The 144,179-nt window shown below is 41.7% G+C and overlaps 6 protein-coding genes and 1 non-coding gene across 8 annotated transcripts; 5 read left to right on the forward strand and 2 right to left on the reverse strand.

Annotated features, from left to right (window-relative positions):
- Nucleotides 1–9,233: 9,233 nt before the first annotated feature.
- Nucleotides 9,234–42,194, forward strand: LOC121194536 (ly6/PLAUR domain-containing protein 6-like). Its single transcript, XM_041057466.1, has 5 exons — nucleotides 9,234–9,364; nucleotides 33,784–33,960; nucleotides 37,672–37,770; nucleotides 39,765–39,895; nucleotides 41,370–42,194. The coding sequence occupies exons 2-5, from the start codon at nucleotides 33,843–33,845 to the stop codon at nucleotides 41,535–41,537; spliced, it is 516 nt and encodes a 171-aa protein (XP_040913400.1). The 5' UTR covers nucleotides 9,234–9,364; nucleotides 33,784–33,842; the 3' UTR covers nucleotides 41,538–42,194.
- On the forward strand, nucleotides 18,702–20,581 carry LOC121193945 (E3 SUMO-protein ligase ZBED1). The gene is made up of 2 exons (XM_041056374.1): nucleotides 18,702–19,170; nucleotides 19,557–20,581. Exons 1-2 carry the CDS (start codon nucleotides 18,702–18,704, stop codon nucleotides 20,579–20,581), a joined length of 1,494 nt encoding a protein of 497 aa, XP_040912308.1.
- Nucleotides 42,195–52,030: 9,836 nt separating the features above from the next.
- Nucleotides 52,031–59,420, forward strand: mmadhcb (metabolism of cobalamin associated Db). Of its 2 annotated transcripts, none has more exons than XM_041056344.1 (8): nucleotides 52,031–52,172; nucleotides 52,397–52,504; nucleotides 54,214–54,358; nucleotides 54,728–54,945; nucleotides 55,935–56,043; nucleotides 56,295–56,425; nucleotides 57,534–57,620; nucleotides 59,062–59,420. In XM_041056344.1, the coding sequence occupies exons 2-8, from the start codon at nucleotides 52,496–52,498 to the stop codon at nucleotides 59,254–59,256; spliced, it is 894 nt and encodes a 297-aa protein (XP_040912278.1). In that variant the 5' UTR covers nucleotides 52,031–52,172; nucleotides 52,397–52,495; the 3' UTR covers nucleotides 59,257–59,420. The 2 variants fall into 2 exon arrangements, with proteins under 2 accessions (XP_040912278.1, XP_040912279.1); XM_041056345.1 differs by having other exon boundaries at nucleotides 52,044–52,217.
- Nucleotides 59,421–59,612: 192 nt separating this feature from the next.
- Nucleotides 59,613–59,685, forward strand: trnal-caa. The gene has a single exon. It is a non-coding gene; the product is annotated as a tRNA-Leu (tRNA).
- Nucleotides 59,686–67,300: 7,615 nt separating this feature from the next.
- Nucleotides 67,301–77,224, reverse strand: nmi (N-myc (and STAT) interactor). Its single transcript, XM_041057680.1, has 10 exons — nucleotides 77,089–77,224; nucleotides 76,958–76,999; nucleotides 76,809–76,874; nucleotides 75,917–76,075; nucleotides 75,682–75,798; nucleotides 75,028–75,190; nucleotides 71,602–71,708; nucleotides 70,438–70,624; nucleotides 68,933–69,036; nucleotides 67,301–68,433 (listed from the first exon to the last, which is right to left on the reverse strand). Exons 2-10 carry the CDS (start codon nucleotides 76,994–76,996, stop codon nucleotides 68,221–68,223), a joined length of 1,155 nt encoding a protein of 384 aa, XP_040913614.1. The 5' UTR covers nucleotides 76,997–76,999; nucleotides 77,089–77,224; the 3' UTR covers nucleotides 67,301–68,220.
- Nucleotides 77,225–79,758: 2,534 nt separating this feature from the next.
- Nucleotides 79,759–93,897, forward strand: ubxn4 (UBX domain protein 4). Its single transcript, XM_041057362.1, has 13 exons — nucleotides 79,759–79,969; nucleotides 80,527–80,629; nucleotides 81,081–81,109; nucleotides 81,500–81,618; nucleotides 85,006–85,180; nucleotides 85,450–85,573; nucleotides 86,170–86,224; nucleotides 88,083–88,247; nucleotides 89,216–89,343; nucleotides 90,442–90,544; nucleotides 91,492–91,623; nucleotides 91,855–92,069; nucleotides 92,882–93,897. Exons 1-13 carry the CDS (start codon nucleotides 79,888–79,890, stop codon nucleotides 93,018–93,020), a joined length of 1,569 nt encoding a protein of 522 aa, XP_040913296.1. The 5' UTR covers nucleotides 79,759–79,887; the 3' UTR covers nucleotides 93,021–93,897.
- A 1,676-nt stretch (nucleotides 93,898–95,573) lies between these two features.
- Nucleotides 95,574–118,812, reverse strand: itgb2 (integrin, beta 2). Its single transcript, XM_041056797.1, has 17 exons — nucleotides 118,752–118,812; nucleotides 117,441–117,479; nucleotides 116,648–116,699; nucleotides 115,826–115,923; nucleotides 108,041–108,242; nucleotides 107,659–107,829; nucleotides 104,655–104,896; nucleotides 103,009–103,167; nucleotides 102,658–102,753; nucleotides 102,473–102,562; nucleotides 102,170–102,307; nucleotides 101,755–101,945; nucleotides 100,321–100,553; nucleotides 98,876–99,095; nucleotides 98,515–98,729; nucleotides 97,879–98,045; nucleotides 95,574–96,063 (listed from the first exon to the last, which is right to left on the reverse strand). Exons 3-17 carry the CDS (start codon nucleotides 116,694–116,696, stop codon nucleotides 95,998–96,000), a joined length of 2,337 nt encoding a protein of 778 aa, XP_040912731.1. The 5' UTR covers nucleotides 116,697–116,699; nucleotides 117,441–117,479; nucleotides 118,752–118,812; the 3' UTR covers nucleotides 95,574–95,997.
- Between the last annotated feature and the right edge of the window lie 25,367 nt (nucleotides 118,813–144,179).

Here is a 144,179-nt window from a genome sequence, read left to right on the forward strand (position 1 = left end):
TTTTGCTGGACCAGTATAGTCTGAGGTTGCAGTCGGCACAGGCTCACCAAAACTGGACAGGTGAAGACTGGAAAAATGTTTCCTGGTCTGATGGATGTTGATTTCTGCTGAGGCTGCAGATGGTAGGGTTAGAGTTTGACCTTTCCTATATTCTAAACCGTTTCAGTTTCATAGATTCCAGATTTTAGAGCTTAAGATGGAAGGAAGTGTACCTTTCTGGTTGTATGTACTGTATACCTGTATGGGCTGTTTTTCAGAATGGTGTGGTCCAGGTGTTACCGTGTCCTTCTCCCCCTTCTTCAGCCTTAAACTCAGCTAGGTCTGATGAGGACAACCAAACGGGTTGAAAACAGTGTGTGTGTGTGTCTGTGTCTGTGTACAGAACAATGAATAAGCTGACATATACTGTACTATAGGTCTGAACGTGTGTGTCCATAGTTATGATGGATCTTCTCACTCATACAGCACAGACCTGGACTGATATCAATTCAATTCAATTTTCAATTCAATTTTATTTATATAGTGCCTTCCACAATCAAAATTGTCTCAAAGCGCTTTACAGAGACCCAGAGCTCAGCAGATTACAGTTATGATAGGAAACAGAGCACAGAGGCAAAAAGCTGTCATGACTGGTAATTATTTACATTACAGTCTGCAAAGAATATTAATCCAATATTTATCTGTAGCAGAATGGAACATTAAACGTGTTAGAAATGGATCATTGTAAACAATAAACAGCGGCAGGTGGGTGGAGCCAGGACCATAGAACATGCAGCTAGAGATACCTGCAGAAAGGTACAGAGAAAGAGAGACCAGAGAGAAACAAACACAGGACTACGGGACAGAGAGGACACAGAGTTAATGACATGTAATAAAGGCTAATAAATTTGAGAGTGGGTCTGAGGAGAGAAAGAGAAATAAGAAGAAGTGCGCAGTAGATCATGGGATGTCCCCCAGCAGCCTAGGCCTATAGCAGCATAACTAAGGGATGATTCAGTTGCCTGAGCCAGCCCTACTAAGGGCTATATCCTTAACTGTAACAGTGTCTGTAGAGATAATTGTGACTAACTATAAGTTTGATAAATAACTAGAACTGTAACTACAACTAATTATAAGCTTTGTCAAACAAGAAGGTTTTAAGCTTGGTTTTAAAATTAGAGAGGGTGTCTGCTTCCCGAACCCAAACTGGCAGTTGGTTCCATAGGAGAGGGGCCTGATAGATAAAGGCTCGGCCTCCCATTCAGCAGGCTTGTTGAGAACCATAACTCACACACGAGTGGAACCAGCAGCTTTCTTGTAGAATGAGGTCAGAATAAAGAGTTGAGGGTGCTGCTGTCAAAACAACAGGTGCTTACATCCACATCACTGACTCTCCTGAGTCCTCAGCTGCGTTTCCAACCTGCATGCAGTCCACTGCAGACAGTACAGGCCTATCAGTTACATGAGAGCTGTGAAGATGGTGGGTAGGTCAGCACCTTGCACAGAAAGTGCTTTTTTGCTTTCTTTGCGACATGATATTTCCTCTGTCTGTGAGTGGTATATTCAGCAGTGTTACTTTTTTTGTATGTTGTACTAAATTACTGCATGTCTGCGGTGCAGAGCACTGGCTCCTGTGTCTATATGTGTTTGCATCTGGCTGTGTTGACACAGCAACAGACAATCAGGGATTAACATTCCACTCAAAGGTCAGAGTTCACTGTGCTAATTGGCTACAGTGTTTCAGAGAGACTTTGCTTTTTCAGAAAGCGATTTTATCCATTTGGAAGTGGTTAAGCCTGAGCTTCAAAGAGAGGCAAAAACCGAGTGAGCCCCTTAACAGAGGCAGGGATTTAAGAAAACAACACAGGAGGACAGGCAAGTCTAACTCCTGTCCACCAGACCAGACCTTGTCAATCTCAAGTTCTGAATCAAGACAAATAAGTCAAGTTAGATCAAATATATTTATAGCAGCAGCTGTCAGCAGCATTGTGCTACATGCCATTTTCCCCCCAGTAAACCTACCAGTCATAACACATCAACAGTTTGTGAACATGTCCTAGCCAGCCAAGCAAAAACTAACAGTCTAACACAACAGTCGTGCAGTAAATCCTCCTCTCATGTCCTCATGCTCAGTTTTTATTGAAAGTGGTTTAGAGCTGTTGATTCAGTTGTTACAGTCATTTTGGACAGTGTAGTTTGTTGTGTTGTTTAACGGTATTGCATCAGATAGAGGAGTGTGTCTGTTATTTAGCCTACCCTCATTGATGTAAATGGGGTGTGTCATAACTCACCCCTAAGGGGGCTGTTTTCAGAACCCTTTTGTTACGTTTTGAACTCTTTTGTGGATTTTTGAACACTTGTTTAGTTTGTTAAGTTTTGTTTATAGTTCCTGTTTTATTTTGAAGTCATTGTCCTTGTGTATCTTGTCTTGTTCTACTTCCTGTCTTTGTCTTGTTTCCCTCCATTTGTGATTGTCTGCCCGGCCCTAATAGGTTTCACCTGTTTCCCTTTGCCTTGTGTATTTAAGTCTTGTCGTTTCCATGCGTTCTTGTCAGTTCGTTTTTGTCTCCTGCCCTTGTCATGTCTTTTGCCTTGTCTCTTGTTTCTCATCTTGCCTCTCGTCATCGTATCCCCAGTCAGGTTGTGTATTTATTTGTTTCTTGTTTGGTTTTAGCTCCTTGTTCCATCTTTCTCCTCTGTAAGAGTGATTTTGCGTTTGTGTTTTGTTTTTGTTTTTTTGTTTTTGTGATTTTTTCCCCTTTATGGGTGATCCTTATTTTGCTACTTTGTTAGAATAAAAACTATTATTTTTTATTTCATCTGTGGGGTTGTGCATTTGGGTCCAAGTCCTTGCCCTAGTCATGACAGGGTGGACACAATAATAGAAATGCCTGTTAGTGTAACACAATGCATTTCAGCAGCAGACTGCATTAGTTTTAGCTAGGTGTTCCTGACCCTAACTGAGTACAGATTCAGTTCCATGCCAATATTTGGTGCTGATCAGTTTGTTAGAAAAAGATTTGTCCATTTCAGGTCAAAAAAACAGAACATCTCTTCTTGTTGCACAACCAACATGCAAACAAGTCAGAGAGACATTACTGAGCCACCCTGGCACCAGACAGGATTGTTTCTACATGATTGGTGTAACCTATGACAGCATCCTGAGGATGTTCATATGGTGCAGTAAAGAGCCCTTTACAAGCCTCACAGCCACTCTTAATATTAAGGGCATGGCTAAGGGGACCTTCCATCTCCTCAGATCCAATCAGTGGGAGGCTCTAGCTAAAGCTCCGACTGCAGCGTCCTCAACAGTAATATGATAGGGTGGGTCATTCAGCTGACTGTGTTGATCGATTCCATATTTGCACAGTACATGCACAGTAATTGGCTCCAAAACATACTCAGCTCCACAGCCTTAGAGATAAATTTTTATTTCTGAGAAAAAAAATGATTTTCAGTTGGACTTTAAAACTGTTCCATGTATTTACAGCTATTTAATGGAGGCTGTTTTGGTGTTCTATCAGTTTGAAAGCCCCCATAAGAGTACATGCAGTGTGCTAACCAACACACCCTGTACTAACCAACACAACCCATGTGGTCTTTATGGACACACAATGGGCTGGCACGAGTACTCATCTCAAACTGGTGATTGAAAAATGGGAGTGCTGGAGGAGAAAGAGGGACCTGTCTTCAGTGATCCTGTCTGCAGACTACAGATGGTTTAAAGCAACTCCTGCATGGAAAAAAAGCCCTCTGTGGAGCGGGAGGAACATTTTTCTAAGCACAGTTGCTGTCAGATAAACTGCGCCGTTCATCACAAAGACTTTCATCCTCTTTGAATACATCACATCCTTAAGATGATCTGCAGAGTACGGAGACATTTCTAGAGTTTAAATGCTGTTTAAGTTTTGTCTTAAGCTCAAACCAGGATTTTGTTTTATGTTTCCTTAAATTCAAGTGCTGTCAATTTAATGTCTAGCATATGCCACAGTTTTCATGCTTTGTTTGTCAATCCGTGTCATGTCAAAGTCTGTGATGTGTTCCCTGTCAGGGTGCCAGATGTTCACTGCTACTATTCCCCCTCCCTGTGGAGACCAAGGGCTGGTTGCCTTACAGCCTCTTGAAGCAGTGACAGATGAGGCCAGTGGTGGTGGTGCTAGTGGTGAGGTGTCAGCCTCCTCTGTGCATATCCTTGTGAATGCTGCAGTGCTTACATGTGAGCACCACATTGTGGAGGCTGCAGGACCATGTCAGGACACTCTCACACATGGAGTGCTTTCATACTCAGCAGTATTTCTTTGTCCTCCAGTTTTCTTGGTTCTTTTTGATTACATGTACAGTACAGTAAAGAATGACTTCATGAACCTTCATGAACATTCATGAACAGTGAGTCACCCCTTAGCTTATCCCTAAAATGCACTCAGATCCCACAGTTCAGTGAAGCTCTGGGCCTCAATATGCATCTCGACTCTGTAAGTGCAGTGTTGATGTCCATGGCCATGTGAATGGGCCTCTGTATGAGATCCAGTTCTTCTAACTACATCCATTGTCTCCTTTGATTGACAGCTATGCCACTGATAAAGCAGTGAGGACCAAGCTATCCTGCACTGCTGCTCTCCAAGAAGCTCTGCAGCTATATTACTTTACCATAGGGTTACTTAGAAAGATAGAGCACAAAAAGCTGCCCACAGTGGAACAAAGCTCTGTCAACAACATTAAAACAGTTCAAACCCAGGTTCATGCTCTCAGCTCTGCTTTGTATTGAAATATATTGGCATTTAAATTTTTAGAGGTGACTAAAGTTTGACTTCTTAGCTTTAAGTTCAAGTTTTGTTGTCATGTACAGTTAAAAGGTTCAGCCGCTGTACATTCAAAAGCATCTGCCCTGACTCTCCCAGCCCACAAAACTACATGCAAATAAATGAGAATAAGTTATTTAACAATAAATAACAACATAACAATGAATAATAACACAACAATAAATAACAACTAATCCCCCAATATACTCATCAGATAGCTATGTAAAGTGCATTTTGTTCAGTAGTTTAACTGCCTGGGGGGTAAAAATTGTCTTTGAGGCTGCTGGTCGAGCTCCAAAGCTCTGTGGGTGTTTTCCTGAGGGAAAGAATGTGAACAGACCATGTGCTGGCTGGTTGGTATCCTCCATAATACTTAGGGCCTCCTTTCTACAGCTGGAGATGTCGATGTCCTGAATCTGTGGCAATGATGTTCCTTTGATTTTAGAAGCCATTTTATGGTCCTTCTCAGTTGTTTAGGGTCCTTCAGTCAGGTTGTCAAACCACATTAATATGCTTCCAGTAAGGAATGCTCATGATAGTGGCTCATTTGAAATTGATCCCGGTTTTTGTGGACATCCCATGAGACCTAAATGCCCAAAAATCTGGCATCCTCCTTTTTGTCAGTTATCAGTCCAACCACTGTGGCTTTGTGAACAGACTGTAGAGTAAGTAAGGGACTAAGGCAAAAACCCTGTGGTGCTCCTGTGTTAAGATGTTGCTGATGCGCAGCTGATATCTACTCTCACTCTCTGAGGCCTGTCAGTAAGTAATTTAGCCATTTACAAATGGAAATACAAAATATTATTGGCTAAGACAGCTGACAAAATCAAATACATGTTGACTAGAATTCCACAGGCAATGTAGGTCCTGGGAGGGGAAGGAGTTACTGATTCACCCAGATACCTTCAGAAGAAAAATGATTGGTCCATTTCCCATTCCATTATTGACCTTTATTCCCTCCCTACTGACCGAATACTTTTAGGGGTTGGTTACCTACTAAGTACTTGCAAATGCCTGGAAGGCCCAGTAGATTCCCCATCACTTGCACATCAACTCCGTCACAATCAGCATGTGACTGAATATGTATGAATGGGAAATGGGATTCATCGGCTAAGGTAGAAAAGTATTGCATAAATGAAGTCTGTTTACCATCAACCCATCAGGAAGCAGCAGTGCCACCACTTTGTGAACACTGTGGCTTTGTATTGCATTCTTGATTGAGATTAATATTGGTAGAAAAATGTGCTGTATCTTATACAACTGACTTACACTTCTATCTGTGCAGTGATTTAGCTTTTATAAACAGAGGCCCATCAGTAATGTTTAGTCAATCTGTCTGAAACAAACTCAGTTTTGAGATCATTGTAGTAGTCCACAACTTGACAGGGCCCAGAACATATTCAGGTATGTGTGGACTGATTAAGAAAGAGGGGTGGTCAGAATTCCTGCCTATGTCTTCATTTGTTAAAAAGGTGTCTTGAGCCATATTGACTGCATATGTTCATTGCTATAAACCAAGAATGCTGATAAACTAGGTATGTCATGTGCGCTCAGCATGAAACAGTAGAGAGCCAGCTGGTGAAGAAAGTTGAACTTCTGGCAGCTAAACAAAACATGTTTAACCAAACCAACATCAAAGGCTGCCACATTCTGTATGGGAGCAGTCTTTCTGGCATTTGGCTTTGTACAAGTTCATCTTCATCATGTTCATGTTCATCTTCATGTCCAGTAGCCTTAACCTGTGAGCTTTCTCTCATTATCTCGCTGCTTCTTCTTTTATCATCAGTCCAGTCATCCCCGTGTGGAGGCTGGAGCCCTGTGCCATCCTCACTCAGTCATTAGTTGCTACTTGATCCCCTAGCTAACTACCTTGTAACTATGGGAGATGGATGTTTGCAGATCTTAACTTCAAGTGGAATCCAGTCATGCTTGAAATCCGCACATAGATCCAGTGATATGACAACAAGAGAACTCTGGGATATTCATTACATCATCACTCAAATGTGGTTTAGATCTTTCATCCTGTGGATGCAGATAGTCATTTGACAATGTGAAATAAAGTCAGCAGAGGATATCTATGACATGGGAGATTTTTGACATCCACTGTCTAATGATTTTGGCAAATAGCTGACTTTTGGTCTTGTGCTATCGTGAGATCAAACTTCTGCTTGACGAACAACACGGTCAGTGAAGGTATCTCCACAATAAAAGGTACCGACGAGGCCTGAACATTCAATCCACCATCAAAAGACACAGAAGATTTACTTACTGACACACAGGAAATTCAGCCTGCCTCAGAGCAGCTCAACTAGTTCTGCAGAGCAGTTACTGAGTCACTTCTCTGCAGACTAACCACTGTCTGATATGTCCAGCAAAGAGGACAAGAACAGGCTGCAACGAACAGGTTAGGTCTGCAGAGATGATCACCGGACTTGAACTCAGGGCTTGTTCACCCCTTGAATCAGGAAACAGGTGGGGGAAATCACTGTGGACCCATCACACCCTGGAAACAAAATGTTCCACCCTCTCCTCATCTGGTAGGTGCTACAGAACACTGTATAACAGAAACAAGTTCCACTACCTCATTTTTATTAACACAGTATGAGTATACAACCTTAGGTTGTGACAATATATTACAATGTAATTACACATTGGCAGTAACAGACTATTATACTGTGTCTGCAAATACTCAATCAACAGTGGTTTTGAGTCGACAGAGGATGTACAAAGTGCACAACTGTCACGCCAGGGTTCATGCAACAAAAGCACTTTGGTTAAGGTTCAGCAAAGACAGTGGTTTTGATTAAAGTAAATAAACAGGTTGTGTCTGAAGTCACTGTGAACTTTTTCTGTATTAAACCAGACCAGGATCTTTCCCTGAACCTGAACCAGGTGTGTGACAGTCTAAACAGAACCAGAAAACAGTTTCATGATCATGGAGACCCTACAGGTGGATGTTGAACTGAGAGATCAGATATTAAAGGTGGAAAAAAAATGTTGTCCATGAACATTATACTGATACACTCAGTATAACATGTTTGCGACTTACCAAATACATAAAGTAACAACAGTAATTTCCTCATTACGTTATTAAAGAATGTGGTCACATCCAGGTCTAAAAAACCTGAATGAATAGTCCCAAACTACAACAGATATAGAGACTGGTAGTAAGCCACAGAGTCAAAATTAAGTCCATCTGAATCCTTCTGATAAGCACTAAGCAGTGTCCAATATGCTGAAGATGTCATGGCCATCCATCTATCACCACAGCCAATAAATAATAACATTTTAACATCTGTGCACTTCCTTTCCCATCTCCAACTGTTGATCCTTTCAGCACAAATCAAACTGATGTCGGTACATTCTTTTTGAAGTGTGTCTTCAGGCTGTGTGTTTTATCTACACACACACATTGTACTGGATTTGTGGGGACCGCCAGTGCATTCTCTTGCACCTTACCCTAACCTTAACCATCACAACTAAATGCCTAATCCCAACGTAGCCTGAACCTAAATCTGGTTCTAACTTGAACCTTAAAACAGTCTAAATTCTCAAACACCCCTTTACACTTGTGGGCTCCAACATTTTGGTCCCAACAAAGCAGCTGGACCCCACAAGTATTGTGGGCTTCAGACTTTCGGACCCCTCAACCACAGTAAAAAATGCACACACACACCACTGTGAGAGGATGAGGTCTTTTAGTTTATGCCTGTGATGCATTTTACTGGTGATCACACAGTCAGGGTTGACAATTCTGTTCTGTTTTATACTTCTATGACACCACACACACACACACACACTGCAAACTTATGTTGTTGGCCCACATATTGAACAGGTCTCTAAAATGTTCACTTGTTAAGACTGCATTCACCTATAACGTCATTGTTATTCTTCATCTGAAACAACATCTGCTCCCAGTGAACACACTTGAACTGTTGTCCTTTTACCATTCACACGTCAGTAGACATTTCAGCTGCTGTCATCTCTTTTCCTCAAATTATAATTTCCATTGTTTTATGGTGTGTGGAAATAGGGGAAGATGCCTCAGGGGGCCAAACATGGATTTTTCCCATTTTTTTAAGAAATATTAGAAAAAAGCATTTTGATATTTTGTTTCACGTTTTCAGAACACAGATTCTGTAATGTAAAGAATGAAAGGACGTGTCCTTTTAATACAAACCGCTTTATTTATAAAGCATAAATGTTCTTTGACGAAGGTGCCATATCCTCTAAAATCTTATTTTCCTCTCCTGCTGTTTTCCTCCTTGTTCTCGGCAGCTCTCTCATCAGGCCGGGAGGCACGGCCGCCGGAGCCACCGCCCACCGGAGCGTCCCCGCCAATGAGAAGCGGGCTGAGCGACGACCTCTGATAGGAGCGGAGCCGCACTTCACCCCTGTCTCCTGCCCTCAATGGAAAAAAGCTTTTCCTCAGTGTGCGAGTGTGACCCAGCCGATCCGCCAATGGGACAATAATCCTGAGAGACAACAAACAGGAGGAGTGGACGAATGTTTCCACGCCGGAGGAGACTTTTCTGCACCGCCTCAGGATCCTGAGCCAGTCTGACAGCTGGAACCCCTCTGTTCAAGTAAGTGCTTTGATTTGAGCTGCAGCCACAGCACGGTCAGGGATCAACACGGCTTCCGAGGGAGGACCTCTGTGGACAATGGTCAAATAGAAACCAATAGAGAGCATTTCAGAAATCACTCAGCAGTGCTCAGACACACAGAGCATTCTGACAGCGGGGGGAGCTGCTCTGTGTGACCCACTCTGACCTCCTCATCAGCGGCTTCAAATCGAGACCGAGCGCAGGACCGAAGGATTCAGTGGCAAAGACAGAATCCAGCATAGGGCCCTCTCTGTCTGTCTGTCTCTGTCTCTCTGTTTCTATCTATCTGTCTGTCTGTCTGTCCCTCTGTATGTCCCTCTATCTCAGTGTCTGCCCATCTGTCCCTCTGTCTGTTTCTCTGTCTGCCTGTCTCTCTGTGTCTTCTTGTTTATCCGTCTGTCTGTCTCTCTCTGTCTGTCTGTCTGTCTGTCTGTCTCTCTCGTTCTCTGTCTGTCTCCCTCTATTTTTTCTATACCTCCATCACAGGAGAGGGCAGAGATTTAGGCCTTGTGGTCAGAGAGCAGTTGTGCTTGTGACTCACTCACTAACTTCATCATGAATCTCTTATTCTTGAGCTGCGTCTTTCATGTTGTATGATGTGCATGCAGCTTCACTTTGACTCATTTGGACAGTGTACACACAGTGTATGAACCACAGTGCATGAGAGTGAGTAGCAGGTGGATCATCACCTCAGCTGCCACAACACGTCTTGAAGCTGTAGACAAGATGGTTTGGGGGACGTGTGCAGGCGGTGGTACCCCCACCCACACCATCGAGGCTTTGTTCTGCAGGCTCGGTGCCTGTACCAGGGTTTGTGTAGTTGTGTTGGAGTGGCGTGTGTGTATGTCTGTTTGTGGGGGGACAAACAGTTTTTGTCCTGCTGTCCTGCATGGAGCTCTAGCCTGTTTGCTTGGCCCAGCTCACGCCGATGAAGTGTGTGGATTAGGGCTGGGTATCCAGCCCCAGAACTATCCACTGAAATGTGTCTGTAGCTCAAAGAACCTCAAACCGTGCAGCTCTGAAACCTGCCTTCAGATTTCCTGTCTGACTCATTATCTCATCCTCTGATCTTTGGCATTTACTTGATGAAAAACAATTTTTGTTGCAAAACCCAATTTTATTCTTATTAAGGAATCATCAGATTCATGTTTTGGTGTCAGTACTGAGAGGCACACATTTCATTAATATCTGTATCAACAATGTTTGAAATAAATCCCGAGATACAGGCTCAGTGCAGCTGGAAGTCCATAAAAATAAAACAAAATATCCATGGACATTCTGAAACAATTTGTTGATCGGATATTTGACAGAAACTTAAGCACAGTTGTGTAGATGAATTTAGACTGTTGGTCAGACAAAACAATACATGTAAAGATGCCATCTTGGATTGTAGGAGATAATTTGACAGTTTATGTGTGGCAGAGTAAGTATACCCCAAAAAGTAAGCACATCAACAGACACATCATTCATCGATTAAAACAAACAAACAAACAAAAAAAAAAACAGTGAAATGAAAATGATGAAAATTCTGGAGAATTGAATTTCAAACTGAGAAGAGTGGAATTAAAATAAATGTTTAAATGAGAAATAGTATATGTATTAAGCAAAATGATGACATATATCATGAGACCATATCTATACATGTCTGCAGTCTATGAATAAATGTAATGATAATAATAATAATAATAATAATAATTATGTTTTTTCATTTGCTGCATTTCCCTGGATTACTGGACTTGAAAATATTCACTGTTGTGATATAAATTATTTCTTTGTAAAATGACAGGTACATTAAAGAGATTTTGTCCATGCTGTCCACTCCTTGCTGAAATCATTAGGTACATTCATCAGAAGATTGATATCATTCAAACTGATTTATAAAGGAAAAACACCAAATATTTGTCTCCAGCTCTTCCATCGTGACCATGTCTTTCTTTTATTTCATTGCAACCTCAGCACGCAAGTTCTCCCTTTAGTGTTGTAATAGATAAAATATATAAATAATAAAAATAATAAAAATAATAAAATACAGTCTAAAATGACACATTTTAGCCTGTACCAAAAACATGTTGAGGTTCAATACTTGAGTAGCAGCTTTGGAGCCTGTAAACTAAAGATGAGAATTTGTTATTATTTTTTGATGTTATTATATTTATATAGATGAAATAATTTATTATTTGAATAGATACATTTATTATTTGAATAGATACATTGATAATCAAAAAAGATTAAGCCTACAAAAAAACTGCATACGATCTTTTTTTTTCCATAAAAAGAAGCGAAAAATATGTACAGAGGTTAAACAATACACTGAAGTTTCTTTTAACCACCATCCATGTTAAATAGAATTACTTACGTTTTTCCTTTCCTCGTGCACCTTCATCATTTTATGAATTTACAGCTATGTTTTCCCGACCTCAGATAAAATCAGTGAGGGTTTGTTGTGCTCAGGCTCAGACCCAGATTTTTTTCATCATGAACGCTGATTGATAAAATTCATATTGGACTGTTTTCATCTAATTTTTTAAATGAATTTTCCCAAATCAAAATGTATATCATTCAAATTTTAAATGAATTTAAAATTTGAATTTACACACATGAATGACTCTCAGTTCACAGTGTATTTTCATCACGTTTTAGTTTCCTCATTTAGTTTTTGTGAATTCCGCTTCTCATGCAACATTTACTGTAACAATAGATGATGGTATCTGTATATTGGTGCACAGTGTGTGAGTGTGTGTGAGAGATGCATGCTGTGCTGTGCCAGCAGCAGTCCTCACTTCTGGACCTTGTGCGTGGTTTGAAGAGCAGAATCCCTGTGGCTCTAATTTGCTGTGAAGTGCGTGTGTAGTCTGGCGGCTGCTCGTCGTCACATGACGTGTTGGCCTTTGTGTTTCTGTTCAATCAGCATCACAATAGCTGCAGAAATGTAGTAAATGGACACTATGAAGGAAGCGTTTCTTCTGGAGATTGTGCAGGTTCTGTGGGTGGGTCTGCTGTTGCTGGATGTCCATGTCCTGCGGGCCCTAACTGCAGGACCTCATCCAGCTGCAACTTGGAAGAGCCATTGGGCTTTCTTTAAGGATTAATTCAGATAAAGCTGTGTGTTCCCTGTGTACAGGTCCATGAATCTATTGGTCCAGCGGGACTGCATTCAGGACATTATGCTGTGTGACCTGCAGGGTTGAAAATGTGTGCTGATCGCTGAACTTCACTGGCAGTGGATACTTGGTCAAATTCTTCACTGTCTTCTTTTGTCAGATACGTCCTAGTTCAACAGTAATTTTCCTCTGTATTTTATTATAAAGATTCATATAAATTCATTTTTTTATTTATTTTTAATTTCACCAAAACATTTCCAGTTATAGTTATAATCTCAGTAATCAACAGTTATAATCTCCTGGCGCTGAAATAATTGGAAAATTCATTCATTTTCTACCGCTTAATCCTCTGTCAGGGTCGCGGGGGAGCTGGAGCCTATCCCAGCTGACTATGGGCGAGAGGCAGGGGACACCCTGGGCTGGTCGCTAGTCAATCGCAGGGCTGACACACAAAGACAGACAACCACACACGCACACACTCACACCTACGGGCAATTTAGAGTAGCCAATTAACCTAACCCATGCATGTTTTTGGTATTGTGGGAGGAAGCCGGAGTACCCGGAGAGAACCCACGCAGGCACAGGGAGAACATACAAACTCCACACAGAAGAGCCCAGACCGGGGTTCGACCCTCTTGCTGTGAGGCGACAGTGCTAACCACTGCACCACCATGCCGCCCACATAATTGGAAAATTAATTTTTAAATTGAATTAAACTCATTAATTATGTTTCAATAATCGATTCATCTTTGAATCAATTTGTCCAGTGAAATGATCATTTATCTGTTCTTGCTTGTTCAGTATGAGGATATGTTGTATTTATTTCATTGTAAACTGAATCTTTTTCAGATTATTGCCAGGTTAAAATAAGCAGGTTGAAGTTATGGATGATTGATTCCCATCAGATCACGTCTTTGTGGCCTGGTGGGCAGTGCAACACACTGCACTGGCAGCTCAGCACAGACCGGCTCTGGGTCTCTGATACTGGCTCGTAATTCAGTCAAATTTGTTAACGTGAACATGGTCATTGCTGTAAAATTTTATGTAAACATGACTTTTTAATGTTGTGAGCACCATAAACCTCCATTGTATTGTGGAGGCAGAAACTTTAACGTCTTTATTTTGATTTCTTATCTGAATGTCTTTCTATCTCACCATCATACTACATCCAGTCCTGTGTAGATTATGGATCTGTATGTAAATTGGATTAGTGTTGCAGCAGTGATGAATAGGGCCTGAGTGCCACTGGCCCTGCTATGTGATGGATGATGTCTGGAGCTGTGACAGTGACAGGGCTGAAAAATGGGCTGCGGCCTGTGAAGGAAACTCTATTCACCCTCATTAGTGCAGACACTTTCCATTATGGAGCTGTGTGATTGGGGGGACCCACATCTGTGACTGCGAGGCAGGGGCTGCTCCCAGGTGTGTGATGAAAAGGTGAAGAAAAGCATGTGAGCATACGGGCTGTTCTGCTCAGTCAGTGCTGGATGGAGCTCAGGATGCCTGCGTGATATTCAGACTGAGCACTTGTTTCATGATCATTTCACTCTGACATCTCCTCGTTAGCTGCTGCTCATTAGCTGTGTATGTGTGTCGGGGACTGGCAGAAGATTTGATTTTCCGCGAAACACACACTGATGTGACGGTTCACACTGAGGGGCAGGTGTTTGTAGTTTTTATTTTTTACGTGGGACAATAGGTTACAATAATTCAACTTAGTTTCAATACAACATTCAGTGTGGTTGAAACACAACAGCCGTGGATATGGAGGTTAGTTACTGCATCTAAGTAAAATATATTCTGATGACCTCTTGTCACAGTAGTGTGCCTTCAACCACTTCAGGTCATTGGTGGGGAAAAGCTTTGTTCTCATTTTCAGGTGGGTCTAATATCTTCTCTAATTTCTTCAAGTAGCTGTACCATTGCATGACTGCTCAATCTGTAACGCTTCACCACTTCTTGTTCACTCAGCTGAAAAAGAGGAATTCTTGTGCTGTGCCATGTTGGTAATATTTAGACCTTAAACCTTAAGCTAGCCTGACTAGCTGTCAACCGCACCCCTGAAAAGATTTGCTCTCAGCGTGCTCAGATAATACTTTCTATAGCTGTGAGGGTCATGTGACAGAAATTTGGTGCTCTTTATTTAGGAGCCTATAAATACTGAAAGCAGTCCTTCATCACGTTTGCCCTGTTGCCTTCACACCCTTCTCATGGACTTGTGATGATGTACTGGATGTTATGTCATCAACAGCAGCCAGCTTTGTCAGCTATCAGGCAGTTATACTGTACATATTGATATATGTACATTTGTATTGGCTGGTCAGACTTACATTCAGACATACATATATACATATATTTGTGTCTGTATATTGTTGTTTGCAAAGCAGCAGGACCCTATCCAGCTATCACATCAGTTATGATTTCAGAGTTCCAGCACCGAACCTGTTATTTCCACACATATATATTTGAACACTTCATCTATATTTTCTGTATTGTAAAGTATATAATGTATTAAATGTAGTTTTTAAAATGTTATTTAATTAATTGAATTTGATCTGTTTTTTAATTCCTCAACCAAATGTGCAGTCCCCCTTAGTGTCAATAAAATGTGTTATCTCGAACCTCATGCGGTGCTGCATGAACTGTCATGGTTCGTACGAGGCAACAGTAAGGAGGTATCCAAATACAGACCAGGCAGGCTGGACCAGTTCAGTAATGTTAATGGATGCAATGGTGATATTTAAGGCTTACAGGCAGGCAGACAGAGGAACGGGAGCCTGAAACAAAACAGGTCACAGGATGGGAACTGACAATCTGGCTGGGGGATGACGGCTGGAATATACACTGTAAGCTAATTAGGGAATGAGAGGACAGGTAGGAAAGTCTGAAGACATCTGGTGGGCAGATGGAGAGGGGCAGCACACGGGCAGAATCTGAAATCCTTCAACTTACTGTAAAATGTTGATAATATTATATATTGCCATGTTCTGTTAATGTTCATTTACACATTTATAAGTTGTGAATTTGAGAGCGTGAATTAAGTCATTAAAGAAACACAGATTCTTAATATTTTTCTCCCACAATCCCTATGGGGCTCTGTACCTAGTAGGCAAGCTAGGATTTACCACCTGGGCAGAGCAGGATATTGTCCCAGACCCCTGGGGATCCCAAAAGCTCCGGGTTCACAAAGTGTCCAGTGATCTGTGGTAATTTAGTACAAAGTCAGTGAAGGTGGGTCCTGTCTCACACAGAGGTCCTGTGTCAAAATCTAAATTTGACACTGCTGGTATTTTAGTTTATGTTATGATCACACGTGGAATATGTGGACTGCCTAAATGTATGTATGCATACAGAGAAAACCAGGGGCTAGGTGGTGCTGTTCCAGCGTGGAAGAGCTGGCTGTGAATTATTCAGGAAAGTTTGTAGAAGCTCACATGGGTCAGTGACTTCAGCACGAGCTTCACGTTCGATCACTGCTCCACAGCCAGAGAAACCTGGAACTGTAACAGTGTCTTCTACAAAAAGGCCTCTGGCGATAAAAGCCACCATGATTTTTTTGCAAATCTTCATAAAGTGTAAAACAAAAATGACAGACTTTTTGGGTTCTGACTCTATCAACACCAAATTCAGTATATATTCATGGAGGACTGCAATACACAATTCAAGAATAAATGGACAAGACAGGTCTAAAAACAAACCAAAATACTGTAATCTTTGCAAAGGGCAGGGCTTAGCACAAAACCAGCCAACTCCTGATCAAACTCAGTGGGTCCATCTGGCACGAACTGGCTGAACATACGCACCAATACGCACAGTATTTAAGTCATGCACGTGAAAAAAACAGTAAGTTAAACATACTGTTGCAGAAACAGGGTATGAAACAACATATAGTCGTTTGTGGATGAACCTGTGACTTCCCTGCGGCCTCCCCCTTCAACTTCTGAAACCACAGCCATGCCCTTGATTGTACACCACTTCTGATTATGTTGAAAGGAGCAGAAGTGACTGAATGTATATGATGTATGAGAGAAGCACAGAAGCCTGGGTATGAATGATTCTATGAGTAGATGTATGTGATGTGTCCACACTGCAGGACACATGCTCCTCAGTCATGTCATCCAGTCTGCATCCTGCTGTCAACCGTCTGTTGCTCTCCTGTCCTCACGTCAGGGCTGAATGCTTCATCTGCACAGCCTCTTGATGTGTTTAGTAACATTTAACTAAATGCAAATGTGAACATTTCCATTTACAGTGAGTTGTTCTCGTGTTCTCGTGAGATTTTGTTGACCTACAGATGTGGTTAAAAAAAAGAAGAACAGTTTAAATGTATGGTTTTCTTGAACAAGTTCAGATTTACATGTCTAGATGAGATCTGATTTTAATTCATCCATTCAAACATTTTATTAGTATGGTGACAAAAAAGGAGTAGAATAACCTCTTTTTGTCTTTCTCTGTTTACACAAGCTCTCTCATTACCCTAAATATCTGGAAGATCTGCATATCTGCATGAATCCTCACATGGATTTCCATGTCTGTAGTGACCTATTCTGTGTTCACATTCAGCCCAGGTCTTCAGCCTGCCTGCCTGGAGTCTTTGGAGAGTTCTGCTTTGATGATCTCCTTTGAAGTTCTGCGAGTTTACGACATGAATAATTTACACTTTAGTTGTAGCAGTAGTAGATGTAGTAGTAGGCACCAAAGCAACATTCAGATTTCTCTGTGAATGAAGGAGAAAATAATGTTTTTTCCTTTTTTCTGCAGTAATAAACCAGCTGTGTCTTTCTGACACATAGGTTGACCTCAGCATTTAAGAACAATACACATCTTCAAATGACTGATCAGGTCTTTGAGAACAAAAATTTTAGGCTTTATTCAGTGTACCTTCTTAAGTTTGGACTTGAGAAGTTAGAAGAAAGGCAAAGAAAGTGGACCTGAAGTTCTTGTATTTCCACAAGGAAATGAGTTCTGATGGTCAGGATTTACAGCGGACAGTTAAGGTGTGTGTAGCCCGTCTGCAGGAGGTTACACACCACAAGGCTCATATGGAGAAACCGTGAGATCTTGGCCAGCATTTAGTTTTTGTTTAAAAAAAAAAATTCATGCAGGGAACTGCCAAACAAATGTTTCTCTTGCACTAACTGAAACATGGTTGAACAAGAACAACGATGATGGCATGCTGCACATAGACGGCTTCTCCCCACCACTACGACTGGATCGGGACAGTGAACTCACTGGGAAACAAGTATTCTGTATGTAAACACAAGCTGTTGTGTTTACATACAGACACATTACATTCTCTGTATAGTACTATGATTTGTACGGTACTTTTCATGCAAATACATTTCATACAAACTCAAAATTCAGAATAGCAAAATATAAAATAAACAAATAGTAAAAGTAAAAATTATAATAGAATAAAGTAAGTAATATAAAAGAAATAAAAAGAAAAGTGTGAAAAAAAGAAAACAAAGAACCAGGAATGTAACAAAGAGCCCACAGGTGTGTGTCTCTGAAAGCAAACACGCACACTTGAACATGCATGTAAGTGTGTGCTGGAGGAGTGTGGAACACGTAGGGCTGGGCGATATATCGATATAAAAAATATATCGATATATTTTTAAATGGGATACGGAATTAGACCATATCGTCTATATCGATATAGTTTTCCCGGTTTTCATACCAACTTACGCTGGGATCCTTGATCCAATCAAGCTGCTAACCCGGAGCTCTCAGCACCGCTCCCCGCGCTCCTGCCCCTCCTCTTTCATGCACAGAGAGGGGAGGGGCTGGAGCAGACACTCCGACACTCTTCAACAAACATGGAGGAAGCAACAACGTCGGGGAAGCCTGCGGAACAGGAACTAGCTAGCAAAAGAAAAAGCTGTGGCTCGGTAATATGGAGATGGTTCGGTTTCAAGTTATCAGATGAGCAACAAAACAACATTATATGTAGGGTGTGCCATAAACAAGTTGCAGCCAAGGGTGGAAGCACGACCAATCTTTTTCACCATCTAAAACAGTGGCACAAACTGCAATACGAGGAGTGTGTAAAACTGCGCGCTGCAGAAGCCCCAGCTGCAAGCCATCCACAACCCGCTCCAGTCCCAAAACAAAGCTCACTGCAAGCTGCCTTTTCCCGCAGTGTGCCTTATGAGAAAAAAAGTGACAGGTGGTGTGCTATAACGAAAGCGGTGTCCTATCACATTGCTAAGGACATGGTCCCCGTTGCAACTGTGGAACAAGTCGGATTCAAAAAGCTACTGAAAACTATGGACCCGAGATATGAGCTTCCGAGTCGCAACTACTTTGCACGAGAAGCACTGCCACAAATGTACACTGACGTCAGGCAGAGCCTTGCTGACCGGCTCGCCAACGTGACGCATTTTGCGTTGACCAGCGATATGTGGTCGAGCAGGACATGTGAGCCGTACATGAGCTTGACAGTTCACTTCATTGAAGACTGGGAGATAAAAACAGCGTGTCTCCAAACAAGTTATTTCCCCCAGGATCACACCGGTGAGCATATAGCTGAGGCCATACAGGATGCAATCGCGAGCTGGAAACTCCAAGAAAAGCATCTGGTTGCTATAACAACCGACAACGGGAGCAACATCGTCAGAGCGGTTGAGCTGAATGGGTGGCTGAGGATGCAGTGCTTCGGTCACAGATTACACTTGGCTATTGGTGAGTGCAGTGTTGTAAGCAGTATTCAGATATTTTACTTTAAACAAAAACTTATTAAAATGTTAGTTTTTCCTTATTTTCTTTTGTGTGTCTGTCTCCAACTTTGTGTTTTATGCTGCTATTTCGGCCAGGTCTCTGTTGAAAAATTGATTGTTAAATAGAGGTTAAATAAATTAATAAAACACAAAAGTAAAATCACTTACAATTAAAAAAAAAAAGAAACTATGAAATGAGAAAATAAAATTAATGTAGAATATTTGTAAAGCTTGATTTTGGAAAAATTGGTTGTATGGGTGTGTTAAAGTGAAACCAGAGTCAAATTTCTCACATACACCCATTTGATTATAGTTACTATACTAAATAGTTTTTTATGATTCTTCTGACAGGACATGGCATGAATGACAAACGTGTCACCCGGGCCATTTCTCTGTGCAAGAGAATTGTAAGCTGTTTTTCGTACAGCTGGAAGAAAAGGAGGCATCTTGCTGAAGTCCAGATTCAGCTGGATCTGCCACGTCACCAACTCATAACCGAGTCTGCCACACGCTGGGGATCGAGGCAGCAGATGATAGAGAGAGTTCTGGAGCAGGAAGGAGCACTGGCCAAAGTCCTTTCTTGTGACAAAAAGACCAGGCACCTCGTCCCTACCTGGCAGGACTTAGAGGTCCTAGAAGCAGTGCAAAAGGTCCTGAAACCTCTCCAGGACTTTACCGATGCTTTGTCAGGTGAGGAGTACGTCACTCTATCATATGTGAAACCTGTGCTGCACCTTTTTAACGACAGTCTCCTGGCATGTGAAGAGGGTGATAGCAAGCTTTGCAAATCACTCAAGACCAGCATTGTTGAGTACCTCAACAGCAAGTATTCTGAACCAGCCACTACTGACCTATTGGAGATGGCTTCATTTTTGGATCCACGGTTCAGGGCCACCTACATCCCAAGTGAAAAAGTCGATGCATTGAAGCACAGAGCTGTCTTGGAGGTGGAGACACTACTGGCTGATCAGAGCAGCTGTCAGCCGCCTTACCTTCGTGTGCCCACTGTGCCTGAGCATGCAAATGGAGAAGCAGCAGTAGCACCAAAAGCTAAGAAGACACTGGCAAGCTTCTTCAAGCAGCGCACAGCCACCACCACTGCACCAACCAAGAGGGAGGCTATTGAAAATGAACTGTCAAGTTACTTGCAGTCACCAAGTGTGGAGAGTGACACTGATCCCCTCAAGTGGTGGAAGGAACATGCACTTGTCTTTCCAGCTCTGAGCCACCTGGCAAAAAAGTATCTCTTGGTACCAGCTACCAGTTCACCCTCCGAAAGGGTTTTCAGCTGCAGTGGCAATATTGTGACCTGCCAAAGAGCATCTCTGAAGCCGGATGCTGTTGACAGGCTGGTGTTTCTCGCACAAAATCTTTGAACGAAGGAGGACACAGTTGCCTTTCTTCTGATGTCTACCTCAAGACAGCTCTACTGTTTATCAGTTAAGAAAAGAGGGGGGAAATGTTCATTGAGTTGATATTCTGTTTCTGGTGCAACTGGTTGAGACTGTTCAGATGAGAAACTGAGTTAACAAAAAGGAAAAAGTTATCTCAAGCTGATGTTTAAAAACACTTTTCCTTAAACTGAGTACTTTATTTTGTTCTTTCTTTATATATAAATGTTGCCCTTACTAGGGTTTGCCGTATTTCGTTCTTTTGTAATGTTTGTTCGTCTTTCCTCATATAAATATATTTATTTCAGAAAAAGATTGGCCTATTTTATTTCATAGGCTATTTTCATTTAAGATATTTTTTTATTTAAAGGTGGACTTTATGGAGCTTTGATTTAAAAAAAAAAAAGGTACTCCTGTTGTTATACAGTATTTATGTTCACTTAAATAAACGGTTTTAGTAAAACTACTTGTGACGTCATATTTGGCTTTGACTTTGACTGAACATTTGCTCTCACTTTGTGATAAAAATATTGGGATATATATCGTAAATCGATATTCAGCCTGAAGATATCGGGATATGACTTTTGGTCCATATCGCCCAGCCCTAGGAACACGTGGATCAGACTGTGAGCAGAGGAGGAGCAGTACTGAAAGAACAGACATGCTGCTCTCACACTCACTGACAGTAAGCCATCATTTACCTGCTGCCCTCTTACAAGAGCCTGCTTCAGTCACCTAGTGCAGTACAGTCATACAAAAACTCACCTCAAGCTGTTATCAGCCTGTTAGTGTGAAGTTACTTATTGTAAATCCACAGTCCATGACACCACAAAGGAGACTGTCCTTTGTGGTGCATTAGCTGGTTAAGTTCTCAAATCTGATCTTAAAAAGAAAGAATACAAAAGAGTTTCACAAATAAGGAAACTACTCATTCAAAGAACAATAAACTTCCCCCTGTAGGGAAACAGAGCATGATGACTTGATGATCTTTGTATCTCTGAAGGATCAAATTTTTTAGGGATCTGCTGTGGGGAAAAAAATTTTAAAAATTCCTTAAGTCTGCAAAAAAAAAAGTGAAAGGGTCTGAATAGTTTCAGAGGTGACTGTATCTCAGGTTCCAAAAAGACCAGCAGTTTTATTAGTAGTTCTGGGATTTTAATTGGGCTGAACGCTAAAATTTATCTTAATGAGTCAGTGATCAAAGTGAACCCATATTGTCACAAAAACCTATCCGAACATTGGTAAAGAAACACGGACACTGCAGCTCCTGTCAACCTCTGGAGGTAGCTGTAGGCCTCTGGATGTAGCCGCCTAGCCCAGCTGATGCTTTAGCAACGAGCTAACTGTCAGTGCCTGTCTACGGACTGTCACTCAATGTAACCACGCCCCAATTTATTAAGCCTAAATAACACTGAAACGGTTGTGGTACAAAAAAATTCACCCCCCTCACAGTGTTCACGGAGGTGGAAACTATCAATAGAGACCAAAAACAAAAAATGTACCAGGCTGTAAATATGTTTTTTTTAGGCTGTAAAGTTGTCTATTTTAACATGGGGGTCAATGGAGAATTGCTCACTTCTGGAGCCAGCCCCCAGCGGCAGCTGAGGAACTGCAGCTTTTTGAACGCGGAAGTGATCCTCACTGCTGAAACCTACAACTACCCCCTTGGAGCTGCTACAGTAAGGCATCTAAACAGCTGTGAGATTCAGTCTCACCGATTGCTTCATTCATTTACTGAAGAACACGACAGTAAGCAAAGTATATCTGTGGAAACTCTGGGAACAGGTGGGATTAAAGGCGGACGGGGGACTGAGGCTTGTAAAACAGTTTACAAGCAGAAAAAAAGACTTTAAAGGTTAAACCTGTTCATGTAGACTTAAAATACATTGCAGCACACTCTGATGTCTGAGTTTAAAAAAGTATGGAGCTGTATTTTCTTTTACTGAGATGGCAAACCAGTGGACCTTTATGTTAAATACACAATTCTCAACAAAAAGACCTGACATAAGACACTGATGAATGATTTTTCCTGTTCAGGCACCTGCTGTTCCCAATCCAATCCAACGTACCTGTCTTTGGTTTGGTTCTTAGTGGGATTCGGCGGGTGTCTAGCTTTTTCTTTGACACCTTCATATGTTTAGAATTAGTCACCCTCCTGCATTCCCTCTGAGGATTTCCTCTGTTCTCCTGGGACTAACGAGATATGTCCCATGTATTATTACTGGAACGCTGTTAGTCTGCTCAAAACATTTTTATCAAAAACAGCTGCACACAAAGCATAGCAGTAATAATGTACATCATTATCACCATTGCAAGCAAAGCAGACTGTGATTTGCTCTGTAGACAGTGTTGTACAATAGTGGTTTCCAACGGCTGAGGTACAGGGCTGCTGATACAATTGTCCGTGTACAGTCTTGGTCTCTTGTTCATATCCGGGGAGGGTGGCTGGAGCCAATCCTGACCAACCCTGACCGAGAGACAGGGTACACCCTGAACAGGTCTTCAGTCTATCACAGGGCTGACATATAGAGACAAGCAACCATTCAGACTCACTTTCACAGCTATGGACAATTGACCTAATATATGTCTTTGGACTGTGAGAGGATGCTGGATTACTTGAAGGGAACCCATGCATGCACAGGGAGAGCATGCAAACTCAGACTGGAACCCAGAACCTTCTTGCTGTGAGGCTAACCACTGCTCCACTATGCTGCCCCAGTATTAGCACAAGAAAACATATAGAGATAGTATCCATCTTCTTTCATAGTTAAGACACCTGTACCACTGAAACCAGACCTCTGTGTCCCCATCAATGGGACGTCTGTCTGTGTCCTCTTATAGAAAGGCTGATGGCATAGGTTACACAGCTGTCAGAGCTGAATCTCCTCCTGTTCTTTGAAGATTCACTGCTGCCTTTCTGTTCTAACTTGGACCTCTGTCTAAACCAGACTTTAATGACTTTTATACCAGACGAACATTTCACAGCTCACGCATACAGCAGACCACCATTTTTAAACGTACAACCACTTCCCTGTGTAGAGGCTTTCCACAGTTAACCAGAGGGCACACAGTTTATGCTACACAAAGACTGGATCAAGGTCACTAACTTTTTTCAGAACTTTTGGCTGTATCTAACAGCCTTATTCAGTGTATGGGAGTGTTATCACGTAACGTAAGTATAGAACTTCAGTCTCATGGTGGAGACCACTGGATGACCTGCCATGAATATATTAGCCAGACCAAGGATTGGCCTGTTAGTTGTGAGATTACACTGCAAGTGTTTTTGATGTAGCCTGCTCAGCACATACCTAAATAAATCAGAAATTCTGTCTAATGCAACCTTTGTTAGCTATAAGGAGATATAGTAATGTTAACCCTAACCATAACCATAATAGTTTTTCTTCACTTTTAACATTGGTGTACATCTTTCTTTTGTTCACAGATTGCTAATGGGGGCCATCCTAGGCATGAGGGCCATCACCATTGGTACTCTTGGCATAGGAAGGAGAAATGAAAAAAATGGCTGTGTTGGAGAGAAAGGATTGGGTTATACTAGAGAGGAAGTGGTTCATACAGCGAGCTGTCCGACTATGTTGGAAGGCAAAAATGTTAAATGCTGGATCTGTTACAAAAAGTCTGGATTTTGACTGGCCACTCAAGGACAATCAGAGACAGTCCCTCACTTCTGTTAAGTCTCCCTGTTTCTGCTGCTGAGATGCCCCCCTACCCCAACAGCATGATGCTGCCCCCACATTGCTTCACTATAGAGATGGTATTAGCCAGGTGATGAGCAGAGCCAATTCTCCAGACATGTGTGTGGAGTGTTTGGAGTTCAATCAGGATTCAGTCTTTGTCTCATCAGACCACGGAATCTTTGTCCTCATGTTCTCAGAGTCCTTTAAATGCTGTTTGACAAAATTCTACCAGGTTGTCATATGACTTTCATTCTGTGTATCTTTATGGGTTATTGAGACTGATGGGCAAAAATGGCAATTTTATCTGTTTAAAATTAAATCTACAACACAATAGGAAGAATACTTTCTGAAACGACTGTTCACAGATTAAACCATTTGCCATATTGTGGATAAATAGTGTGTGTATCTGTGGAATATGTACTGACTGAACACAAATCTCCCTCATCGACAATAGAGATTATCTTTTAGTATGCATAATGTTTTTTGAGAAAAGTTTTCAAAGCTCATTTGCAGTGTTTCTTGATATAGCAACATTCCTTTCAGTCCATCACTCACAGCACTTGATATGTATCCCTTGTGCCTCTGATTGGAGACCTCAGCCGTGATAAAGATCTCAGAAAAGAAACTTGATGCAGTCCAGCATTGCTGCAGAGGGCTGCTTTGTGCAGAGGTCAGAAGGTAGTGTGTTACAAGAGGCTGTGACAGCCTGCGGATTAGTTGCTGTTTTTTGAGACTTGCTTGCTTTTCACAACAACAGGATTTTGGCATTAACTTTCGTGACATTATGGTGACGTTATGTTAGCTCTGCCCCTCAGTGTGTCACACCAGCATGGGAAAGAAAAAGCCTGAGGAGTCTGCAAGCTAACGAAAAGATGGTCAAGCACAGGTCAGAGGGGCACAGGTTCCGTCTGCTTGTCTTAAAACTAGCTTTCTTTACATCTTTGTTGTTGTAAAATAATTGCAGACACAACTGTATCAGGACCGCCCTGCTTCCTAGGAAAGCCACTAAAAAATATGTCATTAGTAAACAGTCAAGTTTACTTTCATAAAGCCAGTCTATGCCACTGTGTGAAATGAGAAAGAACGTGTGTATTTGCTCATCCCAAATGAAAAGTAATGTGATTTTTTTCCTCTTGGAGCAATTTCAGTCATTTACTAAGAGTTGATGTTACTGTTAACCCTGTGAGCCCGTACGTATCATATATGATACCCACATTTCTGGGACTCATTGCATCACCATCAAGCATAAACTTTGCATTTAACCCTTTTAGATGAACTCTTATGCTCGTATACTAACTCCTGGTGGACACTCCTCACTTTCCAAATGTTTTGACATGTGTTTTTTCTTTCTTTCAAAATGGCTGCCTCGCACTAGCACACATTTGTGTTTCTCAGGGTCAAGAAAGTTGATCATTTCATGGTTTATGGTGAGAATTTCTTTGAAACACTTACAATATTTTTTAAATGAATAGTTAGTTTGTCCTTAAAACGTTGTATTACTCAGTTTTATAATTACAGTTAGTAGTTATATCGAGCAGAAAATCGGTGTATAAAATATAAAATATACTTAGAATTTATTTTTTTAATTATTTTTTTTTACATTTTGTCAAAGGGACAAATAAAGAGTTCATATCTGAAAAATTAGAATTTTCTGACCATTCTTTCATAGTTCAGGTCTCACAGGGTTAAAATGTTTAAAGAAAGTTTGTGACATGTAAGATGATTGGAAAGGTGAGGACAGACTTTTCTCATACTTTGTCATATACTTGGTCATACGGTGTGTTGGTATATTCATCCATGGATTATTTTGTGTGTTTCTTGGCTTCTCACAATTGTTTCCTGTCTCCTAATGGTCAGCTTTTAAGATAGCCAGTGATATAGAGCATGTCTCTGTACACTGTTCTAATCCAAATATTAGTGTGTGTGTGTGTGTGTGTGGGACTTAGTTTATGTGCACAGACTATGAACTTGTGTGGAATGTTTAGATATCTCTTTGTGAGCTGCTCATTGAGTAAGCTCATTGATAATGAGCCCGTCCAGATTTCAGCAGGGACTTCAATGCATCTGGCTGTGCTAGAGAAAAGTGCACAAAGGACCGGAGTCAAGTGCATGTGACAAATGTTCAGATGGCTCCATTTTTTTCTTCCATGTCAGTGCAGTGTGTTGTCTATGGGACAAGCTCCCCCATGTATCCTGAATGTTGAATAAGCCAATGTTCACAGTGAGCCTTTACCTGCAGGGTGATAGATGAAACTGGTCTCTCTCACTGCTCTGTTGGCTCCTGTTTTTATTCTGGACTTTGCCTGGTGAGACCATCCCTCTATTCTCTGGAGTAAACAAGGATGAAGCAATCTCCACCATGGGAATGTCCTCATTCTTTAATTTATCATCAGATTATTAAGTCAGCAGATAATAAAGGCTTACACTGACTGAACACTGAGCTGTCACACCACTGTGTGGTGGCTGATGTCTTTAGCTCCACTAAAGCAGTCTTTGAGTCCCACTGCAGAAGTGATAAAATAAAGTATACTCAGACATCAGGATTCAACTGCTGAGGGAAAGGAAATGAGGGAACTCCTATTTTAGTCAACACAGGCTGAGTCGTGTTTTACTTAAGCTATACGGCTGTAAACACAACCTGAAGCGGATTTTATGCCTCAAGATTTTTTCTGCGGTTTACACATGTAACTGTAGTGATTGTGAGTTGGGCCCTGAGCGCTGCCAAAACATAGTTAACCTACAGTCAGTACCGTACCTGAACGCCTCCCGCTCCTCTGTCAATTAGCTCACAGCAAATCTTGGACCAGGTAGCATTCTAGCATAGAAAACCTGATCCAAGGTGGCACAGAGAGTTAGGTTTAAGTTTAAGTTTATTACTTTTAGTATCCCTCAAACTGGGGAAATTGATTTTCCCCACACCAAGCGAACGAGTCGAGTGGGGCGACTACAGGAGATTGAAGGGGACTGAGCAGCTCTTTTTGCCGCCAAGTTAATCTGGACTTGCTCAGTGCATGTGACACATTATTTCCTGTTAGTACAAAGTCTGTGTACTACCTGCAAAAACCTGTGTTACATGAAACCTAATGTATGGTACACTTCTGTATTCTGAATGTGTAGAATGTGTGTAAAAAACACAAACTAAACTAAAACACAAAATAGTTTCACCACAAGAACATACTAAGCATCCAGTATTAATATGCCATTGTTTAAGTTAACATGTAGTCCAGTAACTATATTTGCCCAGATGTCAACATTACTTGGCGATAATGCATCCAGATGTATGTCTGTCCAGCTTCTTCTCCGTGAATGATACAGCAGTGCGACCACTGGTTACCAATGCCGTATGGTAAATGCTGAGTCAGTGGAGCTCAGGTAGGACTGTGATAAGTGGAGGAGGAATCCATGTGGAGGAATGTGAGGCCCCTACATGGTTACAGATGGTTAGCCCACTGTTAGCTTTGTAGTCACACCAGCTAAATAGCCTTAATGATATATGTTTATTGTGGTACATATTTATAGCAGTTTGTCATCTAGTGAAACCAGAGACACCCTCACTTTGTATAAGTTCCTTTTAGTTAACTGAGTTGATTGGCTTAGTTTTAATGTTGGATTTTATGTGGCTATAACTGACAGTGATGGAAGCTTTGCAGCCATTTTGCCAGCACATCAGCTTTTTTTAAACAGGCAGATCAATCTGACCCAAAAAATCTTAGGCACATTTCCAAGCTACCTTTTACATCCAAAATTTTGGAAAAAGTCATGGCTGAGCAACTTACCTCCTTTCTGGAGAACCACGACTTGTATGATGTTTTTCAGTCCAGCTTTCGGAAAATTCTCTCCACTGAGACTTTACTTTTAAAAGTTTCAAACGATGTACTGAAGGCCGCAGACTCTGGTCAGTACACAGTCTTAGTGCTGCTGGACTTGATAGCTGCGTTTGATACAGTTGATCATACAGTATTTTTAAATCCCTTACATGATTATTTTGGGCTGTCTGAACCAAAACTAGATTGGTTTGCTTCTTATTTCACTGGCAGAACTTTTAGAGATGCAGTAAACAACTTTATGTCTGAGCCTAATGAGCTGCCATGTGGGGTACCTCAGGGTTCAGTGGTAGGACCCATTCTATTTATGTTGGTGCATAAGTCGGTTTGAAAATGTGTCCTATCACTTTTATGCGGATGATATTCAGTTGTATTGTTCTTTTTTCTGAATCTGAGATAGGTAGGTTATCAAATTTGTTAGATTGTCAGCCATCAGAAAATGGTTAACAAACAACTGCCTTCAGTTGAATTCTAAAAAAACTGAGACGCTGATTATCGCCCCGGATGAAAAAATCCCTCATATTAAGAAACACCTTGGGTCACTGAGCTCCACAGTCCAGTCAAGCATCAGAAACCTTGGGGTGTTGTTTGACAAATCAGTGTCCCTGGAAAAGCATTCAGGGACGTTGGTGAAAAGCTGCTTCTTTAATTTGAGGAACTCAAAAACATTGTATCAAGGCCTGATCTGGAGTTGATTATTCATGCTTTTGTTTCATCTCATTTAGAGATGTTTAGATCTGTATTTCTCTTTTTATGTGTTTTAACAAGGGCTCTTTAAACCGGCTCCAGATTGTACAAAATGCTGCTGCCAGGCTTTTAATGGGAGTTCGCAAGCGGGACCACATTACCCCAATTTTAATTGGTTTACACTGGCTACCAGTTAAATTTCGTATTGATTTTAAGATATTAGTTCTGACTTTTAGAGCAATACATGGACAAGCCCCTAAATATATTTGCGATCTTTTAACCCCATACTCCGTGGGTCGTTCACTCAGGTCCTCAAATCAAAACCTTCTGTCGGTGCCTAAGACACATTACAAAACCAGAGGTGACCTAGCGTTCCAATCTGTCGTTCTTCCCATCTATGGAACTCTTTACCACTAACCTTGCGTCTGACCGAATCTGTTGACTCTTTTAAAAAAAACAGTTGAAAACACTTTTATTTAGACAAGCTTTTAGTTGACTGGGTGGCTTGCTTATATTATTTTTTGATTGGTTTATTTTTATGTTATTTTATTGGTTTGGTTTTACATTATTTTATTAAGATAAGATAAGATAAGAATCCTTTATTAGTCTCTGCAGAGCTGACAGGGCGTCCTGCAGGGGGTGGGACTCATGGTCCAGCATAGATGACAGTTTTGCTAGGACCCTTCTGTCTCCAACCTCTCGCACTGAGTCCAGAGGACAGCCCCGGACAGAGCTGGACTTCCTGACTTTATCCAGCTTCTTCCTCTCCTTCTCAGTTATGCTGCTGCTCCAGCAGACTACACCGTACAAGATGGCTGAGGCCACCACAGAGTCATAAAAGGTCTTTAGGAGTGTCCCCTGCACACCAAAAGGCCGCAGTCTCCTCAGGAGGTAGAGCCTGCTCTGCCCCTTCCTGTACAGTGCCTCTGTGTTGTCAGTCCAGTCCAGTTTGTGATTTAGGTGAACACCCAGGTACTTGTAAGAGTCCACTCTCTCAATGTCCATTCCCTGGATGTTCACCGGTGAGGGGGCAGACCGGTGTCTGCGGAAATCCACCACCATCTCCTTGGTCTTCCCTCCGCTGATGAGGAGGTGGTTTGGCCGACATCAGTCCACAAAGTCCTGCGTCACTCCTCTGTACTCTGCATCATTGTCATCGCTGATCAGGCCAACGATAGCAGAGTCGTCAGAGAACTTGAGCAGGACACAGCCGTCCGTGTTGTGTCTGAAGTCTGCAGTGTAGAGGGTGAAGAGGAAGGGGGCAAGCACCGTGCCCTGAGGAACACCCACACTGCAGGTCAGGGGGTCAGACACACAGTCCCGAGCTCTCACAAACTGGGGCCTGTTTGTGAGGTAGTCCAGGACCCACTCTGCCAGCTGTGAGTCCACTCCAGACTGCACCAGCTTGTCCCTCAGAAGCACAGGCTGAATAGTGTTGAATGCGCTGGAGAAATCAAAGAACAGAATCCTCACAGCGCTGCCAGGCTTCTCCAGGTGAGTCAGGGCACGGTGCAGCAGGAAGATCACAGCGTCCTCTGCTCCGATCCCGGGTCGGTAGGCGAACTGCAGTGGATCCATCGCTGAGCTCACCTCAGCTCGGAGGTGGCCCAGGACCAGTCTCTCCAGTGTCTTCATTAGATGTGAAGTTGTATTTATGAAGTGTTATTTTAATTATCTTATGTTTGTTTCATGGCACTCTGCACTTTTGTTGTAAAGCACTAAAAAGTGCTATATAAATAAAGTTTTCTCACTTGCTTACTTACAGTCTGTTGCCACTGCTATTATTCTTTCCACCAAGCAGGAGACACTGTAGCTTCCCTGAAATCCCTGATATATTCAGCTCTGAATTACAACCAGGAGCATGACACAAACACGGCTACAATTGCTCTCTAAACTATACAACGTGGAGACGATTTAGACCAACGGGGTTTACTGCTTAATTTATTTCAGTGTCAGGATCTTAAAGACCCCCCATGGTGACATTCTGCGGATGCAGATTTTTAGACTGATTGTCTTGTTTTACTCTACAGGCAGCCAGTGGCTCCTGCTCATTTCAGAACAGAGTAAAACTCCAACTAACTAATGATAAGTGATGTTAAAGCATAAGGCTGCCACTATTTTATATTTTGGACTGTCAGTAAATCCCATGAAAAGACCAAAAGCAACAATGCTACTTTATGACTTCCCAATCTTAAAAAGTCTTAAAAGTACTGAATTTATAAATCTAAATTTAATAACTTAAAAAAGTCTTAAAATGTATTAAATTTGATGTCATAGGTCTTAAAATATGTTGTCATAAACTCGCTTGTTGTATTGTGTTTAAATGTGTGGGAAATCTCCAACCCGCAAAGAAAGTAACGTCATTTCCACCTGTTCCAACCTGACAATTTGTGTTGAAATTTGCAGCAAGGTGTGGCTAACTCTGCAGCCCACCATTGGATGTGATCACAGAACACTCGGCCCAACAGTGACGTCAGTGTTCTGAACACTGATGAGCTCGTGGGCGCGGCAACACTTCAAGAAGAAAGTAGAAATGTAAACAGTATGGGGAGGTGCAAGTTTAACAGTTTGTGGTTAGAGAAAATGTCATTCTCATCTTGGTTGACGCCAGTGGAAGGGAATGTGTTTGAGGCTTGCTGCACCTTGTGCAAGAAAACGATTAAATTAGGGACAATGGGACTCAAGGCGTTGGAGTCGCAATAGAGAGCTCAGGTAAAAGTTATACAGCAAACTTCTGCCATCTCTGCTATGCTTGCCTCTGCGTCGGAACCATCAGCCAATGTTAGCCTCTCAGAGCCTAGTACCTCCAGTACAGTCCCTCTCAAATAGCCCCTCAGGGGGCGCAGTGCGATGCCGGGGGGGGGGGGGGGGGGGGGGGGGGTGACCCGGCATCACACCGCTGAGATGGAGATAATGAGACGAAAACCACCCGAAACAACGAAATATGACGAAGCGTATGTAGCGCTAGCAGTGGTGGAATGTAACAAAGTATTTGTACTTCGTTACTGTACTTAAGTATTTTTTTACGCATCTGTACTTTACTTAAGTAAAAATGATAATGCATACTTTGTATTTTACTCCATTACATTTCGCAGCAATTATCTGTACTTTCTACTCTACTACATTTCTACAATTTATACCGTTACTCGTTACATGTTATGAACATAAAAAAAAAAATAGACTGGTTGCGTTGAGGCGTTGTTTGCCATTGCCAACCAGTCAGGTGGCTCTATTACCTCCAATGATGGCAGAGCGCGCATTTGGTAGCAGCACGAGCTGGTGAACTGGCCTGATTCCGGCGAGAAGAAACAACATGCAACACAAACATGAACCCAGAGCCAACGTCGGCTGAGCCTGACTCTGAGCCCTCCAGCTCAGAATTAGACAGCCATCTAATTTAAACAGGTCGGCCGTATTTAAACAGGTGACATAGGCAGAGGCATAAATCAGTATATCTACATTCTTTATCAAAATTTGGGGGCGCAGTATGATTGGGGGCGCAGTATGATAAGATAAGAGTGCGGCTTTGGACTTTGGCCCGGCCTGAGATCCGAGGGTCGTGGGTTCGATCCCTCGACCAAGCGCAAAAAAAAAAACAAAAAACAGATACGGTGGTGGTGAAGGAGACGAGCCTCCCTTGCTTCTGCGACCATGGCTGTGGTGCCCCTGAGCAAGGCACCGATTCACCCGGGCGCCTCACTAGGCAGCCCCCTGCCCCAACGTCTCTAGTGCATGTTGCTCATGTGCATGTGTTTCGTTCACTTGGTGGGTAAAATGCAGAGAATAATTTCCCCAGGAGGGATCAATAAAGTAATTTTTTAAAAAAAGAATAAAAAATGGCCCCGGCACTGAGACAACCCATTGGGTGAGTACTTTTACTTTAAAAAATACTTTAAAGTAAATTAAAAAGTAAGTACTTAGTACTTTTACTTAAGTAAGATTCTTGATGCAGTACTTCCACTTTCACTTGAGTATATTTTTTGTGGGATATTTGTACTTTTACTTAAGTACTAAGCTTCAGTACTTCCTCCACCACTGAGCGCTAGGCTTCACTGCAACTATGGTGGGAGACGAGCAAAGGCCGGTGTGTCTATTATCTATTTACAGTTGCTGGGGGGGTGAGCTAATGGAATTTAACTGAAAAGGAGGTTGTTGTGAAGTGAGCAGAGCTGAGGAAGTGAGTTCTGTGAGTAGTATACATTTAATATTCAATCTGCTGACGTAAATAAATACATTTTCATAAATTCCAGGAATTATCATTTTTTTCCCAGTATGGCCGTGAAATGGGCATTAAATTCTGTTCTAAGTGATCTTGAAAAGGTCTTAAAAAGTCTTAAATTTAACTTGTAGAAATCTGTAGGAACCCTGTTTCTTCCATCATGTATTTTCTTTGGAAAACCGTCACCTGGGCTGCCCAGAATGTCCCTTGTTCAGAAGACAGTTAAGCTGCTTTGCCCATTTCACTCCTATTAATAAGACACATTTGGCAAATGTTATCTGAAGTTACCTGTTCTTGGAAAAAAAGCATTTATGGACTAAATTCATCCACAACCTACTGAGGGTTAGACGAGAGGCAACAGCAAGACAGCCAAGACAAACTACCAAAACATGAAGGCAGCACGACAGCATTTATAAAAAGGTAAGCTAATGTAACCGTGGAGTGGTGACATTAAAGTGACTTTCAGTTGGCTATCTTTAGTCTCCATTGAAATCATCCTCCATCAAGATGTCAAACTGCTGCAGTCAAAGAAATAACACCATTGCGCTGCAGGAAAATACCTGGTTCAGTGGTGTTCACCACTTGTGCCAACACAGAAATAGTAATCAGACCTATCACAAGCTGGAAGGGGTCAGACTGTTAAGAGGAAAAAAGGAAAACTAAGGAACAGTGAATTACACAATTATTGTTCTATTTACAGACCATTCAGCCTACAATGCAGCCATGACCTAAAGATCTCTGTTGTTCTGTTTTATTTCACAGATGCCTGGTTGACATTCACCAATCAGAAAACTGCATGTGTGAAACTCTAGAAATCAGCAATGGAGCCCTGGCCTGCAGTGGCCTGGGTCCTACTGCTGACCATCATCGTGGATCTTCTGAGAAGCACCCACACCAGAGACTTTACTGAACAAGATATCATATTTCTACACCCGTCAAGTGAGTCCACCTTCAAACAGCTCACAATATTACAAGGAACACTTGGGAACACAACCAAGAACAAAGCAGACACACAGAAACACAGCCTTAAATACACAATGAAGGCAAGGGAAACTGGGAACAGGTGAAACTAACTGGGGCAGGGCAAGCAACTACAAAGATGGGAAAGGGCAGAAAGTAAAACAGCCACTAGACACACAAGGTAAGTAGTTAAAAACTAGACCTAAAGGCAGGTGTAAACAGGGTCTAAAGCTCCAAGCAATTTGCCCCTGGTGACCCATAAAGCCGATGCGAGTCTGTTTCTGAGGGCTGTACCACTGCGCTGTTCAAGAAAGTGTTGTTAATCTAGCCTGGCATAAGCACTGGAGGTAAAGGAAACCTGTTGGACCTGTTGGGGCAAGTGATCGGACAGGCACGAAAGTCCTTAGAAGCGATGTGCAACAGTTTATGCAGATTTCACTTCAGCCCTAAGAAGAGCTTTAAAAAGTAGGTTTTGCCTTTTTTTTTATTGATTTTATTTTATTTTATTTTATTTTATTTTTTTTTATTTTGAACATGAACAGACAGCATCAGTTTAAATTACAACACTGTATCGTGTTTCACACCCATTTCCAGCAAAAAGCACTAGCTATCGAAATTACACAGAGTGAAATGAAATCATCACTGATTTTGGCCAACATTTTTTCATATGACACAATTTCCAACATAGTTTCTGTCCACTTTTTAAAGTCCAGTGAACATGTGTTCGAGCAGCTGTAATCACCCCCACTTTCAGTACCCCAAAATCATGTTTTGATATTGTGAGTTGTACTAACCGGTCTCCTAGCAAGCATAGTCTTGGTGACATGGGGATTGTCAAGCCCAGCCATTTACCTATACAATCTAGCACGTTTTGACAGAAAGGATGTACTTTCTTACACTCCCACATAGCATGGATAAATGTTCCCGTGTCTGACTGGCTTTTCTAGCATAGGTTGTTGGACATGATGCCCATCCTGTGAAGTTTAGATAGGGTAAAATAAAACCTATGAATTAACTTATATTGGGTAAATTTCCCCCTGGCCTCTTTCATGTATTTGTCAGAGTCATAAAGTATTCTTTTGCAATTCTCCTTGCTGATATCACATCCCAAATCTTTCTGCCAAATGGTCCTCAGATTATCACAAACATCCTTTTTTAAAGAGTTAAATAATATGAGATTCCTGAATAAATGCTATGTCAGTGTTTTTAGATTTCAAATACGTTAGAACCTTCCTCCTTTTGATTGGGTGTCCACATCCTTTTATATTTCATGATGTTATTTTAATGTACCTGTTGATCATTGTACTCTAGTAAAACAGTTACATGGGCGTGAACCCACCTTATAAAAACCCTGGCTCTCTCAAAATAAAAGTCCTTTGCAAATATAACTGAAATATAAATGGGCCTTCCTGAACCTGCTGTCTTATTTAAATAACAAAACACAAACCCACAGAACATAATCCCCAGCAGAGCAGCGTGAAACAAGGCTGCTAAGCAACCATCCTATCCCATTCTAACTAACCCATACAAACCCAGTTAACTAGCTTTACTTGGTCCGCGAGGCGCGTTGATTATCGTCTGATGACAGCACAATCCATCCGACCCCAACCATCCCACCATCGTTGTTACCTTACAGTACTCAGTCCACGTACACTTCTTAATTCTTTCCCATGATGAATCCCATGATCCTCTAATTCAGAGTTTGCAGAAATTTCTCCGCTTCCATACCGTCCTTGAATGATTTCTTCGGGCCCTTCCACGTAAAAACAAGCGTGGCAGGATAAATCAGCCTACGTTTGACATTCATCTCCCGCAGACGTTTCCTCGCCGAGTTAAATGCCTTCCTTTTCCCCGTTAACTCTCTTGTCATGTCTTCAAAGAGGGACAGCTTGTCGTCCTCCCAGTTGATCCCTCGTCTCTCCCTGGCCACCCGCAGTACCTTGTCTTGAGCGGATGAGCGTAAGAAGCGCACCAGTATGGTCCTGGGTGGCTGGCTCGGGTCCGGCAGGGGGGCGAGGGATCGGTGAGCATGTTCAATTTCAAATTCACTTCCAGTGAGCCCCAGTCCCTACGATACAGTATGTGAAATTCTATTCACATACTGTATCGTTTTACCCGGATCCTCTTTGCCGTCTTTCAGCCCGACCAGTCTGACATTATTCCCCCTGCTTCGGTTTTCAAGGTCTTCCACACGGGTCCACAATGTTTCCAGTGTCTTGTCAGATCTTTCCACTTTTACCGTCATGCATCTTCCTTGTAGGATATACGCTGCTCTGCTTACCCCAGCCCAGGGGTCGGCAACCTTTTTTATCAAAAGAGCCACTTTGTGCTTTTGTACTTTTTTGTCACGGCCATCGGGAGCCACTACAAGGAGGCTGAAGAGCCGCATGCGGCTCCAGAGCCGCAGGTTGCCGACCCCTGCCCCAGCCTCTCGTGTATATTCTCCACCGACTCTTTAAGCTTTGCTATATGCCACTGTGCTATGAGTCTGGTATTGTTTTCACTTTTTGAGTCTGTGTGTGTTGACTTGTCTTACTGTATTTGTGGGGTCTGAAAACTGGGCCGACAGCTTTGTGGTAGGGTGACCAGATCCCAATTCACCAGATGTGGGACAAAGACTACGTTTGCGTGGGACAATGTGGGACAATGTGGGATACCAATGCATCAAGGTAGTCTAAAAGAACTTCTGAAAAAAAATAAACATTTCTATTCTGCTCCATCAAAAGTCTTTCAGCTCTCTCTATCCCAGCAACAACTGCAGGTAGGCCGGGCCCACACAGACAATGCACTTTCAGCTTCCATCCATGTCCGACGCTGCATGCCGTTTTGACCTGACTTGCGACCGCGACCCGCGTCCCAGTTTGATTGACATGATCAAACAGCCCGCCCCGCCCCCTATTTGATAAATGCCAGATTATAAAACACGCATTTCAAAACTGGAGTCTGACTGTCAATAACAATGCGGGACAACGTCTCAATTTGCGGGACGTGTGAAAAGTAACGGAAATGCGTGACTGTCCCGCACAAAGCGGGACATCTGGTCACCCTACTTTGTGGGTACCAAAATGCTGGATCCTGTAAGTTTAAATTGCTCTCTGAGCTTTAAGACTTAGTTTTAGGACTCAGGTGAGAATAAAGTTTAGGTTTAGGTTAGGATGAGGGTAAAGGGTGGGGTTAGGCATGTAGTTGTGATGATTAAGATTGGGGTTAGGGGCTTGGGAATGCATTATGTCAATGACAGATCCCCATGAATATAGTAAAACAAGTGTCTGTGTGTGTGTGATCACAGCAATATGTAGTCCAGGAGACATCTAATGAAGCTGGAACTACCACAGAGGTTTTGAGTATTTTGTCTGCCTGCCTGCCTACCTGCCTGCCCGCCCGCGTGTCTGTCTGTCTGTCTGTGGACAGATTTTGTTACCTACAAAGTGTCACAACCATACATGGTGCAATCCTGAAACTTTACTGGGGTGAAGTTGGGATCAAAATGTATGCCAAGTTGGAAGACAGGTCTAATAATAGTATGGTCTGCCTATGGAACAGAGCACTAAACCTCTACTCAATAAGCCTAGTGATGCTTAAAACTTTGAACTTTCATTTTGTAACCAGACAGAAAGTATGTTCTGTGCTGAATGTTTGTTAGGTTTTATTCACTGGATGGTATGGATGATGTGGTTTTTCTCTGCACAGGTACTCCATTTCCTGGTGGATTCAAGTGCTTCACATGTGAAGATGCACCAGACAACTTTGAGTGCAATCGCTGGGCACCAGATGTGTACTGTCCACGTGGTAAGAGTCTTCTGACAGCATTCACTCAGTAATAACTGGACAACAGTTTTTAAATCTTTAGTCAGACTACTATTTTGGAAAGAAATGACACATTCTTCTTCTCTGAATTGAAAATCTGCATTCATAAGCAGTAAAACACACCCATGCTCAGTTCAATACTACTACTGGTTACACCTCTGGTGTAACTATGCTGAGCATAGTTGTGGCTTCTGTGGCCAGAACTATGGGAAAATAGTGAAATAGAGTGTGACAGTGGTGATAGGTAAGAGGATAAATTCAGTGAACTGACTCAGTAAAGGTAGCCACAATAAACTACTGGTTACACCTCTGGTGTAACCAAAGATCCTGGTCTGGTTACACTTCTGGTGTAACCAGTAGTTTATTGTGGCTACTTATTGTGGAGTTTAAAAAAAAGTTTAAAAATGTTTGGATCCTAATTGAATGTATTTCTTTCACCATAAAACATTTATACAACCTTTTTTGTGTAAAACTGTTTACATACATTTGAATCATGTCACCCATGTACTAGTACATGTGTGTTCTTGCACAAGATACACACCAAACCTGCCATTAAAACATGGGCCCATAGCATAGCTCCCCAGGGTCACTTTAATACCTTTCATAAGAAATAGATGTGAAAATGGTGCTGTATTTGTCCTCAAGCCCCAGACTTTGTCTTTATGCATTTATTAAACAGACACAACAGGCTGCAATCACAGTCTGTGTGTCCTGTTGGTGAGTGCTTGTAAGGTGTGTCTCTCTCCTTATTGCATTTGCATTTAAGGAAGGATAGTGTGAATAATTGGAGGAGACATGCTAACAGATTATGTATTCCACTGGATTCACTGAGGTCGCCTCTGAAGATCCGGTCTAAACACAGCTCTCTTGAGATTTATAGCCACAAAGAAGGAACATGCATTAAATGTGGATTTGTACAAACTTACAGTGGCTCCAGAAAGTGTTCAGACCACTTTCACTTTCTTTGCGCACTTTATTGTGATGTAGATTGAACCTATGTACATAAGGTCCCATAATTCACACAACATGTCAGGATATAAACCAAGTCCTGAAGTCCAAGTAACTCTCTGTAGACCTCTGTGATAAAACTGCGGCGAAGCACAGATCAGAGCGAGGATATAAAACCATCTCTGAAGCTGTGAGTTAGTCCCAGGAGCACAGTGGACTCACTAACTGTGAACTGGCAAGGTGTCTGGAACCACCAGGACTTTTCCTAGAGTCGGTCGTTTGACCAAGCTGAGTAACTGAGCAAGAAGGTCCTCGGTCAGGGAGGTGAACCCAACAATCACTCTACCAGAGCTTCAGAAGTCCTCTGCTGAGATGGAAGAACCTGCCGGAAAGACGACCATCTCAGCATCCCTCCATCCATCAGGTCTTTATGGCAGAGTACGTACACAGAGTGAAAGTCATATGACAACCTGGTAGGAGTTTGTCAAACAGCATTTAAAGTCTTCTGGGAACATGAGGACAAAGATTCTCTGGTCTGATGAGACAAAGACTGAAACCTGATTGAAACACAATGTCTGGAGAACAGGCTCTATGGATCACCTGGGTCATACCAACTCTATGGTGAAGAAAGATGGTTGCCAGGAAGTACAGAATGAGAGGATATTAACGAGCAAATAAGCTCCACTAAGCTCTCTTTGTAAGGAGAATGGGTTTGGAGGACAGTACCAGGATGTGTCCAGAGTCTGTCTGTGTAATGAGCCACTGTCTTAGTAAATCCAATGCTGAATACAGCCAAACTGTGGCCACAAACTCAATCAAACTTGCAGTAAATCTGTCCCTCAGTCAATGACACCAGCTTTCAGATTTTTAATAAACTGTGAACACTCATACAGACTGTCCACCAGGACCTGTAGTCAGTTTATAGCAACCTCCGATGATTACAAATCAGCGCTGTACACTGATTACAGTACACTGCTGTATTGTGGTTATTTTGTCAATGTTTGTGCTTGAATTTCCTTGTTTTTCAGAGGCCAAATACTGCTACACCCACCACACGATAGATGTGGAGGGAGCCAGTGTGTCAGTGACCAAACGCTGTGTGGTTCTGGAGGACTGCCTTTCCACAGGATGCACTGAAATGAATCATGAAGGAAAAAAGGTGGGAAATGTGGAAAATCTTCCCTGCCTGAGATATATTACTTTTTTTTTTTTTTACCAGGATCACAATCAACTATCAACAATCAACAGGAACAGTGTTTCAGTTTGGAGAAGCACAGAATACACATGGATCTTTATAGATGTCACTGACTGAACACTTTCTCTTCCAACAGTCACTCAAACTTTCACTTTATTCAGTTTCACAATAGAAAGGAAACAATTCAAGATAGAACAAGCTCAACATCATGCTGCTCACTTGCGCTTACATTTGTGAAGGTTCAACAAAATCACATTTTTTTCCAGTCAGCTGATCTGAATAACATTTCTTAATGGACAAGAATTTGAGTTTCAATCTATGGACCACCGGTGTCATGTAAATTATTAGACAGCCATTCATGAACTGATATCTAACTGGACAGTAAAAACAGGAATTAATACAAGATTTTACAGAAGAATGAATGACTCAATGAATAAATATGCTAAATTGTGTATTTTTAAGTACATATAGATATGTATTTCACTTATTGATATTTAAATGGACACTAAAAACTTTTTTAAAAGTAATATATTAATCCACCAATCAACGCTGCAGGTCAAATTTAAAATAGATTTATAATGACAAATATCACATCATTTACACAGCCACACCATTGATGCCAAATCTCTGGCAGCCAACTGACAACTGGAGAAGTGCTTGGCACGAGAAGTACAAATGTAAAGCTGCTGCCATTTAATAAGTTAGATGCTCATTGGATTCTGTTGGTCATTGTTCAGGTTTTTGTTTTAACTCTGTTTCACAACTTGCCTTCACTGACATCTGGCAAAGTTTTGTGAATGAAGAATGAAGAAGCTAGTGCACTAGTGTACTCCAAATGCTGCTTGCCAGCTTTGTGCAATTTGTATTACATTTGTTATTAATATGTGCTATTTGTATGTAAATATACATTTATATATGTACGCAGAGATATGAGACCTTATTGCATCATTGTTGAAATGAAAACCACAAGAGACATTAAATATGGGAGGGCTTCTGCTGAAGCTTCACCTTGTTTTACAAGCACAAGGCCGAAAGTGGATGGAAATGTTTTACAAAGGAAACAAAAAGTAAAATAAAAAACAGCAGGGAAATGTTAATGGGAAACCTGTTTAAAATCTAAATTCACAATTCAATTTGTGAATGCAGTTATTTCTCTTGAAAAAAATTTTTTTATTTGACTTTTATTGATAGTCTGTTTAATACTCTATTTATCTATAGATGAATTCTCTTATTAATTTGTGATTATATATCAATTAATGGAATGATTTTTAACTGCTTTTTGTGGTGCTCCATACACAGCTATGGCTCATTTAGTAAAGATTAATGGTGTGAGGAGTTGTACCAATACCGTTTCATTATTTCAGATATTGCAATGTTAGCATATTAGCACTGTGTTGTGGAACTTAACACAGTTAATGACATGTGTCTTCCTGTCCAGGTGTGCACAGCCTGCTGTGAGGGCAACATCTGTAACTTACCAGTGCCGTGGAATGAAACAGATGCCATCTTTACCACCACCTCAGCCCTGAGCAGCACTGAGGGACTGTCACCAGGCCACACACTGACTTTTTCACTCATCATCATCCTCATCTCAAGTGGTGTTTGAAGAGTGAAGACACAGTCAAGTCCCCTGAGGTCTACATGCAGTATATAAAACACATTCTCAAAAGAATGAGCAGTTACCACAGCATAATGTATAAACTTTAAAACATGACATTATTTAATAATGTTATATCACTGTGTTCACCACAAGCTAAATACGTTTCACATGAGTATAGAGAATTTGGCAGCTTCAACCTACAAAGAATAATTGTTTGGTTCTGATTTAGAATCACTTTTGCTTTATCTTCCCATAATGCATTATACTACTATAGAGTAACAACACAAAGTAAGAAGTAATCACAAGAGTAAAACAGTAGTTAAAAGCAAACTAATCAGCCCATCTGAGAGCAGCTTATTTTGTCTGGCATCTTCCTATACATTCATGTCACTTAACATAACTTTTATGGGCTGGACATAAAAGGCTGGAAGTACTGATGTGGCTGACTGTGCAACGGCACATGCAATATGAAAAGTGCTCAACTAAAAGGCTCATTGTGATGAGAATTATTCTCCAACTCAGCAGTTCCCCTCAACTCTTCAGAACATTTTTTGCATCTTAGCTTGGTTTTGGTTTTGTGGTACATTATCTGTGGTTCTAATTTCAGTCTCCTTAACTCTTCAGCATCATTCCCAGCAGCAGCAGGCAGCTGTTCAAGTAAAACAACATCAGCAGGATGATTGTGTTGCTCTGGGCTGACTGGATGTGTAAGAGTAAGAAAACTCTGCAAGGCAATACGCAATGAAGCCGTGTGTTTTGGATTTCTTCTGCCCCCTACAGGCCAAAAATCATCAATAATGTGAAGCTGGTAACATGGGAGGTGAAAGTCATTGCCTGTGCAAGTAAACAGACCTTGTCTTGTTTAAATATGTAGGAGCTGATGTTGCGTGTGTGAGTCAGTAATCCATATTGCGTGTAACTGAATGCAGATACTTTATATATATACGGTACCAGTCAAAAGTTTGGACACACCTTCTCATTCAGTGGTTTTTCTTTATTTTTATTACTTTCTACATTGTAGATTCATACTGAAGACATCAAAACTATGAAGGAACGCATATGGAATTATGTAGTTAAAAAAAAAGTGTAAAACCAACCAACCAAGAATATGTTTTATATTTTAGATTCTTCGACGTAGCCACCTTTTGCTTTGATGACAGATTTGCATACTCTTGGCATTCTCTCAATTTTCATGAGGTAGTCACCTGGAATGGTTTTCAGTTAACAGCTGTGCCTTGTCAAGAGTTAATTTGTTGAATTTCTTGCCTTCTTAATGTGTTTGAGGCCATCGGTTGTGTTTTGCAGAAGTAGGGTGGGTACACAGTTAACAGCCCCATTACTACTACTGACTACTGTTATAATCCATATTATGGCAAGAACCACTCAGCTAAGTAAAGAGAACAGTAAAGAGACCGTCCATCATTACTTTAAGACATGAAGGTCAGTCAATCCGGAAGATTTCAATAACTTTGAATGTATCCTCAAGTGCAGTCGCAAAAGCCATCAAACGCTATGATGAAACTGGCTCTCATGAGGACCGCCCAAGGAAAGGAAGACCAAGAGTTGCCTCTGCTGCAGAGGATAAGTTCATCAGAGTTACCAGCCTCAGAAACCGCAAATTAACAGCACCTCAGATTAGAGCCCACATAAATGCTTCACAGAGTTCAAGCAGCAGACACATCTCAACATCAACAGTTCAGAGGAGACTGCGTGAATCAGGCCTTCATGGTCGAATTCCTGCAAAGACACCGCTAATGAGGAAGCACAACAAGAAAAAGAGAATTGTTTGGGCCAAGAAACACAAGGAATGGACATTAGACCAGTAGAAATATGTACTTTGGTCTGATGAGTCCAAATTTGAGATTTTTGTTTCTACCCGCTGTGTCTTTGAGAGATGCAGAAAAGGTGAGTGGATGGTTTTTACATGTGTGGTTCCCACCATGAAGCATGGAGGAGGAGGTGTGATAGTGTGGGGGTGCTTTGCTGGTGACACTGTTGATTTATTCCAAACTCAAGGTACACTTAACCAGCATGGCTACCACAGCATTCTGCAGCGACATGCCATCCCATCTGGTTTGTGCTGAGTTGGACCATCACTTGTTTTTCAACAGGACAATGACACACCTCCAGGCTATGTGAGAGCTATTTGACCAAGAAGGAGAGTGATGGAGTGCTGCGTCAGATGACCTGGCCTCCACAATCACCTGACCTAAACCCAACTGAGATGGTTTGGGATTAGTTGGACCGCAGAGTGAAGCACCTCTGGGAACTCCTTCAAGACCACTGAATGAGAAGGTGTGTCCAAACTTTTGACTGGTACTGTATATTTTAGACCAGCTGTTGCTGTGAGAAAAGTGAGTGTGTGAAAGCTGTAGGTGACAGAGTCTGATGTGAGACATGGTTCCTGATGCAGAGTTACAGAGCTCAGATCATCTGTTGGTGGAGTCTATTGTATCATGTGGTGAAAAACACTGTTTGGGAGAAAGTTCATACAAAAAAAGAGTTGAAATTCCAATGTAATTTCAACATTGGAATTTCAACTCTTCTGTCTGTAAGCCCAACAACTGGTGACATCTTAGTAAAAGTTTGAGCAACCAGTCAGACAGCAGCTAGAATAAGGAGGGAACACTCTTAGAAGGCAAAGAGTGTTTACACTAGAAACAGCTGAATAAAAATATCATTTAAAAATTATTTAAATGTCCTAAATATCCAACAGAAAGCCTGAGGGGAGAAATGATCCCTGGAACATGAAATTGTGGCTTCTCACCAACAGGAATATTTATGCTATTCTAATCTATTTATGCTGATCCTTCTGTTTTTTTGCCCTGTCACTTGTTGGTGGGAAATGTGGGGCTCTGACTTAGGGGCCCCCTGACCGTCTGATCCCAGTTCAAATGGCTCTAATTCCGCAGATGTATTTCTGCAAAGCCACAAAGCACCTTTTACTTTGAAAGTCTTTGGCCTTTAAAGTTCAATGTGATAACTTGGAGTAACACGTCCTCCATCGCCTCCATCTCATTACTCTTTTTCGTGCTGCCTTAACCTTTACAATGTCAGGAGCAGCTACGGCTGTGGGTTTTGACTGTGTTAACTTCTTAGTGGTTTAACATTGTCTTCCTTAAAGCCAGACTGTGTAGGTGCTGAAGGAGGATATAAGCTTTCCTGAAAAGCAGAGGCCTTACTTTATCTGTGATGACCCGTAGCTTATGATACCTAATGTTACATCACTGAATCAGTGTTTCTTAAGGAGCTTTCATTTCTACACGTTTGAAGACCAAGGCTGTTAAAGTGAGGCTGGGTGTGACTGAAGGCTGGTGTGATGAATATGTTTTGATGCCTTCCCACAATGCTCTGAGACAACATACAGGAAGTAGTTTAAACAATGCAAGACAGAGCTGCCTCTTTGCTGTGAAGCTAAATCAGTACCAACCTGTCACACGGAGCAGAGGCCATGGAATCAGTGCTGTACACCTTTAACTCACAAAACTACAGCAGAGCTCTTAATGTCTTGCAGCCCCACATCGCTGTATTTGGATCACCTGACATGTTTCTCATCCATCACTCAGCTTTGTGCCAGTGACATTTGCTGTGTGTGCATGTACAGTGTTATTGTGCTGGAGGCTCCGGAGGTTCTTGCTCCGTCTCTTTTTCTTGCTTGTCTTTTTTAAAGAATATTCCAGAGGAAAACATCTCTTCATTCTCATCTAAAAACTTCCTTTTGTTCTGTAAACACTTGTAGATAATTCTGTGAGAACAGTTTAAGAAGTTTCATCTCAGGCTTTTGTTTCAAAGGCAAAATCTGTTTCACAACTTGTCTTCACTGACATCTGGCAAATGTTTGTGCAAAAGATGTGAAACTAGTACTAGTGCGTAAGTCAACTGTTGCATGCCAGGTTTGATTTACATTTGTTATTAACATGTGCCATTTGTATGTAAATATACATTTATATATGTATGCATAGATATGAAACCATAACTTTTCATGTTACAGAGGATTTTTCAACATGAACATCAACAAAGATCTTTCACTACATGAAAGAGTCACCAGCAGTTTCGTGGTGTCATACTTGTGTTTTGCCCATAGTCAGTGATTTTCCACTGATGCTACAGCTTGATCACAGAGCCAATAAAGCTGACAGTTTATTGTGACTAAAGACCTCTGAGTGATTCATCTGAGCACTGTTTACCTTCTCAGTCTGCACAGGCAGCTGTATTTTCAGATAAGGGTTTCCTGGAGGAGGATGTTGCTGACCTCTGTCTTATTCTTTAGAGGGAAATGAAAACAAATGGCAGGCGGCTCTGTATTTCCCCCACCCTCCAGTGTAGATGATAAGAAGAACTGTAAAAACTTTTGACCCTCTGGTCAAACAGCACATTGTATATAACCCAGCCCTCCGCCTGTGACTGAATGAGCTACCCACTTGCCAAGCACAAAAGTTGATCCTCATCATCCCCTCTGCAGCTGCCTCTAGTCCGCCAGGGTCCAGCCTGGACACTGATCTGGCCTTCCTGACCCACTTGTTGACTCTGCTAGCAGCACAGAGCATTGGCTGCCACAGACATCCACAACATCCTCAGCAGCCTCTTGCACAAGTTGAAGGAACAGTCCAGGAACAGTCCTGTTTATTGCAGATTTGGACCCCAAGAGTCCACAACCTCTACTTTCCCATTTAGGATGGTGACAGAAGCCACAGGTTTTCTGCTCCTTCTTAAAGAGATAAAAACACAGTACAATACAACACAGTACAACAAAACACAGTACAACACAACACAGTAAAATGTGCCTTGGTACAATATGATACAATAAAACACAGTACTGTCGTCCACTAATGAGAAGGTCGGTGGTTCGACTCCCAGCTCCTTCAGTCCACGTGTCAAAGTGTCCTTGGGCAAGATACTGAACCCCAGTTTGCCCCTGATGTGCTCATTGGTGTGTGAATATGGGTGTAAATGTAACAATACATTTTTGTATTACAGTAATGTACTGTGTTGTATGACTTGTACTGTAAAAGAACTTTGAGTGGTCAGTAAGAAAAGTGCTATATAAATGCAATCTACTTACTATTAACAACACAGCACAATACACTAGAATGTGTAGGTAAATGTTTCAGTTTACATTGACTGAGTGGGTCTTTGAGAGTCCTTTCCTTTCCAGACTCCTCTGCTTGGAGGTGTATGGGAACATAACCCGGCTACATGTGACTCTTTGGGTCACAGGTTAATATCCTGGCCTCTTTTCTCTCTTCTGTGACCCAGGTGGACAAAATGAAGTGGACTTCGCTGAACAGAGGCATTTGGTTTCACAGTGTGCTGGTGAGACCAGCTGCCTCACTGCTTAGCTAATGTCTTGGACTGGAAGCAGCCTCAATAACAGACCTCACCTTCTCTTTTGCCTTCTCTTCTTTCAGGGACGGCCTGCAGCTTTCTCAGGCTTTCTACCCCCAAAAGTCATTTCTAATCCTTTTTCCAAGAAGGGATTAGCTTCCCTCCATGACCTTAGGACCTTTCATAGTGTTCATGTAACAGTGACCTGCTCGTTGATCCATGAGATGCTTGTACCTTCATGGTTTCTGCAAGCGACTTCAGTGGGAGCTTTGAGGGGAAGATTACTGCAAATAAATACTGTGTGAGATTGATACTTATTGAACTCAATATTAAATTAAGTTTAATCCTTTACTGGTCCCTCAAGCTGGGGAAATTTATTTTCTGCATTTTAACCACACACCCAACGAAACACACACACAAGCATGCACATCCACCAGAGACGATTGGTGCCTTGCTCAGGGGCACCACAGCCATGGTTGCAGAGACATGGGGGGCGTCTCTATTGTGCCCATATGTACCCATATCCATCGTGCATATCCGTTGTGCTTGGTCGTGAAATCGAACCAGCGACCCTCCGATCTCCAGGCGGTCTAAAGTCCAAAGCCGCATTCTTAACTTGCTGCGAAAGCAAAAGTATTTTTATATTTCGTTTACTTAAAAATTTACCTGAAAATCAGATTGAATTTTCTTTTCATTGCACTTCAGACTTGAACGTTGCTTATTTTGTTATTTTCCAAACCAATCAGCCACAATGGATCTTGTTGCCATTTTTCATGGATGTGTACGAGGTGGCTCGTTAGGAATGTAGGCAGATCACATTTCAGTTTTTTATGCTGTTAACCACCAGCACTGTCTGTTAAGTCTGTTAAGATCACCTTGGGAAACAGCAATGAGAACAACTCCAGGCCTGTTTGGATTACTGAACAAATTACAGATATGTTGTCTGAAAACAAGCAACTTGAAAGTAGCATAAAGAAAATCAGCATGTAAAGATGAAGCATACCAAATGAGCATCTCAAAAATCCGGTCCGTTCTCTCACACACTTGCTGGTTTGCATTTGCAGGTATTTAACTGAATTGCTGCTCCCCTCACAGACAGAGCCACAGATATTCAGGCAGGGCTTAATTATAGTAGAAGCCAGGAACACAGGGGAAAGGACCCAATACAGACGCTCACACACAAAAAGGCAGGGCGATGCAGTAGAAGAAAAAAAAAAGGCTGATGGGTGGTGAAACTAGAAACCAGGGAGGTAGAAACAAAACTCAGGAAATCCAAAACTAAGTAGCAAAACCACAGGGAAACACTCTGCAAGAAGAACAGGAAAAAGCACATGGAAACTTGAGGGAACTGAACAGGAAAAAAATATACAACGCAGAGGCAAAACTACTGAGAATACAAGGGATGAGGAATGAGGGTAACACAGAGACTTAAATACACAAGTGAGGCAGAAGTAATTGGGAACACGTGAAACACATCAGGGTGAAGCAGACAAAGGTGGGAAAAAAAGAGAGTAACACCATAACTGACACACAAGGAAGGTAATTTCTTGCCACGCTGTTGTCCTGGTTCAGGACTAAAGGTGATCAGGTTTTTGCAGTCAGGACTCCTCAGTTATAAGCTCCGTGTCCTGACCTGTGATATCTTTTAAATCACTGCTTCTCTAAATTTATCTTTTTCAAAGAAGGTGCAAGGAACCTCCTTATGCCTCTAAAACGCATTGTCCGTTTGCAAGGTCCACTTGAAGAAAGAGGCAAACGTCACACTGACTTCCAGTTTAAATTAAGGTTAATTCGTTACCACTTGTGATCCTCTCGGCCTAGAGGTGGAGGCCACAGGCTCAGGGGGAGGAAGATTTCCCTCTTCCTGCAAAATCAACATGATAGCAATGGAAGCAATACCATCATAAATCAGTTACAGTGTCCACATTCTAACCATGTGCTATGGTGGGAAAACTGCATGAAACTGGCAACCAAGGACTATAGTGAACCCCAAAAGCTCTCTGAGCATACAGACACTGTCTCATCAATATTCTTGCAATATGTTCGGGGGGGGATTTGAGTGGATTTGAGTGTGTTTATTTTCTTTCCTTCTCTAGTACTTATTTAGTATTTATTCTTACTATTCTATTTTTCTATGTTGACCTTCACTCTCCTGGTCCCAGGAAACGCCGTCTCATTTTGTCTGCACTGCAGTTGTATGTACAGCAAAGTGACAATAAAGCCTGATTTGATTTGATTTGATTTTGATCATGGAAATGGTCTATTTAATGATGCAGTTTACACCACAGTGTGTTTGACAGGTTGCACATTCAAATGACTGAACACATCTGATCTTAGAGCTGTGTCTAAAATGTTTAGTGTCAGGATAGTCGGTCACATGCTCTGTGACAGCGTCCAGTTAACATTAGAGACCGGAGCATTCAGAGCATAGACTGTATAAGACATGGACGTAGCACCCGTGACGTCACCCATTGGTTTCGGGGAGTCAGTTTTGTGACCAAACCATGGGCATTTGAGCTGCGCCATCTTGAATTTTAGTGGGAGTGTACTTGCCATATTTGGCGAAGAGGCGGTTACTCTACGGGTCAGCCGGGGTCAGCCGGCCGAGAACCCGGCCACTTAGCTCGGAGCAACCGAGCTAGCCTAAGGCTAATCAGCTAATCAGCTAGGCTAACAAGCTAAGCGGCAGCTACACGCAGCTACATCCATCACACGACAGTCCCCGAGTCCGACCCGACTGAGCTAGTCGAGCTGACCCCGTGTAACCGCGACACACAGCATACAACAGAGATCATAATGTTGCTGCTGTGTTTTAAACATGACTGTTTCAGATAGAGAGGTTTTAGATGGAGCTGCTGCCTCCATCCACTATCCACTTACAGTTACAGCAGCACACAAACAACAGCAGCCGCTTACTGACGGAGCTGCTCTGTCCATGCAATGTTGGACTTTTTAAACAGAAAAATTTGATGAAATAAAGTTGTAGCCTCGCAATAGGCGGACTTGAGAGCACGGAACACACCGCAGCAGCGTTCCTAACATTATCCGCTCTGGTCCCCTATCTGTATCAGCAGCGACCATAAATCGGCAATTAAGTCATAGGCCAGCGGCAAAATATGCCGGTACTAATTAGTGCAAACATCCAGGTAAAATAGTGAGAAATTTACTTACCGAAAAAACTGCAACACAGACTCCTTCGACGGTCGGTTAGTACAGTTTACACTACACCAAGCCATACTGTCACAAAAACCTATCCGAACATTGGCAAACAAACACGGACACTGCAGCCCCTGTCAACCGCTGGAGGTAGCCGGAGGCCTCTGGATGTAGCCGCCTAGCCCAGCCGATGCTTTAGCCACGAGCTAACTGTCAGTGCCTGTCTACAGGCTGTCACTCAACGTAACCACGCCCCAATTTATTAAGCCTAAATAACACTAAAACGGTTGTGGTACAAAAAAATTCACCCCCCTCACAGTGTTCACGGAGGTGGAAACTATCAATAAAAACGCGGAAGTGATCCTCACTGCTGAAACCAAGGGGGGAGTTGTAGGTTTCAGCAGTGAGGATCACTTCCGCGTTCAAAAAGCTGCAGTTCCTCGGCTGCCGCTGGGGGTTGGCTCCAGAAGTGAGCAATTCTCCATTGACCCCGATGTTAAAATACTACTTTACAACTTTACAGCCTAAAAAAACATATTTACAGCCTGGTACATTTTTTGTTTTTGGTCTCTATTGATAGTTTCCACCTCCGTGAACACTGTGAGGGGGGTGAATTTTTTTGTACCACAACCGTTTTAGTGTTATTTAGGCTTAATAAATTGGGGCGTGGTTACGTTGAGTGACAGCCCGTAGACAGGCACTGGCAGTTAGCTCGTGGCTAAAGCATCGGCTGGGCTAGGCGGCTACATCCAGAGGCCTACGGCTACCTCCAGCGGTTGACAGGAGTTGCAGTGTCCGTGTTTGTCTACCAATGTTCGGATAGGTTTTTGTGACAGTATGGCTTGTTGTAGTGTGGACTGTACTAACCGACCGTCGAAGGAGTCTGTGTTGCAGGTTTTTCGGTAAGTAAATTTCTCGATATTTTACTTGGATGTTTGCACTAATTAGTACCGGCATATTTTGCCGCTGGCTTATGACTTAATTGCCGATTTATTGTCGCTGCTGATACAGATAGGGGACCGGAGCGGATAATGTTAGGAACGCTGCTGCGGTGTGTTCCGTGCGGTGAGTCCGTTTATTGCGGCAATACGAGGCTACAATTTTATTTCGTCTCATTTTTCTGTTTAAAAAGTCCGACATTGCATGGACAGAGCAGCTCGGTCAGTCAGCGGCTGCTGTTGTTTGTGTGCTGCTGTAACTGTAAATGGATAGTGGATGGATGCAGCGGCGAAAGCCGGTAAATATTAAATATTAAACATTTTAATATATTATCATCATCATTATTTTTTCTCGTTCACTCATTATATATCATTAATAATAATGCCAACAATAACAACAATAATAATAATAATAATAATGTTTTAACTTTTTATTAATTTCAATTTCATTCATTTTATTAATGAAATAATAATGATTGTTTCACAGTTAAATAACAGGCTAGAAATAAACCCCCCCCCCCACAACTCCACCAAACCCTGCAGCTCCATCTAAAACCTCTCTATCTGAAAGTCATGTTTAAAACACAGCAGCAACATTATGATCTCTGTTGTATGTTCTGTGTCGCGGTCACACGGGGTCGAGCTAGTCGGGTCGGACTCGGGGACTGGATGTAGCTGCGTGTAGCTGCCGCTTAGCTTGTTAGCCTAGCTGATTAGCTGATTAGCTTTAGGCTAGCTCGGTTGGTCCGAGCTAAGTGGCCGGATTCTCGGCCGGCTGACCCCGGCTGACCCGTAGAGTAACCGCCTCTTCGCCAAATATGGAAAGTACACGCCCACTAAAATCCAAGAAGGCGCAGCTCAAATGCCCATGGTTTGGTCACAAAAACGACTCCCCGAAACCAATGGGTGACGTCACGGGTGCTACGTCCATGTCTTATACAGTCTATGGCTGAAACCTACAACTCCCCCCTTGATTCAGAGTAACGCTTCTGTCCTCCACACCAGCGGGGGGCGGTAATGCGCGCTGAAGTGGTTTGCCACCTGCCAGGAAAGAGACGAGCCTCCAGTATAACAGAGCATGCGCGGACTCAAGGTGAGCCCCGGCTGTTGTGCTAACGTTAGCTGTGAGTGAGCTGGGTCTGTGTAAACACCTGTACGACGGATTGGTGGGTCACGAAGGTCTGCGTCTCACCGTCGGTCAGCGTGAACCTCCTGACACCAGGTGGGTCCCTGCTCCTCTGAGTCTGCAGCCATAGCCAACGTTACGGTACATGTGGTTTGGGGGGTTATCAGTTCCCTGTATATCTTACATAACTTTCATGTGTTTTCTTGGTGTCCCTGCTTGCCTGTCCTGTCTGTCTGTTTTTTCTGTCTCTATGTCTAACTTCTTGTCCGTTTCCCTGCCTGACTGTCTGTAAATCTCTCTCCCTATCTGTCTGTCTCCAGGTTGAGGCTGTGTCAGAGCAGATGTGCTTGGAAACGGTTTCATCGTCCACTTTTACAGAAACATAACTGGACCCTGCAGGCAAACAGAGACACACCAGGATGGCCTGTGTAAGTCACGTGTGTGTGCGCAGATATGTGAGGGACATAACTGTGTGTGTCTGGGTGAGGATGACAAGAGTGCATGAGATGACCAACGGTATGTCCACTCAGAGTCCACTTATCAGGTCCAGCTGTGCTGTCTGATGCAGTCCAATCCAAAAGCTCAGCCATAAAGTGTTTGTTAATTATCCATGTCAAATCAAGAGATTTTACAACATTTTCCTGACTGACCATCTTGTATTTGCTTCATACATATATACATATACATCTTACATATCATACATATACATCATTCATATTCATATTCATTCATACTTGTCATACATGTGCAATATGCACTTGAAATATAGGTGTGAAATAATAATTATTTTTTAATGCCTCATAAATTAGAAATTTTGATTTCTTCCCGACTTGCACCAAGTTGCTAAGAGAAAAACTTTAAAATATTTTTTAAAAATCTGATCTGAATTTTCATGCATCACCTACTTTTCCTGGCTTTCCTCCCCTTCAAAGGGCTGCGGACAGTGTGGCCTGATGAGAGCATGGGGCCTTTTGGGCCCCAGGACCAGCGCTTTCAGCTGCCTATTGTGTTCTGTCACTAAGCTCACAGACAGCGATGTGTTCTACTAGACTGCATTATATTCAGAGGTGTTCCTAAGAGATCACCTTGTGTAGAATTTATGGCACAGCTGTTGTAATTAACTGCGTTCTATTGTCCAGGTGTACCTAATAAAGTGGCCACTTGAATTAGGAACACCTGTCCACCTGCTTATTCGTGCAGTTATCCAATTGCGGCAGTGGTTTTCACATACAGCAGCCTCTGAGTTAAACTCAGAATGGAGCCAGAAAACAAAAAGCATCTAGTGAAGCAGCAGCTCTGAGGACGGAAAGACCATCCTCAGGCTCAGAGCCTACCCTACCCTAACTCAGATAACCACTATGTACAACCGTGCTGAGCAGAGAAGCTTCACAGAATGAACAATACATCGAATCAACAGTCCAGGCTGTGATGGTGATCGTGTGATGGTGTGGGGAATGTTTTCTTGGTTCACTCTGGGCCTTAATACCAATCAGTCATGGTCTGAATGTCACAGCCTGAGTATTGTTGCTGACCATGTTCATCCCTTCATGGCCACAGTTCACCATCTTCTAATGGCTACTTTCAGCAGGCTCATGCTCCATGTCACAAAGCTAAAGTCTTCTCAAACTGGTTTCATGAACATGACAGTGAGTTCAGTGAACTTCAGTGAACCTCCCCCAGTCTCCATACCTGGATCCAGTAGAACACCTTTGGGATGTGGTAGAACAGGATGAATCATGTGATGAATCATGTTGACGTGGAGCAGAAGCTCAGAGGACGGTTTCCAACATCTGCTGAGTCCATGAGAGCAAAGGGAGGAATGACCCAGTGTCAGTGTGGTGTTCCTAATAAAGTGGCCACTGAATGTGTGTGTGGATGGTGAAAGAGTGTGTTCATTTACCATTAAATGTATAGATTAGTTGGCACGTTCATTTTCACTTTAATTAATTTGTGCATGTTGGCACAACTTGGTTTTCACTATTTAGACTTTTGAGCACAAGGCTGTTTTATGGTCTGAGTTTTTCTTCCATTGTGAATGCTCTACACACACTCTTGGTAAACACTATGTAACTGGAAATTATGTGGGTGAGAGAAAGGGTACCATTGACGTTTTTGTGTGTGTTTTGTTTGTGTATAGGTGCTGTCCCGCAAAGCCAGGCTGGTCTCTTACCTCCCAGGACTTCATGTGTTGGTGCGTCGCGTAGCTGGAGCCAGAGCCTTCTCTGCTGCTGGATCCTCGGGCTCAGATGAGCCACACACAGCCATCACTCATTCTGACATGGGTATGGCACACCTGTTTTTTTTGGACATTTTTACATTAGGGTAATTCTATGTCAAATCAAGAGATTTTACAACATTTTCCTGACTGACCATCTTGTATTTGCTTCATACATATATACATATACATCTTACATATCACACATATACATCATTCAAATTCATTCAGGGTAGACTTGTCATACATGTGCAATATGCACTTGAAATATAGGTGTGAAATAATAATTATTTTTTAATGCCTCATAAATTAGAAATTTTGATTTCTTCCCGACTTGCACCAGGTTGCTAAGAGATAAACTTTACCATATTTTTTAAAAATCTGATCTGAATTTTCACGCATCACCTACTTTTCCTGACTTTCCTCCCCTTTAAAGGACAGCGGACAGTGTGGCCTGATGAGAGCATGGGGCCTTTCGGGCCCCAGGACCAGCGCTTTCAGCTGCCTGGTAATGTGGGTTTTGACTGTCACCTAGAAGGACTAGCGGAGCAGAAGAAGAACCTGACATACAAGATGATCCCTGATGTGTTGTCGACACCATCCAGTAGTGAGAGACACGAGTTCGTACTGGCCCAGTTCATTGGCGATTTCTTCGTAAGTGTAATGCCGTTAACATGTGTGCTTTTTCTGACAACAGGAAAAGTCTTTCAGATTAAAGAGAAAACCCACTTCTGTGCTTCATACCACGGCCTGAAATAATACTCATTTGTGACTGTTAGCACTTCTGTTAATAATTGGACTAAAACACCACAAACATCATTCCAGTCCACAGTTTAAGCACTGATCTAAAATCAATACTCTTCACACCATGTTAGCAGTTACATGGAAGTCCCTGGTGAAACAAATTTAACCAGGGAAGAAGTAAGTCAGCAGTTCTTACATAAGCCTGCAAGTCCTACTTCCATAATGAGGCTGACATTACATTGTTGAACAGAGCTTTTCAGACAAACACAAACACTGTGACTGCTCCTGCAGATGGGTTTTTGTTGTATGCAGTGGTTCTCTAATGTTTTCTGGCACGGCACCCTTCAGAGCAGACATGAATTCTTCAGATGAAAGAACACATAAGACCAGCGGAGCATAATAGTATAAATGCAATAATAATAATAAAAATGCAGTTATACCACAACACAGTTAATTAGTTACACTACATGGTCATATTACATGACCATGTAATAGCACAGCATCTACATGGTCTAACATGTAGCACAGCATCTAACAGGGATTAGTACACAGCCAAACTATGGTTACCACTCGCCTGCGGGAATGTGTTACCTTATATCATTTTACGTGTATTATATGACTTTCATCTGATCCTCTGACTAACAGGTGAACATTCAAGTTGTAACATGTAGTTAATGGCCAAACACGTCATCTCAAGTCTCAAGTCTTCACTAGATTGTAGGCCACCACCAGTAATGGAAGTGAATCTTTACGTACAGCTAAAACGCTGTATGTAAAAAGCCATGTGTTAATGTGATTTGTAGTGTAGTGTGACAGATGTCTTTCTCTGTGTGTGTGTGTGTGTGTGTGTGTGTGTGTGTGTGTGTGTGTGCGTGCGTGCGTGTGTGTGTGTGTATTAGGAGAAAAAAGACCCAGCCTCGTCTCAGAGTGTCGGTCAAGCTGAACATTACTTTGACAACTCCAGTGTGGAGTGTGCCATTCAGTCCTGCCCTGAGCTACTACAGAAAGGTACAGCACTGACACTGCACTCTTCACACCACCATCATACACAACATACAGTTGTTTTCTATTTATTTAAACTAGTTATTATGAACCAGGCAAAAACTGTTTTTACAGTTAAAGTTTTAGTCAAATTGCCAATGTCTCTGTCTGATAATTCAAAGGTTTGCAATTTTTTTGTGTCCGCTTGAGCAGCAGCAGCTGGGTGTAGCTCTGCTCTTGTCTGATGTGTGTGTGTCTCCTGATAATGTGACGAACAGATTTCCAGTCCATGTTTCCTGAGGCTCCATCCTCTGGCATGATGGTGGTCACAGTTACCCAAAAGACCCGGAACGACATGACGTCATGGTGTGCTGAGGTCGAACAGGAGAGAGAGCAGATGCTTGGCAAGGTGAGCAGCTGCCTTTAGTTTGTTTGTCTTATTTGTTCAGATGCTGCTGCAGAACAATGGGTTCCCCTATCCAACTGTTCATACTGTCTTGTTTTAAGGTTAAAGTTTAAGTTTAGTTCTTTGTTTTTTGTGAAAGACATGGTGCCACTTAAAATGGTGGGGAAAACACGTTTCAAATGCTAAAGAGAGTGGCTGACTCTGGGTATAAACTCCCTGTACTGGACCGGCGCTGCCCCAGCTTTATACAGACTGCAGGGAAAACGCATAAACGCATAAACGCATTTAGCCACCACTACTGACTTCTAATCTAGCTGCACATGAGCCTGACATGAGCCTAAAAAAAGCACTATCTTGGCTGTGGAGAAAAAGCTCACCAGTGGAGCTTCCTTGTAAACGATGTGTACAGTTTACATTCAACACCTTTAGGTGTGTCCTTCAGCTCCAGTAAACATGATGAAGTTGAGTATTAAATGTATATTTGGATAATTATTGATATTGATCAGTATAAAAAAACATATTGGCCATATAGCTCAGCTCTGCTGTTGGGAAGTCGAATAACTGAGTAACTGTAACTGCAGTTAATCCAGCTAAGACACACAGGAACGCCTTGCAAGAATGTGAACCAGGCTCAGCCTTGTGACATCATCCAGCGAGGTGCTACATCAGCCAATCACAGGCATCCAAACACACAGATTAATTATTTTGGAACGCTTTCACGGTCTTTGGGATAAAAGATGAAATAGTGCTGTGATAATTTAACATTGTAAAATCCTGTCTGTCACCTTCAAAGATGGACACTTGCGATGAAAATGAAGAGTCCGTATTGCCATCTTCTTCGGGACGTAAAAAAAAAAAAAAACAAGGCTGAAATGTATTCACGTAATGCAACTAAAAAAAATGTGTTATAGTGGTCAGGGTCCCTCCTTTGCTGGGAAACAAAGGTTTGTCAGGCAAGTTAACCAAGATAAACCCAGTGATGTATTCCACAATGGAGATAGTAAAACAGGATGCCACTCACAAAACAAGAGGTGATACAGATACTTGGTTCTGAATGAGAGTGGAAAAATACCAGTCTGCAGTGTGTCATTTTTACATTTTTACTGTGCAGTTTGTTGATGGAGCCAAAGAGATCTGCTATGCTCTGCAGAGAGAAGGATTCTGGGCTGACTTTATCGACCCGTCCTCAGGTTTGGCGGTAAGATACCACTGTCACCACCCCTCATGTTTATGAGGGAGAAACACCTATATTCACAACCTGTTGAACAGATCATATTTGTTTTATTTGTTTTAGACTGACAGTATCCTCTATCTCAACTCTGCAACAAAGGGCATGTTGATGAAGGGTCTAAAGGTCCCCTACATCCAGTTTGGTATTAGAGGTGCCATGAATGCCTACAGAGTCCTAGAACAGATGTATATTTGCTCTTGGGGACAGTTTTTTTTACTGCTCTGTAGTGTTAAGCCACATTAGTCTAATATTGGTAAGCCATTTACACGTGTGAACTCTGGACAATGTCTGGACCTGATTTTCCAGACATTGTCCCGAGTTTCCCTTTTTATACATGCGGCACTCAACTGGACAGTGTGTCTGTGTGAGAAGTGTTCACACCTTGAAATGTTCTGTTAGGTTGCGGGTGGCGCCTGGGTAGAGCATTCAAAGAGGCGGGATAGAAATGTCATCAACACCCCCACTCACTTGCCGTGATTTTTCCGGACACTTACCAGCTCTGTTCACACACAGGCTCGATCAGACATTACACAGACTTTGTACTGTCTGTTTAATGTCCAGCTCAACTGATTCAGACATTAGCTTTCACACATACTGCTTCTCCAGGCAGTGTCTAATAATAAGGTTCAGGGTTGCGATGCACCCCAAGGCTAACACAGAGATTAGAGCTACATTTCCATGGTCATAGCCAGCGGGAAGCTGACCAGCAGCTGTGTATAAGGAAAAAGAGGAAAACATGGCTTATAATTGTGGTTTGTTGACAAACGTCTTGGAGCAGTAACAAGACAAGAAAGAGTTTTTAGAGAGCACAGTAAGCTGTTGGAAACTAACAGAAGCGAAGAAGTTGTCAGTTGTTTTCATGTAGAAACTGTCCTGAACCTGACTTGCGAGTTAGCATAAACACAGAGCCCTGCCACATTAAGATGCCACAGCAGCTTAGCCCTGCTACAGATCTGTACTGTGCAGAGACCTCATGATGAGGAATTATATTAAAATGTCCATTTAACTTTGATTGCAATCAGAGCTGGACTTAATGGGATAGGAACAGAGTCAGTGCTGAGAATAGGTTCAGTTTTGGTACGAGTGTTTAAATGATGCTGAAGAAAAGCCAGTGCACTCCATTTCTGTGGTCAGCTTTTATCTGATTAGATCATGGCAAACAAATTTCAGATCATTTTAGCTTGAAGTGCAATAGCACATGGCAAAACCTGCAGCATGCAGCAGCCAAGGAAGATGCTGCTTCAGATCATGTGTAAACCAAAACTGAAGGCCTTCTTGTGGAACCGCTGCCGATGACCTGGATTCAGAAATGTCCTGAACAGAATTGTTTAACTGTAGCACTGCAGTTTTTCAGGAGCTGGATGTGGTCAGATAACTATATGATAAATGTGTGTGTGCTCCTCTCCAGTTCTTTGGCTCATACACCAATGACACACTGTTTGAGACGGATGACAGGTACCGTCACCTGGGCTTCCAGATTGAGGACCTGGGATGCTGCAGAGTTATCCGACACACTCTGTGGGGGACGCATATTTTTGTGGGGACAATATTCACCAACGCACCACCCAGCAGCTTTATCATGAAGAAGCTGCAGGGCAGCTGAATACAAGCTCAGGGACACTGGGCTGCCATGGTTTGGTGTCTCATCAGTGTTTTTACCTTTGCAGCTTGTATGTATAATTATTAGCTGATTGATTTATATTTATAGATTGAGATCTCACAGGGCGAAATGCTGCTGTCATCACAATAAAGTATTTCTTGACTAAACTGAAAGTACTTCTGTAACTTTTACCTTTTAGATTCAAGTCCCTCTGAGCATCACTCACACTGTTTGTTACTACTTATCTGACTGTGTTGTCTGAACTATCATCTGATTTTTTTTCATGTCCTGAAAGTTTAATGCTATTATCAACAGGGGAAGGCTGAACATATAATCTATGTACACCATGCCAACTTGCCGCCCGGTTAGCTCAGTTGGTAGAGCATGAGACTCAATATCTCACGGTTGTGGGTTTGAACCCCACTCCGGGCGGCACCACCTCCCATGGGCTCACCACCCGTGGGAGGTGCCATAGGACTTCAGTGCATTGTGGACAGGGCGGCAGTCGCCGCTCCCATGGGCTCACCACCCGTGGGAGGTGCATTGTGGACTGGGCGGCAGTCGCCCCTCCCATGGGCTCACCACCCATGGGAGGTGCATTGTGGACTGGGCGGCATTCGCCCCCTGGGCCTGGACCCAGCTAAGCGGCAGATGATGACATGACATGCCAACTTAAAACTGACATTGTTAGAAATATCAAGAAACAAGACTAAAGCAGAAGTGGAGTGTTGGAAGTTTAGATAGCAGGTGGATGGCCAGCAATAACCTTCAGCTGCCGTGCCTTTAGAATCTAGAGAGGCATTTAAATCAAACTAGTAAAGGAAGTCTCAAACCAGCCTCAAGCTTATTTTTGGTTTGCAGTTGGTGTGCCGTTAGCTGCCACTGAATCAAATAACATGTTTGCAGTGTCATTGTTCTGTAAGAATCAGGTTCCCAGTAAAACACCGACTGGCTCCTGCTGATACTTACTTGATGTGGGTATACTGAAGGAAAACAAGACTATGGAGAACAAGTAATTTTTTTAGAAGAAAGGAGAAATAAATACTTCTTGAAGTGTTTTTATAAATACTGATCACAGGATCCAAGTACAGGAAACTAAACTGATATTCTGCTGAAACTTAAGTAATTATGGTCAAACACAGTTATGATGTTATCAAACTTGCGGGAGTACAGTAAATAAGGAAAGGGGCTTACAGAGAAACACAAAACATATGAGCGACATTCCCAAAGTGATGACGGTCACCATTCTGGGGTGTAGTGATATAGTTTTTGAAGTAGAGAGCTTGAAGAAAAGGTTTAAGACTACAGAAAGTACAGCATTTGTACATAATACAATAGGGAGACATCCTTAATGATGCAGAACCAGCAGCACCATTCTGTGGTCAAGGGGAGCCCTCTGCTGGATCGGTGAGGTAACTACAGTAAAAACACACCCTCAAGAAGGACAGAGCCAGTGCTCTTTTCAGTATGTGGAAGTTCAGTAGAAGTGGCCCACCGGTGTGTCCAACAGTTATTAGGGGTTGAAGCCTGAGGGGCTAGGGGCCACACGTGCAAAGGATCACTTTATATTTTTCAAAAGATTCAAATCTGATTAGCACCTATATCTGCACAGATCTCTATTCAAATGCTGCCATGTTCTCTAGATGGTAGAATTCAGTTTTGTCTGAATTCAGACCATCTTCTTTCACCTGCGCAATATTGTTAATATTAGGAACATTCTGTCGCAGAGTGATGCTGAAAAACTAATCCATGCATTTGTTACTTCTAGGCTGAACTACTGTAAAGTGAGAGTACTGACTGGAATTAGCAGGAGAGATCATATTACTCCTCTATTAGCTTCTCTTCATTGGCTCCCTGTAAAATCGCCAGGCTCCTTCATATATCCCTCATATTTCAAAGAGCTGATAGTACCATATTATCCCAACAGATTGCTTCATTCTCAAATTGCAGGTAGGGGCGGTTCTACATTGAATTACTCCCTGGGTGAGACCCCCTCCGAGCGCCCTAACCCTAACACCCCCCGACCCTTTCCCTAACCCACAAACAGCCATGTTTCACTATAACAATATTTATATTGTAACAATCTCCAACTCCAACATTGCCAAAACAATTTAGAAATTAAAGTTATCAGAAATTAAATAAATATACTCTATATACATAAAAGTGGCAAAAATATACACAATCACACATAACAGCAGAGAATAGCGATATAAAATAAAAACAATATATTTTATTATTTTAGAATAATAAAAAAATAATAATAACTAATAAAATATAGAATAAATATTCTGAATACCACAGTTCCTTCATCACACAAATGAAAACACGCTAAAAGAAATCTAATTATAACACTATTGCACTAAGAACAGCAAACAAAAACTAAAACCTGACCTTCCTGGCCTTCATCATACGTAATCTACTCCCCTATTGAGTGATTGGTACTGATGACAGCAAGGCCAGCGAGCCGTTCCTGAGACATGGTTGACCTCAGGTCCGACTTGATCAACTTCACCTTTGAAAAGCTCCTCTATACAGTGGATTCCCCCGCCGCCTTTTCCGTTCCATTTGGGAGAGACCCAGAGGTGAACTGTCCCCCGCGCCCCCCTCCTCTTTCCCCTTCTCACTCAGCTTCTGAGCACAGCACCTTCTCAGCAAGCAGGGGCGCCTGAAGCTGCAGGGGGCGCCAATGTGCTCATTCCCCACACAGTAATATGATAGATCAGCGGTTTTCAAAGTGTGAGGCGCGCCTCCCCTGGGGGGCGCCAGAGGGATTTAGGGGAGGCACGGTGAGAGAAAAAATAAACCTGAAAAGACAGAAAAAGAGTGTAAACATCGAGGGGCAAAATGGGGTCTGGGGCGAGCAGAAAACGGAGGAAGTATGACCCTGATTATTTAAAGTTTGGCTTTTCGTGTATTGGTCCTGACGATGCTCCGCTGCCACAGTGTGTTATCTGCAAAGAGGTGCTAGCTAACGACAGTATGCGATCATGTAAACTCCGGCGTCATATTGAAACCAAGCACCAAAGTTTAACGACCAAGCTGCAGGAGTTTTTTGATCGGAAACTTAATGAATTGCGGTCACAGAAGAAAGTCATCGAGGTATTTGGCACTGTGACTACGGAGGCAACCGAAGCGTCGTACCGCGTAGCGTTACGCATTGCGAAGGCGGGGAAAGCCCACAACATTGGTGAGACATTGCTCTTCCCTGCTGCTAAAGATATGTTCGGCACTAATGGGCGAAGCTACTACAGGTGTTAAAATGTGTTTAAAAAATGTGTTAAAAACATACAGGTGTTAAAATGTGTTTAAAAAATGTGTTGAAAACGTACAGATGTTAAAAGGGGGGGGGGTGGCATGCTTTTGAGTTCTCTCAGGGGAGGCTCACTATCCCACACTTTGAAAACCCCTGTGATAGATAATAGAAAACCGCTTAGCGGCGCAGATGATTTTTTTTTTCACGTGGTTGTGCTGCCCCTTGTTTTATACAGCCTATGGCCTCCCCCCTTGTGATGCCGCCCCGGGCGACTGCCCGGTTCGCCCGTGCCAAACACGGCCACTGATTGCAGGTTTGCTTATGGTTCCCAGAATCTCTAAAAGTAGAATAGGAGGCCGAGCCTTTAGCTATCAGGCCCCTCTCCTGTGGAACCAACTGCCAGTTTGGGTTCAAGAAGCAGACACCCTCTCTAATTTTTTTGTTTGACAAAGCTTATAATTAGTTGTAGTTACAGTTTTAGTTAAACCTATAGTTAGTCACAATTATTTCTATAGACACTCTTATAGTTAAGGATAAAGCCCATAGTAGAGCTGGCTCAGGCAACTGAACCATCCCTTAGTTATGCTCCTATAGGCATAGGCTGCTGGGGGACTTCCCATGATCTTCTGCACACCTCTTCTCTCTTCCTCTCCTCAGACCCACTCTCATTTTTATTAACCTTTATTACATGTCATTAACTCTGTGTCCTCTCTCTCCCATAGTCCTGTGTTTGTTTCTCTCTGGTCTCTCTTTCTCTGTACCTTTCTGCAGGTATCTCTGGCTCCGAAGCTGCATGTTCTCTGTCTGTGGTCCTGGCTCTACTGACCCGCCGCTGTTTATTGTCTACAATTATCCATTTCTAACACATTACTATGCTTAATGTTCCACTCTGCTACAGATAATTTTGGATTAATTTTCTATGCCAACTTTCATGTAAATAATTACCAATCATGACAGCTTTTTGCTTCTGTGCTCTGTTTCCTATCATAACTGTAATCTGCTGAGCACACAGTATCCACTAACTGTTCTGGAATCTGAATGCTGGCCCTCTAACATTGTCCACTTCCAACCCTGTTTGTATCATGTTTTATATGCTGCATGTCCTTCTCCTCCTCTCCTCTATTCCCAGCTGTCCTGTCTTCCTCCTTTTCCTCCTTTCACCCAGCCATTGGCAGGAGGGTCCTCCATATGAGCCAGGTTCTGCTAAAGGTTTCTTCCTGTTTTTTCTTGCCACTGTCGCCTTAAGTGCTTGCTCTGGGGTCAGACTCTGGGTCTCTGTAAAGCACTTTGAGACTATTTTGATTGTGGAAGGCGCTATATAAATAAAATTGAATTGAATTGAAACAGCTGCCAGCCTGCTTCTCACTGCTGGAACAGTGGATTTCATACACTGTACTGTACATTCATGAGAATTGCACTCAGTGCTCACTTTAGTAGGTACACTTGGACAGTCAAACGCAGTTCATTACAACAGTTCTGCCATAAAGTCTACACATGAGGTGGTCAGAATATTAAGAACACCTCTGAACATAATGCAGTCCAGTGCAACACATTGCTGTCTGAAAGCTCGGTGACTGAACACAGAAGTGAACTGACAACAGCCACTGAACATTACAGACACCGCACCAGTTGACTTTATGGCAGAGCTGTTGGATTGGACTGTATCAAACAGCACAGCTGCACCTGATACGTGGACATCATATCATTACCAGATAAAAGTTAAGTTTCAGTTTCTCCTCTATTTCTGTGCACACTGTTAGTCACAGGCTGTCATTGCTTCTCAGGCCACCTGTGGCTCCCATACGGACACTGACATCTACGCCTCCTCTGTACTGGATTATATCAACACCACCATTGACAGCATCACAACACAGAAACAGATCACCACATACCCTAATCAGAAGCCATGGATGAACAAGGAGGTGCGGCTCCTGCTGAAGGCCCGGGACACCGCCTTCAGGTGATGCACAAGCCTACAGTGAATCCAGGGCTAACCTGAAGAGGGCCATCAAATTGGCCAAGCACTGCTACAAGCTAAAGGTGGAGGAACACTTGTGGCAGGGCATCCAGGCCATCAGTGACTACAAGCCCAGCAACGTCACACCGGCAGCTAAAGATGTCTCCTTCCTCAATGAGCTAAATGACTTTATGCTCACTTTGACAAAGACAACAAGGAGATGGCCACCAAGACAACACCCTCAGCAGACCATCAGCCCCTCATGTTCACCTACACAGACGTCTACAATGCACTGAGCCGGATCAACGCACGCAAGGCTGCTCGGACCGCATTCCTGGACGCGTGCTCAGGGCATGCGCGGAGCAGCTCGCAGGGGTCTTCATGGACATCTTCAACCTGTCCCTCACCCAAGCGGCTGTGCCAACATGCTTCAAGTCCACCTCCATCGTGCCAGTGCCAAAACACTCCTCCCCAGCGAGCCTGAACGACTACTGCCCTGTAGCACTCACACCTATAGTTATGAAGTGCTTTGAGCGACTGGTCCTGGCTCACCTCAAAAACTGCCTCCCACCAACACTGGACCCTCCACAATTTGCCTATCGCTGCAATAGGAGCACAGAAGATGCAGTATGCACAACTCTGCACTCTGTACTCACACACCTGGACAACAACAACACCTATGCCCGAATGCTGTTTGTCGACTTCAGCTCGGCATTCAACACCATCATCCCCTCCAAGTTGACCACTAAACTTGGAGAGCTGGGCATCGACACCTCCCTCTGTAACTGGATTACAGACTTTCTGACCAACAGACCTCAGCATGTCAGGCCAGGCCACATGTGCTCCAACACCACCACACTCAACACTGGCGTACCACAGGGCTGTGTGCTGAGCCCATTCCTCTACTCCCTCTTCACCCATGACTGCAGACCTGTAAATGGATCCAACACCACTATCAAGTTTGCAGATGACACCACGGTGATTGGTCTCATCAGCAACAACGAGGAGACTGCCTACAGGGAGGAGGTACAGCACCTGGCCACGTGGTGCGGCAACAATAACTTGCTCCTGAACACCAGCAAGACAAAGGAGCTTATTGTGGACTTCAGGAAGGTGAAACGTGTTGAACGTGTCTCCAGCTTCAAATTCCTGGGGACCCACATTACATAGGAACTGCCCAACGCACAACAGGGACTCCACTTCCCTCCATTGAGGATATCCAGAGGAATCGCTGCCTGCGACGAGCTTGCAACATTCTTAAGAACTCCTCTCACCCTGCAAATGGTCTGTTTAACCTCCTGCCCTCCAGGAGGCACTTAAGGAGCCTCCGCACAAGAACCAGTAGACTCAGGAACAGCTTTTTCCCCACAGCTGTTTCCTTATTGAACTCAGCCCCCCTGTAACCCCCCACCTCCACCTCCCACAGTCATTCTGATTCTCAACAGGGTGGGGGCTGTGACCCAGGATTACCTGTGCAATGCAGGTATAAACAGAACGAGCTGATTGTATGTTTGAGTGGCTGCACATAAAAGTCAGAAAAGTAGAATCAGAGTCAAGTTGGAAGCAGCAAATGTTTTTGTATTTTGTGAAAACATGTTCTCTTGAGGCTGCCCAATTAGCTCAGTTGGTAGAGCATGAAACTCAATCTCGTGGGTCTGAGCCCCACTACGAGTCGACCTCCTCCCATGGGCCCACCACCTGTGGGAGGTGCTGTAGGACTTTAGTGCATTGTGGACTGGGCGGCAGTCGGCCCCGCGGGTCTGGACCCAGATAAGCAGCAGATGATTGACATGACACGTTCTCTTGAGAAATAACCTGTAAGTTGACTAATTGTTTTTCTTCACTGTGTTCTGTCCAGTGCACAACGGATAATTGGGATTCAATTTCCCATGCTGGAGGAGATCTACACCACCAGGTGCCTCAGGAAAGCGACCAGCATTTGTGACGACCCTACCCTAGCCATCACCTGTTCGAACTGCTGCCATCAGGCAGACGATATAAAGCCCTTAGCACCCACACAACCAGACTGAAGAACAGCTTCTTCCCCCAGAGCTGTGGCTGCTCTGAATCAGTCAAAGAAACTCTCTGCCTGACAGTCACAACAACAGCCTACAGTGGTTACATTGTCCCATTCCACTTTTGTATGATGCTGCTATGTAAATAAACTGATGACAACTTGCACAAAACTGTAAATATGTGTACATTCACCACAGCCATATCTCTATATATTCAAAGATTCATATGTACATCTACCACATGTAAATTCTGATCCCCAGTGCCCTCTAATTTATAATATATTTATATTTTGACTGTACTTTTTTTTTTCTTCTCGAGCACCTCACAAAGTTGACAAAATCTCGTTGCACTGTACAACCTGTATTCTGCAATGGCAATAAAGATTCTTCTTCTTGATTTCCAACTGTGAGCCAACAGTGTGCAGCTCTCATGAGATCTTTCCCTGTGCCTGACTTCAGCTAGAACCAGATCCAGACTACTGGCTAACATGAGTATTTGTATTTTTGTCATTCCTATGTTTCATTTTTTCTCCTTCAAAAACATGCTCAGAACAACAGTCACAGAGTAAGTGAAGAGAACACCTGAACCAAGCAGCTCTATCACTTACAGAATCTGCACAATAATAATGTGGAAACTGGTGCACAGATAGCGCTCCACAATTCTCAGGCATGTTGGAGGATCAGCTTTAAAGCAGAAGAGAAAAGAAAACTCAAACTGAATTAAAAGGACCGATAGAAACACAATCCACCGTTGACACTGAACCACTTTACATACAGGTATGTATCCACAGTCTGAGTCATTACAAGCACACAACTCCTGTGACTGATTCACATCTTTTAATAAGCACAATGTAGAAGAGAAAATCAGAGCAGCAATTCAAACACAACTTGAAACTGAACAGAAAATTGTTAGCAGGGATTCAGACTGAAAACAGCCCTGTGTTAAAACAGCCCAATGTTAAAACAGCCTTGCAATAAACCAGTCCCGTGTTAAAACAGCCCTGTGATAAAACAGCTGTGTTAAAACAGTGCAGGGCCTGTATTTTTTCACACAGTGCTGAAGTCAGTTTGAATGCAGCTTTAACAGGTTTTATGCATTATGCAGGTAAAGAGTAGCCCTCACTGTTTAATGATCCCTTACATAAAAATAGATAAAAACAGCCACCAGTCCTTTCACCTGATACATGTGTATATCTTCATGTGCATGTCCATTATAATATTCATTAGATGTATTTGTAGGCTCTGTCTGCCCAAACTAAATTAACTGTCAAAAAGCCGTTCCAAATCAAACCTTGTTCTCCTGCACACACTGGGGGGAAGAAAACCAACATGAAAAATACTGGGTAATATTAAGTAACCCACCACACCATATCTGAACGATATATGTGATTTCAGATCATTGACATTTTGTGGTGTGTGTAACCAAACATCTACATACAATCAGGGTGTGACATTACTAATTATTCTTTATTTATGTGTCAGGACACTCTACAAACCTGCAACTGTGTGCTACATGTTATGGGCCATTGTTTTGCTACTTAACACCACCTAGACAGCCCTCATCATGTGATATGAAATATCACATAAATTAATTTTCCAAAATGCCTCCCTTCAATTTGGGAAAGGAATATACAGGCTTCACTGACATCATCAGAAACATACAACAGATCTGACTTTCTGATTCTAACAATCATAGGAGGTCCGTTCTTACACGTTGGAGGTTTGGCTTCTGCTGATTAAACTCAGTCATCTCTCTCCTCCATGTCCTCACAGAAAAAGGCCTGCAGAGCCGTTCCCCCAGAGGTGTACTTGATGCTCTCTATCTCACCTCCACAGTTACTGGGCTTCTGGAAGTGGATCTCCAGATGGTCCTGAAGGTCCTCGTCATCCATGATGTCCTTGATGTCCTTGATGTGATCCAGGAGGATGGTTCTCTTCGGAGAGCCACAGAAGGTCTGAAAGGAATCACAAACATCAGCTTTGTCATCACTGTGCTGACAGTTTATTCCACAGAGTCATGTTGGCAAACAAACCTCTGATGTCAAGTCAAGCTGACCACAGTTGTTGATCTATATTTGATTTTGATGCTAAACACTGACCAGTATCACAGATGACTCATGTGGACTTCAATGTAAAACTCTGAACAGCACTGTTAACATTAAACAAGTGATGAAAACAATGATTGGAATAAAAATACTCATCAAAGTCAAAGACAGATGTTGACTTTCAGATGTGTGTATGGGGTGTGTGTGTTTGCTTTAGGCTGTGTAATCAGGCTGTGTGATCAGGTAATCCTCAGGTGATCCTCCCCTTGACTTTGGGTTTTCACCGTGGTTTGTTGAAGGTTCAGTGAAGAACTGATCAGTTCTACTCTGCAGTGTGTGTTATCTGAGAAGAACAAAGGGCAGAGGAGGAATTCAGACGATAATAACCAGTCTCAGTGCTACATCTTACCTGAAACTTGCGCAGCTGGTGTTTGTAAATGGGTCCAACCTGCACGTATACTTCAGAGTCCAGATCCACACGGTATCTCCCTCTCAGGGCCAGGCTCTCAGCAACTATACACACACACACACACACACACACACACAGCCATGAGTCTTAATACATAATGAACCCACTGATGATCAGCACGGTTGGGCTGGGCACGGTTTAGATTCTGCTTCTCGTGAAAGCTGCTTCTGATTTAATCAAATAAATGAAATATTCTCTGTGTTGTCAAGTAGAGCTGAACTGACTGCAGCTTTACGGCTGTTGCTCTTATGCTGAATGTGATGACATTAAGTGATTCTGAGGAATGGAGACTGGGATTGGGGTTATCCAAGCACTGATACAATGCAGACCACCTTCCTCCCCTGCTTGCTATTATTGTCATGGAGTAATGACACTTCAGTAAGGTTACATTAAGTCATTTGAAGTTTAATTCAACAAGCCAAGTGGCTGAAAATGGATGAGTGTGAATGCAAGGATCATTTTAGCTCTGATTACAGCAGTGGGATCAGCTGCAAATCATCTCCAGTCACCTCTGCTTTAAATACCAGGCTTCATCTCCACCACGCCACCAGATTGTAGAACTTTCAGTCTTGTTCCAGCTTTTTGAATCTTTTTGCCTGTTTGACATTTTGCTAATTCGTGTCTCCCTCTGCCTGAAGCATTACCCCAGCCCAGCTCCTGACTCTGTCCCTTTCCTGCTCTGCCTAAAAACCACACTGGACCTTCTTAGATCTCCCAGACTCTCTGGACTCTCCCTGACTGGCTTCTCTCTACCAAATCCCCTGCCTAGACCTGCTCAGCTTCCCTACTCTCACCCCTACCCTCAAGACTCAGATTCCAGTTCACATTCAAAATGTATCTAGGATTTCAGTCCAGGATCACTCTGGCTCTGTTCACACCTGACATTAACCAGCATCACAGGTGATCTGATCATAAGTGGACAGCTGTGAACAGGTGTACAGGTGTTAATGAACTTCTGCTGGGCGTGGTCTCCTGGCTTTTTCCAGCCATTTCATCCACTCACCTGTTCCTGATCATCCAATCAACTCTAAAAGCTGCAGCACCTTTTTATATGTCTCGGAGTCTTTGCCTGTGTCTGCATGTTTGGTCCAATAATGAACTGGTACAACAGCCATTTGATTTGCATGGAAAATGCAAAGGAACACACCCAGTTTGTATTCTTTTGATTTCTACTTCTTCTTTTAATTTCTGACAGACTAGGCAAGGGAAGTGCATTGTTGTATCCTGCCATTTAAAAACACATTTGGTCTTTGAAAACAGAGATGATCTATTATCTACGTATTTTAATGCCAGGTGTGAACTGCCGTACATGAGTGATGTATGGTATTAATGGGGCTTCTGTCTAATGAACTGCTGCCTAAGTAAACCAGCAGCTGAATACTCACAGACTGTGGCATATTTTTACTGTAGCATTGTCCTTGTAAATGTAGCTCAGTGAGCTGTACCTCCAGGGTGGAGAAAGGTGACGCGTCCTGTCCCAGTCCTCTTATCGTACTCCACTCCCTCCACTTCTCCTCCTCCCCTGCTGGGCCTGGAGAAACTCATCTCCAGTCGGTCCTTCATTCTGTCCTCTGGCATGGAAGGGGGGATGTTGGAAAGATTGAGCTCCTTTCTGGAAACATCAAGGTGGACCTACATTGATGACAGCACACGCTAATTGTAGGGGAGTCAGTACAAAGAATACTTCTCAGCACAGTGTGAACAGACCATGTATACGGTATGTAATTGAATTACAGGGAGACACCATTGTTAGTCAGTATTGAAACTAGGAGATAAAGTGTGGTCCACTCTTAACTCATTGTCAATTTGTTGCCTCACACATAAAACAAGTCCCTATGACAGCCTTCTTATATTTGAGCTATACAGTGAAATTCAGATACAGCCTGTCTCCATGTATTTGTTACCTCTACACTGGTCTACTGTAACTCCTTATGAGTCCCAGTAACTCTGTGAAAGCCCCCAGTAGATCCAAAATGTTGCAGTGCAGGGACTGACAGGAGCCAGAAAAAAGAGATCATAGTTTTTCTGTGTTAGCTTCTCTGCATTGGCTCCCTGGAAAAGAATAGAATTTAAAATCCTGCTCCTCATCTACAAAGCCCTCATATCTCAAGGGGCTCATAGTGCCCTATTACCCCACTAGAACTAGCATCGTTCCTACAGTCTCCAAAAGTAGAATGGGACACAAAGCCTTTAGTTAACAGATTCCTCTCCTGTGGAGCCAGCTCCCAGTTTGGGGTTGGGTTCTCTCCACATTTAAGATTAGGCTTAAAACCATCCCCTTTTATAAAGGACACAGTTAGGTCTGGCTCAGGTGGGCCCTGAACCATCCCTTACTTATGCTACTATGGCCTCAGACTGGTTACATAGATGCTTTGCCTCTGTCCTAACTGATTGTCATTTAATGTTTTAAGAACCAATCATCCAAAACCATTGACAGTAAACATTGCACTTCTTCAACAATATACACATGATGGTTGGAGTAGATTGGATGACTGGTTGTGGAGAAAATTGAAGGACAGGCAGACAGGCAGAGAGTGTGTGTGTTGACATGCAACACTACTTGTCACAGTCAGAAAGAGGAAACCTAATATTGCTGTATCAGACAGTACCTCAAACTTCACAGTAGGATCCATGGTTATTCTTTTTGGTTTCACATCCAAACTCATGTTCTCACAGGACACCAAGCACTTGGCAATCTTCAGGATCTGAGAGGCCACTGGAAGACAGAAAACATGACTCATCACACTATTCATTACAGGAAGGAATTGTTCAAGTTTGGCTTTGGTGCCACAACTGTATCTTATTGGCACTGGTAATGAAACAAATGACACTCAGCCCAGTCTCCTATGAGGCCTTGTTTGTTTCTGTTCCAGTGGTTTCTATGCTATGACGCATGTCCAAAGCAGCAGCACTTTAGCACTTTCTGCTGGCTGAATAACTACTAATGTGAAGTTCAGTTACAGGTGATTTCCTTTGCTACTGTGGAAGCAGTTTCAAATATACTTTGGAAAGTAGAGACTCTCTAAAAATCACTAAATGGTTGATTAAGCTCTAATGAAACCATTAATCATAACTTTTCTTTACTAAAGTGGTAAATGATCTTCTGCTTCCTATGGATTCAGATTCACCTCACTGCTTCTTTTACTGGATCTTAGTGCAGCTTTTGATACCATAGGTCACTGAATACTCCCAGACCAGCTGAAATCTTAACTCACACCTTTGTTTCACTGATACTTGATTATTGTATCTTTTTGTTTTCTGGCCTGCAACCCAGTATATTCCGGATAGTCTTTGCAAGTAAGCTTGCATTCTGGGAGCACAGTGTTCTAGTGGGGTACTATGAGCTCCTTAAGCTATGAAGGTGCTTGACCATTGAGGGCTTTGTAGGTGAAGAGCAGAATTTCAAATTGTATTCTGGATTTTACAGGCCAATGCAGAGAAGCTAATACAGGAGAAATATAATCTCTTTCCCTAGTTGCTGTCAGTACTCGGTCTGCAGCATTTTGAATCAGATGAAGAGTCTTTAGAGACTTGTTGGGGAAGTCTAATACTAAGAAATTACAATAAGTGATTACAGGCTAGAGGTCACAATTTTCTGCATCTGTTTGAGACAGGGTGTCTCTTATAAACAAAGCCCATGCCATTTGCTGGACACCACCTCAACAGCCAGCATGTCATCACTAGTCAGATTATTATTAGTGGTGCATTGCTTTGCATGCACACTAGGCACCTCTATAGCAAAGCTATAGAGGTACCTAGTGTGCAATGCAAAGCATGCACACTATTGTTCTTCTGTGGATTTTTTCTTCGTCTTCTTCTTCTTCCGTATCGATTTTCGGTTCGTAACTCGTCCCACACCGTTGAGCGCACACAAACAAATGATACATCAAAACGTGCGGCTCGATCTAACTCGCTATGCTTGTATTTTGTTCTCCAGAATATTTACGTTTCGCAAAGTTATTCGCAAAAAACTGCGAAAAATTTCCCATAGAGAATGAATGGGAAATTTTCAAAAAAGTCGCAAATTCTCCCCCTTTTTCAAACATCAACTGCTCTGGCATACTTTCACCTAGAAACACCATTCAAACTGTAAAATGTAGACACAAGTCTCGTGTATTCGGGGTGTATTCAACTTTTTCATAAGTTGTGTAGTTTTTAAACTGTGAGCTCTAACTGATCATGAGTGATTTTGAAAAAATTCAGGCTTTTCAATGAGTGTGTATTGCGGAATGTTCCAGGCTAGAGTGGGAGGTTAGAGTGGAGAGGCTTTAAAAAAACTCTCTGAAATTTTTTCTTTACACGACGACTACGGCCACAAATTTTACTGTAGAGCAGTGAAATTCTCCAAAGTTGTAGCCACACTTGTCCTCTCTCTCACAATGTGTTCATTTTTTCTGTAGGATTTACGGTTTTTCTTTGGCGTGCCTTTTAGTGAGAAGAGGAGCTCTCAACTGCTCCATTGACTCCAATGTTAATCGAGCAGAGGATTTTTGGAGAAAAGCAGAAAATCCCCTTTTTTGAAACTTGCTGTAAAATCCACATTTTAGACAGTAGGACCATAAAAAATAGATTCAGGTCTTCCTTAAAGTCTTCTCTCTTTGACGGTGCCGTTTGTTTAGCGATACCATGTTTTGTTTTTCCATGAATAGCAGTTGTTCGGCAGGCCCGATTCGGCCGAAAATGAGCTCGTCAGAGCACCTGTGAGCTGCCTCAGCGGCGGGAAAGCTCATCCCCATGGCAACCGTGACTGCAAGAGCTGTGGCTCTCTCTCTCCCTGTAACAACTCTATGTCTCTCTGTCTTTGTAATAAAAACTATAGCAGAACTATAGGGGTAGCACAGCCCCCTTTTGACACAGACACACAATCACATACACACTAAATATTGTGCGGTGCGGCAGCACCGCACAATATTTACAGAGGCATACAGACACACACACACACACACACAATAGTCAATACTGGGTTGTGCGAAGCACAACCCAGTATTGACTCAGACCCACTCAGGCACACACAGACAAACACACACACACACACACATACACACAGTCAATATTGTGCGGTGCGACAGCACACACACACACACAGAATAGTCAATACTGGGTTGTGCGAAGCACAACCCAGTATTGACAGAGGAACACAGGACAGAGGCACACAAACACAGACACGCACAAACACACAATAGTCAATACTGGGTTGTGCGAAGCACAACCCAGTATTGACACAGACCCACTCAGGCACACACACACAGACACACTCATATAGATATACACTCAGATATACTTATATACTTATACTTAGATACACTCACACACACATACCCACAGTCAATGTTGTGTGGTGCGGTAGACACACACTCATATAGATACACACTCAGATAGACTTATACAGGAATGCATTGGTATGAATACTAGCGGTGCAATGCACCACTCTCGCGATTTCCCAAAGGGAAATTGTCTAGTTCTGTTATTGGAATAGTGCCTATTTAATCTTGTTCCAGCCATATTGGCCTCTTACTTATATTTACTTACTGTACTGTACCCCTGCTGTTGCTGAACGCAATTTCCCCACTGAGGGACTAATAAAGGATTTCTTATCTTATCTTATCTTATTAGACAAGGGCCCAGAGAAAACTATGGAGCCAAACAATGTTTTTACATATGTACACACCGACTATATATTAATTTTAGTGACCTCCGACAGCATTCAACAGAAAACTGTGACAAGGTTATTAAAAAGTTATAGCCTCTGCAGTTGAGCTACTTCCACCTCTCAACCTTCATTCAAAATCATAGTTGAGCTAATATTCTGTTTAAGTGTGAATTCACCATTTTGATGTCAGAAATTGTCTTGCTTTCATAACACATACTTTTTACGTGCATGCAGGCCAGTGACTGTGTTGTCTATTCATGACACAGCCAATCAGTCCTGAACACACACTGTTAGCACTTAGTCACAAGTTGTACGCATATGAAGTCCAACTGAACTACTCTTCATGTTACAGTTTCTCACCCAGTGCAAATGAAGTCACAAGTACCTTTTTCCTCCTCAAACGTGATCAGTGCCTGTCCTCCCTGCAGAAGCACAGAGGCTCTCTGGCTGATGGTAAACACTCCTCTGATTGGCTGACTGTTGTTATGACTCTCCTCTTTGTCCTCAGTGGTGAACCTCACCTCTGTGTCTGGAATCTGGGCATAGATCTGGACAGGTGGAGGAATACAGCATGTTATTATTATTCATTCATTAATTTTCTACCGCTTAATCCATCAGGGTCGTGGGGGAGCAACAAGCCACACAAAGACAGACAACCACACACGCACACACTCACACCTACGGGCAATTTAGAGTATCCAATTAACCTAACCCATGCATGTTTTTGGGATTGTGGGAAGAAGCCAGAGTACCTGGAGAGAACCCACACAGGCACAGGGAGAACATGCAAAGTCCACACAGAAGGGCCCAGACCGGGGTTCGACCCTCTTGCTGTGAGGCGACAGTGCTAACCACTGCACCACCATGCAGCCCGTTATTATTATTATTATTTGATATATGAAAGCACTGTTAAAAAATCGAGGCAAGTCTGTATTGTCTTTTTACTGATCAATACAATAAAATGGATGCAGTGACAGTCTGTTTTAGTTAGGGAAGAATAATTGAGTTTGAGCTGGTGGCTGGTCCTGAGGACTTTCACCTTGAATTTCTGCTTCAGTTTGGTTGACTCAGCCCTCTTGGCCTCCAACTCAGCCTGACATGTCCTCAGTTTGTCCAGCAAATCCTGTTTACGCTTAGAAAACTTGGAGATTTCATCCTAAGTGAAAGAATAAGGCGTGAAAATGTAGAAAGGAGTTCCTTGTTGTTACTTCCATTTTTTTCCCCAGCAGCATGTACTGTAGATGTAGATGTAAAAGACATGATACTAACTCTACCTGTACTGCGCTTTGGCTCTGAATGAATTCCTTGCGACGCTTGTCGTGCTCTCCGAACAAAGCCAACATCTCCTGCTTGGCCTTCTCCTTGGTTTCATCTTCTTCCAGTTTTTGTACAATGAGCCTGGATTTCACATCATCAGCTTTCTCTACTTTTGTCTTTGAGACAAAACAGAATGGCTTCAGAGATAAAACAGCTAGACCTGTGGGCAGTTTGTGGGGAGTGTGTTTCCTTCAGGAGAAAGTAGATTTAGTTGTGTGTATACGTGGATTACAACATTTACAGCAACATTTCCTCAAACACATGTATACAAATTCTTAATGCTGTGAACACCACAAATTAAATTCTGTTCACATGCTTTACAAATCCCTTAAGTGGACAAATGAAATGGTTATATTATCACCCATATCACAGACCCAGCATTTGACAGCTGATTATCCTGGCAACGCAACAAGCAGCAGGTACATTCAAAATTTCTCCAGAAATCTGGTTTAACATATGATATCACTGACAGGACATTTTTCCTGTAGGTCAAATACTTAAGCATTTTCACTTAAGTATCATTTAGAATGCAGGACTTCTAATGTAGTATTTTACATTGTTTATACTACTTGTCTGTACATTGTTTATTGCTTATGCTTTAGTAAAGGAGTAGTCTGAGCCCTAGTATTTTACCTAGTGACAGCTGAAACTACAGGAAGTAGCTATTATCCAGTATTGTATTTTGCCAGATTATATTCTGAAACCATCCCTTTCCCTTGTATGCAGAGTTAACCTTGATCTCACCTGAGAGCTGAAATCAAACGCTTTAGATGTACCCGATCCTCTGGAGTTAGTTCACCATCGGTGAGGAGCTGAAATGGTGGAAGTGTTTTGAACTTGGCCTCTTACCTTCCATGTCTTTAGCTCTCTCTTGGCCTCCTCCAATAGACGGTCCGCCTCCAGACCACCGTCCATCTGACAAGAACAAAGACTCCTGTTTCCAACAAGACTGGATCGCTTAGAAATTAACATTTTTCAGACACCTGAGCAGGTCTTACCTTGTCATTTATCGCCCGATTATTGTACATGTCAGCCATGACCTGACCGATGAAAACGAAACTCCGTTACCAAAGTTTGTCAAATAAACTCGATTAAACACAACAGCGCCCTAATCAGAAGACAGTCCTACCTCTTCTCTATTTTCTTACTGCTTTATTTTCCAGTTAAAATATCGTAATGTCAGAGCAGAGACGAACTGAGAGCACAGACTGTGAATACAGCTCCTACCGACTGAGCTCTATAATCAAAAGTGAAACTTAAAGCTGTATTCAGTTCTACGCATGGCAAAATGACGGGCACTGATGTGTGAAAGCCCAGAGAAGAGAAATTATGAATGGTTGATTTGAATAGACGGTAAATGTCTTTAAAATATTAAAACTCTACTTGCTACAAAAAGTTTGCTTATCATTTACATCTTCCGGATCAAGTGAAGTGATTTTTTTTGGTTTCATTTCAGATATTTTTATTTCAAAATATCCTTTTTCCAAAATGTGGTATCTCCCTCCGTGACACATTACCTAAGACCCAGTGTTAAACAGTAAATAGTAAGAAATTCTGAAATAAGTATACATGTATAACACTGTATCAACTGCAAGCACATTCAAAATATTTTCATAATGCTTCTCCTCTCTGTAACAGAGTTCATTTTATTTCATTCAGCTCTATATTTATGTATGTGCAATCGTCTGCTCCTATGTGTGTATGTATGTGTATATAAGACCCCCTCCTGTATATATTGTCTTTCTTTTCCAAGTTTATTTTTCCTTTATAAGGTGTATTTATTGTCTCCTTGTGACTGTTGCTATAAACGAATTTCCCCACGGGGATTAATAAAGTATCTCTATCTCTATCTATCTATCTATCTATCTATCTATACAAGAAGGGTCAGAGCAGGCTCTACCTTCTTAGGAGACTCAGGTCCTTTGGAGTGCAGGGGGTTCTCCTCAGGTCCTTCTTTGATTCTGTTGTGGCATCAGCCGTTTTCTGTGGTGTGGTCTGCTGGAACAGCAGCATCTCTACAGCAGACAGGAAGAGACTGGACAAATGGGTCAGGAAGGCCTGCTCAGTCCTGGGTTGCTCCCTCGACCCAGTGCAGGTGGTGGGAGAGAGGAGGATGGTAGCAAAGCTATCATCGAGGATGGTGAATGAGTCCGTGCCGTTAGACTGTACAACCAGCTGTGCTGAGCAAACCACATGCACACACACCATATGCACACACTCACATTTCTAGGCTTAAAATAGTATTTATTTCTCTAAAGGTGAAGGAGTCTCCATATTTTGATTTTTGATCTTCTGTATATTTTTTGGAGTCTCCATATTTTGATTTTTGATCTTTGTATATTCTGAGTGCCTGTATCTTACTGTATCTTCCTCTTTGCTGCTGTAAAGTACATAATTTCCCCATTGTGGGACTAATAAAGGTGTATCTTATCTCATCTTGTCTTTGAAACAGCATTTAAACATTAATGGTGGGGAATAAAATTTACAGAAACTACAATTAAACAGTGAACTCTCTCTGTCCCTCTCCCTCTCTTTCTGTGTGTGTGTGTATGTGTGTGCATGTGTGTACCCATTAACATCAGTACAGATAATTAGCCTATGTAGTTAGTGATTTAATTCTTCAACATGAAGGTAAAATAGCTCAACTCAAGTTCAATGTGGATTCACTACATTTACAGACACTATTTGCTGTCTTCACTAACTTTGTTGCATGTGTAGTCACAAAGACATCTTTCAAAAACGGTCACTTTTTTTAACCAAACAAAATGGATTTATATCTTGTTACCTTGTAAAGTTCTTTCCACACAAATAAGCTAACTTAAAGCAAAGTTGTATGTGTTGGTTGTGGTACTTTTGATGAAATTAAGGTGTTATGGGCCTTTCTACTGATTTAATTTAGTTGCTATCAAATTTAATTTGAATTGTAGAAGAAACGTGTAAACAGATTGTGTTAAACCTGCCATCAGCCCTCTCCTGCTCTCTGTAGTCTCTGTCACAGTGTTGTGATGCAGTTATATCCACCATACACCATGTATATTATCTTTACATATTTATTATGTTTCTGTTGTTGACAACCCAACAAGCGTGAACTTCATAAATAGGTGCTGAACAGCACTTATACCAAGCTCCTGAGGTGCAGATAAAACCATTATTTTACCATCACAGCACTGTCAGAAACAAAAGAGACAAATCCAGGTTAGTGACAGCAGCAGTGCTGTGGCATTATTGACTGTACTGATATTTAAAATGAATGGCCACAAAGAAAGTTAGCAGCAACAAAAGCACTTAGAAACAAATGGTTGACATATTCAGTGCAATCAAAACAGTTAAAGCATCTGTTCTTCAATGTTATAAAAATGGGCCGCGGGTATGTGATGGCGAGCTGCCTGAAATTATTTGGTAATGTCTGCATGGGGACAAGAACAGGCTGAAGCACATAGTTCAAGTGCAAATCTGCCTAAACAGTGAAGTAGTGAAAAAAGATTTTATCAAGCTGTTTAACACCCAACGTGAGTCAGGTGATAACCAGTTTTCCATGTAACACTGTTAATGTTGTTATTTTCTGTCATTGATCTACAATGTTTTCTGTACGCGTTTCTATTTTTCCATTCCCATTTTTTATGTTACTCATTTATTTAGTTTTATGTCCAACTCTGTTCTGTACTTGACCCGCAGCAAGACAACTTCTCGACTTTTCACTCTGATAGCTCGCTGTGTTGCAACAGTAAAAGGTGACATCAAGTCATCAAGTACATCATTAGGAGAGATGACGGCAGGTCACGTGAGCTTCCTCCCAGCTGCGGAGCAGACAGCTCGATATTCAGGCTTTGACTGGCTGACTAAGCTATATGAACTGATGTAACACTTAGCTTAGCCGCTTAACAGCGCCACCAAAGCAGTGCAGAGTGAGAAAACACAGCTCGGAAACATGCTTTGGTTTGAGGGCTCGATTCCTGATGCCATTAACTCGGCTAAACAGCGGAGTTTCGTTTTTGTCGTCGTAATTACAGGTAACGTTATGTGTGTCCAGCTTGTTAACAGTAGCCTGCATAGGTGACAGATGAGGGGGTGCTAGGCAGCTAGCCGTGGTGGTTGTCGTACTTAGCTATTAGCGTGCTAGCACAACCAACTAGCTGTCAAAGAAACAAGTGTCAGTGTCGTTAGGGCGTTACACCGAAAGCAGTTTGTCAGAAACGTAGTAACCGAACTATGATGTTAGCTCGAGCTGTTAGTTACCGGCCTGTGTAACGTTGTAATGAGAAGAAAAGACAGAGTCTGGTCTCTCTTAGAGCCCTACCAGATTAACATATCGCTCCAGAGAGCACCGGCTAACGTCAGGCCAGCTAAGTGATACTACAGATAACAGTAAGCTCTGATAGGATGGGTAAAGTCAGTTCACAGAAATGATAGGTTAGCCAGGTAACCTTAAAGTCAACAGATTGAGTTAGGTCATTACTGCATCATAGACTGCAGTATTAGCAGTGGCGCTGTTGGATAGCCACCATTATGTGGCAGGATGGTTTCATTTATGTAGTGACTTGTCATCACTGTCGCTGTCCGTTTTCAGGGGAGGATGAGCAGTCAGCACAGCTGATGTCTAGCTGGGAGGACAACAAAGTCTCAGAGGCAGCACTCAACTGCTGTGTGGCCATCAAAGTCGATGCTAAGAGGTACTGAGTTCAGTTATTGGGACAGTGTGTGCTACAAAATGTTAGCTGCAGGTGGGCCCACTGTTTTATAAATGAGCAGTCACCACTGTCTTGCATGTGTAAAACATGTCTCTCAGCCTTAAATCAATGTTAAGAGTAAAAGTTCTTATGATGCTTGTCCACTGTAAACACCATTAGAATGTGTGAACACTTTCACAGCAGGATCTCTGTGGTTGTTGCATGCAGGTATGTACAATAATAGTGACAAAAACAATTATTATTATTTTTTATTATTATTAAATACTCTCACATTCCCAAACAAACAAACAACTTATTTCTCCATAGTCATCACAGCAGCAACTTATTTAGTGCAATAAAGCTGACGTGTGTTTGATGTAATACATTTCAAGAAGAGATATGTTAATGTCTATGAAGTTTCACCACATGATGCTGTGTCATTTTTTTTCCACAGTGACACATGTGTGCAGTTCTCCCAGATCTGTATCTTTTTGTGGCTCTAAAGTTTGGATATTTCTTCTTGGATTCAATTAATGTGGGGTTTCTACAGAAAATTAGTTAGGAATTTCTTGGACTACCTGTGACATTGCTGCTCTTACATTACAGATTAGTTTGTTATGGGGCATGTTTGTGACCATGGACCAGATTGCTAGGTTGTCAGCTTGTAGGGTCCAACAAAAGAATTACAGAAGAGAGCAGAAGAGAAACACAGACTATAACAGTAGAGAAATGCAGAATAACAATGCAGTAGAGAAATGCAGCAGGGAAACACAGCAGAGAGCAACACATTTATACTGCTCATTTAAACAATAAATACTAAATAAAATGTCAGTTGCTGGAAGCTTGCTCCTTAACACTTTCCCCTGTGTGAAGATCCAGTGGTGTGCATACCTTCTAGCTTCTTCATTGGAGAGAATGGGATTCCTCTGGAGGTCATCGCTGGCAGTGTGTCTGCTGAGGAACTGATGAAAAGAATCAACAGAGTTAAGCAGGTATGGCCACAAAGCTTAGACTGTGACTAATTTTGGCTAGCTGGAGACTCTAGACAGGTGTCACGCGAGTGTCACTATTCACAAATCTGCAATTTATACTTTGTGTTCATCTGGACAATTAAACATATCTACTGCTTTTGCCTCCCTAAGTGCAGAGTTTTATGACTCCGACACGGCTCTGTGGCGGTTTCAGTGTTCACTGAAAACGTTTCAGGAGTGCAGCAGCTTCACAGAAACACTTCTGTCATAGTTGTCAACAGCAGAAATGTAAAACAACCTTAAAACACAGTGAGGGTGATACAGTGCAAGAGGAGACTGAACAGTTGATGGGACGTCTTCCTCCCTCTCTTCCTCTTCTCCTTCTCTATGACACCACAGAAGCTAAGTTTGCTGTGAATGTGTGAAGACAAAGTCCAAATCAAATGAAATGCATCATTAAGAAAAGAAAAAATTTGAATCTTTATTGTCATTGCACAAAAGGTACAACGAAATTGCATACAATCGAAACATTTTTCCTATGTACAGAGATTTAAAAAAGAAATTAAAAAGAATTTCTAATAAACCATTATAATAAGTAGAATAAAATATACAGTACCAGTCAAAAGTTTGGACACACCTTCTCATTCAATGGTTTTTCTTTATTTTTATTACTTTCTACATTGTAGATTCATACTGAAGACATCAAAACTATGAAGGAACACATATGGAATTATGTAGTTAACAAAAAAATGTTAACTACATAATTCCAGAATATGTTTTTATATTTTAGAGTCCTCCTGACATTCTCTCAGTCAGTTTCATGAGGTAGTCACCTGGAATGGTTTTCCAACAGTCTTGAAGGAGTTCTAAGAGGTGCTGAGCACTTGTTGACTGTTTTGCCTTCACTCTGCGGTCCAACTCATCCCAAGCCATCTGAATTGGGTTTAGGTCAGGTGATTGTGGAGGCCAGGTCATCTGGCGCATCACTCTCCTTCTTAGTTAAATAGCCCTCACATAGCCTGGAGGTGTGTTTGGAGTCATTGTCCAGTTGAAAAACAAATGATGGTCCAACTAAGCACAAACCAGATGGGATGGCATGTCGCTGCAGAATGCTGTGGTAGCCATGCTGGTTAAGTGTGCCTTGAATTTTGAAAACACCACCTACAGTGTCACCAGCAAAGCACCCCCACACCTTCACAACCCCCTCCTCCATGCTTCACGGTGGGAGCCACACATTTAGAAACCATCCACTCACCTTTTCTGCGTCTCACAAAGACACGGCGGGTGGAACCAAAAATCTCAAATTTGGACGTATCAGACCAAAGTACAGATTTCCACTGGTCTAATGTTTCTTGGCCCAAACAATTCTCTTTTTCTTGTTGTTCTTCCTCAGTAGTGGTTTCTTTGCAGCAATTCAACCATGAAGGCCTGATTCACGCAGTCTCCTCCGAGTAGTTGATGTTGAGATGTGTCTGCTACTTGAACTCTGTGAAGCATTTATGTGGGCTCTAATCTGAGGTGCTGTTAATTTGCGGTTTCTGATGCTGGTAACTCTGACGAACTTATCCTCTGCAGCAGAGGTAACTCTTGGTCTTCCTTTCCTGGGGTGGTCCTCATGAGAGCCAGTTTCATCATAGCGTTTGATGGTTTTTGCGACTGCACTTGAGGATACATTCAAAGTTATTGATCTTCCGGATTGACTGACCTTCATGTCTTAAAGTAATGATGGACGGTCTCTTTACTGTTCTCTTTACTTAGCTGAGTGGTTCTTGCCATAATATGGATTATAACAGTAGTCAGTAGTAGTAATGGGGCTGTTAACTGTGTACCCACCCTACTTCTGCAAAACACAACCGATGGCCTCAAACACATTAAGAAGGCAAGAAATTCAACAAATTAACTCTTGACAAGGCACAGCTTTTAATTGAAAACCATTCCAGGTGACTACCTCATGAAAACTGATAGAATGCCAAGAGTGTGCAAATCTGTCATCAAAGCAAAAGGTGGCTACTTCGAAGAATCTAAAATATAAAACATATTCTGGTTGGTTTTACACTTTTTTGTTAACTACATAATTCCATATGTGTTCCTCCATAGTTTTGATGTCTTCAGTATGAATCTACAATGTAGAAAGTAATAAAAATAAAGACAAACCACTGAATGAGAAGGTGTGTCCAAATTTTGGACTGGTACTGTATGTATATATACGTGTGTGTGTGTGTGTGTATAAAAACAAGAAATGTACATCTTTTGATTGCACATCAATTGCGCAAGGTGGATTATTGCACAGGTTTGTGCAGTTTATCATTGCAACAGCCTTGGCATATGTGCTGTTTTTCAGTCTGTTTTGGCTTTTATTTATCCTGTACTGCCTCTCTGAGGGTAACAGTTGGAACAGGTGATGTGCTGGGTGGAATGAGGCAGCGGGTACCTGTACAGTTCCTCTAAGGAGGGGAGAGCAGAGCTGATGATCTTCTGGAGCACTGTCTTTTCCGGAGCAGTGCAGCTGGCAAACCATACTGGGATGCAGTACGTCAGTACACTTTCAACAGGGCGTCTGTAGAAGGACACCAGCAGCTCCTTGACTAGGGCGTTGTTTATCAGGACCTTCAGAAAGTGGAGTCGCTGCTGTGCCTTCTTGATCAGCGTAGTGGTGTTGGTTTTCCAGGTTAGGTCATCATCCAGGTGCAGGCCCAGAAATTTGAAGTCAAAGACCCTAGCTGCACAGTCCCAGTTGATGTATATGGGCTGAGGGTCAGATCTGTTTCTCCTGAAGTCCACTATTGTTTCCTTATTTTTTGTGGTGTTGAGGACCAGGTTGTTATTGTTGCACCATGATGACAGTGTATTCAGACTCATCTGATGATGAGCCTGACCACTGTCGTGTCATCTGCGAATTTCACGATGGAGTTACAGACACTGATACACATTTACAAGTGAATTTCATTCACGTGAGCTGCAGAAGTAGACTCAGCATGTGAAGAGGAGGGCATGAGGAAAAAAGCCTCAGTGAAGTGCTCTGGACACTAACCTGGTGGACACACACACACACACACCCACTGGCTATAATGGAAGCAGATCATCTCTGGCAGTTGTGATGTAGGAACATGATGCAGCTGGATTTGGTGTGTTTTAGCTGTAATGTAATGTCGAAGTGAGCTGTCGACCTTAGTTCACATCAGGATTCACTGCTCCCATGTGCTTGATTGCATCTTGCTACATCACACAGTGTTAATCTCAGAGGAAGTGTACAGTGAACTTTACAAAGAAACACAGGATGTGTGGGACAGCCATCATGTGCAGCCAGTGTGTGATTGAAAGCAAGTATAATGCAACCCAAGACATGAGCAGTAGCTCAGGGGAAGGGTCATCTTGACTGTAATGATTGTCCTCCCTGTTTTCTGACAGATGCATGCTCAGCAGATTGGAGGTGCAACGGTGTTACCAGAGGCAAGTGCTCCTGTGGAGCCCAGGCCACATGACAGCACAGCCACAGAACCTGCTCCAGCTTCAGCTCCAGCAGTGCCTGTTAGTTCATCAGCAGATGCCACAGAACCTGCAGCAGTACCAGGAATTGCAAAAGGTGAGTGAGCCTGGAACATCATTCATTGTTCTTTTTGTTTTCTTGTCTTGCAAACTGTGAAATGTAAGAGAAATGATTTGTGCAGTCATACCACATGAAAACTCCAATTAAAGACAAGATTTCAGCATTACAGAAAGAAAGTAGTAAATTCCAGCTGCGTCCACATTGTGACATAGCAGAATGCCGCTAACATCAGCTTTTGAATAATCTGCAGGATTCAAGTAGTTAGTTAACCCAGTGCTTTCCTTTTGTGTTCTTATTGTATGTAGCATCTCTTTCAAGCCCAGTAGATGATGGCAGCCTTTCAGCCACAGCAGCTGTAGAGAATGCATCTTCAGACCATGCTGCCCAGTGTTCTCTGAGAGAAGAAAACCTGGACGCTAAGGTGGAAAGGTAGAAGCACACATACATGTTGTAGACAGAAAATGTGTTCTGTATTGAGGTGTTGGTGCTGAGGATATCAGTTCTGTGCAGGTCAGACGCAGGCAAAGTGAATGCAGTAGTAATAAACACGTTGTAGGCAGCCAGACTGTTGATCAGTTTAAGAATTATACTGATTAAAAAGTCACAAACTTGAGAAAGACCTTTCACCAGAAAGGAGTCCATGTGTAAATCTCAATTTCACAATCTCGTTTTCACAATTTTTAACTTGCTCAACCTAATGTAGGCTGCTTGGTCTAACTTATTTTAATATTTACTGAGCATCTGTTCTGAGTCAGCTCCAAACTAATTGACATTTGTTAATTAAATGCCAGAATCTCATTTAAATAAGCTGTAAATAGCTACATCAACCAGTGGCTTCTAGCCAGAAGTTAAACAGACATTCAGCCTGCAGTCCAAAGTCCTCTCACCCCTCTCACTATAAGAAATTAGGATGAATAAAATAATAAATACCGTGAAAGAAATACCATTCACTGATATATAAACTTTAGTTATATTCATCATTGTCAAGGTAAATGTGACAGTGTATCATTAATGCTGTCTGTCAGGTTAACCAAGAAACTGGAGGAGAGACGAGAGCAAAGGAAGAGAGGAGAAGATGAGGTAAGAAGACTGTTTAAACACTAAATGTCATCACTGCAGTCAGAGGAGGGGTGGGGGTGCAGTGATTATATATGAAATATACAGTCATGGAAAAATTATTAGACCACCCTTGTCTTCTTCAATTTCTTGTTCATTTTAATGCCTGGTACCACTAAAGGTACATTTGTTTGGACAAATATAATAACAACAAAAATAGCTCATAAGAGTTTAATTTAAGAGCCATTTCCATGGCTTTCTTGATAATAACCAAAATCACTTACTTCTTACATCAATAGCTGTGGCATTGTAGTCCCAAAAACAGTGCTTTTAGGCATTCCATTTTTTCTTTTCTGTCTGTTTTAGTCACATGATATACACAGGAGTTAGTACTTGATTGCATAACCATTGTTTCTGATGACTGCAGCCATGCGTCTTGGCATACTCTCCACCAGCTTCTGACATTGTTCTGCCATCACAGCAGCCCATTCCTGTTGCACAAATTCAAACAAATTTGCTTTGTTTTTGGGCTTGTGCTTCTCCATTTTGAGTTTGATGATTTTCCAGAGGTTTTCAATTGAATTTAGATCCGGTGATTGAGCAGGCCAGGGCATGGTTTGAATGTTCTGATTCTCCATCCAGGCTTTAACTGACCTTGCTTTGGTAGTACCATGTTCGGCTTGTTTTTTCTTGGTGTAATGAATGGCTGTCTTGGAGATCTTCAGTTTTTTGGCTACCTGTCTCATGCCAATTTCCAGCAGTGCCAACATGGCTGCCTTTGTGTCTTCACATAATTCTTTTGTTTTAGGCATTATGTGAGAGCTGACAACTTCTGAGTTGTGCTATGGCTTGAATGTAAGCAGGAAACCACTCTCGGCCTTTGCATGTACAGTGCTGCTTATGACATGAAATGGCCTCTTATATACCCTGGGAATACAATTAAGCTTAAGCATGTCAAATAGGATGTAAAGTATTATGTAATCAGCTGCATTTTTTGTTGTGTTCATTGTACTCTTCAGGTAACATACCTTTAGTGGTACCAGACATTAAAATGAACAAGAAATTGAAGAAAACAAGGGTGGTCTAATAATTTTTTCCATGATTGTATTAATATATGAATGTTTGTAACCAACTTTATGTTTGGATCCTTCCAAAAGCTGAAAGATAGCAGATTTGTTCCCCTCAATATTCATTATGAAACCAACTCCAGAACACAGTGGAGCTTCACTGAACTCCTCCTGCATCATGCAGTGTTCATGTCAACCAGCTCTGAGCACAACAGCTGTGGCACAGATTATCATACACAGATCTCTAATCTACACCAGCTGATCACAGGCATGTTTACACAAGTCTGTTTCAATCACAGCATCACTAATGCACATGCTAAATCTAAAGCAGTGTGTCACAGCTGCTGTTGATGGATACACCTGAACAGGTGTTAGTGTAAGAATCTGGAGGATGATCTTCATGGTTTCACTGATACGCTTGTCTTTTTAAACTCGGTCGGTTATTGATTTGTCACTAAACTGTGTCACTGTGAACCAAACAGGTGATCATCGTGTTGTTGGTCCAAAAATGGGTGGCATTTTTGAAACTTAGTCTCATGGTCCTTATTGCTCTGTGTCTTGTGTGTGTGTTCTGTGTTTTACTGAACATCCAACATGTAGCTGCTGATTACGAGTGAGAGTGATGTGTAAGGGTTAGGGTAACCTTTAATTGTTCAAATCACTTCTTTCTGTCTCTGTCCCAATCTGAAAGTCAGTTTGTGTAATTAACCTAGCCAACTTGCTGCTGAGTGTCAGAAAACCTCACATTGTAACACAACTAATTCTAACATTAATGTTTCTGTCCCACTTGACCTTGTATTTTGGGTATAATCCAGAATGAAATCAGAAAGGAAATGGAGCGGCGGAAGATGGGGAAGGACATGCAGGACTTTAAAAGGAAACAGGAAGAGGAGAAGACCAAGCGACTCCTGGAGGAAAGGAACAGGGAAAAGGCGGAGGAGAGGGCTGCCAGGGAGCGGGTTAGACAGCAGATCGCCATGGTAACCGCACACTTTTAAATGTGGAGGAAGTGAAAAACAGGTGTCCATATGGATATGTGATCCATAAGAAATAACATTAGGAATGACTCCTTTTTTTTGCCAGTGTTTGAAAACCAGCTTGGAAAATGTTAGTTGGTTCCGGTGATGCTTTTAACTAATTAATATTATCAGAGAATCCTGAACAGGTCCTTTAATTAACAGAGAGAGGACAATTGTTGACACAGTTCTTTATTTCAAATTGTTCAAGTTTTATAGTTTACTAGTTTTTAAGTATATTTGATCACATATTACTAGGATTCCCTAAGATGCTTGGTTTTTTTTGGTTTTCTCTGGTTTTCATTTACTGTTAAAAATTCCACACTTCCTCCATGTTTACCTGATGTCTTGACATTGACCAGATGTCATGTAATTCCAGACTGTTGTGGGACCAGTTAGAGACCTCCCTGATGATACTAGTGATAGATAAGAAGGGACTTTGGGGAGAGGTCTGCCATATAAGCATACAGAAATAACTAATCTCTATATTGTTAAACATCTGCACCTAGTGTAGTGCATCACTGATGTGCTGATGATGAGCTGTGGAGACATACCTTAAGCTGAATTTACCTTGTGAGCTATTAACGTTACAGATAATTCCACCCTCTACAGTGTTTCTTATTCTGCCTTTATTAGGGTTCAGTCTTTCTTTTTTGTATTGGCCAAAGGCTTTTTGAAAACCACCTTGTATTTGACAGATTTCAGTATTCTTTCCAAAGTGAGGAATCAGAAATTCAGTTTTTGATATGAATGATACATAACAAAAAAATACACCTGTGATGTCAGGGTCCACCCTGAATTCACATGAGATTGCCAGCTTTAACAGTGCAGACACACTCTATCATATACATAAGCCTTGTTACACTCACTTTATTCACAAGTGCCAAACCCATGTTCTTCTCAAACAAGTCTTTGTCCCCTCTGTTCTGTAGGACCGAGCTGACAGAGCAGCCCGCTATGCCAAAACCCAGGAGGAGGAGAAGGCTGCTAAGGAGGCCCTACTGCAGGCCAGACAGGCAGAGCAGGAGGCCAGGAAGGAGACACTAATCAGGGAGAGGAGGTAAAGAGTCCATGGAGAGAGGAGTGACAGTATATGGTATACACACATTATGTGCTTCAGCTACCAGCACTGTAGATGTGGTTGTATCAAAACACTATGAAAACCAGCTATGTTAACTGTTATGTTTATAGATGTCACTTTGGACATATAACATTTCACATAAAGACAAACACGAGTGTAACGTAAGTGTAGTCTTTCATTACACAAAAACTGTGAAATGTATTAAAATGAGGAAAAGTAGAAAGGGGTGGAGACTGGTTAAGTTTGGGGAACACAGGCAGAAAGATCATATTAGGATTTTTACAGCATGGGAAAGAGGAAGTGAGAAAACAGAAGAGCAGGAAATATCATTCACCCATTCAGGAGAGTTGAGCTTGAGTCCTACTCTGTGTATTTGATTAATTCTAAAAGTACAGTAAAAAGTGTGTGACATGCCACAGCAGTATCCCCTGGAATGCTGCTGCACAAACATCTTTTATTTGTCAGTTTGCAGTCTAATAATACTAAAGCTTTAAAATAGAGCTTATCAGCTTAATCAGTTGTTTCTTCAGATCAGAACACTGTCCATGGACAAAAAAATGCCAAAACATAATAATAATATTAATAAAAATATAAAATATGAATGGTTTGAAGATTTTGAAAAGAAGCACATCATTCATAAAGAAACTGGATAAGCTGTATAAGCTACTAAGTATCCTTAGTAGTTGAAAGCATCTGTAATAATGATAGATATTTAAGAGTGTGCATTGATATGGGCAAGCACACTAATTAATAACATTGATATTGCTGCATTTCATTTAGGTGTGACAGTTCCAGGTCTCTGATACAGTGCACTTTGGCTCATTAGATTAGCTTAGTGGGATGCTTACGGTAAATGGAGCACAGCCATCCATGTCATTATCATGTAACAGAGCTTTTCCTGCTTCAGCAAATCAACATGTGTGTTCTGGGTCAGATGGTCTGATGTAGTCAGGTAGAATTTCCACTATTGTGGAAAAACTAATGAAGACTTACTCTGAGTAAGAAGTAGCCATATATGATTGTTACCAGTGTTGAGTAACATAAGATGAATGACTTTGTTTGTTTGTGTGTGATCAGTACCATAGCGAGGATACAGTTCCGCCTCCCAGATGGCTCATCTTTCACTAACCAGTTCCCCTCACAGAGCAAACTGCAGGAGGCTCTGCACTTTGCTGTTCAGGTCTGTCTCGCCAGTGTATTTCCATACAGTCCGTGTTCTTCTTCTTCGCATGTTTGATTTTTGTTTTTAGTGATGTCATCATTTTCTGATGACTTTCTCATACTTTTTTAAATGAGGGAAAATACACCATGAGGTGATGAGGTGATAGTGACATCAGCAGATTTTCAGAAATCAACAGAATCTGCTGATAGCGCTGATCCCAGCTCACTAATCCTGCATCCGTCACATTCAGCCATATTGTTCTGTTGGGTGTGTGGTGGGACATGTAGTCGTACCATTAGGATGATGGAGGATGATGCTCAGTTCTCTGCCTTCTGAACACACAGACACACACACACAATCACACATACGCTTCTTATATATCTGCAGGTATTTTTTCTGAGATAAGAAAGCAAATTTTGGTAGAAAGATACCAAAATTTCACAGATTGCTATCCAACATGATCATTATCTTTATGTTTTGATTCGACTCAGTCCATGAACAAGAATGTTGAATTACCAACCCTCTCAGATGGTCACTGAGCTGCACCTCAGCCAAACATGAAGTTCTGAAGAATCACAAATTAGTTCAACTGAAAACATTTCATAATGATTATCACTAAAGAAGAGCATGAAAGTAATTTCTCTTTGACAGGTGCATTTTTGGTGTGTGTTCTTTGTTATTGTAACAAGACAAACTAATCTCCACTCTGATCACCATGACTGATGGAAGTAAGCTGTTTATTCTGTCATCTATCTGGTCTTTAGTCCCTTGAATATTTCCTCACAGTTTGTTTTCCCTGATCTGATGTCATTGATGATGGACTCTGACTTCTGCCTTCCCAACAATTCCACATCATTCGGCCACATTCAAACGTAAAATGTAATAGTAGACTAAAATGTATAAGGTGAAACACTGTCCTCTCATGTAGAATCACTGTTAAAGGTTTTGTCCTGGTCCTGTCTCAGGAAGTGGGAAACCGCTACGGTAACTTTTCCCTGGCGACCATGTTCCCTCGGCGAGAGTTCACCAGTGAAGACCTGAACAAGACTTTGCTGGAGCTGGAACTGGCCCCAAGTGCTTCCATCGTACTTTTGCCAGTGGGTAGACCAGACCTTTCATGTGTGGTGTGTTGCTTGCACCTGCTTCCTTATCTTCTTACTGTTCAGTGTAGCACACGACTAGGTTAACTTAGCGTAGCATAGGGAAGCAGGGATAAACAAATAGGCGGATGTCCCTAAAAGTTTAAGCATTTCTTAAATGTGCCGCTAGCATACATACATACATACATACATAATTTTTATTTTGTGTGTGGATCCTCTCACTCTCAGCATTCAGGCAGGCCTGCTAACACAGTGGTTCAGTCAACTGGGGGTGGTATCTGGGCCGTTCTGGGCACACTCCTCTACCCTCTGCTGGCTGTATGGAGATTCCTCAGCTCCATCCTGTTTTCAAACCCGCCCCCTCCTGGAGCAGCATCCCGAGGTCCCACCCAGCAGTCCAGCTCTTACACAAACTCATCATCAGCCTCGGACAAGGCAAAGAGGTGAGGGACAGTCACTGTTCCATTTCAGCAACAGCCACACTCTTCATCAACCAAAGCACCACCCACCACAATGAAGGCTGGGAAAAAACTGACTTAAGGGTCCATCAGCTCAGCTCAGCTCAGACCTAGATCTTGACCCCAGAGCAAGCACTTAAGGCGACAGTGGCAGAAAAAAAACTCCCTTTTAACAGGAAGACACCTTGAGCAGAACCAGGCTCATATGGGGGACCCTCCTGCCTCATCAGCTGGGTTTAGAGGAGAGAAATACATTGAAGAGGAGAATGAGAGGGGAGATAGAAGAGAGAAACCAGGAACAGCTGTGTATACTGTTGTATTGAAGTACTGTTAGACTGGTTGTTTTAATGTTAATAAAAATAGTTATTTTTCTGAGTGTTATTAATAATACCAGCAGAAATGATAGCAGCACCTATTAATAATAACAGTTATTATAATTATAATTATAATTATAATTATAATAATAACCAGACTGCAGGCAGCCTCCTGCATGGTTCGCACTTGGTGGTCTGTAAAGGCGATTCAGTCGGACCTGCAGGCCCACAGTGCAATTCTCAGGTTGAAAGCAGCTCAGAGGTTGGAAAATATTCCATCATTGTCAGAATGTTCCTGAGGAATATTCCAGTACATTATTCAAGAAAGCGTTATTAATCTAGCCTTGGATAAACCCTGGGACTTGGTTTAGAGGCAACCTGATGACACTAATACCAAGTTTTAGGGCAAGTGATCCAACAGTCACAAGGGTCCACAGATACTATATGCAACAATTTATTCAAATTTTCTCCATGTCCTTTCAGAGAAACTCTCTCCAAACACACTCTGGAGAAGCGACCTAAAGACTTCAAGAAAGAGGGTAAAATCTGCAGGCTGAGGACTCAGGAGGACAGCGAGGATGACAACAACACTTGGAACGGGAACTCCACCCAGCAGATGTAACAGCAGCTTTCCCTCCCTGTCTCTCTCTCCTGCTGTGAATTGGTTCAGTCTGACTGGTTGAAGGCTTCTGCTGCAGAGTTGATCCTTTAGTTACCTCTTTGTCTTACTGTGTTACAGACCTGCGCATTTCGCCTGCATGGGGAGATCAGTAATAATCAACAGAGCCTGGGCTTGAGCTGTGTGTTGTTTTTTGTTAGTTTTTTTTTTCTTTTGTTTTTGTTGATTGTGACATGATTCTGTCTCCTAACCTGGGCTCAGATTACAGCAGATGGACAGAATATGAAAGGATACACCAGCATCCTCTCTTTGGGTTTTTGCTCATAGTAGATTATTGTCAGATCCATCATAATTAACTTTATCATTTAAAGTTAATTAGTATTATTATTTATTATCATCATCAGACACAAAATTCTATGAAAAGAGACATTTGACAGTAAACAGCTGAAGACAGACAGACCTGAAGATGTTGTAATCTGAGCCAGGCTTCACATTATGTTACAGAGTCACTGCATTTTAGAAAGGTTTAACTCTGAAAAGTGATTGGCTGATTGCCAGTGACTCATCTGGATTCCAATCTAACAGCAGAATGAAGACATTTTGTTTTAGATGTATAAAATATTTCACCAATCAGCTTGCAGCTGCTGGTAGAGGACACATCTTGGCAGTATGTGTTTCTACTAGTTGACAGTGGGTGACTACTGTAGTTGTCCTCATCCAGCAATGAAAATTAAAGCAGCCTGTTTTTCAGCAAACATTTGAATTTTTGTTTGTTTAACCTGATCCCCATTCTTCACATGTGGGTGAGCTTACATTAAGACATCTTATTTGTTGTCTTAAATAAGTGTTCTCTTATTTTGAAATAAAGGCAATAGAATGACTGGTTGATCATATGACAAATGGAAATGTGTATAATGTGTACAATTCAAACTATTATACAGTTATACAACACAACAGACATTTTTAACGTGAGTACATTTCATTAGGCTTAGGATAGTCTTTTTTTTTTAGAAGAAGAAAAGGGAAAAACTTCAGTTGAGTACACTCTGCAATGATAAGGCTGCACTATGGAAGCCCCCATGTATCACGTGGTAGAAAAAAAATTATGTGTTCAATATTTTAGTTCAGAATTTGTGGCAACAGATTAATAAACCGTGCACATGTGACACAGAGTTCTACCTGTTCCCAGCGGGAGTGCGCACATCTCCTATGCTAGGTTCATCAGTGATGATAACTGATCTGAAGTCTGTTGTATATTAACATTTGCAGCCACCAACAGCTCTGCTGTTAAGTGGAGGCATTGTTTGGCAGAACTGACTATAGGTGGAGAGTGGTGCAACCCGTAATACTTAAGCTTAGTTCATAATTTAATGTATGACATTCCCACATATGTGCCAAAATGGCCTAGAATATGTGCTGATAAAAGCATTTGATTCTTAGATCTGCAGAAATAAAGTGTGGATGCTTTCAGCAGAGGTACTTTTTTTTTAAATTATGTTTTAAGACGTGTCACCTCCCTCCTCAGGCCATGTGTGAAATTATTATTCCCTTCCCACAGATTCTCACCTAAATATGTCTGCCTACCACAAAACTCCTGGTTAGCTGTGTACTGCTCGTCCTTAGATGATCGCATTTCTTTAGAGTTTCATAAGAAGAATGTGTTCTGAAAGTATAAGTGAGACTCCAACTCTATGCAAACAGCAATCAGATGATCAACATTACTGCTTCAACGTGGCACAGGCACAACTTGGCTCATATGGGGGACCCTCCTGCTGATGGCTGGGCTGGGTGAAAGGAGGAAAAGGAGGAAGATAGGACAGCTGGGAATGGAGGAGAGGAGGAGAAGGATATGCAGCATATAAAACATGATACAAACAGGGTTGGCAGTGGACAATGTTAGAGGGCCAGCATTCAGATTACAGAACAGTGGATACTGTGTGCTCAGCAGATTACAGTTATGATAGGAAACAGCACAGAAGCAAAAAGCTGTCATGATTGGTAATTATTTACATTATAGTTGGCATAGAATATTAACCCAAAATGTATCTGTAGCAGAGTGGAACATTAAGCAAAGTAATGTGTTAGAAATGGATAATGGGCTTTATCCTTAACTGTAACAGTGTCTATAGAAATAATTGTGACTAACTATAGGTTTAGTCATAATAACTAAAACTGTAACTACAACTAATTATAAGCTTTGTCAAACAAAAAGGTTTTAAGCCTAATTTTAAAATTAGGGTGTCTGCTTCCTGAACCCAAACTGGCAGTTGGTTCCACAGGAGAGGGTGCAGGGTCCAGTGTACAGGAAATGTTAATGGGTCACTTATAGTGCTGAAATAAGAGCAAAACAGTCACAGACCTCTGTAGCACTACATAGCTGTCTGACAAAGTGCCTTTTTGCACTTTACTTTGGTTTATGCATTTGCTGTTTAAACTGCTCTCATCTCTCTATGCAGCTATAAATCTTACAAACTGTAAAAATGTTTAGCTTTTTGCTCTTTATCATTCATTTTACCTCCAACTCAAATGCGATTTTATCGACAAATATTTAAAAAGTCATTTTAAAGCGTCAATTTATTAATAGTAAGTATTAACCACACCAAGAGAAAAACAGTGCTTTGAATGAGTATCTCTGTCCTTATGATACATCCAGTGAATGTACTGTGTTATACACATTATATTCTGCTTAACCTGTACATGCTATACCACTATAAACTCTCCTACTGTATATATTATATGCTGTACTACATTACAATACATCTCATGTAAGTAAAATAAGCTTTGAGCAAAGGTGCATGCAGCCTGTAGATGGTAAATGAGAGCAGTCCATCACTAAAATAGTAAGCAAGTCCCCATTAATGCCAGTAGTGGAAATCTGCAAATAACGCATGAGCATTACAAATGACATTCTTCTAACAAACAGACCTAAATCAGATACAGCCGTGTTTGCTAAGTGAGCACTGTGCTGCAGTTGAGGCCGTCACTCTCCAGTGAAGGTGGGGTTGGCCACTGTGGTGGTGGCCTTGTGGAACAGTGGGTTGTCAGCCTGGTAACAGAGAAAACACAACAATTAGTTTGCTCTCATGCAAGATGGTTTTAATCTTAAAGCTCAACAATTCATATCATATGGAACAAGAGAATGACGAAACAAAACAGTCGGATTGTCAGATTCTTCAAAGGGTGGATCATGTGATGTTTTTTTTGGATGATGTCTTCATCACTGCTTCTGCTGAGAAGGAGCACTTAAAAAGTTCTGGATGAGATGCTCACATGTCTAAAGACTTGCCATCAGAGTGAAACTTTCCAAATGCCATTTTATTCCAAACTGAAGTCCTTCTTAGGCCTTCTCAACAACTACAGCCGTCCCCTGGAGAACCTCTGCACAAACCTGCGAGGCTGGAGTCTAAGATGGTTTAGACAACTGACTGTGATAAGGCATTCATAAGACAAAAATTGAAGAACTTGTGTAAGGTTGCTCTGTTCTACAGAGATTGTCAGAAAGATTTTTCATTCCTAGATCATGTGATACACATTTGTGGCCATTTTGAGTCTATCTCTCTCCATGGAAATAGGCTGTAGTTGTGAGTGTGACCATAGCCATGGGGCTTTGATTGGTGTCACACTAGTTTTTGTGTTTGTGCGTCCAGTATAGTGACATGGTTGTGCTGACTGAACTCCTGTGCTGTATGATAACACATCTGTTGTATTAATCATGCCTGGTACACTTCCAGGCATTAGAAGACATGATTACAATTTTATTGGAACATGAAATTAGAAATGTTATTCAGGATGTTAAACCCATAGTGCTTCTATCAGATAAGTTTGTGGCCTAAGATGGGATGAGTCAGTTTTTAGAAAGGCCAGCACATTTATTTTCTTCATCTTGGGGAAAATGTAGTGGTCTAAGGGGCAAAATCAGATCACATCAGGACAAAGAACTCCTTGGCTAATGAGTCCTTGAGACCAAGGGAGCTGATGACTGCATGAAGGCTGATGTGTCCATTTTCTCAGACAGAGCTAACTTTCAGTTTTCAACCCAAACCAGAAAAACCACAAAAGTTGTTCACTTCAGATTTTCTGATCGAATCACTCAAAAAGCTTAACTGAACATGCATGTAGAGAGCTGAATAACTCATCTCTTTCTACCTTAGACCACAACCTTTTCAGTCACCCCTAGTATATAGCCACAGTATGTACTGTATTATGAATGAACATTGTTATGTTCATGTGTTATTCAGTGAAATCAATTCTGTCTAACCAGTAGTTAAGTTCAGCATGGAACTGCACAGAACTGAAAACACCTTCTAAATTTCAGACAAGATTTCAGAAGAGAGGGGGGAAAGGGGTTATCTTCCAAAGTTACTTGTAGTTGTGTCACAACAAGCAGAGATCCTTTTCAAAGTTCCAGGGTCAGGAAGTGTGATTTAAAGGACATTGTGAGAGACCGTGATGCAATTGGGGCTCATGAGGCTCATGATGCAATTGAAATAACGTTAGCTGAGTTGGCTGGAAATTTGTTTTGGTAGGGGCTGTGTGTTCTGATTGGCTGCTGTGTCAGCTTGTTATAATATCTGTTGAGAGATTTGGTAATGTAAAAGTAGTTGACCCTTCAGGGGTTCTGTAAACTTAGGGACAGATTGTCAAACAAAATATAAATGCAGCAATATGTTTCTCATCAAGCTATATAAATAACACATCCTGCAGCACAGCATGCTACACTGCTGCTGCACTGCAGGACAGTCTATCATGTAGCCTTTCATTCAACCCTAAAAGAAAGCCTGCTTCACTGCACAGCACTTAACGACAAACAACAGAGGAACCGAAAAACACCAGAGTAATAATAAATTAGAAAGTATCTCACCTTTGCCCACTGGGATTTCTTCTTTTCATTTTCAAATTTCCTGAACTCCTTCAGGTCCTTCATGTAGATGAGTAGCTTGATGAGCAGCAGCACTATAATGCCAATGAGAGCCACAGATGCTATGGAGCCTCCAATGATAGCTACGATGCTGGGTGGTTCTGGACAGTCTGGAGGAAGAGTAATAATTCACACAAGTTTTACACATATCGTGTATGTCTGCTGACTTTTTTTAGGCTCTGGAGATTTTCAGTTTGTTGGTCCATTTTGGTCCAGACTGAAATGTTTCAACCACTGTTGCCACTACTAGAAATTAGTTCAGATACTCAGGATGAACTCTTATAATAATCTATATCACCATGATCAGGACAATGATTGAATGTGTCCAATAATTTGGTTCAAATACCTACTGAACTTCCCATCAGCCTCAGCCGCTGTACACTGTGTTTAGTGTTCCTAGAAAATGCCGATGTAAATGCGTGTATGTGTGAACGTGGTAAACATTATATTTTAGCATTGCCACCGAGCATGGTAATACCGCTGTAAGTACATCCTCACAAAGCTGGGTGTCTCTTAGTCTGGTTTAATGTTTCTAAACATGCTCTGAAATCATGAAACTGTTGTTAAATTGTAACTTACCTCTCTCTCTCAGAATCTCAGCCCTGTAGTTATCCTCTCCCACCAGCTGGTCCAGCTTAAATTTGATCCAGCAGCCCTCTGAGTCCTTCTGCTGGCACTGCTTACTTACTATGGTGAACTGGTCTACCATTCCATGAAAAATACTTTTGCCACAAGCCGCGGAGCAGTTTTTTTTAAAGGGACCTGATTCAAAACCGAGGCATTCGATGCAATTCCTGAAAACAAGTCGAACAGCAACAGTCTTAAAATCTCAACATAAGTCAGAAGGAGCTACTTTATTTATTTGTGACCAAATACTGGAAAGTCTTTTTGTTGTTATTTGGTTGAACCAATAATTTGAAAGTAAAAGTTGAGTCCTTACAGTTTGGTCTGGCATGTATCAGGGCAGCCGAGACATTGCTGGCATCGTGGGCGCTGGTATCCCTCCTTACACTCACAGCGATTGCACTTGCAGGTCCCTCTGCCGTAGCACACGGTGTTGTTAACCGTACGGCAGCTCTCATCAGACACCTTGCACTGACAGGCTGTGCCCTCAAAGCCCGGATAGCATTCACATTGACCACAGTTGCACTTACCATTTCCTGTAAGTTGAGAGGAGAGTTAGAGCACTGATATTCTCACCTTTAACTACAAATTTGTGCATGCATGCCCCCTGTGTATCCTGAGTTGCATCTGAGCAACTTCAAAAATGATCAAGTATCTGCACAGTGTATGTAATAGTGGGGGTCACAGATGAGGTCAGCAGCAGACTGAACAAAGGAACTTAAGAGAGATTCATGTTTAAAGGCTTCAAATCACATATTCATCCTCACAAATGTAACTAGAGAGACACTACATGACGTGTGCTGTTTTTGGTCAGCCTGAGCAGCTTGTCTTTCCTCCTTTAAGTATCTGAAGCTGGTGGAAAATGTTGAAGACAACATGAAACAGGTTTTAGACAAACTCTGTAATCTTCTGCTCTTCATAGACACACATCTAACAAAGACATCTGCTCTACTAGCCTGTTCCTCTTAATCACTGCTCTCTGGAAATAATGTGAACAAAAAGGAACTGTTTCCTGTTCAGTTAAAAGATATTTCTCTGTGTCACACAATGAATCAAAGACTATAAGCACAGTTACTGTGGGAAACTTAATTAAACTCGGCTGTCTGCAGTGGTTTCTACAAAGCCCTTGCATCAAAGAGAAATCCAGCTTCCACAGGAGGAATTGTTAGCATCTATCATATTCGGCATGTGGCCACATCGGTCTGTAAACTCACATGCACTTTACTGCTACATCCACTGTCACTGCAGTTAAAGATTGTTAAGGAAATCGATACAGGAGCTGTGCGCTCATATCACATTTCAGGTTCAAATAAATAGACAACTGTTCATAACTGTGACCTGTTAATGTGCCAGTTTTTTCCACCTCGTCCAGGCTATAGTACATTTATTAGAACTTTGTCTGACTTTCTCTTAAAGCTGGCTTCCAATCATTTTCTATGAAAAGCAGCAAATCCCTCACCAGAAGCTCAATGGAGTGAGAGATGGAGTGGTAAAATTCCAGAGTCTTGGGGTGCATGACACTGAGGTTAACTGTCCCCTGTTTATGTCTAATCAGGGACAATTTTTGAATGCGACCCCCTTCTCTCTTCCTCCCTCATTTTCTGTCAGTTACAATAAACAATCAAAAATAAAGTTTATTCCCACCCCCCACCCAGTTACACAAAACTCTGCCTGAAAAAGAAGACAGCCAACTATCAAACATGAATTAAAAGACTTGACTAAAAGACTTGACAATTCAGATTATATTATGACTGAAAATACCTCCACAGAGTTTATTCTGGAAGTTCTCACAGTGTTCATCATCACACTCGCAGAAGTCACCATGGTAACTTTTTCCATTCTCTGTGGTGTGGCACTGGCACCTCCCGCACACACAGTCTCCTCGACCCTCACACTCGGTGCCATTCTGCCTTTGACAGGATGCCCGTAGGGAGCGTTCATCTTTATCACCTATGGCACACTCACAGAACTGACCAACGTAGCCTTCATGGCAGCTGAATAAGGACACATTAGGAAGAGCAATTAAACCTAAAATCTGTAACAAAGTAAAGAGCCAGCCCCCCCCCCAATTTTTTTGTAATTCTTTTACAAAAGACATTTTCTTTGACCATTCTTGTAAGCCCCCAAAGTCACTGTTCCATACAGGTTGTCTATTTGTGCCCAGATTAAACATAGAAGGTGTTATCTAGTTAGCTTTAAATGTTCTTTTAAAGGGCTAGCTTCCCTTGTTTCCAGTCTCTATGCAAAGCCAGGCTAACTACATGCTGACTCCAGCTTCATAAAAATAAGAGACACAAAGACATCATACACCAGATTTCTCATCTGACTCAGAAAATCAGAAAAAAGAACACATTTCCCAAAATACTGATGTCACATGGCACACATTTTGTTAAGTTGAATATTTATTACATATTGTTGCATTTCCAATGGCAAATTTTGTTGGGTGTTTTGTATTACTTGAATACCTTTTGAATCTTTTTGAACCCTTTGAATCTATTTTTGGTTGGTTTGTAGTTTTGTTTTGCCGTGGGTTTGTTGGTTGGTTGGTTTGTTGGTTTGCCTTGCACATTCTCTGCATGTAATTCATTCTGATCTGCTTGTGCCCACGACTGATCACAAACTGTTTGCTCCTAGGTACATTGATTAATTGCAATATTTTAACTTAATTTTCATTATACTATACTTATACTATACATTATACTACACTATTTGTTTTCACTTCACTTATTTATTTCAGAAACTTTTTTTCTCTTACTACACACTCTATGTGCAATTTTCCTCTTTTCTTCATTTTCAACTGGGAGTTGTAAGTAACAGTAAGAATTTCCCATTGGGGGTTAATAAAGTTTTTTCTGATTCTGTTTCTGATTCTAACTCTGGAAAGCACTGATTACTGCAGGCCCCACAGATGCCAAGGGCCAGTGGGGTAACTGGGTAATAGAACAAGTAGCTATCTTTTAATAGTGGTATATTCGTTTGAACAAATGACTGATGCTGGCATTTTCCCAGTGGGGACAGCTTCTGATATTAGATAACCTGATTTGTTTTAGCCATACATACAGTTTAAGGCCACCAAATATGTATTGATGCCTGCACTGACAAAAACCAATAGATACTGTAACATTTTATTTACTCAAAAACTTCTAATGCATGGCAACTCAACAACACTTTCATTGTGCAGGCAATAAAGCTTACCTGCAAATGCCACAGCTGATACTTCCCTTCTCTTTGCAGTGTGTGTGGTTTGTGGTGATGGGGTCCTGACAGTGACATTCACACACTGTAGATAACGTCACTGTCAATGTGTCCTTAATGCCCAGTGGTCGGATAGTGAAAGAAGTGTCCTTCATGCATGAGAGTGCTGTCACAGTGACATTAAAAGAGATCTGGAGAGGGCAGTTAGGGTTGGGGAGTCAGATGATGATGCTTTTTTTTCCCACAACATTCTACACTACCAAAAACACCATTCTTGTATTAATATGCAGTGCATTGCACCTTGGACAGTGGATGGATGACTTGACTTGAAACTGATGTAACAAGAACCATGTGCACTTGACATATTAACATCACCATGAAAAGTTGGGGAAAAAAACTAGAAAAAAGAACTGACCTCCTCTCCCACATGTACACGATCACAAAATCCTTCGGTGTCTCTTGTTGGTCCTGCATGACTGCATATAGGGGTGTAGAGAACTCTTACATTGTCAGGGAGATTGTCATGGGTCAAAGTTACTTTGGAGGACAACCGCTGTCATGGATTACACATTTGAGAAAATTGTGAGTTTTGACAAAAAAGGAAAAAAGAAAAAAAAAGAAAATTGTGAGGCAAAATGTATTGGTCACAAAGGACAGTTTTTAAAGGTATGTGTGCACACAAAATGGGAAAAGTAGCAATGTCAGATTGACAACTTACATTGTAAGCAGCTTCAATCAACTGAACAATGTTTTTAGAATCTGGTGACAGAACTCCCACCTCTGATTTCGGAATCATTTTAGAGAGTTGCTGGGATAAAACAAGGTAAAATGAAAAATCAGTACAGTAAGTATATGATGTGTTCAATAGCAAAACAAAAGAAATGAAAAGTAAATTTCATTTACCTTGTACACAGTTTGCATATTTTCTGTCACTGCAAATATCGGCTGAATATTGTTTTTTTCCAACTGCTTAGCTAGTTGTCCAACAGACGGGTAGTCCTGCAAAGAGCAATCAGTGGAATTTAAGGTGCTAGCCACTGAACAAAACTCATTTTCACTCTTTTGCCCATAAGTTAATTTTAATTTAATTTAATTACTTTATTGATCCCTCCTGGGGAAATTACTCTCTGCATTTTACCCACACCAAGTGAATGAAACACACACACAAGCATGCACGTGCACTAAAGATAGCATAGCACTCATAGCATTGCATCCCTTTTAACTGTTGATTGCCTGATGCGATTTCAAACATACCATCTCACTGCTCTTGGTGTAGAGGTTGTTTTCCATGTAGCACTGTTCATCATTGGGTTCCAGTATACCAGCCAGTTTTCCATCGCCAGCCATGTGGAATCCATCATCAGTGGTCAGTACAATCAGCCGAGTGCTGCTTTTCCTCCATCCTATTTTGTCCTAAACAACAACATTTGATAGGGTCCAGTTAAGAAAGACTGGAGCATCAAAAGACCAGTTAAAACAAAACTCCACCCCCCAAAAAAAGCCCTTTAAACCAAACTTTTTAAAACAACAATTGTGTTTCCAGTGTTTTTGTTTTTTTGTCCCTTCCCTTGTCTCCTGTCATCCCTTTCCATTTTCCATTAAGGAAAATCAAAATCTGTTTCCTGCCTCTATTTATTGACAGCTGGTAATGTATAACTTCATGTGTTTAATTATTTTCTCTGTTGTCACAGGGAGGTCATATAAAGAATTGATTATGTATCTGGACCGCTTCTAAATGACGTTTGGATGAAGAACTTTAGAGAGAAAGGAACTACTAAACAGTTCATAATCAGCTGATGGTTTGTTTGACTTCATGTTAACATCACATATCCACCATCATTAACACCACAAACATCTGTACACCTCTCCTCTTCCCTCTTTCTATCAGACCCACTCACATTTATTAACCTTGATTACATGCCATTAACTCTGTGTCCTCTCTCTCCCGGAGTCCTGTGCTTGTTTCTCTCTGGTCTCGCTGTCTGTACCACTAACTGTTCTGTAATCTGAATGCTGGCCCTCTAACATTGTCCACTCCCAACCCTGTTTGTATCATGTTTTATATGCTGCATGTCCTTCTCCTCCTCTCCTCCATTCCCAGCTGTCCTATCTTCCTCCTTTCCCCCAGCCGGCCATCAGCAGGAGGGTCCCCCATATGTACCCTGTTCTGCTCAAGGTTTCTTCCTGTTAAAACAGAGTTCTTCCTTGCCACTATGGCCTTAATGCTTGCTCTGGGGTCAGGTTCTGGGTCTCTGTAAAGCACTTTGAGACAATTTTGATTGTGGGAGGCGCACCACCAACTGAGACCCTCCTTTTCAGATGGTCTCAGTCCGTTTAGAATGCACCATAGACTGCACAACAGATTAGATGTGAAAGCACCCTAATCGTATGCTATAATGTAGAACATTGTACAACATTCTCAGAACTCACTTCTGATATTAACTGTCATCATTCCTTAAACCAAAAGATGTGAAAAGATGGAAAATTATTCTCGAGTCTTGGAATTTATTGCAGTTTTCTGATTTTTTTCTGAATTTTTCTGAATTTATTGCTGTCAGTTGTGGTTCATAGCTGTTACAGCTATGCCCTTAAAGCTTACACAGCCCATTAAAAGACTTAGACAGTGTCATTTGAATAACTTAAGTATGTTTATGTTTTCTAGATCCATGCTTGGGGTTGTTATGGCTCAGGAGGTAGACCAGGTCGTCCACTGATTACAGGATGGGTGGTTAAATCCCCCACTCCTCCAGTCTGCACGTCCTTGGGACAAGATATTGAACCCCAAACTGCCCCCAATGTGTCATCGTAATGTAAGTGTGGGTGTTAGGGAAAGCATGCGTATAACTGGAAAAACAAATAATAAACACAGTACATAGTCATCTCTTTGGTTAAGTCCTTACCCCACATACAGCAGCTTGCATCATGGCATCAAGACTCCCTTCTGGAGAGTCCAAGTTCCCAGAAATGAACTGCTCTTTCACTTTTGCTTCGAACTCAATCTGATTTGGTGTCATACTGAGGACATGTCTGTAGCCAAAGGCAGCCTGACACTGCTGGCTATCCTCATCACATGGCTTATCCAGTTTCTCCTTGTTGGTGTTAGTGTAAGGAAGGACTGTCTTATCAACAAATGCACCAAACCCTGTAATTATAGAAATGGCTCTTAATACCACTGAGATGTCCACAGAAGTAACATATTTCATAACATATTAGAATATAAAAGGCAACATTTTACAATATAGCTTGCACACTTTCTGTAAATAGTTTGTCCAAATGCTGATGGCAATATTTATAGCATCTTGTTGTGTTGTGTGTGTGTGTGTAATCACGCATTCACATTGGTACAATTAAGCTGGTCGGAGCATAGTTATCCAGTCAATGCTTGGTGAAGAAACACAACTGCCTATCTTACTCACGGGGAAAAAAAGCATCAATTGGTGTTCATGTTCACACAGACTTTGAACTTAGTGAACCATCAGGAGTGATGTGGATGTGGTCAAAATATAGGCCACTCCTCCCTTCATGGTTAACATGAGTTAACCAAAGACGTTAAGGTAGGACATCCTGCCAAAAAATGCAGAAACCAGTGGTAGCGGGTTTCATCACAAATTGGCCCCTGAAGTGGCTGTTCTCTCTGCTGAGTTGTGGTATCATGCACATCATGTAGTATATGTCATGTCGTCATCATTTGCTGCTTATGTGGGTCAGGGCCCCAGGTCACGGGGACAACTGCCGCCCAGTCCACAATGCAGTCCTACGGCACTTCCCACGGGTGCTGGGCCCATGGGAGGCAGTGCTGCCAGGAGTAGGGCTCAAACCCACGACTCTGAGAGATTGATTCTCGTGTTCTACCAACTGAGTTAATGGGGTGGCTGGCATCATGTAGTATATCATAAAGGTAAAGTTAGATTCCTCCAGACAGCCAACTACCGCCAGCATAAACAGTGGCTACAAGTGGTGACATCAAGGTGATGGTTCATCAAATTTGCCTTCTGCCAGAGGATAAGCCCTTGCTCTGTTTCCTCTGGATAGCACTAAGAAGTGAGGAGTGTGTATGAGTGATGGGGTCTCCCATTTGAAACAAATTGCAGCACTCCAGAGGTATGAAAGGGATTTGAATCCCACTTTGGATGGAGAAGCTCTCATATCTAGAAATCTGGCCAAGTTTATTAGTAGACATGACAACCCAGAGTTGAGACCAGTAGGCAGAGTTGCAGTCTAACACACTTCTCTGCACTTCCATTAGAGTGGTCACCCACACAAAATCCCATGGATACTGTCTGACCCCCGACCACCTAAATTTATTAAATCAAAAGAAAACAGGAGAGGAGCTATTCATAAAAATGTAACAAAAATTAAGACCACCACTGCAAAAGCAAAACAAATTAGGAGAATTAAATGTGGACTATTAAATTAGATCTGTCATCCTAATGCAATATTTAGGATGACAGATCCTAAATACAGAGAATGTATGTAATGAACATACATTCTCTGTATGTTCATTATTTGATTGATCAGGGCTTTTATTGTGAAAAATCAGAGAAGGAGCGTTCCGGAGGTGGCGAAAGAGAAGAAGTGTATTTATGTTGGCGATTCTGTGTTATTTTGGGCAGATTAAAAGTTATGAGAAAGAGCTCCAGTGTCTGCATCTTTTATGAACCCACACAACTCTACACCCACAATGCTTATTTAACAATCTTCCCAGAGAATCATCTTCTATCAGACCATTGTTTAGTTACAACTGAATTCTTATTATTGGACTTCACTTATTAGACAAAAAGGTCTTTACTAGATGTCTATCTGAAGGCGCTGTAGCTAAATCTTGAATCATCCCCTGTACCAAGATCCTCTCTTCTCCTCTCCCTCTCTTTCTCTTCACATTCATATCCCCTTAAGGCTTGTTACTAACTCGATTACTTCCCTTTCCCTTACTTTTGTGCTTTCTCGCCTCTCTTCTCTTTGGTGGCTGTGGGCCACCTACTGCCCCATAATAAATCTCATTAATCATTGTTATTAGTCCTATTACTTGTCCTACTATTCTTATTACTTATAGTCTTGCTATCATTATCATTATGTGGAACCTGCACTGAGCTATTTTCTCTTTTCTCCTACTCTTGCCTGCCCCTTCCCCCTCTTTCTCTCTGTCTCTTTCTCTCCCACTCTCTCTCCCACCCCAACTAGTTGAGACACGTTCAGCCACCCACCATGAGCCAGGTGTTTTGGTAGGTTTCTACCTGTTAAGGGAGTTTTTCCTCTCCACTGTTGCTAAGTGTTGTTCTTGAGGAAAATGTTGGGTCTCTGCAAATGTTATTATAAAGAGCGCAGTCTAGACCTGCTCTATATGAAAAGTGCCTTAAGATAACCTCTGTTATGATTCAGCACTATATAAATAAAACTGGCTTGACTTGACTTCCCATTAAGGCTTGTCACTAACTCTGCTTCTTCCCTTTTACAATTTTTACATATGCTCCTTACAAGAGCTACACACTTAGACTGAGGCTTAGCCAAATGTTTTGTTATGCCAACCACAATCATAGCATTTGAAAATGTATTACAATGTAAATGTTTCACCACCAGCACGGTCACCCATTTCCCCCACTTTTCTTCTCTTGTTACCACATAAAACTACTACCATATCATGCAGCTGTTGAATTGACACTTAAGACTAAAAACGACTTACACTTAAGTGTAATATTTTTAATGGTCCCTCTGAAAGACAAACCTGCCGTCTTCCTATCTTGTCCTATTTACAGTATGTGCCCTGGTCCTGATAACAAGTAGGCACATACATGATAAGTCAAAGATAATGACACTGTAAGTTGCGGCTGTATTTTAAAGTATTATATGATAATAAATATTCATATGACAATTTATGTTGTCAGATCAAGACTGCAATCTTATTACCTATTTGACCATGTTGAGTAATTTTCTTCAGGGCTGCAAAAAGTTCTTGTCCCAGTCCTTTGACATTTTCCAAGTCATCTTTCATGGAGAAAGAAAGGTCCATCAGGTAGTAGAGATCAACCGGATAACCCTGAAGTCTTTTAAAAGAAACTCTGAATGTCATAGGAAGCCCTATAAACACAAGAGAAAAGCAAAGTAATGAATCAAATCAAATGCTGTGAGAGATGATATTTTCTTTATTTCCAGAATTCATGACTTCTTTTTTCCCCGAAGCCAGATAATGACCTTGGAGCACACACATAACTGCTCTGGTTTTACTCTGATCTGGAAGCCACACTATTCCTTTAACTATCAAAGGTCTGCATTAACTGATTCCACTAACCGGGTCGCAGTCTCAGATCAATTTCCTGTGGTGCCAGCTGGACAGGCTCCTCCCGGTTGAATGATGTGGTCAGTGGGTTATTTTTCTTAATCACTTGCTCATTGTTGGAGGAGATGATTGCTTCTGCCATGCAGCCTCTTTCTATCAGCTGAGCTTTGGTGTCACAACGCACTGCTTCCTGTTCACCTGCTTTGGTGAAATTCTGTTATAAAGGGAATACAAAAACACATGAAAAATTCACTCATTTACTGTATGTCTGCATGTGTTGTTGTTACTGTTACTCTCTTGCAAAAGGTTTCTTGTACTTGTGGTTGGCCATCAATGCATTCAGGGGATGTTGAGGCCTATTAGTGGCTGGTACGGCCAGAAGATATGGTAATTCAGTCCCCTAGACCAAACAACAAATCTTCAAACAACAAAACAAAATGTTCTGTGACATAACCACTACCAAAACTCGACACTTTCAGCAGATTTTTCACATTAAAAGCATTCCAGAAAAAGGCAGGAAGGAGACAATATCTTGAAGACTTGTAAATGAAAAACATCATGGTAGGAAGTATTTAGGTTGGGAATTAGAGATCGACTGATTATCGGCCTGGCCGATATTCGGCATTTTGACACATATCGGCATCTGCCTTTTTTTTTTAAAATGAGATCAATTTAAAACTGGGTTATTTTGGCCCTGATGCAGTCGCGCCTCTGTCTGCAGTCACTACTCTGTCTCCAGCATTGACCCACCCACAGCACCATCTGATTGGTTATAAGAAGAGCTGATTGGCACGGGTAGCAGTCAATCAGCAGTGAAAGCTGTTCATGCTCAGTGCTCACACACACGGCAGAGAGGAGAAAAATGTTTTGTCGGGTGGAGAAGCTCCGGAGTGCAGATGTGTGTTTCGAAGGTAAGTTAAGGCAGCAGACTCTCCCGAAATTGTAATAAACACCCCAGTTCTCTACAACTCACAACTACTAGTAACGTTACTGTGAGCCCAGTTACTTTATATAAACAGCGTGGCAGCTCTGCTCGCTCGCAGTCCCTCCAGACGTGTCTTTTAATCTCTGGAAACAAGGTTACTGATAATATCGATATGGAAATAGTCCGTGATAGTAGAAGTGTGTGTGTGTGTGAGTGAGAGAGAGAGTGAAAACCAAATGAACTCAATTCAGTCCAGTTCTATACTGCGGTCAAGCCAGCCGCTATTTGCTACTGCTTAGTCAAATCAGCCGCCCCTGTATCTCAAATGCGCATTGCAACTAACATTTACGGTACGAGGACGAACAACACGTTCACCTTTCAAAAGAAGAGCAAACGCGTTGTAGCATATATATATATATATATATATATATATATATATATATATTTTTTTTTTTTTTTTTTTTTTAAAGGTATAAGTACTACCACTGTGTACTCAGCTGTCAAACTGCCAACTATTGACTTAACATATGCATCTGTTTTCAACTTTGAGGAAGGACTAAAAAATTTCTGTCCATAAGTAGTCAATGACTTTCATATTTTTAGATGCAGTACTTACTGTACTACTACCACAAGTCATATGAAGTACTTCCACTGTGTACTTTCAGAGTAATCAGCTGTCAAACTGCCTATCATTGTTGAAATATATGCATCAGTCTTCTACTTTGAGCAAGGGTTAATTTTTTTTCTGTCCATAAGTAGTCAATGACTTTGATATTTTTAGATGCAGTACTTACTGTACTACTACCATAAGTAATATGAAGTACTTCCACTGTGTACTTTCAGAGTAATCAGCTGTCAAAGTGGCTACTATTGATTTAACATATGCATCTGTGTTCAGCTTTGAGCATGGGTTAATTTTTTTCCTGTCCATAAGTAATCAATGACTTTGATATTTTTAGATGCAGTACTTACTGTACTACTACCGTAGGTCATATGAAGTACTTCCACTGTGTACTTTCAGAGTAATCAGCTGTCAAAGTGGCTACTATTGATTTAACATATGCATCTGTGTTCAGCTTTGAGCGTGGGTTAATTTTTTTCCTGTCCATAAGTAATCAATGACTTTGATATTTTTAGATGCAGTACTTACTGTACTACTACCATAGGTCATATGAAGTACTTCCACTGTGTACTTTCAGAGTAATCAGTTGTCAAAGTACCTATCATTGTTCAAATATATGCATCTGTGTTCAACTTTGAGGAAGGATTAATTTTTTCTGTCCATAAGTAGTCAATGACTTTGATATTTTTAGATGCAGTACTTACTGTACTACTACCACAAGTCATATGAAGTCCTACCACTGTGTACTTTCTGCCTACTATTGATTTAACATATACATCTGTGTTCAACTTTGAGCAAGGGTTAACTTTTTTCTGTCCATAAGTAGTCAATGACTTTCATATTTTTAGATGCAGTACTTACTGTACTACTACCACAAGTCATATGAAGTCCTACCACTGTGTACTTTCTGAGTAATCAGTTGTCAAAGTGGCTATCATTGTTCAAATATATGAATCTGTGTTCAACTTTGAGCAAGGGTTAAATTTTTTCTGTCCATAAGTAGTCAATGTCTTTCATATTTTTAGATGCAGTACTTACTGTACTACTACCATAAGTCATATGAAGTACTTCCACTGTGTACTTTCAGAGTAATCAGCCGTCAAAGTACCTATCATTGTTGAAATATATGCACCTGTGTTCAAATTTGAGCAAGGGTTAATTTTTTTTCTGTCCATAAGTAGTCAATGACTTTGATATTTTTAGATTCAGTACTTAAAGTAGCGAGATGGCGGCGCGCACGCACGCAGCGGCTCAGGGCTCTCGGCGTTTGTTTTGTTCGTGTTTTTGTTGTGGTTACAACCACTTGAAGCGTTAGTTCAGTATGGTAGGGCTGAACTATTGTACATAGGAAGAAACTGCCAATTTTATGCATACCCTGAGCCGGATTTTATACTGCCAGAGATCCAGCGGACCACCACGGCTTTCGCCATCACCCCTCCTCTGTGGCCTAGGAGACGGAGGAGGCACCGTAAACAAAAAAGGGGCAAGAGGAGCGGCGTGCGTGCTAGGCTACATGCTAAACCCCACCGTCCGGCTCTCCCCAGTCTCTTCCTCACAGAGGACGTAAGATCACTGGCCAACAAAGTGGACGAGATTCGGCTGAGGATCGTCACGCGGAGGATGGACAGCTGTGTGGTCATCATCACTGAAACCTGGCTGGACGGCAGCACACCTAACGCCGCGGTCGAGCTAGCGGGACGCTCTTTGTTCCGAGCAGACAGGACTGCGGACTCGGCCAAATGCAGAGGCGGAGGGCTTGCACTTTACATCCACAACTCCTGGTGTACAGCCGCACACATCATCGGAACGCTCTGCACTCCTGATCTGGAATACCTGGCTGTGAAATGCAGACCATTCAAGATGGTGAGAGAGTTCTGCTCCATTCTGATCATAGCTGTGTATATTCCACCGCGGGCTAACGCTAAGCTAGCGCTAGAAGAGCTCTACTGTCTGATCAGCAGGCAGATGAACTCTAACCCAGAGGCAGCTGTGATTGTGGCTGATTTCAATCATGTGGAACTGAAAGCAGTGCTTCCAAAATTCCAGAAATTTATACACTTTCCCACCAGAGACAATAATATATTGCACTCCTGATCTGGAATACCTGGCTGTGAAATGCAGACCATTCAAGATGGTGAGAGAGTTCTGCTCCATTCTGATCATAGCTGTGTATATTCCACCGCGGGCTAACGCTAAGCTAGCGCTAGAAGAGCTCTACTGTCTGATCAGCAGGCAGATGAACTCTAACCCAGAGGCAGCTGTGATTGTGGCTGATTTCAATCATGTGGAACTGAAAGCAGTGCTTCCAAAATTCCAGAAATTTATACACTTTCCCACCAGAGACAATAATATATTGGATCAGGTTTACTGCAACATCCCAGGAGCATACAAAGCTGCAGCAGCACCTCACCTGGGCATGTCGGATCACATCTCTGTGGAGCTAATCCCAGCATATAAACCTCTGATCTGCAGGACAAGACCAACCACCAAAACAGTTCAGGTATGGACTGAGGAGGCTTCCTCAGCACTACAAGACTGTTTTGAACTCACTGACTGGGGAGTGTTCAAAGATGGCTCGGACCTGGAGACCTATACATCATCCGTCCTGGACTATGTGCAATTCTGCACTGATGCTGTTCTGCCCACAAAGTCCATCAAGGTGTTTCCAAACCAGAAACCTTGGTGGGACAGCACAGTGAGGTCTCTGCTCAAAGCTAGGGATGTAGCCTACAGGTCAGGTGACAGGCTGGCCTACAGAAGGGCCCGGACAGAACTGAGGAAGGGCATCCAGCAGGCCAAACACAGGTACAGACAACGCATTGAGGAGCACTTCTCCAACAACAACCCACGGGAAATGTGGAGAGGCATCAGGACCATAACAGACTACAAGAACAGCAACCAGCAGATCAGCCACGATCCCGCTCTGCCTGACACCTTAAATACGTTCTTTGCACGCTTTGACACTCCTGGCAGCAGAGAGACTGTTCATCTCCCACAGCTAGAGGAGCAGTCCCAGCCTCTCGTCCTGCAGTATCACCAGGTGAGCTCCACCCTGAAGAGGATCAACACCAACAAAGCTGCAGGACCAGATAAGGTGTCAGGTCGGGTCCTGAAGCTGTGTGCACATCAGCTAGCTGGTGTTTTTCTGGACATTTTCAACTTGTCCCTGCAGTTAGCTTCAGTTCCTGCATGCCTTAAGTCCTCCATCATTGTGCCTGTGCCGAAAAAATCTGCCGTCACCAGCCTCAACGACTACCGCCCAGTCGCTCTGACACCGGTAATCATGAAGTGCTTTGAGAGGATCGTCTTAAGTCACATCAAAGACACCATCCCTGCTACTCTGGACAGACATCAGTTCGCCTACAGAGAGAACCGATCAACAGAGGATGCGGTCTCTCTAGCACTGCACACGGCCCTCACTCACCTGGAGCACCCCAACACCTACGTCAGGATGTTGTTCGTGGATTTCAGTTCAGCTTTCAACACTGTGATCCCGGACAAGCTGACTCTGAAACTTCACAACCTGGGACTGCCTGGCCTCTTGTGCTACTGGATCAGGGACTTTCTCACCAACAGGCCTCAAGTGGTGAGAATTGGCAACACCACATCATCCACACTGATCCTGAGCACAGGCACACCGCAGGGGTGTGTGCTCAGCCCAGCCCTTTTCACCCTGTTCACACACGACTGTACCGCCATTCATTCCACCAACATAGTCGTAAAGTTTGCAGACGACACCACTGTAGTGGGTCTCATATCGGACAATGATGAGACTCACTACAGAGAGGAGATCCAGCACCTGACAGGATGGTGTGCAGACAACAATCTTGTCCTGAACACCAGCAAGACCAAGGAGGTCATTGTGGACTTTAGGAGATCCAGGAGGATGGAACACACCCCTCTCCTCATTCATGGGGAGGAGGTGGAGCGGGTGGACAACATCAAGTTCCTGGGCATCCACATCACATCTGACCTCACTTGGTCCATGCACACCTCCCACCTGGTGAAGAAGGCTCAACAAAGGCTCTTCTTCCTCAGGAAGCTCAAAAGGTCTGGACTCTCCCCTCAGCTCCTGACAAACTTCTACAGAGCCACAATAGAGAGCATCCTCTGTTTGAGTGCAACAGTGTGGTACGGGAGCTGCACTGCACAAGACAGGAAGGACTTGGCCCGGGTGGTGAAAACAGCACAGGGGATCGTGGGGAGTCCTCTCCCACAACTGGACTCTATATACGACAGCCGGGTTCAAAGGAGGGCCAGTCGTATAGCTGCAGACCCCACCCACCCAGGTCACAAACTGTTTGTACCTCTCCCCTCTGGCAAGAGGTACAGGAACATCAGAACCCACACCAATAGGCTAAGACACAGCTTTTTCCCCAGAGCTGTGAAATCCATCACCCCATCTCCTCACACATCCACCCTCCACCAATCCAAAGGCTGATCACTAGACGCCTGCAAAAAGACACTCATGCTGCACTGCACTTTAGTCAGAAATAAGTCAGAAATAAGCTGTACTCTGACCCATATATCCATATTCATACCAGTCACTTTATATATTGTTGCACTGTTCACCATATTCTTTATCCCTATTTTATTTTATATTTTATTCTATTTTATACTTATTTAGATAGATTTTAAATATGCCTTTTATGTTACTATTTGTGCCAAAGAGCTGCTGTACAAAATTTCATTGTGCCTTGCATAATGACAATAAAGATTCTTGATTCTTGATTACTGTACTACTACCATAAGACAAATGAAGTCCTACCACTGTGTACTTTCAGACTAATCAGCTGTCAAAGTACCTATCTTTGTTCAAATATATGCATCTGTGTTCAACTTTGAGGAAAGATTAATATAAATTATATATCTAATACTCCCTAACTTCGCTACCTGCATTTGAATAATATACTTAGCCATTAAGTACTGCATCTAAAAATATGAAAGTCATTGACTACTTATGCACAGAAAAATTTCAACCCTTGCTTAAAGTAGAAGACGGATGCATATGTTAAATCAATAGTAGCCACTTTGACAGCTGATTACTCTGAAAGTACACAGTGGCAAGACTTCATATGACTTGTGGTAGTAGTACACTAAGTACTGCATCTAAAAATATGAAAGTCATTGACTACTTATGCACAGAAAAATTTTAGTCCTTCCTCAATAGTTGGCAGTTTGACAGCTGAGTACACCGTGGTAGTACTTATACCTTTACGTTTTTTATACAGTATATACAGTGTATATATATATATATATACACACGCTACAACGGGTTTGCTCTTCTTTTGAAAGGTGAACGTGTTGTTCGTTGTTCGTCCCTACTACGTACCGTAAATGTTAGTTGCAATGCGCATTTGAGATACAGGGACGGCTGATTTGACTAAGCAGTAGAAAGTAGCGGCTGGTGTGTATAGTAGGAAGGGTATCTCCCACTGATTAAGCATTAGTGCTCAACAAAACAAATATCTTAGAAGAACGAACAAATAAGGGACAAAGCTAAAATACATTTCTTGAAAGAACAAGAAATATATTTTAGTTTTGTTTTTGTTGTTAAAGAAGAATGCGCTATCTCTACATTTTAAGTCACAATAATCTTTCAGGGCACAAATGACATTCCCATAGTAAACAAACCGTCAGTGCACCTGCAAGAATTGCCTGCAAAATACCACATGGAGGGTGTGACCGGTGTCCCTGTTGAAGCCACACAGTTGATATTATGGCCTTTAAGAGGGCCGTAAAACTGGGGTGGGGGGCTCTTCTATTCACAGTCCTGATAGAATGTAAATATATCAGTGCTGACTGCTGAAGTAGCCTGTTTTACAATAGAGTTAAAGAAAATTTACACTATTCCACAGACACTGTGTAAAAAACAATGCCGAAGTGACATATCATCCTATTCATTTTAATAAACATCAGATTGATTTATGGATTTTACCATTGCTATGGTTAAAGGATGAACAAGCAGAGTTCACAGAGCTTAGCAATGATCATGTTATAAATGGTAAGTTTTAGATGAATTTTCACTGTAGACTACTGAAAAAAACCTAGTTCATATAAGACCCATACAGAATCAGTTTTAGTGTGCTTTACACAGCAGTCTTCAGCTGTGATTATACTGAACAGTGTGTTGGACCAACATTACTTTCATGCTGTGGTTTTCATTACTGCAGTGTCATGTAGGACCAGGTGCCTAACATTGCAGGGACAGCATAGAGATGTTACACTACTACACAAGTTTCTTTCTCACCAGCTGTTTGCACCACACGCAGTATGGCCCAGATCTGATACAGTCATCACAGGAGTTGATCACTGACTTTGAGCAAACTTCCTCTTGTTGACACAATCCTGCAAAGAAAAACACAAACTCTATGCAACAAATACCAGTAAGGAAACTGTAAAATCACAACTGAACTCACATTCACAATCTGAAATACTGTAAACATAAACCCCTCAATTGAATCATTTACATGTCTACTTTGTATGGAAGTTAAATGTGTGTTGTATAGAGAGGGGCTGATCAATACCTGTAGTATCAGTACTATAGGTGCAAGTCCTATTTTGAGTAATGCTAGAGTCAGTAGGATCAGTGCAAGCAACCTGTATGCAGCAGTCACAATCACAGCAATCAAAATATTTGTTAGTCATCATTATAATCTGTCAGTACATAACACAGTAAAAAGAAATGTTTAATGTTTGGAGAAATCACTCAGTGGTAATGAAACTGTTTCTGGGAGTTTCAAGCTGCCAATGCTGACGTTTTAAACCATTAGGCCCCGCTAATGTCTTTTCTTATCTGTGACCAGGTGTTATAACTTTAAGAACAAGGCTCCCTGTGAAACTGAATTACCTTGGCCTGAACATTCTTTATCAGTGAGATTTCCCTTTTTTCTTTTGCTTTTGAATCATTTTCTGTCCTGAGTGGTTTCACATACACTTGGTACATATTGTACCTTGCCACATGTGAGCCCCTGAGCATTACAAACAGTCCTTTCATTGATTCATTAGTAGAGAAACATTCATTTGTTGAGCTTTGCAAATAAATAATGCAATGTTAACTTTGAAAGCTTACCATTGTTATCCATCAACAGGAGCAGAAGAAACAGCAAACAGGAATCCATTTCCTGATGACAAAAATACAGATGTTTTTTCTCTTAGATCAACGTTTAATAGAATTAAAAGGGCAAGATTTCCATATAGGAAACAACCTTGTCCTTAAAATGCAAATATTTAATACTTAATTTATAGGCTATTTAAAAATTTGTGCCTTGAAATGACCAAAATTATTTGCTTGCAGTATAAATTCATCTGTATAAGATCATCTGTAAAATCTAATATAGTCCAATACAACAGTTCTGTCATAAATTTTTAACTTTGTGAACATAATGCTCAGTTCTATTTGAACTATATGATTATCACTGAGGTTGTAGTCAGGATGGTTTGGACTGGTTGGCATTATATTCTGAAGTGTTCCTAATATTCTTCTCCCCTCATGTTTGTAAATGGGCAGGCCAAAAACCTAAACACCTGTCAGTGCGACGCAGTCCTATACAACACAACTGCAAACTACAACCTCAATAATAAACGTGAAAGGTTCAACCAATTAAAAGTCCAAGGCAGTGATCTGTACTTAGATACATCTGAACAGATCTATTAAGTACTGACAGGTGAAAATAGTACAGACAACAAGGTCATGTTTCGGTCTGCCCGTGTACAGACATACTAAAATGCTAACCTGTTGAAAAACAACACTGCAATTATAAATGAGTTGTCATAACACAGTTGGTTTTAAGTTGGGCACTAGTAGATATTGGTGCACACTGACAATTTGTCAACAGAGAATAAATCAAAAATCAAAACCTTACCTTTATTAAGTTGGTGAACTTGTAATGAATAGCGTGTGACTGCGAATACAAGATGTTTGATTTTAAAATATCAAAGGTCCTCGGAGCATCATGCAATCAGGCAACTACTTGTACAAATGACTGTCATTCAGCTGATATGTGTGAAACATCCACCCACTGATAGAGCCTCAAGCCAACAAGTGTAATACTGAATATGAAGACAATGGTTTCCTGTACCCATAGGCTTGTGCTGCACATTGTCAATGCCTTAAAAGGTAAAAAGGGAACAGTGAGGCATTTGGTCATTAGCGCATTTCCACTTTCTGGCTGAAAAGTAGCTCATGAGGAAGCAGAATGTTATCTATTTTGTAAATATCTATGCAAACAAAACAGACTGAAGTTGACACTTCCCTGAGTACATTACTCAACTCAACATTATCAGATCACATTTTGGATCGATAGATGCTGAGGCAGCAGGTCAGTCAAATTGGTTTTATTCACATAGACCTGAATTACGGTGGAAGGTATCTCAGGGCACTCTTAATATAGAGCAGTTCTAAGCCATACGTTTTCTACTGCTAAAGATCTAACATTTCTCCCATGAGCAAGAAGTGGCACAGTTATTGCATTTAAACCGTAAAGTATCCCATGTAGTGTAGTCCAATAAAACATCATTTACTATGGCTTCTGAGATGACCATAGATTTGAGTCTGTCTCTACTTTTCTTACTACTGGGAAGAAACAATCTGTAGACTGGCAACACCACACACATACATAGAAATTGACATTCTTCTGCAATTTGGACACCAGTTCAATGTGAATACAAATCATGACAGCAATACAGACTAGTTCCTGACATTTCCAGCAATGATGGTCAGTTTCTGCCAGAGGCATGATCTGCTCTTGTCAATAAAACAACAGAATCTTTATATGAAAATGTGTTTAAAATGAAATTCACATCATGTAATTAAACAGTTTTGGATTAAGAACCCAAAATGAAAATACAACTCTTGGTGCCTTTTCTCGAAAAATGTGCCACTTTGCATTTAATTCAATCAGCTTCCTCCCAGAAAACAAGAAGCGTGTCTTCCTTATTTGGCTCAATACAAATTCCCAAACTGTCACAAACCATTTTTTTCACATTACACTTGTCTGACTAGTCTGAGTTGGTATGACAGTATGAAAGAAAATATAGTTATTTCCAAAATTACAGATGATGCCAAATTTGATGCAATTTTTTAGGAACATTAACAATAAAAAAGGGAAGACGGTTATCAGAATCATAACAACTATTTCTTCACCAGAAAAACATCTTTATAAAAGCAGACTTACCAGAAACAGGAAGACACAGCTCTGGTCTGTGGTTGACAGTTGTGTTGAACACTGTACAGATGGAAAGACTCCACCCTCATGACAGGAAATGTGAAGCAACCAAAGAGTGTGTTCAAAATAGCAGCAAGGTTTGTGTCACATATGAAAGAATAACACCAGCAGACTGCAAATTCATCACTCCATTAAGCTTATTGCAGTTTCTGTGTAGAAACACTCAGGCAATAGTCTCAGTAAAAATATATATTAATTGTATAAGCTGTGTTTCTATGAGCACCTATCTTAGATGGAATATATGTGGAGTCTCTCTACACTAATATAGACACAAAGCTGGGTCTGGAAGCGGTGAGACGAATATTCTGTAAATACCCAGACATCTTTCGCCTTGAAAACATCATATTAGAGCTCATGAAAATAATGTAGACCAGAAAAGCCTTCTCTTCACCCAAGCATTTTAGCAAATTATAGACCTATATCCAACCTCCCCTTTACTTTTAAATTTCTTGAAAAAGCTGTTGCAACTCAGTTGTGTGACCATCTGCATAGGAACGGTTTGTTTAGAGTACATCATAGCACAGAAACAGCACTGGTGAGCTGTTGACTAACAGTCATAAGAAAACACGCTGTCACGGAGCCAGTGAGCAAGCTTACTACGCTAGCAAGACGACAGGCGCTTGAAATGGACGAAGAAAAACCATTAACTGACAACCAACCCATCCAGCTCCATCTAAGCTCGAAGTGAGCGTGTGGATGCATTTTGGTTTTCATGGCAGAAGTTCTAAACACGTCAACAGGACGTACGTTGTCTGCAAACTTTGCCGCACTGAGCTAAAGTACTGTGACAACACTAGCAACCTAAGGGCTCCAGGTTTGAACCCCGGTCTGAGCTCTTGTGCGCGGAGTTTGCATGTTCTCCCTGTGCCTGCGTGGGTTTTCTCCGGGTACTCCGGCTTCCTCCCACAATCCCAAAAACATGCACATTAGGTCAACTGGCTACTTTAATTTGCGTGTGTAGTTATCTGTCTTTGCGTGTCGACCCTGCAATTGACTGTCAGTCCAGGCTGTACCCAGCTTCTCGCCCCTAGTCAGCTGGGATTTGCTCCAGCTCCCCGCGACCCTGACGGATCAAGCGGTATAGAAAAAGATGGATGAGGGCTCACATGTTGCGCTTCCATCCAGAGGAGGCTGCGTAGGCTAAAGACAACCGCCTGAAGCCTGTCATTCCACCGAACCAACGTACTCTCCACGAGGTGACAACAAAATTAGCCCCGGTTAAAGACTACATTTAAAACGAGTTAAAGAAATCTTTAACCCCCCCCCCATTTTTATGAACTTGAATTGCTAATTTTTACTCTCATATTACTATTTTTATTACTATTATTTTATAATTTTTCATTCAAAATATTTTATAATTAGTTTTCAATTCTGCATGAAATGATGAATGTATATAATTTACACTTTTTCTTAAACTATTTATTTGTTCTAGATACTCTCCTCTACGGAAGAGGATTAGGGCCACTAAAAAAATATTTTTTAAATAAAAAAGATTTTTTTCGGGGGTGTAAGAATTCTGACTTTTTTCTCAGAATTCTGAAAGTCAGAATTAAAGTCAGAATTCTGAGATTAAAGTCAGAGTTCTGAGAAAAAAGTCAGAATTCTTACACCCCCGAAAAAAATCTTTTTTATTTAAAAAATATTTTTTATTTAAAAAAATTTTTTTTAGTGGCCCCAATCCTCTTCCGTACTCCTCACACTGCTTGATACTGGAACGGAGTATAAGAGAGATTTATTAATTTATTAATTTTGCTTTTTGAAAAAAAAATTCATATTATAATTTGGATTTAGATTTATTTTTATATTTATTATTACCCAAGTACTCTAGTACTTATTCTCATATCTTTTTACTACTACCAAAGGAAAATTAGTTTAAAGTCAGAATTTTGACTTTTTTCTCAAATTTCCAGTTTCTTATTTTTTTCACATGGCCCTAATCCTCTTCCGTATTAACTACATATGAGAACAGTTTTTTAAAACTAATTTTATATATTTAAAAAAAACTCATGTACATTCACCTAATCTTATGTCTTTACAGTGATCACAGGTGTGTGCAATCAGCCTGAGCAGGAGGATGGAGTAGAGAGGAGCTGCCCCGGAATCCACTACCTGAAAAACATACCCACACCAAAGACACACACCCACACATACACACAGAAGCAGAGAAGAGAGAAAAAAACAAAACCACAAAACCCCCAGAGGCAGATGAGCTGCCTCATGACAGATTCTTAAAGTCCAAATTACTATTATTAATGAAATGATGAATGTATATAGACAAGATTAATTTAAGGCTTCTACATGCATGAAACATCTACAGATAATTATATATTTTTCTTACTTTTTTCTTTATTTTAATGCATGCTTCTGTGAAATGAAAAATGAATTTCTCTTTTAAATTGTAGTTAACTATTTAAAAGCTTGCATGGATTGATTTTTCAGAAAGTGTTTGTGCCTCCCTTAATTCTGTATGCAATTATTACCTGAATGAATTGTTCTTTTTCTTAAACACTCAGTTCCTTATAATTACTCTCCTCTTAGGTTGAGCTTAAAAAATCAAAACTCAATCATGATTTGAATTTTTATCCATTTTTGTATTTATTCTTACTCTAAATTTAGCACTTATTTCTATATCTCCTTGTGAAACCAAATGCAAGGTGAACCTAAATATCAGAAAACTTGGGTGAGCACATCTTTTTTTTAAATTAATTTTATATGTTATGTAGCACTTATATTTAAGCACTTTTTTATCCTTATTATGTTTTATCCACATTTTATAACTGTGTGTTAAATTTCTTAGCACTTATATTTATAATTATAATTATATTTATCTTTTATTCTTTTATATTATTTTAGATTTTATTCTTTTATTTTATTCTTCTTTTTAACAGGCAGATAGATATGAGCATGCCAGCACAATGAACTTGTTTTACCTATTTTAAATAAAGTCCACCCTAACCTCATGTGTTCACTTTCTGGATTTTCCTTATAAAGAGTCCAATCCACTTTTAAACCCTTTCAGTCTGCTCCAACTGTTGTTCAAATCTGAGGTCAGTTTTTTTTTTCTTGCATTCTGGGGAATGTCCACCAGGTGGTGCATGGTTTGTATTACAGGAAGGAATCTGGAAGGGATTTTTCTTTTCTTTTTCCTCAATGCAGCCAGGTAAAAACTTGATATATTCTGGGCCTGCAGATTAAGGGCTTTCACCCCATAGCATGGCCATGGGTGACTTTTTTTTCAAGAGTTATTGGAGGGGTTTCATGATTTCAATACAGGCCAAATTTCTCAGTAATATGTCTGTGAATGTTCTTATTCATCCAGGTCATTGTTCTCTGTCAGACTAGTGCAGACTAGAAAGACCATGGCATACGAACTGATGAAGCCCCTTGGATAAGAGGCGAAACGTCTTCCCAGACAAATATAAGTCCAGTTGCCTTCGATTCAATTTGAGAGAGAGAGAACAATGACCTGGATGAATGAGAACATTCACAGACAATACAGGCCAAGAGCTTTAAAACACACTTGGCCCCATGTTTTTAGCTGCTTCCTCTGCTGAAAGAAATCTTGGAAATGACAGATTCTAGATTTCATATTACAGGGGCCAGATGACAGATTGCAATAATTGACCACCCCATGCCATCTTTATAAATTCCAGATTCCTGATATTGGTATCCACAGCTCCGTGTCTCTTCCCTGTGTTTTCATCATCTCATCACCACTCCCATCTCCTGCTGCTTTTAAGCCCGGTGTTTACCTCCAGTCTTCGCCAGTTCATTATCTACTGCCCAGTGGTATACTTGGCCAGCACCTGTTGATTATGGTTTTTGTTTTCCTACCTCATATATTGTTCCTCACCCGCACCCTGAGCCGTTCCAGCTGCATCTAGCCCAGTCTCCACCCGGACCTCCCGTCCAGAGGCCCTGGATATCACCTACCTTGTCCTCAATTGTGTTTTCAACACTGCAACTGCAGTTCAGCTTTAAGTTTTTCCTTGGTTACTAATAAACTGTGAAACCTGTCGTCAGCCTTCTGAGTCTGCACCTGTGATCCTTCCCCCTTGGACCTACGCACTATAACACCAGATTCCTATGATTACTTGGTAGGATGTGTTAGTGCCACCTAGTGGTGGTTTATCAGTGTGATAGAGGGGTCGGATACCTCTGCAATGTAGTTGAAACCAGTTTGCTACTTGCCTCCAATGTTGAGTTACAAGCATTTGCTAGGAGTATTTGCTAGGATATGTACATGGATATGAGTATATGTATGTATAGACAGTTGAAACAAGTGTTCTACCTGCCTCCAATGCTGAGTTACAAGCATCTGAATTGGATTCCAGAATTACATCTATGGACTTCCAGATTTATATCTACTGTACCGTATCTGCCATAGATACAATTCTGGAAGATGTGTGTTCCCTCACAACTCCTACCTGCACACACCTACTGACATGAGATTGGACTTGACAGACAGCTGCTGATAAGGCTTTCTAGCTAATGTTCAGTTCAAAGACTGTAGAACTGAAACATCATGTGCTCACAGAACATTTATCAGAGCTCCTACTTTTTACTGTTACTGAAAAATTGTGCATTCCAAAATCAATGTACCCATAACCTTCTTGAAATAAAATACAAAAAAAAAAAAAAAATAGATGAATATTTAAGTTTTCTCTCAAAAGAAAACTCTTCTGTCAATACACTAACCAAACACAGTTGTAAAAACTGAAATTTCTCGTGTTACAACAGAAATAAATAAACAAATAAATAAATAAATAAAATAAAGCAAACAACCCTTGAAGATCCACAATGTTACAAAAGAGCAACATACTGAACTTTTCCTTACCAAAACAAATGTTATGATAAACAAAAGCTGGTTTCTATCACAAAGGTTTAGGTGTATCTAACAAAAACGCCCTTGAAATAAAATAAATGTAAATGAAAAATGTTCGGATACAGACAAACAGCAGTCTAAGCAGTCTTCTAAACAATAACAAAAAAAAAAATCTGTCTTAAAATGCCTTAAAGAAGACTTTGCAAACAAAACTGCAATTTCACAAAATCAATGTAGGCTCAACAGTTTTCTCACCTTTCACCTGTTTCCTTGTCTGATCACAGTGACTTCTGTAATCATTTCATTTCCTCATTTCCATATACAGATTGTCCTCTTTAGATTTCTTTTCTTTTCCCCCCCAGGATCTTCATCTTGTCTTCCACCTGTACAGAAATTACCAATATGAATGTTATTGAATACTTTTTAAGAATTCTTCCACTGGTGCAAGTACATATACTGACTTCCACATTTACATCTATCTGACTTCCACATTCATATCTACCAACTTCCACATTCACATCTTGACTTACTGACATAAAACATTCAACATTCAAGTTGCCTCTATGTAAGTCACTTTGCACAGGTTGTGTTACATCAAAAATACAAACTCAAACCCTTTCCATTGTGTGATCAATAAATATTACCCACCTGTATTAAGGTTCGGGACAACCTGGTGACTCTTTTTAGGCAGCCATCTGTGGGGAGGCAGTTAATCTTCTTTGAGCTTATTTCCTATATTCTCCACATTTCTCACCTCTTGAGATGGCAGAAAATGATAGCTGTGATGATGATGATCACCAGCACACTGCTTGTGGCTGCTGCTGAAATTAACTGTTGATTTCAATATGGGTGTTATAAGAGGTTTTGAGCAGTACAGACATAGGGACCCAGTGCTTTTTCTCTGGTGATTGTTAAAAACAGCTGACCTTGCAGAGAATCAGCCATGGCACCTTCTCCCTGCTTTTCCTAGACCATGTGCTGTACACTCAGGGAGCTACCTTGTGTGCTCCTACATCTGAGCACCACCTTTTGACCCACCTCAACCACACCCTCTAGGTAACACACAGGTTTGGTTAGTCTCTCCATTATTGCCAGTTGAATGGTGATGCTGCTGATTCCAGGAATTTTTTTTAACCTTTTACCGGTAGGTATCCCGTCTGTAAGCTTCAAGTCATGGATGGTTATTGAAGCATTGCCAGTTGCAGGATCTGTAGAGACAAACCGCACTCTGCCCGTGAATACATAAAAATCACCATATATGCGATGATCTCCAGCATACCAGATAACCATTGTGTCTTCTCTGAGGATATCTGCATGGTTGATGCTCCATTCAATGACATGGGACAGTAGGCAAATTTTAAAAGATTAATAATGTTCTAATTTTGAATTAAACAGATTTCAATGTGGATTTTCCTAACTATTTTAGATGAAAATATGGAAGATACCCTTACCGGGACCCAGATTTCTATTTATTACATTAAACTTTAGCTTACTAAATAGCAAAACTAAAAAAAACCTTTTAAAATGTACAATTTCGAATAAACACACTCGCTCTAACCACACTCTGTTTTTTAATGGAATCTGGGCTTCTTTCGATTGTTTTTCCTCTAAAGCATGCAAAGCATGAGTGATTATCCCTTGCGATGCAGCAATAGCAGGCAGAGAGGCACACAAGGCAGCAACAAGTGCTGAAAGGGCTAATGGATTGATATATATATATATATATATATATATTTATTTATTTATTTATATATGTGTGTGTGTGTGTGTGTATTTGTATTTGTATTTGTATTTGTATGTGCAAGTGTCTGCTGCTGTGTGTATGTATGTGTATATAAGACCCCCTCCTATATATATTGTATTTCTTTTCCAAATTTATTTTTCCTTTATAGAGTGTATTTATTGTCTCCTTGTGACTGCTGCTACAAACAAATTTCCCCACGGGGATTAATAAAGTATCTCTATCTATCTATCTATCTATTCACACATGGTGCCCAGGTAGGAGTGGACACAGCGGCCATTTGCACAGCTACATTCTTCTGAATCTTCTTCTGAACTGTCACCTTTTATGGGCAAACATGGGGTAGAGGTAAAGAGAAAATGTGGGAACAGAAAAAGAAGTAAATAAAGGCAACATGTGATTGTATATTGACAGCAAAGATGGTGTATGGTTCTACCTGGGTTGTAGTTGGCGAAAGCAGCCAGGAAATTCTGCTCCTCATTGGACTCAGTCTCCAGGTGCATCTCACACTAACTGAACATCTCTGAATACAGGAAATAAATGAATTCAGATACTATCAGATTTTAGTTCAAAGGAAAGAAAAGCTGCTAGTCTGCAGTCAAAGCTGAGCGGGCCAGTCAGGTCTCCAGCTCACTTACCTGAGTTTCTGGGTGGACAGGTGTTGCACTTGGGGCCCGCCCACGGCCGTAGTGACAGCAGCACTCTTAGTAGGTCACCACTAAGCCACTTCGTGGCACGCTGGAGATCAAGCCCTCGTCAACATGCAGGAAACACGTCCATGGGGCACTGCAGCCCACATGGACGTGTCTGGGTAAAATAAGGAGGATAAAAAACAGACATGAAATTTAAACTACAGGCGAACAATTAAAGGTAAAATGTAAGAATTCAGACACTACCAGATTCACAAAAAGTTACTTTGATTTGCTTTGCAATATAGCACAAGATAACAGAAAACACTTCATTGATCCCACAGCAGGCCAAGCGGCCAAGCTCCCCAGTTTCAAAATCCTAGTGACATCCCCCCCAGAAGCAGATGCTTTTGAGTCGGACTTGGTTACTATCATATTAATTACTATATACATAACCTTTTTTGGCATAGATATAGCTTCATCAACTCACAGCTTTCGGAAGCACAGGTTAGGCGCAAAAAGATCCCTCCAGTTGATGTGGGCACAGTGTCAGCGTCTCCTTGGACAAGAACGCTATCAGTCTCAAATGCTGCATTCTGATTGGTTAAATCACAACGTGGGCGGGTTTAATGTGCGGATAACGGTCAGAAAATGTCATTTGAGTAAAAGTTGGTTTTACATATTTATGTTGGTTCTGATGCCGTTGGGTCCGCATATGCTGCAGATAGTAGCGCTAGCTAGCAACAGGCTAGCATTCAAGCCTGGACCAAGAAGCTAGATGTTAACATGCTGTGTCAGGAGTTTGAGATACACAATGAGCTTTGATGTGTAAAAAAATATATATATTTATTAAAGAATATATGCTGTAAGGAAGGATAAAAACATTTCAGACATAAGGGAGAGGCAGACAGGCTCTCTGTTCATGCTGTGAGGATAGATTAATTCCATAAAGAAAACAAAGCCAAACTCTTTGTGGAGATGTTTCTCTTCTTGTTAAAAGTGGTTAAATTTACCAAAAAAAATAAATAAATAAAGTAACAAAAGAACAAATTGCTGCAACAAAATGAGACATATAACACAATAAAACTAATAAAGAACCACTTTAAAAATGTAACTGTCATACTTTCATTTACAGAATGGATTGGACAGCAAGAAAGATTACAATAGAGTGCCAAACCCACCAAAGAAGATGCATTTTTATGATGCAGACCCCAGCTCTCCCAAAGAGGACCAAGATGGTAACTGGATCATTTTTATATTGTAGAGTGAAGATAGTAAAAGTTATTGTTGTTGTTTAACATTTTTAATTTATGACTACCAAAAATCCTAGTGTTTTGTCACTTAAAACCTTTATAAGTGGGAATGTCAAGATACTGTGCAGCTTCAGGTAGAAACACATTTTCTGAACAAAATTGGGTAAAGAAAAGTGAAAACTCTTATCAAAAACTGTGTGTCAGTCTTAATGACAGAATTGTTCAGGTCTTTATGACTGGGGTTGATTTAATTAGAGATAGACCGATATGGTTTTTTCAGGGCGGATACTGATTATTAGTAGTCAAGGAGGCCGATAACCAATATTTGGAGCCAATATTCATTTGCAGTAAAAGTGAAAATGTTGGCGTCAAAATTTTGTATAATATAAACTCCAACACTTAACTTCGCTTAAATGCCTTTAAGTTCCCAGGGTCAGCAGCATCTCTTATAAAGTTAACTGAAAATTTAAATAAATATATAGCTTCCTGAAGTTTTATAAAGTAAATAAAATAAAGTTAAATAAAATTTGCACAGAAATGTGACTCTCAAATCAATTAGAAGTTGTTCAGTGTGCTCTCCAGTGAGATGGCTTCTCTTGCTCTCATAAATTGCAGAGACTTCATCGAAGACGCGCTGACTTGGGACTGATGAGGGTGGTGCACAAAGAAACTTTCTTGCTTGTTTTGCAAGTCTGTTCACTTTAACAATCAGTGTTTATCATAGGAACAGACAGCTGCCACTAACGATGGCAGGAATGACTTCCTGTACCGTTCCTTAGAGCACCGTGGTTGCAGAAGTCTGTTGCTGGAGCTGCTTCCCAGATTGTTCACAGTTTCATGGCGCGGGTGGGAGGGACTGTCCATGATTGTCCTCAGCTTTGACAGCACTCTGTCCCTCGCCACCTCCTCCAGGTTGGCAAGTATAAAGCCAACAACAGACCCTGCCTTTTTAATGAGTTTATCCAGTCTGTTGGCATCCTTTGCCAGCACCCCAGCACACCACAGCAAAGAAGATGGTGCTCGCCATTACAGACTGGTAGAACATGTGGAGCATCCTGCTGCAAACACTGAAGGACCTGAGTCTTCTCAGGAAGTAAAGTCTACTCATGGCCTTCCTGTAGACAGCATCAGTGTTAGTGGACCACTCCAGTTTGTTGTCCAGGTGAACACCAAGGAACTTATAGGAAGTCACTATTCCTACCTCTTTCCCACTAATACAGACAGGAGAGGGCGGGGACTGACTCCTACTGAAGTCCACCACCATCTCCTTTGTCTTGGCCACGTTCAGCTGCAGGTGATTCTCCCCACACCACCTGACAAAACTCTCCACAAGGCCCCTGTACTCATCCTCCCGTCCTCTCTCCACACACCCGACTATGGCTGTGTCATCCGAGTACTTCTGGAGGTGACATGACTCAGAAGAGTACTGGAAGTCAGCTGTGTAGGTGGTAAATAGAAAGGGAGACAGCACAGTTCCTTGAGGAGCCCCTGTGTTGCTCGTCAGGAGGTCAGACTCACAGCTCTGCAGCCTCACAAACCGTGGTCAACCTGTCAGGTAGTCCTCAATCCATGAGACAAGGGGAGCCTCCACTTGCATTTTCTCTAATTTAGCACTCAACAGTCTCGGCTGGATGGTGTTGAATGCAGAAGAGAAATCGAAGAAAATGACCCGTACTGTGGTGTTCAGTCTGTCCAGGGAAGAGTAAGCCCTCTGCAGCAGGTATATTACTGCATCATCAACTCCCACCTTGGGCTGATATGCAAACTGCAGTGGGTCTTGGTATGGGCTCACCAGGGGTCTGAGGTGTGACAGCACCAGCCGCTCCATGACCTTCATAGCATGAGAGGTCAGTGCAATAGGCCTGAAGTCATTCGGTGCCACAGGGTGGTTCTTCTTTGGCACCGGGACCAGGCAGGATGTTTTCCACAGCACTGGAATCCTCTGCAGGTGAAGACTCTGATTGAAAAGGTGCTGCAGTACTCCACACAGCTGGCTGGAGCAGTTCTTCAGCACCCGTGGGCTGATGCCATCAGGTCCAGCAGCCTTTCCCTGGTTGAGCCTCTCCAACTGTCCGAGTTGTCCGTGCAGAATTTGATGTACTCATAAACACAGTCAGTTAGTCCATCCAGGTTGTCACCATGTGGTTCATACAGAGCAGGCCAGTCGGTGGTTTCCAGAGCGGCACGCAGGCCGTCCATGGCACCATCAGACCATTTCCTAACAGTCCTCACAGTGACTGGCTGCTGCTGAACCACAGGTGTGTATGATGGGGAGAGCAGGACAAGATTGTGGTCAGACTTGCCCAGTGGAGGGAGTGCAATGGAGGTGTATGCGTTGGTGACATTAGCATACAGTAAATCCAAAGTCTTATTGTCTCTTGTTGTGCACTGGACATACTGATGGAATGTGGGAAGAGTAGAGGAGAGACAGGCATGGTTAAAGTTCCCTGTGATGAAGATGAAGGCACCGAGATGTTTAGTCTGCAGGTCGGCAGTTACAGAGTGGATGACGTCACAGGCTGCATCTGCTTTACCGGTCGGAGGGATGTAGACGGTGATGGCGATAACGTTTGTAAACTCCCATGGCAAATAATATGGACAAAGTCCGACAGCAATAAGTTCCACGTCTGGACTGCAGACGCGCCCCTCTATGTGGATATGCTCCGGTTTACACCACCTGTTGTTGATGAGCACGGCGACCCCCCCTCCTTTCTTCTTACTGGCCGCAGTGGTGTCCCGGTCCGCTCGCACTGTGTGGAATCCAGCGATCGTAACATTTTAATCCAGTATCAGTCCGTGCAGCCACGTTTCCGTGAAGCACATGATGCTGGCCTCTCTGTATTGCTGCTGGGTCCGTGTGAGCTCCTCCAGCTCGTCCATTTTGTTTGCCAGTGACCTGACGTTCCCTGTGACGATTGCGGGGACACAGGGTTTAAAACGCCGCTTCCTCAGCCGTCTTCTCACTCCTGCCCTGCATCCTCGTCGTCTCCTCCTCAGTTCCTCTGGGATTTGGGGCTTCTCTCTGGCCACAAAGGATGGCGGCCTCAGAGCCAGCAGCTGATGCTACAAGCTGCCATCTGAGACAGCGCCATCTTGGAACGTAGTCATGAGTTGTAGAGTTTCTCATGTGGCTTCCACACAAACACATAGGCTACTATTCTCTACAATAACAGATATTCTCCCCATTGCGGCAGTCTGCTGAGCATTTAGAGCCAGAGGAGGAGAACGCAGATTGGTGGGCTAATGTTATGCTAAAAGCTAATCAGCCTTCACCTCAAAGTGCTTCACTGCAATAGAACTGGACTGAAGCGAGTTCATTAGGTTTTTACTCTCTCTCTCACTCACACACACACTTCTACTATCACGGACTATTTCCATATCGATACTATCAGCAACCTTGTTTCCAATGAATAACAGACATGTCTGGAGGGACTGCAAGCGAGCAGAGCTGCCGCTCTGTTTATATAACATTATTGGGCTCACAGTAACGTTACTAGTAGTTGTGAATTGTAGAGGACTGGGACGTACAGAGAGTCTGCTGCCTTAACTTACCTTCGAAACATATATCTGCTCTCTGGAGCTTCTCCACTCAGCAAACCTTTTTCTCCTCTCCGCCGTGTGTGTGCACTGTTAGAACATAGTTTGAGCTGAAATGAAAGGTGTGCATGAAATGTGCTGCTTCTGTCACAATAAGACTTTTTCCAGCATGGAAACACCCATTTAAATTAGAAGAAGCATTTTGCAGAGTTTTCCAGTGTGTTTCTGTGATCTGCAGTATGTGGCATTTTCAGGTTAGACGTGAAAAGGACGCTCATATGGGCTGGAAACGGTAAAACTGTACACTGTAAAAAAAAAAAAAACAGTACGTAGAAATTACGGTAAAAAACTGTCAAATAGCAACGGTCAGGAATAGTATATCACCGTAGTGAACACATTGAATTACTGTAAATCAAGAAACAATGCACAACTTTAATTTTTATGGTTAGAATATGTACAAAACACAGAATTCATCTGTGAAAAGAAATAAAATGGTTAAATTCATGGGAAAATACCGTTAAATCACAAAAGAATAATAACCCTAAAATTAATAGCATTATTCTGTGTAAATTAAAGATTTTGTTGATTTGTACTTAGTGTAGTTACCATATAAACCTCTTAAACATTCTGCAAAATTATACCTTCATTTCTACAGGAAGAATATGTTAAAAAATATGGTATGTTTGTAAAGTAATATTGTATAAATATAAAGTATAATATAAAGTAATAGGCTTCTACGTGTCCAAATGTGGGCAGTCTGTGAAACAGGGACACACAAACTTTTAGTATACATGTGTAGGGTGACCAGATCCCAATTCACCAGATGTGGGACAAAGACTACGTTTGCGTGGGACAATGTGGGACAATGTGGGATACCACTGCATCAAGGTAGTCTAAAAGAACTTCTGAAAAAAAATAAACATTTCTATTCTGCTCCATCAAAAGTCTTTCAGCTCTCTTTATCACAGCAACAATTGCAGGTAGGCCGGGCCCACACAGACAATGCACTTTCAGCTTCCATCCATGTCCGACGCTGCATGCCGTTTTGACCTGACTTGCGACCGTGACCCGCGTCCCAGTTTGATTGACATGATCAAACAGCCCGCCCCGCCCCCTATTTGATAAATGCCAGATTATAAAACACGCATTTCAAAAATGGAGTCTGACTGTCAATAACAATGCGGGACAACGTCTAAATTTGCGGGACGTGTGAAAAGTAACGGAAATGCGTGACTGTCCCGCACAAAGCGGGACATCTGGTCACCCTAGCAGTACCTGGCACTTTCAGGGCAAACGTTGTGAAAAACTCTCTCATATGGGCTGGATGCGCTAAAACTGTAATGTTTGAGCTGAAATGACAGCTTTGCATCAAATGTGCTGCCGGCGTCAAAATAAGACTTTTTCCAGCATGGAAACACTATTTTACATTAGAAGAAGCATTTTGCAGAGTTTTCCCGTGTGTTTCTGTCATCTGCAGTACCTGGCACTTTCAGGGCAAACGTTGTGAAAAAAACTCTCATATGGGCTGGAAGCGCTAAAACTGTAATGTTTGAGCTGAAATGACAGCTTTGCATCAAAGGTGCTGCCGGCGTCAAAATAAGACTTTTTCCAGCATGGAAACACTATTTTACATTAGAAGCAACGGTCAAATTTGACCGTTCCTCCCAATATGAGAGTGTTTTTCACAACGTTTGTCCTGAAAGTGCCAGGTACTGCAGATGACAGAAACACACGGGAAAACTCTGCAAAATGCTTCTTTTAATGTAAAATAGTGTTTCCATGCTGGAAAAAGTCTTATTTTGACGCCGGCAACATATTTTAGACACACCGTTCATTTCAGCTCAAACGGTCAAATTTGACCGTTCCTCCCAATATGAGAGTGTTTTTCACAACGTTTGCCCTGAAAGTGCCAGGTACTGCAGATGACAGAAACACACGGGAAAACTCTGCAAAATGCTTCTTCTAATGTAAAATAGTGTTTCCATGCTGGAAAAAGTCTTATTTTGACGCCGGCAGCACATCTGATGCAAAGCTGTCATTTCAGCTCAAACATTACAGTTTTAGCGCTTCCAGCCCATATGAGAGAGTTTTTCACAACGTTTGCCCTGAAAGTGCCAGGTACTGCAGATGACAGAAACACACGGGAAAACTCTGCAAACTGCTTCTTCTAATGTAAAATAGTGTTTCCGTGCTGGAAAAAGTCTCATTTTGACGCCGGCAGCACATTGATGCAAAGCTGTCATTTCAGCTCAAACATTACAGTTTTAGGGCTTCCAGCCCATATGAGAGAGTTTTTCACAACGTTTGCCCTGAAAGTGCCAGGTAGCCTACTGCAGATGACAGAAACACACGGGAAAACTCTGCAAAATGCTTCTTCTAATGTAAAATAGTGTTTCCATGCTGGAAAAAGTCTTATTTTGACGCCGGCAACATATTTTAGACACACCGTTCATTTCAGCTCAAACGGTCAAATTTGACCGTTCCTCCCAATATGAGAGTGTTTTTCACAACGTTTGTCCTGAAAGTGCCAGGTACTGCAGATGACAGAAACACACGGGAAAACTCTGCAAAATGCTTCTTTTAATGTAAAATAGTGTTTCCGTGCTGGAAAAAGTCTTATTTTGACGCCGGCAGCACATCTGATGCAAAGCTGTCATTTCAGCTCAAACATTACAGTTTTAGCGCTTCCAGCCCATATGAGAGAGTTTTTCACAACGTTTGCCCTGAAAGTGCCAGGTACTGCAGATGACAGAAACACACGGGAAAACTCTGCAAAATGCTTCTTCTAATGTAAAATAGTGTTTCCATGCTGGAAAAAGTCTTATTTTGACGCCGGCAACATATTTTAGACACACCGTTCATTTCAGCTCAAACGGTCAAATTTGACCGTTCCTCCCAATATGAGAGTGTTTTTCACAACGTTTGTCCTGAAAGTGCCAGGTACTGCAGATGACAGAAACACACGGGAAAACTCTGCAAAATGCTTCTTTTAATGTAAAATAGTGTTTCCGTGCTGGAAAAAGTCTTATTTTGACGCCGGCAGCACATCTGATGCAAAGCTGTCATTTCAGCTCAAACATTACAGTTTTAGCGCTTCCAGCCCATATGAGAGAGTTTTTCACAACGTTTGCCCTGAAAGTGCCAGGTACTGCAGATGACAGAAACACACGGGAAAACTCTGCAAAATGCTTCTTCTAATGTAAAATAGTGTTTCCATGCTGGAAAAAGTCTTATTTTGACGCCGGCAACATATTTTAGACACACCGTTCATTTCAGCTCAAACGGTCAAATTTGACCGTTCCTCCCAATATGAGAGTGTTTTTCACAACGTTTGCCCTGAAAGTGCCAGGTACTGCAGATGACAGAAACACACGGGAAAACTCTGCAAAATGCTTCTTCTAATGTAAAATAGTGTTTCCATGCTGGAAAAAGTCTTATTTTGACGCCGGCAACATATTTTAGACACACCGTTCATTTCAGCTCAAACGGTCAAATTTGACCGTTCCTCCCAATATGAGAGTGTTTTTCACAACGTTTGTCCTGAAAGTGCCAGGTACTGCAGATGACAGAAACACACGGGAAAACTCTGCAAACTGCTTCTTCTAATGTAAAATAGTGTTTCCGTGCTGGAAAAAGTCTCATTTTGACGCCGGCAGCACATTGATGCAAAGCTGTCATTTCAGCTCAAACATTACAGTTTTAGCGCTTCCAGCCCATATGAGAGAGTTTTTAACAACGTTTGCCCTGAAAGTACCAGGTACTGCAGATGACAGAAACACACGGGAAAACTCTGCAAACTGCTTCTTCTAATGTAAAATAGTGTTTCCGTGCTGGAAAAAGTCTCATTTTGACGCCGGCAGCACATTGATGCAAAGCTGTCATTTCAGCTCAAACATTACAGTTTTAGCGCTTCCAGCCCATATGAGAGAGTTTTTCACAACGTTTGCCCTGAAAGTGCCAGGTACTGCAGATGACAGAAACACACGGGAAAACTCTGCAAAATGCTTCTTCTAATGTAAAATAGTGTTTCCATGCTGGAAAAAGTCTTATTTTGACGCCGGCAACATATTTTAGACACACCGTTCATTTCAGCTCAAACGGTCAAATTTGACCGTTCCTCCCAATATGAGAGTGTTTTTCACAACGTTTGCCCTGAAAGTGCCAGGTACTGCAGATGACAGAAACACACGGGAAAACTCTGCAAAATGCTTCTTCTAATGTAAAATAGTGTTTCCATGCTGGAAAAAGTCTTATTTTGACGCCGGCAACATATTTTAGACACACCGTTCATTTCAGCTCAAACGGTCAAATTTGACCGTTCCTCCCAATATGAGAGTGTTTTTCACAACGTTTGTCCTGAAAGTGCCAGGTACTGCAGATGACAGAAACACACGGGAAAACTCTGCAAACTGCTTCTTCTAATGTAAAATAGTGTTTCCGTGCTGGAAAAAGTCTCATTTTGACGCCGGCAGCACATTGATGCAAAGCTGTCATTTCAGCTCAAACATTACAGTTTTAGCGCTTCCAGCCCATATGAGAGAGTTTTTAACAACGTTTGCCCTGAAAGTACCAGGTACTGCAGATGACAGAAACACACGGGAAAACTCTGCAAACTGCTTCTTCTAATGTAAAATAGTGTTTCCGTGCTGGAAAAAGTCTCATTTTGACGCCGGCAGCACATTGATGCAAAGCTGTCATTTCAGCTCAAACATTACAGTTTTAGCGCTTCCAGCCCATATGAGAGAGTTTTTAACAACGTTTGCCCTGAAAGTGCCAGGTAGGCTACTGCAGATGACAGAAACACACGGGAAAACTCTGCAAAATGCTTCTTTTAATGTAAAATAGTGTTTCCGTGCTGGAAAAAGTCTTATTTTGACGCCGGCAGCACATCTGATGCAAAGCTGTCATTTCAGCTCAAACATTACAGTTTTAGCGCTTCCAGCCCATATGAGAGAGTTTTTCACAACGTTTGCCCTGAAAGTGCCAGGTACTGCAGATGACAGAAACACACGGGAAAACTCTGCAAAATGCTTCTTCTAATGTAAAATAGTGTTTCCATGCTGGAAAAAGTCTTATTTTGACGCCGGCAACATATTTTAGACACACCGTTCATTTCAGCTCAAACGGTCAAATTTGACCGTTCCTCCCAATATGAGAGTGTTTTTCACAACGTTTGCCCTGAAAGTGCCAGGTACTGCAGATGACAGAAACACACGGGAAAACTCTGCAAAATGCTTCTTCTAATGTAAAATAGTGTTTCCATGCTGGAAAAAGTCTTATTTTGACGCCGGCAACATATTTTAGACACACCGTTCATTTCAGCTCAAACGGTCAAATTTGACCGTTCCTCCCAATATGAGAGTGTTTTTCACAACGTTTGCCCTGAAAGTGCCAGGTACTGCAGATGACAGAAACACACGGGAAAACTCTGCAAAATGCTTCTTCTAATGTAAAATAGTGTTTCCATGCTGGAAAAAGTCTTATTTTGACGCCGGCAGCACATCTGATGCAAAGCTGTCATTTCAGCTCAAACATTACAGTTTTAGCGCTTCCAGCCCATATGAGAGAGTTTTTCACAACGTTTGCCCTGAAAGTGCCAGGTACTGCAGATGACAGAAACACACGGGAAAACTCTGCAAACTGCTTCTTCTAATGTAAAATAGTGTTTCCGTGCTGGAAAAAGTCTCATTTTGACGCCGGCAGCACATTGATGCAAAGCTGTCATTTCAGCTCAAACATTACAGTTTTAGGGCTTCCAGCCCATATGAGAGAGTTTTTCACAACGTTTGCCCTGAAAGTGCCAGGTACTGCAGATGACAGAAACACACGGGAAAACTCTGCAAAATGCTTCTTCTAATGTAAAATAGTGTTTCCATGCTGGAAAAAGTCTTATTTTGACGCCGGCAACATATTTTAGACACACCGTTCATTTCAGCTCAAATGGTCAAATTTGACCGTTCCTCCCAATATGAGAGTGTTTTTCACAACGTTTGCCCTGAAAGTGCCAGGTACTGCAGATGACAGAAACACACGGGAAAACTCTGCAAAATGCTTCTTCTAATGTAAAATAGTGTTTCCATGCTGGAAAAAGTCTTATTTTGACGCCGGCAACATATTTTAGACACACCGTTCATTTCAGCTCAAACGGTCAAATTTGACCGTTCCTCCCAATATGAGAGTGTTTTTCACAACGTTTGTCCTGAAAGTGCCAGGTACTGCAGATGACAGAAACACACGGGAAAACTCTGCAAACTGCTTCTTCTAATGTAAAATAGTGTTTCCGTGCTGGAAAAAGTCTCATTTTGACGCCGGCAGCACATTGATGCAAAGCTGTCATTTCAGCTCAAACATTACAGTTTTAGCGCTTCCAGCCCATATGAGAGAGTTTTTAACAACGTTTGCCCTGAAAGTACCAGGTACTGCAGATGACAGAAACACACGGGAAAACTCTGCAAACTGCTTCTTCTAATGTAAAATAGTGTTTCCGTGCTGGAAAAAGTCTCATTTTGACGCCGGCAGCACATTGATGCAAAGCTGTCATTTCAGCTCAAACATTACAGTTTTAGCGCTTCCAGCCCATATGAGAGAGTTTTTAACAACGTTTGCCCTGAAAGTGCCAGGTAGGCTACTGCAGATGACAGAAACACACGGGAAAACTCTGCAAAATGCTTCTTTTAATGTAAAATAGTGTTTCCGTGCTGGAAAAAGTCTTATTTTGACGCCGGCAGCACATCTGATGCAAAGCTGTCATTTCAGCTCAAACATTACAGTTTTAGCGCTTCCAGCCCATATGAGAGAGTTTTTCACAACGTTTGCCCTGAAAGTGCCAGGTACTGCAGATGACAGAAACACACGGGAAAACTCTGCAAAATGCTTCTTTTAATGTAAAATAGTGTTTCCGTGCTGGAAAAAGTCTCATTTTGACGCCGGCAGCACATCTGATGCAAAGCTGTCATTTCAGCTCAAACATTACAGTTTTAGCGCTTCCAGCCCATATGAGAGAGTTTTTCACAACGTTTGCCCTGAAAGTGCCAGGTACTGCAGATGACAGAAACACACGGGAAAACTCTGCAAAATGCTTCTTCTAATGTAAAATAGTGTTTCCATGCTGGAAAAAGTCTTATTTTGACGCCGGCAACATATTTTAGACACACCGTTCATTTCAGCTCAAACGGTCAAATTTGACCGTTCCTCCCAATATGAGAGTGTTTTTCACAACGTTTGCCCTGAAAGTGCCAGGTACTGCAGATGACAGAAACACACGGGAAAACTCTGCAAAATGCTTCTTTTAATGTAAAATAGTGTTTCCGTGCTGGAAAAAGTCTTATTTTGACGCCGGCAACATATTTTAGACACACCGTTCATTTCAGCTCAAACGGTCAAATTTGACCGTTCCTCCCAATATGAGAGTGTTTTTCACAACGTTTGCCCTGAAAGTGCCAGGTACTGCAGATGACAGAAACACACGGGAAAACTCTGCAAACTGCTTCTTCTAATGTAAAATAGTGTTTCCATGCTGGAAAAAGTCTTATTTTGACGCCGGCAACATATTTTAGACACACCGTTCATTTCAGCTCAAACGGTCAAATTTGACCGTTCCTCCCAATATGAGAGTGTTTTTCACAACGTTTGCCCTGAAAGTGCCAGGTACTGCAGATGACAGAAACACACGGGAAAACTCTGCAAACTGCTTCTTCTAATGTAAAATAGTGTTTCCGTGCTGGAAAAAGTCTCATTTTGACGCCGGCAGCACATTGATGCAAAGCTGTCATTTCAGCTCAAACATTACAGTTTTAGCGCTTCCAGCCCATATGAGAGAGTTTTTCACAACGTTTGCCCTGAAAGTGCCAGGTACTGCAGATGACAGAAACACACGGGAAAACTCTGCAAAATGCTTCTTCTAATGTAAAATAGTGTTTCCATGCTGGAAAAAGTCTTATTTTGACGCCGGCAACATATTTTAGACACACCGTTCATTTCAGCTCAAACGGTCAAATTTGACCGTTCCTCCCAATATGAGAGTGTTTTTCACAACGTTTGTCCTGAAAGTGCCAGGTACTGCAGATGACAGAAACACACGGGAAAACTCTGCAAAATGCTTCTTTTAATGTAAAATAGTGTTTCCGTGCTGGAAAAAGTCTTATTTTGACGCCGGCAGCACATCTGATGCAAAGCTGTCATTTCAGCTCAAACATTACAGTTTTAGCGCTTCCAGCCCATATGAGAGAGTTTTTCACAACGTTTGCCCTGAAAGTGCCAGGTAGCCTACTGCAGATGACAGAAACACACGGGAAAACTCTGCAAAATGCTTCTTCTAATGTAAAATAGTGTTTCCATGCTGGAAAAAGTCTTATTTTGACGCCGGCAAAATATTTTAGACACACCGTTCAGTTCAGCTCAAACGGTCAAATTTGACCGTTCCTCCCAATATGAGAGTGTTTTTCACAACGTTTGCCCTGAAAGTGCCAGGTACTGCAGATGACAGAAACACACGGGAAAACTCTGCAAAATGCTTCTTCTAATGTAAAATAGTGTTTCCATGCTGGAAAAAGTCTTATTTTGACGCCGGCAGCACATCTGATGCAAAGCTGTCATTTCAGCTCAAACATTACAGTTTTAGCGCTTCCAGCCCATATGAGAGAGTTTTTCACAACGTTTGCCCTGAAAGTGCCAGGTACTGCAGATGACAGAAACACACGGGAAAACTCTGCAAACTGCTTCTTCTAATGTAAAATAGTGTTTCCGTGCTGGAAAAAGTCTCATTTTGACGCCGGCAGCACATTGATGCAAAGCTGTCATTTCAGCTCAAACATTACAGTTTTAGGGCTTCCAGCCCATATGAGAGAGTTTTTCACAACGTTTGCCCTGAAAGTGCCAGGTACTGCAGATGACAGAAACACACGGGAAAACTCTGCAAAATGCTTCTTCTAATGTAAAATAGTGTTTCCATGCTGGAAAAAGTCTTATTTTGACGCCGGCAACATATTTTAGACACACCGTTCATTTCAGCTCAAATGGTCAAATTTGACCGTTCCTCCCAATATGAGAGTGTTTTTCACAACGTTTGCCCTGAAAGTGCCAGGTACTGCAGATGACAGAAACACACGGGAAAACTCTGCAAAATGCTTCTTCTAATGTAAAATAGTGTTTCCATGCTGGAAAAAGTCTTATTTTGACGCCGGCAACATATTTTAGACACACCGTTCATTTCAGCTCAAACGGTCAAATTTGACCGTTCCTCCCAATATGAGAGTGTTTTTCACAACGTTTGTCCTGAAAGTGCCAGGTACTGCAGATGACAGAAACACACGGGAAAACTCTGCAAACTGCTTCTTCTAATGTAAAATAGTGTTTCCGTGCTGGAAAAAGTCTCATTTTGACGCCGGCAGCACATTGATGCAAAGCTGTCATTTCAGCTCAAACATTACAGTTTTAGCGCTTCCAGCCCATATGAGAGAGTTTTTAACAACGTTTGCCCTGAAAGTACCAGGTACTGCAGATGACAGAAACACACGGGAAAACTCTGCAAACTGCTTCTTCTAATGTAAAATAGTGTTTCCGTGCTGGAAAAAGTCTCATTTTGACGCCGGCAGCACATTGATGCAAAGCTGTCATTTCAGCTCAAACATTACAGTTTTAGCGCTTCCAGCCCATATGAGAGAGTTTTTAACAACGTTTGCCCTGAAAGTGCCAGGTAGGCTACTGCAGATGACAGAAACACACGGGAAAACTCTGCAAAATGCTTCTTTTAATGTAAAATAGTGTTTCCGTGCTGGAAAAAGTCTTATTTTGACGCCGGCAGCACATCTGATGCAAAGCTGTCATTTCAGCTCAAACATTACAGTTTTAGCGCTTCCAGCCCATATGAGAGAGTTTTTCACAACGTTTGCCCTGAAAGTGCCAGGTACTGCAGATGACAGAAACACACGGGAAAACTCTGCAAAATGCTTCTTTTAATGTAAAATAGTGTTTCCGTGCTGGAAAAAGTCTCATTTTGACGCCGGCAGCACATCTGATGCAAAGCTGTCATTTCAGCTCAAACATTACAGTTTTAGCGCTTCCAGCCCATATGAGAGAGTTTTTCACAACGTTTGCCCTGAAAGTGCCAGGTACTGCAGATGACAGAAACACACGGGAAAACTCTGCAAAATGCTTCTTCTAATGTAAAATAGTGTTTCCATGCTGGAAAAAGTCTTATTTTGACGCCGGCAACATATTTTAGACACACCGTTCATTTCAGCTCAAACGGTCAAATTTGACCGTTCCTCCCAATATGAGAGTGTTTTTCACAACGTTTGCCCTGAAAGTGCCAGGTACTGCAGATGACAGAAACACACGGGAAAACTCTGCAAAATGCTTCTTTTAATGTAAAATAGTGTTTCCGTGCTGGAAAAAGTCTTATTTTGACGCCGGCAACATATTTTAGACACACCGTTCATTTCAGCTCAAACGGTCAAATTTGACCGTTCCTCCCAATATGAGAGTGTTTTTCACAACGTTTGCCCTGAAAGTGCCAGGTACTGCAGATGACAGAAACACACGGGAAAACTCTGCAAACTGCTTCTTCTAATGTAAAATAGTGTTTCCATGCTGGAAAAAGTCTTATTTTGACGCCGGCAACATATTTTAGACACACCGTTCATTTCAGCTCAAACGGTCAAATTTGACCGTTCCTCCCAATATGAGAGTGTTTTTCACAACGTTTGCCCTGAAAGTGCCAGGTACTGCAGATGACAGAAACACACGGGAAAACTCTGCAAACTGCTTCTTCTAATGTAAAATAGTGTTTCCGTGCTGGAAAAAGTCTCATTTTGACGCCGGCAGCACATTGATGCAAAGCTGTCATTTCAGCTCAAACATTACAGTTTTAGCGCTTCCAGCCCATATGAGAGAGTTTTTCACAACGTTTGCCCTGAAAGTGCCAGGTACTGCAGATGACAGAAACACACGGGAAAACTCTGCAAAATGCTTCTTCTAATGTAAAATAGTGTTTCCATGCTGGAAAAAGTCTTATTTTGACGCCGGCAACATATTTTAGACACACCGTTCATTTCAGCTCAAACGGTCAAATTTGACCGTTCCTCCCAATATGAGAGTGTTTTTCACAACGTTTGTCCTGAAAGTGCCAGGTACTGCAGATGACAGAAACACACGGGAAAACTCTGCAAAATGCTTCTTTTAATGTAAAATAGTGTTTCCGTGCTGGAAAAAGTCTTATTTTGACGCCGGCAGCACATCTGATGCAAAGCTGTCATTTCAGCTCAAACATTACAGTTTTAGCGCTTCCAGCCCATATGAGAGAGTTTTTCACAACGTTTGCCCTGAAAGTGCCAGGTAGCCTACTGCAGATGACAGAAACACACGGGAAAACTCTGCAAACTGCTTCTTCTAATGTAAAATAGTGTTTCCATGCTGGAAAAAGTCTTATTTTGACGCCGGCAACATATTTTAGACACACCGTTCATTTCAGCTCAAACGGTCAAATTTGACCGTTCCTCCCAATATGAGAGTGTTTTTCACAACGTTTGCCCTGAAAGTGCCAGGTACTGCAGATGACAGAAACACACGGGAAAACTCTGCAAACTGCTTCTTCTAATGTAAAATAGTGTTTCCATGCTGGAAAAAGTCTTATTTTGACGCCGGCAACATATTTTAGACACACCGTTCATTTCAGCTCAAACGGTCAAATTTGACCGTTCCTCCCAATATGAGAGTGTTTTTCACAACGTTTGCCCTGAAAGTGCCAGGTACTGCAGATGACAGAAACACACGGGAAAACTCTGCAAAATGCTTCTTCTAATGTAAAATAGTGTTTCCATGCTGGAAAAAGTCTTATTTTGACGCCGGCAACATATTTTAGACACACCGTTCATTTCAGCTCAAACGGTCAAATTTGACCGTTCCTCCCAATATGAGAGTGTTTTTCACAACGTTTGCCCTGAAAGTGCCAGGTACTGCAGATGACAGAAACACACGGGAAAACTCTGCAAACTGCTTCTTCTAATGTAAAATAGTGTTTCCATGCTGGAAAAAGTCTTATTTTGACGCCGGCAACATATTTTAGACACACCGTTCATTTCAGCTCAAACGGTCAAATTTGACCGTTCCTCCCAATATGAGAGTGTTTTTCACAACGTTTGCCCTGAAAGTGCCAGGTACTGCAGATGACAGAAACACACGGGAAAACTCTGCAAACTGCTTCTTCTAATGTAAAATAGTGTTTCCATGCTGGAAAAAGTCTTATTTTGACGCCGGCAACATATTTTAGACACACCGTTCATTTCAGCTCAAACGGTCAAATTTGACCGTTCCTCCCAATATGAGAGTGTTTTTCACAACGTTTGCCCTGAAAGTGCCAGGTACTGCAGATGACAGAAACACACGGGAAAACTCTGCAAACTGCTTCTTCTAATGTAAAATAGTGTTTCCGTGCTGGAAAAAGTCTCATTTTGACGCCGGCAGCACATTGATGCAAAGCTGTCATTTCAGCTCAAACATTACAGTTTTAGCGCTTCCAGCCCATATGAGAGAGTTTTTCACAACGTTTGCCCTGAAAGTGCCAGGTACTGCAGATGACAGAAACACACGGGAAAACTCTGCAAAATGCTTCTTCTAATGTAAAATAGTGTTTCCATGCTGGAAAAAGTCTTATTTTGACGCCGGCAACATATTTTAGACACACCGTTCATTTCAGCTCAAACGGTCAAATTTGACCGTTCCTCCCAATATGAGAGTGTTTTTCACAACGTTTGCCCTGAAAGTGCCAGGTACTGCAGATGACAGAAACACACGGGAAAACTCTGCAAAATGCTTCTTCTAATGTAAAATAGTGTTTCCATGCTGGAAAAAGTCTTATTTTGACGCCGGCAACATATTTTAGACACACCGTTCATTTCAGCTCAAACGGTCAAATTTGACCGTTCCTCCCAATATGAGAGTGTTTTTCACAACGTTTGCCCTGAAAGTGCCAGGTACTGCAGATGACAGAAACACACGGGAAAACTCTGCAAACTGCTTCTTCTAATGTAAAATAGTGTTTCCGTGCTGGAAAAAGTCTCATTTTGACGCCGGCAGCACATTGATGCAAAGCTGTCATTTCAGCTCAAACATTACAGTTTTAGCGCTTCCAGCCCATATGAGAGAGTTTTTCACAACGTTTGCCCTGAAAGTGCCAGGTACTGCAGATGACAGAAACACACGGGAAAACTCTGCAAAATGCTTCTTCTAATGTAAAATAGTGTTTCCATGCTGGAAAAAGTCTTATTTTGACGCCGGCAACATATTTTAGACACACCGTTCATTTCAGCTCAAACGGTCAAATTTGACCGTTCCTCCCAATATGAGAGTGTTTTTCACAACGTTTGTCCTGAAAGTGCCAGGTACTGCAGATGA

This window comes from Toxotes jaculatrix, chromosome 15 (genome assembly GCF_017976425.1).
Source record: "Toxotes jaculatrix isolate fToxJac2 chromosome 15, fToxJac2.pri, whole genome shotgun sequence".
In the NCBI taxonomy this organism is placed as follows: Eukaryota; Metazoa; Chordata; class Actinopteri; family Toxotidae; genus Toxotes; species Toxotes jaculatrix.

What these genes read in the sequence shown, in the direction of transcription:
- mmadhcb (XM_041056344.1), top strand. An exon ending in CCCTGAGCTACTACAGAAAG is followed by an intron (nt 56,044 to 56,294) that starts GTACAGCACTGA and finishes TGTGACGAACAG; the next exon opens with ATTTCCAGTCCATGTTTCCT. An exon ending in GAGAGCAGATGCTTGGCAAG is followed by an intron (nt 56,426 to 57,533) that starts GTGAGCAGCTGC and finishes TTTACTGTGCAG; the next exon opens with TTTGTTGATGGAGCCAAAGA.
- ubxn4 (XM_041057362.1), top strand. Translation starts at nt 79,888, where the DNA reads ATGCTTTGGTTTGAGGGCTCGATTCCTGATGCCATTAACTCGGCTAAA. An exon ending in ACACTAATCAGGGAGAGGAG is followed by an intron (nt 89,344 to 90,441) that starts GTAAAGAGTCCA and finishes GTGTGTGATCAG; the next exon opens with TACCATAGCGAGGATACAGT. An exon ending in GCCTCGGACAAGGCAAAGAG is followed by an intron (nt 92,070 to 92,881) that starts GTGAGGGACAGT and finishes ATGTCCTTTCAG; the next exon opens with AGAAACTCTCTCCAAACACA.
- nmi (XM_041057680.1), bottom strand. Translation starts at nt 76,996, where the DNA reads ATGGCTGACATGTACAATAATCGGGCGATAAATGACAAG. An exon ending in CACGTTTGAGGAGGAAAAAG is followed by an intron (nt 71,709 to 75,027) that starts GTACTTGTGACT and finishes TCTGTCTTCCAG; the next exon opens with TGGCCTCTCAGATCCTGAAG. An exon ending in ATCCTACTGTGAAGTTTGAG is followed by an intron (nt 70,625 to 71,601) that starts GTACTGTCTGAT and finishes TCATCAATGTAG; the next exon opens with GTCCACCTTGATGTTTCCAG.
- LOC121193945 (XM_041056374.1), top strand. Translation starts at nt 18,702, where the DNA reads ATGGTCCCCGTTGCAACTGTGGAACAAGTCGGATTCAAAAAGCTACTG. An exon ending in CAGATTACACTTGGCTATTG is followed by an intron (nt 19,171 to 19,556) that starts GTGAGTGCAGTG and finishes TTCTTCTGACAG; the next exon opens with GACATGGCATGAATGACAAA.
- itgb2 (XM_041056797.1), bottom strand. Translation starts at nt 116,696, where the DNA reads ATGGATTCCTGTTTGCTGTTTCTTCTGCTCCTGTTGATGGATAACAAT. An exon ending in TGCAAGCTGCTGTATGTGGG is followed by an intron (nt 103,168 to 104,654) that starts GTAAGGACTTAA and finishes GTTGTTGTTTAG; the next exon opens with GACAAAATAGGATGGAGGAA. An exon ending in TGATTGAAGCTGCTTACAAT is followed by an intron (nt 102,308 to 102,472) that starts GTAAGTTGTCAA and finishes AATCCATGACAG; the next exon opens with CGGTTGTCCTCCAAAGTAAC.
- LOC121194536 (XM_041057466.1), top strand. Translation starts at nt 33,843, where the DNA reads ATGGAGCCCTGGCCTGCAGTGGCCTGGGTCCTACTGCTGACCATCATC. An exon ending in CATATTTCTACACCCGTCAA is followed by an intron (nt 33,961 to 37,671) that starts GTGAGTCCACCT and finishes TTCTCTGCACAG; the next exon opens with GTACTCCATTTCCTGGTGGA. An exon ending in AGATGTGTACTGTCCACGTG is followed by an intron (nt 37,771 to 39,764) that starts GTAAGAGTCTTC and finishes CTTGTTTTTCAG; the next exon opens with AGGCCAAATACTGCTACACC.